Source organism: Macrotis lagotis, chromosome 5 (genome assembly GCF_037893015.1).
Source record: "Macrotis lagotis isolate mMagLag1 chromosome 5, bilby.v1.9.chrom.fasta, whole genome shotgun sequence".
Classification (NCBI taxonomy): domain Eukaryota; kingdom Metazoa; phylum Chordata; class Mammalia; order Peramelemorphia; family Peramelidae; genus Macrotis; species Macrotis lagotis.
The window spans coordinates 253,624,144-253,768,322 of NC_133662.1; the positions used below are offsets into that span (position 1 = coordinate 253,624,144).

The following is a 144,179-nucleotide window of genomic DNA, read 5'->3' on the forward strand; positions in this document are numbered from 1 at the left end:
ACCTCCTTCCCACTCCTATGATTGATTTTGATTACACTGGACTTTATCATGAGGTTTATTAATTTACCCAATCCCACTTTCAAATACTTCAAATAGGACTCTTTCCTAATACAAAAAAATGCAAATTTGAGATTATCAGTTTCAAACTCCACTTCTGACACCCCACCACCCCCATCTTTCACCTTTCCCCATAAGAACCATATTATGGTAGGCTCCTCCTCTTTCGATAAAACTTCCAATAAAAGACTCACCAGACTTTTGCCCCTGCCAAAGTCAAGTCCCAGGTTTTATATGAGCCTTAAGGTTTATTTACATGCCCTTGTTTATCTTCTTGGGCACGTGGGAAAATTTATGGAGGGGGAACACTGGAAATCAAGGTGCAGACTGTCTATGGATGGGGCAAATCTTACCCATAGGAAAGAAAGGAACTCCCTTTTTTTAAAGCTTTTTTAAAAAATTTTTCAAAGCAATGGGGTTAAGTGGCTTGCCCAAGGCCACACAGCTACCTAATTATGAAGTGCCTGAGGCTGGATTTGAACCCAGGTACTCCTGACTCCAAGGCTGCTGCTTTATAAACTGTGCCACCTAGTCACCCCCTTTTTTAAAAAGATTTTGGCAAGACAAATGGGGTTAAGTGACTTGCCCAAAGCCACACAGCTAGGTAATTATGAAATGTTTGAGGTCAGATTTGAACCCGGGTACTCCTGACTCCAAGGCTAGTGCTTTATCCACTGTGCCCCCTAGTCACCCCCTTTTTTAAAAAGATTTTTGCAAGACAAATAGGGTTAAGTGACTTGCCCAAAGCCACACAGCTAGGTAATTATGAAGTGTCTGAGGCTGGATTTGAACTCAGGTCCTCCTGACTCCGGGGCCAGTGCTCTATCCACTACCTGCCTGGAACTCCTTTTTTTTTAAAATAAAAAAACCCTCAAAAATATAACAAAAAACAAAAAAACAAGAAACCTTCACCAACTCAATCAAGTCTGACATTGCACCATTTCACAGAATCATGGATTTCTAACTGGCCATGATCTCGGAAATAGTCCAATCCCTTATTTTACAGACGAGGACACTGAGGCCCAGGCTGTGAATCCAGGCGGTCTCCTCCTTCACCGTCTCTCCTGCCAGTCAGACTTGATAGGGTGGAGAAAAAAGGACAGGAACAGCCGAGAGGCTAAAAACGGGGAAGGCGGTGTGGAAGGAAGAGGGGAGACAGAAAAGGGGGCGCAAGAAAACTGGGCGATTGTGTCCCGGACGGGCCCTGCTACGGGGCCGGGGACCAGCCCCGAGCCGCGGGGAGGGGTCTCGCCTAAACTGAACCAGCCGCCCCGTCCTCCTCGGGGACCCCCTTGTGTCCGGCCCGAAGCCGGGGTCACGCGTCCCAAGGCGGACCGGCCTGGCCCTCAGAACACCCCCGGGCCACCCGGGGCCTCGGGCTTATTGTACCCTCCCAGGCCGCGTGGGCACCTTGGGCACTACACGCTGGCAGCAGGGGCCTGCCCATCTCCGGCTTCCAGGGCTTGCAGGGCCCGGCCCGGACAACAGCCGGCCGCGGGCCCGGGGCTGTTCCCCCTCGGGGGGCGGGGGCCGCCCGCGGCCTCTGGGGGTCCGGCTGCGTCCGTCGCGGGCAGGCCCGGCCTGGCGGGGCTGCGCTGGTGGGGACAGGCCGCTCCCGGCAGCTCACACGAGGCCCCTCTGCCCCCGGGTTTCCAGGGACAAGGGGGCAGCGCCGGCAGCGGGGTGGCCGTGCCCAGGGGCCCGGCGCTGCCCGGTGGCGCCCGACGCCTCGGCGGGCAGCAGCGCGGGCACGGCGCAGGCGCTCCGCAGGGCTGCGTGCGCGGCGCCGCGGCCAAGGCCCGGATCGCCGTCGGGGCGGGCGCGCTCCCGCCGCTCCCCGTGTCCCGGACGGCGCGCCGTGGTCCGCGACGTCTACCGCCCCCTGGTGGCCGAGCCGCAGAAGCGCGAGCCGGGCGCCGGCCTCCAGCTGCAGCCGCGACGGGGCCCCCCGAGACCCCCCACTCCGGCCCGCCCGCGGCCGCAGGGACGGGACCCCCGACGGGCCGGGCCGGGGCGGGGCGCCGCCCGGAGACCCCGGAGCAGCATCGCCGCGGAGCCCATGCGGGGGGCCGGGTGGGCACGCACCCCCAGCGCCCCCGCCCCTCGCGCCCCGCGGCTGCTTTCTGTGGACCGAGCCAGCCGGGGGCCGAAGCGCGAGCCGAGGCCCCCGCGGGCCCGGACTAGGGGCCAGGAGTTTGGGGCCCGGCCTCGGGGACGCGCCCCCCCCCACGTTGGCCCGCCAGACCCGGGGCCACGGACGCGCGGAGGGACTGGGGGGGGGGCCGGGGGGACCCGAGGGGAGGGGCCGGGGGGGCCGGGACCGGGGGGGGGGGCCGGGGGGACCCGAGGGGAGGGACTGGGGGCCGGGGGGGGGGGCCGGGGGGACCCGAGGGGAGGGACTGGAGGGGCCGGGACCGGGGGGGCCGGAGGGGACCCTAGGGGAGGGACTGGGGGGGCTGGGCCCGGGGGGCCGGGGGGACCCGAGGGGAGGGACCTGGGGGGGGCCGGGACCGAGGGGAGGGGGGGGGCCGGGACGGGGGGGGGGGGGCCGGGACCGGGGGGGTCGGGACCGGGGGGGCCGGGACTGGGGGGGCCGGGACTGGGGGGCCGGGGCCGGACTGGACCGGACCGGCCGGGAGCGGAGGCCGGGGCGCCGTTGTCCTGAGCAGCTCCGGAGCCCTCCCAGATCGCGGTCTCGGCTCGCCCCCCTTTGCCCGCCCCCTCCACGCCGAGGTCCTGCCGGCCGTCAGGGCCCCCAGAGCTGGACTGGACGGCTGAGACGGGCGCAGCCCAAGGGGCGGGCAGGGACTCGGCCTGGGGATGGGGGGAGTGTCGGGGGGGGGTGAGGGCTCAGTAACAGGGGCCAAGAATGCCTACTGGCTGGTGACCAGCACTCAGGAGGAGGGCGAGGGTCCTGCGCCCTTAGTCCCTTCTGGAACTCTAGCCCTCTCGGCTCAGATTCTTTTTTAAAGGAATTTTATTTATCTATCTATCTATCTATCTATTTATTTGTTTGTTTATTTATTAGAATTTTTGCAAGGCAAATGGGGTTAAGTGGCTTGCCCAAGGCCACACAGCTAGGTCATTATCAAGGGTCTGAGGCTGGATTTGAACCCAGGTCCTCCTGACTCCAAGGCCTGTGCTCTATCCACCGCCCCGCCTAGCCGCCCCGCTGGGCTCAGACTCACCTTCCTCCTCTGACCTCTCACTTAATTCCACTTTCTCCCCCAGCGAAAGGGAGCAGCAGGTACTTGCTCCGAGGGTCCCCGAGGGCCCAGTCCTGGACCCCGGCCTCCTCCCTGGACCCCTGCCTCCTCCCTTCCATTTCTCTTTCTTGCCTCCCATAGCCCTGAGCACCCACCCCGTGGAGCTGGAGCTCCTGCCAGGCCCTGGGTGTGATCACCAGAGGCTGTGTGCTTCAGGTTTGAACAGCAAGACCCCCGGCTCCTAAGAGGGGTCCCAAGAAAGCTTCCCTTTCAGGCAGGTGGCACTGTTGGCATCCGAGGGCTCCCCTTCATTCCTGGAAGGCTGGAAAGGGAACTGTGGTTGGAGACTGGTTCTACCAGCTGCCCTCTAGTCTGTGATTCTGTCAGGGAGGGGGAGGCTTAGTGCCAAGGACTGGGGTAGGGGGGAGCGTGGTTGGCCAGGATGAGGCTAAATACCAGCAGAGAAACCCCTGGGTGAGGAATGGGGGCAGGGGAGAATCCTGGACCAAAGACTGGGGTTCAGTGACAGAGTGGGTACATAATGCCCAAAGAGGCCCTGAGAACTGAACAACAGAAGTGGGCTCAAGGTTGAGAATGAGGGCCAAGGGCTAGGAGGGACCATTGTGGCAGAGAAGGGGCACTAATGCTGGGGTGAGGCATGTAAAGGGCTAGGAGGGAAGGCTCCACTTGGGCTCGGAGGCCACTGGAAAGGCCTCCCTTTGTTCTCAGCTGGCTTACTGATTGACTGCCTTTACCGTCATGGCCAGTGTTTTCATTCTTTCCCTCCTAGCCATGGATGGCAACACCTTGTCCTCCTGTCCCTCCTTCATCCCACACCTACTGGGTGGAACAGAACCATACAGCCAACTTTTGGTCCTGGCTCTTGGCCACCTGAGCAATTTCCACTGCCACCAGGGAGGCCTGGCATGGGGATACCCCAAGCACGAGAACCGTCTCCCCGTCAGATCAGGAGCTCCCCAGGGTAGGGACTTTGTCTCCCCCATCAAATCAGAGGATCCTTGAGGACTGAAGATTCATGGTGTAGAGGGTCACGAGGACAGCAAAGTGAACACAGCACTAGACTTGAAATCGGGAAGACCCGAGTTCAAATCAACCTCAGACACTTCCTAGCTGTGTCACTTAACCTGTTTGTCTGTTTCCTCATCTGTAGAGTTAGATATCACCTCCATTTCAGGGGGTTGTGCACAGGGCCCCACACCATCGTAAGGGCTCTAGAAATGTCACATTGTTGGCATGGCAGAAGTACTGGTTTTGAAGGATTTGTATTCAAAATTCCAGCAGGTTCCCTCTGGAACTCAGTTTCTTCGTCTTGTCAAATGACTGGTTTGGACTAGATGAACTTTGTAATCAGTTTGAGGTCTAAAATTTTGATGCTATCCATGGATCTCACTCTTTTGATCCAGGGTTTTCTGGGTATTAAGACTACATTCCCCATCAGACCAAGAGTTCTCCAGGGGCATGGACTGAATTTCTCCCTAACAGACCAGGGACACCTGGAGGAGAAGGAAATGTCTCCCTAGCAAACTGGGGCTCCCCATGTCTCCTCAATCAGACCAGGAGCTCTCCAGGGGCAGGTGCCCTGTCTACCCCTTTTCAAAGCTACATGAGAACAGGGGCTGTGTCTCCCCTGTGTCTCTCCCATCACACCAAGAACCCAAGGGACAAGGACTGGGTCTCCCTTATCAGACCAGGGACATCCTAGGGGAAGGGACTGTGTTTCCCTTATCAAACCAGAGGCTCCCTGTGTCTTCTCAATCAGACTAAGAGCTCTCCAGGAGCAGGGACCGTGTGTCTACTCCTTCAGACTTGGGCTTACATGAGAGTAGGAGCCGTGTCTCCCCCATCATAGCAGGAGCTCCCTGGGGGCAAGGGCTAGGTCTCCCCATCAGACCAAGGACACCCTGGGGAAGGGGCTGTGTCTTACCTATCAGACTAGGGGTCACATAGCAGTGGCGGCTGTGTCCCCTGTCAGACAATCAACTACATGATACCAGGGTTGACTTTCTCAACAGATCTAAGGGGCCCCAAGGGAAGGATTGCACTTCTCCCATCAGAGCAGGAGTTATCAGAGCATCTGTCTGTAAGATCATCATCAGACTGAGAGGTCTCAGATGTCAGTGGCCATGTCTTCTGTTCTGGCTTTCACACACACCTTGCTGCTCAGGGCCCCACCCGGGGAGGTAGTGTCTGTCAGTGGGCTCTCCCTCAGCCCAAGGGAACTATCACAGTAGAAATCACATCAGAGAATTAACTAACAGCAAAGGACTGATCAGGAACAAACAGATCCAGATACATCTGGCCCCATATCTATGTTCCAGGATGATGGAGAATTAAGAAGGCTGGTCCATAGGGACCCATGGGACAGAGGAGGACATCCAAAGTCAACCATGACAAAAGTGCATGATTTACCTTCCCCCCTCCTTTTATCCCTTTTACCTCAAAAGGCCTCACTTAATTCCCCACCCTCACAATCTGCTTTAGATGGAAAGGATTAGCTAAAGCTATTGCATATTAATATGTCGGTGACAATAAAACTTCCTCCACAATTCTGTATTTTAACAGAGGGCAAGACCCAAAGGAATGAATATCTAATGGTAAAATTTCCCCTTGGTGACAAGTTAATAAGGAAGCTAATTGGAAAGGGGCATTGGGAATGTTCTGGCTCTTCTTTAATCATATTATCTTAAATAAAGACTTGGGTAAGACTGTCCTAGATGAAATCAATGAATTCCCTCAAGCAAAGTATGAAAGTAATGGAAAGTCTTGGAATCCGGTACCTTTCATGGAAGTTTCAACTCCTATGAATGGAAGCAGTGGAAAAGTGAGGGATTTAGGATCAAAGGATCTGGGTTTGAATTTGGTCTCTTTCCCTTAATTCTTGTATGACCCTGATTTTTGTTTTTGTTCAGTCAGTTTCAGTTGTGTCTGACTCTTGGTGATCTCATTTGTTTGGGGAATTTTTAGGCAAAGATACTGGGGTTGTTTGCCATTCACTTCTCTGGTTTATTTTACAGATAAGGAAACTGAGGAAAAAAGGATGAAGTAACTTGCCCAAAGTCACAGGGCTAGTAAGTGGGTGAGACTGGATTTGAACTCAGGAAGATGTGTCTTCCTGACTGTTCCCTGTTCTGTCCACTGTAGCTGCCCATGTAACCTTAAACAAGTCATTAAACTTCTCTGGGACTTGCCTATGGACTAAAGGGATTGGTCTACTTGGTTTCTAAGGCCCCTTTCATCACTCAGCCCAATTGTCCAATTCTTCCTAGTCATGTGACCAGGGGTAAATCACTTCATCTCCCCTTTGAGCCTATTTCCTCTTGCGCAATTTGTCAGTGAACAGAATGTCCATCTCAGCCTTCGAAGTCCTGGATGAACGGTCAGCCTTTCACAAACAGAGCAATGATGTGGCTCATAAATCTTAGTGTCCCTAGGACAATTCTCTAAAACCCCTAAATTCCAGAAGGGTTACTCATTTGCTGCACAAGTGCAGGGTATTTCCTACATAAGAAATCCTAAGTCCAGGTAAGTAATGGCAATATTTTTCCCATATTTCCCAATAACAATAATTTTGTCACCACTTCTCAGGGTGGCAGATCTTGACATTCTACTTTTTAGTGTGGCCAGCATCTCTCAGAGCTCAGAGAAAAGCCATGCTTGTCCTCAAAGAACATTGAATAGTAGTTATCGTTGATAGTCCACCTACCAGGTGATAGGGACTGGACCAAGCACTTTACAGAATTAGCTCCCAACAACCCTGAGAGGTGGATATTATTACTGCTAAGGGACCTGAGGCAAACAGATGTTAAGTGAGTCCCAAGGTTCTATAGCTAGTGTCTGAGGCCTTACTTGAACTCAGACCTTCCCAACTTCAGACCAGGCAATCTAGCCATTGGGTTCCTTATTTACTTCTATTAGAGTTGGGGCAGTGGAGGAAGGGTGGTGGAAAGGGGGGTGCACACTGGCCTTCTAGGCTCCTAGCTCTAGAATTGAAAGTGACCCAGGGGTCTGCTATTCCAACCTCTTCATTTGGCAGATGAGGAAACCAAGGACCATCTCAAACTAACTCTAGAATTATGATTCTGTAGGGGACAGGAATTTCTCAAAGGTTAAACTAGCTATGCATGAGGTTGGTCACAAGCTGGCCAAGCTCTGAAAAATAACATTGGCAATTGGGTTGTCTCAGGATCAGTCTAGCTAAGTTTGAAGAGACTCATTGCCAAGTTGGCTGCTGGGAAAGAGGTTGAAACTTGGCCACAGCAATTCTAAACTATCTGCTAAGGTAGGCACTACTTGTAATTTGTTGAAGAGAGAGAGTCATCGTCGTTGTCTTCTCCTTCTCCTCCTCCTCCTCCTCCTCCTCCTCCTCCTTTTTTCCTCTTCTGTCATGCTCAACTCTGCCTGACTCTATAGACCAAAGCACACCAACACTACCCATGAGGTATTCTTGTCATCTCCAGTGGATTGAGGCAAACAGAGAATAAGTGACTTATCCAGGGTCACACAGCTAATGAGTATCTGAGTCAGATTTGAATTCAGGTGTTCCTGACTCTAGACTCAGCACTGTCCACCAGGCCATCTAGCTGCCCTTGAAGGTCTACAAATATTCAATTCCAAGTAGGAAAAATTAGTCTGATACTAAGGAAAGATCATTGGAGCTGGGTTCCAATTCTCAGTCTACCTCTGATTTCTTGTATTATTTTAAGCAAATGATTTAACAGGTGTTTTAAACTACTGAACATGTTCTAAACAATGTGCTAGGTGCTAGAGATATCAAGACCAAAAATAAAAGTAAATGGTTCCTGACCTCAAGAAGCTTATAACCCAATACACTAGATAATATGTACACATCTATGTCTATACAGGATAAATTTAAAGTGGATGGTGTGGTGGTGGTGGGGGTAGGAGAGTCACTAGCATCTGAGAAGAGTAGAAACACTGAGAAAGTTTTTAACCAATAAATATTTCTGCATCTACCATAGACCAGAAACTATGGTAGACACTAGACAAAGATTAGAAACAAAACAGTTCCTGCCCCCAAAGAGCTTATATTCCATGAGGGAGACATCATGTACAAAAAAGATGAGTACAAAATGATTTCAGGAGGAAAGTCCTAGGGATGGGGAGGGAGTCCAAAAAGTATCAAGAAGAGACAATTTACTTGACCTTTGAAGGAAGGACTCCCCTTGAACTCCTAGGACCCTCAAAGCTCTCACATATGGGCCTATGATTTCTCTATTTCACCCTCCACCCCCACCCCTGGGAAATGAAACCAGCCAAGCACAATGGCAGTCATTGGAATGATGAAGCAACAGGGGAGAGAGAAAGGTTTGAGTTTTCTCCCAAGACCACCAATCCCCAGGGGCCCTGAAGTGGCTGTGGGACCTTCCTCCCACTCCCTGGTCGTTCAGCCTGAGGACAATTTATGTTACCACACCTGTTCCAGCCTCTCCTCCTCCACAGACCCAATGCCAAGTTCTCTATTAAGCAAACAGAGCTTTTATTGTGGCTGCCTCAAGGACAGTGGGCTAGGTCTCTTGAGAACAGGCAGTACCTTTTCCTGGGCCTAACCTGCCAACGTTTCAGAAAAGGGCCAGGCAGTCCAAGAAGTCACTGTGCAAAAGAGGGCATTGACCCAAGAGGCTGCAGATCCAACCCGGGTTCTAATTCCCAGCATTCTTTAGTGAACAATTCTGGGGGGGTGACTGGGCAGCCGTAGGAAACTGAATGGCTAAGTCAGCAAACCATTGAAAACAAGGGCTTCTAGGTAACTGCTCTTTACCTTCTTCCTCCTAAATCCTCTTCTCTGCTGTCATTAAAAAAAAAAAATCCTTTCCACCTTCCTTGGCTCTCTTGGCTCCCTACACTTGGATTTTCTCTTTGCAGTTCCTATATTTTCTGTTTTTTTTGTTTTGGTAACAGAAAACTGGACTGAAATTAAAGCCTGGTTTACTTTGTTCAAACTTCTCATTCCTAGTTAATTCAGCAGTAAATTCAAAAGGTCTCCAAGAGGTGTGTAGCATCAGAATCCTAAGAGATGCCAACCAAATCCCTCTGGATTGATTCGGCTTGGGTGTTTGATACCTGGATACTTACACCCATTCATCAGCATAGAGCAAGAGGGAGGTAGGATAATTCTATAATCTATAATGCTGGAATTGGAATTAGGAGGCCTTGGTAATATTACCTGTGAGACCTTGGGTAGGTCACCTTTCTAGACTTCCCTTTTCCTCATTTCTTTCTTTTTTATTTTAGGTTTTGAAAGGCAATGGGGTTAAGTGGCTTGTCCAAGGCCACACGGCTAGGTAATCATTAAGTGTCTGAGATCAGATTTGAACTCAGGTCCTCCTGACTCCAGGGCCGGTGCTCTATCTACTATGCCATCTAGCCTCCACTCTTTTCCTGATTTCTAAAAGAAGGTGGCTGAATTACAAGAATGAGTGAAACGGCATTTAGATAATCTCCCTCTCACCAAGCTCTGTGCTGAGGCTTAAAAATACAAAGAAAAAAAAAAAACCAAGATGACTTCTTCATGGTAGCTCACACTAATGTTAAAAGTACATTGAGGGGGGCAGCTAGGTGGTGCCGTGGATAGAGCACCGTCCCTCGAGTCAGGAGTATCTGGGTTCAAATCCAGCCTCAGACACTTAATAATTACCTAGCCATATGGCCTTGGGCAAGCCATTTAACCCCATTTGCCTTGCAAAAAAAAAAAAAACCTAAAATAAAAAGTACATTGGGAATGAAACTAGAGAACAACCAGAGGATGATGGTAGAGAGCCTTTCTCTCTCTCTCTCTCTCTCTCTCTCTCTCTCTCTCTCTCTCTCTCTCAATATATATATCATATCATATCATATTATATTATATACATACATCTAGCACCTGCTATATGGGAGGGGGTATACAGGTGTCCAGGGAGAACTAACACCTCTGGAGTAAGGGCTGCTCATTCATCTTTGATGCCTATCTCTCACTCAACTCTCACCTGTGACTCCAAGAGATTATAACTTGAATGCTACACCTCAGTATACCATTTCGACAGGTGGGTTAAACCAAGTTGAGGTTAACTAATGGACCTCAAACCCATCAGTGAGTTAGGGGGTGTCTACTCCTGCATGTGAAGACTATCCCCAGCAGAATGGAAGGATAAGAATAATTTGTTCCAACGGCCATGAAGGCAGCTGAAGCAGGCCCTGTGGGGTACTCAGAGCTTGGTCAGACATTGAAGATATCTAGATATCCACGACATCATCCTAAGTCAACACCAATAGTTTTGACTTATGTTTTGCCTCTGGACTTCAACTCTGGGAGAGTGAGTGAGGCCCAGACAACTTCACACAACTCTGCTTCTCTTAAATTCAATTTATGCACAAGTCAAAAGACATCACCCATCCATACCACTTGTCAGGCAAGTGCCAAAACAGCAGGTATAGATATACTCAGAGCTATAGTCACAACCCTGCATGCTCTCAGCTCAGATCCTAGAGTCATCTTATCATTAGACAATGGGTATCTGAGCAGACTTTTTGAAGAACCACTCTGCTCACCTCTTGGCAGGAGGAAGAGGTTAGAAAAAGTGCCCTAAATATTGTCTGCTTCACCCAATCCTGGCCTGCTACCATGGCAAGCAGTGATACCACCCTACTGTCAATACATATGTGCGCGCACACACACACACACACACAAATATACAAAAACTTTTGCAGAGAGGATTCTACTCACCACTGGCACATGGAATATACAAACACTCAAGAACAAGATATCCAGTAGAGCTAAAAGATGAACATCTCTTGTTGAAAGAGAACTCAGCAGGTATCGTACCCAAAGAGCAGAGCCCTGAATGAAACTAGCCTGGCAGAGGTGGTTTACCAAAGTTGGAGCTGGATGTGTGCCTTTCTGGAGTGGCCACACTGAAGGGGAGCTCTATGAAGCTGGTGTGGGTTTTGCAATCAAAGTTAACCTAGTCAAGCTACCAAAAGGAGCGAATGACAGGCTCATGACAATAAGATTATCGCTTGCAGGTAAACATGATGCTACCATCACCCATCCCTAAGTACCAGTCATAGAATTATCTTCTCCAAATTAAACATTCACATTCAAGAAAAGTATCAACCTGAAGGCAAGATGATGATAGAAGACTTAATATCAACAGATTAGAGAGTTTCTCCAAGCATGAAAATTGATTAGTGATAAGGAAATAGGGGCTGAAACCATTGATGGTATAGCTCAGGTGGAAGGCAATCCCTCTAGTCAGAATTCTAATTGAAGAAGAGATTTTGAATATCATTGGGCACCTCAGCGTGGGAAAGTTCCATTCCATTTCAGCAGAAAGCTGCAAGGCTCATACAGAAGTGACGGATTATTGTTTTTTCTTTCTTGTGGTTTTTCCCTTTTATTCTGATTCTTCTTTCCAAGACTAATATAGAAATATATTTAACATGGCTATACATATATAACCTATATCAGATTGCTTACTGTCTTGGGGAGGGGGAAGGAAAGGAGGGAGGAAGAGAATTTTAACAAAAATAAATGTTGAAAATTATCTCTACATGTAATTGGAAACAAATAAAATACGATTAAGTTTTTTTTTAAAAAGTTGACTGAAATCTTCCAGGTTATATGGCAAAAGGAGGTTATCCCTCAGGAGTTCAAAGTTGTCTCCATTGGAGCAGTTAGGTGGTATAATGGCTAGAGCATGGCTCCTGGAGTCAGAAGGACCTGAGTTCATATATGACCTCAGACACTTAATAATTACCTAGCTGTGTGACTTTGGGCAAGTAACTTAACCCCATTGCCTCCCCCCGCCCCAAAAAAAACACCAAATAAACAAAGTCATCTACATTGTCCATCTCTATAAGGGAAAAGGAAATAGATTGTCCTGTGACAACTGCAAGGGGGTTTCTCATTTCCACCAAGATTCTTACCAGTCCTCTTTAATAAGCTGATCCTTGTCATGGTCATTTACTTGTGAGCCAATGTGGCTTCAGAAAGGGCCAAGGAACCAAGATAAGATCAAAATAGGCACAGGAATTAGATGTGAAAGACAATATTATGAGCAAACTCAGAGATCAAGAAATAGTTTGCCTGTCAGATCTATGGAAAGAGAAGTAGGTTATGACCAAGGAAGAGATGGAGAACATCATTAAAAACAAACTAGATAATTTTGATTACATTAAATTAAAAAGCTTTTGCACAGACAAAACCACTGTAACCAAGATCAAAAGAAATGTAGCAAATTGGGAAACAATTTTTACAACTAGTATTTCTGATAAAGAACTCATTTCTAAAATATATAGAGAGAACTGAGTTAAATTTATTAAAAAGTCATTCTCCAATTGACAAATGGTCAAAGGATATGCAAAGGCAATTTACAGCTGAGGAAATCAAAGCAATCCATAGTCATATGAAAAGTTGCTCTAAAATCATTACTTACTAGAGAAATGCAATTAAAGCATCTCTGGGATACCATCCCACACCTCTCAGACTGGTCAATATGGCCAGAAAGTACAATGATCAATGCTGGAAAGGATGTGGGAAATCTGGGACACTAATACAATGTTGGTGGAGCTGTGAACTCATCCAGCATTTCTGGAGCAATTTGGGATTGTGCCCAAAGGGTGACAAAAATGTGCATACCCTTTGATCCAGCAAAGCAATACCACTACTGGGTCTCTACGCTGAAGAAATCATGGAAAAGGCTAAAAACATGGCTTGTACAAAAATATTCATAGCAGCCCTGTTTATGGTGGCAAAGAACTGGAAACTGAGTAAATGTCCAACAGTTGGGGAATGGCTTAATAAACTGTGATATATGTACATTATGGAAAACTATTGTTCTATTAGAAACCAAGAGAGATGCGAATTTAGAGAAGCCTGGAAGGATTTATATGAACTGATGCTGAAAGAGATGAGCAAAACCAGAAGAACATTGTACACCGTAACAGCAACATGGGAGTGATGATAAATATTAATGGACTTGTTCATTCCATCAGTGCAACCATCAGGGACAATTTTAGGATATCTGTGATGGAGAATACCATCTGTATCCAGAGAAAGAATTGTGGAATTTGAACAAAGACCAAAGACTATTACCTTTAATTTAAAAAAAAGTTATCTTATTATGCAATTTTTCTATCTCATATATTTTATTTTTTCCTCAAGGATATGATTTTTCTCTTAACACATTCAATTTTGTTCAATGAATAGCATGGAAACAATGTAAGGACTATCAGACTGCTTTCTGTGGTGATGGGGGGAGGGAAATGAGTCTAGGGGAAAATTTTAAAATTCAATAAAAATTAAAATAACTTTTTTTTAAGGTTTTTGCAAGGCAAATGGGGTTAAGTGGCATACCCAAGGCCATACAGGTAATTATTAAGTGTCTGAGGCCAACTTTGAACTCAGGTTCTCCTGACTCCAGGGCCGGTGCTCTATCCACTGCATCACCTAGCTGCCCTCTCTCTGTCCTTAAAATTCTGTCTCTGTCTCTCTGTGTGGTCTTTCTGTCTCTGCCTCTATCTCTGTAACTCTCCTCCACACAAAGAGAGTTTCTCGTTTGCTGTGTCTATCTCTTGTCTCTGTCTCTTATCTCCTCTCTTTCTGTCTCTGTCTGTCTCTACCATGAACTGTCATATGTGGAAAGAACAAGCAGACTTGCTTGATTGGAACCCAGAGAACTTGAAAGGGAGGAACATGAAAGTAGTCAGAAAAGGTAAGTTGGTTCAACCCCATCAAAACTTATCAGGTGAGGCAGCTAGGTGGTGCAGTGGATAGAACACTGGCCCTGGAGTCAGGAGGATCTGAGTTCAAATTTGATTTCAGACACTTAAAGATTACCTAGCTGTGTGACCTTGGGCAAGTCACTTAACCCCATTGCCTTAAAATTAAAAAAACCCTTATCAGGCATTATCAGGATTAGAGCATTTTGAGCATTAGAGCAAGGGACAAATATGCACTTTATCACATATCAATTTGGCAGTTTTGGGAAAGATGGCTCTGAGAGAGGGGAGAGCCTGGAGACACAGAAGGAGCCTTTGGGAGGTGATTGCAAAGGTCCAGATTAGATGTGAAGAAAACCTGAACTAGCATGGGGCAGAAAGATGCTAAAATGCATGACCATCTCAGTAGGATTTGATTTCTTATTTCACCAAATAGTTAAACATAAAACCAAACTCAATCAAAGATGAAATATGAGAACTAGAAGATGGAAATGGAATGAACTGGTAATAAAACAAGGAAAATGGAATATTTCAAAGACCCACGTGATATAACACAGTCAAAAGAACCTTAAAGTTGACCACAGAAGAGGGTCTCATGTGAACCCAATATTTTTCTATCAAGCATAAAGAAAACTCTCTTTGGACTGTATTTTTCCAATGTTTGAGGGGCAGCTAATTTCCTCATGGAGGTCATGGCCATTGGTTTTAAAAAAAAACCCTCATTAATTAAGCACCTTACTTTTGTTTTATTATACAGATGATCTGAGATCCCACTGATCTTTGCTATGGGGAACTCCCTTCACAAATTCATCTGTGAAAAGCCTGTGAGACCTTGAACAACTACCTTTACCTCTCTGAGCCGGTTTCCTCAACCATAAAATGAAAGAGGTGGAATAGACAGCATTTGAGCTCTTTCTCCAACACTGCATTTACAATCTTAAGCATCAACTTCATAATTTAAGGAAGGAGAGACATTAATTGGGAGTTTCAGTAAAGACTTCCCTAGAGGAGGTGGGTCATGACCTTTGGAAAGGAGCAAGGGATATCAAGAGATGGAGGGGAAACGAGAGAGCAAATCAGAGATGAAAAACAGGACACAGAAGCAAGAGATGGAGGGCAGAATGAAGTCAGGCCTAAAATGCCAAATCAAAGTATTTGGCCAAGGGAGTGATGTGAAATAAGCCTGGACAGGTAGACTGAGGCTGGACTGTGAGAGGTCTTAAATGCCAAGATAAGGAGTCTTTTATTATTCCTAAAGGCAACAGGGAGCCACCCCATGTTGAGACTGCTCCACCCCAGCTCAGGAGGATGTCTAGAAATGTCTTCAGGGATCTATTACAAGCCACATGAGAAATATCAACTAATTAGACCTGTGCTTAGTACAATATCTGGCCCTAGTAGGTGTTTCATAAACGGATCCTGTTGTTCAGTTGTTTTCAATTGTATCTGACTCTTCATGACTCCATTTGGGATATTCTTGGCAGAGATTTTATAGTGGGTTTGCTAGTTCCTTCTCCACTTCATTTGATAGAAGAGGAAACTGAGGCAAATGAGGTGAAGTGACTTGTCCAGGATCACACAGCTAGTATCTGAGGTTAAATTTGAACTCAGGAAAGCAAATCTTCCTGATTTCAGGCCTGGAACTCCATGCACTGAACCTCCCAGAAGTCCCTCTAAGACACTGTGTAACTGTTAAATATTACTACTAGAACAAACTGATCCCAAAGAAAGAGATCCGATCTTTGCAGAGGGCATCTTCGGTGCCATGGCGGTCACTTCAGATAGGGATATATATCCTTGAGATTCAAAGAGGTCCGGTAACTGTGTCCAAGGTCACAGAGGTAGAAGAACCGGGATTCAGCCCCAGATCTCATTTCCCCTTAGGACACACTCAGGGACTACCTGGCCCTCACTATTAAGATGGAGACACAGGCCCAGGAGAGAAAGCAAACCATCTGGGGGGCGTCTCTCCCTCCACCCATCCATGAGCCAAAAGTTTTACAATTATTCTCTCATTTGGCTTGATCCTCATAACAGCCAGAGAAGTAGGTACTATTATTGTTGTTGTTCCCACTCTAGAGATGAGACAAGCGGAGGTGAAGTGACTTGCCCAGGGTAACACTTGTCCAGACCTGAGCTCAGACCTTTCTGACTCCAGACCCCACAGTCTGTCTGTCGTGTCACCTAGTTGCCCTCAGTTTCCTTCTCTGGAAAATAAGGTCATTGGAATCAATGACCTGTAAGCCCCCTTCTAAATCTATATTACTCTACAAGCTTTGTCGGAGATACAACGACCAGTAAATGAAAAAACATGGTTTGAAATAGCCTCAATAATCCACACATTCTGTGAAATCCTTCATAGTTCACAGATTGGTTGATGCAGCACAGTGAACAGAGCACTGGGTTTGGCAACAGAAAGATTCAACTTCCTGAGTTCAAGTCCAGCCTCAGACATTTACTACTTGTATGACACTGGGCAATCCACTTAACCATGCTTGCCTCAGTTTCCTCATCCGTAAAATGGAAACAGACTGGAAAAGGAAATGGAAAACCACTCCAGTATCTTTCTTAAGAAAACCCTAGGGGAGGCTAGGTAGTACAATAGATAGAGCACCAGCCCTGGAGTCAGGAGGACCTGAGTCCAAATCCAGCCTCAGACTTAACCTAGCTGTGTGCCCTTGGGCAAGTCACTTAACCCCACTGCCTTGCAAAAAACCTAAAAAAAAAAAACCCTAAATGGGAGTCATGAAAAGTCAAACATGACCAAACAACAAGAATCATAGATTTAGAACTGTGAGGGGCTTCAGAGGTTATCCATTCCAACCCCCAAGAAATAGAAATTGAGGTCCAGGAGATATGAAGTGACTTGAACAAGGTCACATGAGGAAAGAGCATCAGTGGTAGGTTTTGAACCCAGTTCTTCTGACTCCAGAATTAGGGTTCTTTCCACTGTTTAATCAAGACTCACACCACAAGTTTTAAATCATTGGAATAGTTCATTTGGAAGTTAATACCACAGCTATCCCTCAGCTAAGTGAAATGGAAATTATGATGCCTTTGCTAAATGTCTCATCCACACAACCAGTGACTAATGACTATTAAGTCATCCTTGTACCATAGAACATGAAACCCTGCCCAAAGGAACAGGCATTTGAATGTAAATACTTCATAGGGACTGGAAACTGAAACCATGGCCTTATGTGGCCAAGAATCTGCAATGTTGCATTCCTGAATGTTTTTCGTATAAATAGTAAATGGACAAAAACACAATGTAAGTGGTTGGGATAATTTTTTCTCCCTTCTCTCATAAATTGTTATTAACAAACTTGTTATCTCTGGAGAGTTAATACTCTGGGAAACAAAATAAACATCTTTCAGGGAATTAAAAAATTGAAGGGAAATTGGGGTCACAGCACTTGATTTGCATTGTATCTAGTTCAGCCCCTTCCTGCCTACATGACTTGAACAAATTCCTTCTGCTATCTAGGACTCAAATTTTTTTTTCTCATCTGTAAAAATGAGAAATGAACTAGAAGATACCTAAAGTCTCTTCTACCTATACCATAACTATACTATGAGCCTTTAATCCCTGACATTTAATGGGATTAAATACTAACTGATTATATATCACCTTCTAGAAAGATTTTCCTTAAGCTTTCTAGATGATTTACCAAGGATTCCTAAGGAAAGACATGAAATTTACCTCCCCTAGTCTATATGTCCCCCAATTTGGGGAAGGAGATTTTTTTTAACCAACTTTTTTTGCTTTCTTTCTTAGTAAATCTCTTTTTTTTCCTAAAGGCTAATGAAGTTTAACAGATTTATGATCATGGGGAACACACTAGTGGGGGCTCATGAGCAATACTATAGTACTAAAAGCACCAGTCTTTTAGAGTTACCTCTAGAACCTTGGGAGAAAAAGTAAGCTATATTCTCTAAGGACCATAATCTATGACTGAAAGGTCCAGTTGGAAATATTTGCCCTGGATGGGTGCTACAGAAATTGCTCCTAGTGAAGAAATCCAAGCAGCATTACAGGTTGGCATTGTCTCTGCTGCTGACAGCTTTAGAGAATTACCTAAAACACTGAAAGATTAAAGTGATCTGTTCCAGGCTTGCAGAGCCAATACATGACAGTGGCATATTTTACTTAACCCAGGTCTTCCTGACCCTAAGGCCAGCTCTCTAACCACTACACAATACTACCTCCCTGTATTTTTTTTTTAATAAAACAGCTAATTAAAAAAAAATCAAACTGGCTCATCATCAAAAGTTCCAACACATTTCTCAAAGTTGCTTTTCAATTTATTGTTCATAAAAATGTTTGTTTCCTAAAACAATCTGATAAGAATCACAGAAGATAGCTAAAATTATTACCCTAGCATACTGAGTAGACTGATCTAATCTATCATATGGTTATAGTTTTCAGTCATGTCTGACTGTTTGTGATCCAAAAACCCATTTGGAATTTTCTTGGCAAAGATACTGGAGCAGTTTGTCATTTCCTTCTCCAGTTCATTTGACAGATGAGGAAACTGAGGCCAACAGGATGAAGTGACACAGCTAGGAAGTATGTGAGGTCAGATTTGAACTCAAGAAGATGAATCTTCCAGACTCCAGGCCCCCCACTGTGTGTGTGCTATGGTGCCTTCTAGCCACCCTATCTATCATATATATGGTGACGAAAACTCTCCAAGCAATATTTTGACCAGTTTAATTCTTGGGTACAGAAAAAAAAAAAATTGGATTCCAAGTAGTTTTTAAATCAAATTTTAAATTAAGTTTTTTATTTTTATGATTATTCCCATTGTCTTTTACTGTCCAAAACTCATATCTGGGGTCATGTTGTCTGTTCCAATAAAGGAAGTTGGCTTATGATGCCATGGTCTCCAATGACCCGCTCATGTCAGCTTTATTTATTCCCCATTTACGGGATGCTCTCCCACTTATCTCCTAAACCATGTCTCGCCTCTCACTTGGAACCTCTTCTCACTGAGATCACAGCATCTGCCACAAATGCATAACTGTGTTTTTAGAGATGGGTTGCTCATAGGTTTACATTTTAAAATTGATAAATATTGTCATCGAGTTTGAAGGACCTCTACTCAAGAATTGTGGAGACAATGAATGTAAAATGGAGACACATGCAAGTGAAAACAACAATAGAAGGGAGAATATAAGAATCAAATGAGACATTGAGAAATGAGACTGGAAAGGAATGTGAGGGTGCGGTGGGGGGCACGTTCAGATCATTTTGACCAAACCCGTGTCTGTCAGTATTAAGAGGTCTCATACTTCCTCTATTAACATAAATCAAAAATTTCTCTGTAACTAATAGACACCAAGCAAAGTTGGGGTGGGTGTGGGAGAACAGGACTGAGAAGCAATGACTTGTCCAAGGCCCATAGTCAGAAGTGGAATATGGCCTTACTGACACCAAGAAGGCTTCTCTCTCCACCTAAACTGATTGCAGGTCCTGCACGAATCAATTGACTTGATATGTTTACTAGATCATGGGTCATCAATTGTCAACCTGTGTTTATCTTGGGTGGTTTTTACTCCAAAGTTTAGGTAGGGTGTTTTTAAATTTTAAACTTCTGACAGCAGGAACTAACAACAGTCACCTTGGGAACACAAATGCTAGTACAGGTGAACCATTCTGCTCATACTCTTACTCTTAGATGATTAAAAAATTCATTTTAATATTTTTGTCCACCTGCCATCATATATTCCTATTAAATATCGCTAGCATTTTATCTCTTCTTTCCTCAGAGTTGTTTATCAAGATCATTGGGGTTTTTTCAATGACTTCAATTTTCTCAGATAATTTAGTCTTCCAGTACCACCTCCATACTCTCCCCCTCCAAAACCACAATAAAAAGTCCAACAAATCAAATTCTGACAAGATTTACATATATCATATATGTAAAATGCATGTGTGTTAACATATATTATTAAACTATGACATATTTCATTGAAATTCATGAGGGAAACCTCGAAAATAACCATTATACTGAAACCCTTTTATTTATTTTCTTTTTAGGTTTTTGCAAGGCACCGCCCAAGGCCACACAGCTAGGTAATTATTAAGTGTCTGAGGCCAGATTTGAACTCAGGTACTCTTGACTTCAGGGACAATGCTCTATCCACTGAACCACCTAGCCGCCCCGGAAATAATCATTAGATTCTTTCTCATTCTGTCTCCTGATTTCCCCAGAAGATGTCCAAACAGTGTTTGCCCCACTCATTTGAGAAGTTTTGTAAAAGGCTTCTTCTCAGAACAGAGTCCAGTTTTTCCTTCTCAAGCTAGGCTATCTTCTTTAGAAATGCTTTTCCTCAGGTTTCATCGGCCTCTGAGTTTGCTCTATTAAACAACCTTGATTTATTACTAAGACCATATGAGAAGATAGTCTCACAGATAATAACTGACCCCATTTGCCCGAAGACCACCAGCATAAAAGTCCCAGTGATAAATCTGGAACTACACAGACAGCAAAACTGATAAACACAATCTTTACCCAATAAACTCACTCATCACTCAACAAAAATAAAATTATCAAATACTTTGATTAATCAATGGCAGACCCTGTGAAAATTAATTAACCCCTGCCCTCAAGGAGTTTCTAGTCAATTTATAATATAGACTATGCACCACATAGTAGTCAGCAAATGTTTGTTGTATTCCTACTGTCTGAGGCACTTGGTTAAGCTCCCGAGATACAAAGATGAAATAGCAGTGCCTTCAAGGGACTTCTCTTCTACAAAGGAAGGAAGGAAACTTCCACCTAAGGCCGTCACAGAGATTGTGGGTAGAGCCATCTGGGCAGAATTTAGTCAACCCTGTTTTCTAGTAACAAAGGTAATATTGATTGTATTACTGCTCCCTGGGCAAGAGATGAAAAGAGGTAGAGTGCTGGCAATCATAAGGCAGCAGCACATTTGCAAGATGTCTGCATGTCATGATAGGATTGAAGACAAATTTTATGGAAAACAATTTGTACTTATTCCAGAAAGGCCACTAAATTGTATATGCCACTAATAGGCATACAACTCTAAAGATATCAATAGAGGGAAAATTCCCATAAATAGAAAAAAAAATTTTAGGAGTCCTTTTATGAGGTGATGATGTGTATCTTTCATTCTCAAAGAAGACCATGACATCAGGGAGGTGATGCCATGACAAGAAAGTGAATTGGATTTGAGTGAGGGGCGGCTGTGCTAAGTCACCAGTCTCATGTTCTCCTCCAAAGTCATCTGGGTCCAGTGGCCAGATATGGATCAGACCTGGAGATAACCCTGGATGTGAGGCAATCAGGACTTGCCCAAGGTCATATAGTAAGTGTCTGAGGCTGATTTGAACTCAATTCCTCCTGACTTTAGGGCCAGCACTCTACCCACGGCGTCATCTAGTTGCCCCTTTGTTTTTTTGTGGTAATGTAACATTACACAAGAAATGATAAGTATAAAAATGTCAGAGAAACTAGGGGAGAACGGGATGAATGAGCATAGGGTGAGGCCAAGAAAACTAGGAGAACAATTGATGTGATGAACAGTCATATCGAGAAAACTTTGAGAGACGAACAGTGAGCAATGATGCGGTGATCAGCCATGACTTTGCCAGGCTGGGAATGAAACAAGTCTTTCACCTTTCCAGAGAAAGGCTAACCAACCAAAGGCACAGAATGCATCAGCTGTTGTCAGTTGGCACCACTGGCCTCATTTGTTTATGCTTAGCTGCTCCTTCTGTAATCCTAGAGAGATCAATGGGGAACATGAGGAATATCCAAAGTATTCCAAATAGAGTAAATTATGGGTGTTAAGTAACATAAGACTTCCAATGAAAGAAGAATCAATTAACCTGAACTAGTGACCATATTTGAGACAAGCCTTGTGGGGTTTGATGGGGTGTAGAGAGGCAGACAGGAGGGGAAAGGACCCATCCCAGTGCAAGAGGTGATGAAAAGTGCCTAAGTGACTCCATAACCCCAGGTTGGAGGAATCATTGTGGGCAAAGATTCAAAGCAGAAATGATCAAAGCATGCCCAGAAAAGCTGAATGGTGTGGTGATAGAAACAAATACTGAAGAAATCCTAGATTGTGTTCTTAGAGGCACATGAGTGATATAATAGACAGTATGCTAAATCTGAAGTCAGGAAGATCTGAGCTCAAATCCTACCTCAGATACTTACTATGTGACCATGGGCATGTTATTTAATCCCTCTTAGCTTCTATTTCCTAATCTGGGTAATGGGAAGATAGATATAACCTACCTACTACAGTTATCCCGAGGATAAAATGAGAGCATATTTGTAGAACCTCTACATATTTGTACACTTTAAAGTTCCATACAAAATGTTATTTATTATTGGATCTGGCTTAGAAGGAATTTCAGAAGGCAACCACTTCATTTTAATAATGAGAAGACTAAGGGCTGGAGAGGCCACATAATTGGAACTGGAAAGGACTTCAGAATCCATCTAATCCAACACCTTCCTTTGCCAGATGAGGAAACAGGCAAATAAACGACTTCCCCAAAGTCATAATACCATCAACTAGCAAGCATCAGAGAGAGGATTTGAAACTGGGGTCTTGGAGACCAAAGACAGTACTCTTTCCATTGTACCACACAGCCTCCAAGGACTTTTAGATACTCAGAATAGTTTCTTAAACATTGGTGAAAATAGTTTCAGTGGCTGCCTAATGCAATTGTAAAGTGACAAATCTCAACATTTAAAAAGAAGGCTAGGGGGCGGCTAGGGATGCAGTGGATAGAGCACTGGCCCTGGAGTCAGCTTGTACCTGCAAATCCGGCCTCAGACACTCAATAATGACCTAGCCATGTGGTCTTGGGCAAGCCACTTAACCCCATTGCCTTGGCAAAAAACTAAAAAAATTAAATTAAATAAAAAGAAAATAAAAAAAAAGAAAAAGAAGGTTAATTCTATTAGCTCCGAGGCATCAGCTATTGGGGTGGGGAAGATCCAAGAGGTAGAAACAAGAGAAGTTTTTGATTCAGCCCAGTGGAAATGTCATTCTTCAAATGAACCAGGCTTATGGCTTTTTATCATGAAGGCTCTGCACAGAGGCAGCAGAGACATAGTTGGGGATTCAGACATCTTGGGATGGGACAACTCTAGGTCTGTGTTGAAGTAGACTGGAGACAGATCATAAGAATTGAAGAATTTGAATTAAGTAGGAGGCCAGGTATTCCAGTGGTTAGTGGTGGAGAAGGCTGTGAGCCTCACTGAATGTATCGGAGAGGAGGAAGAAGAACCTGGAGGGGAACAGGTGACAGCAATAAAGATCAGATCCACATGGAGCAAACGGAGAAGAGATACTTGCTGGATGATGATGTTCAAGTGCTGAAAGTGATATGGGAAGCTGTGTCACCTGACTCTTCCCCTGGTACTGTGCATCCTGAGTTGCCGCCTTGGGAGGGTGCCAAGAGATATGACATCTTGGGTTCAGTGATCATAAGATGGAAAGAATAGAAGAGGAAGAGAACAGATTCAATGTTGGAAAGGCCCCCAGAGAGTCCAGACCAAAGCCTTCATTTTAAAGATGGGGAAGCTGAGGCCTAGAGAAGTAATGCCACTTGCTTAGGGTTACACAACAAACAAAGTCAAAATTCCAACTCAGTTCTCTGAATTTTTCATTATCTCATAAATAGAGGGAAGAGTTAGCAGGGAGAAATGGAAAGGAATGAAGGGGACAAGAATGGAAGAGGGATGAAGTGAACATGATGGGGAAGAGAAGAGGAGAGGAAGCAGCCAGAATAGCCAGTCTGACTCCTTTGGACATGGAGGGGATAGTTAGGTGACATAGTGGATAGAGCACCAGGCCTTTAGTCAGAAAGACTTCCTGAGTTCAAATCTAACCTTAGACACTTATTAGCTATGTCACTTACCCATTGTTTGTCTCGGTTTTCTCATCTAAAGACTGGGGATTGATAATAGTAATAACATCCCAATCAATGTTTGCCTCAGTTTCTTTATCTGTAAAATGGGGATAATAAAAACATCTGCCTTCCAGGAGTAATGCGAGGACCAAATGAGAAAACATGTGTAAAGTACTTAGTACAGCTCAAAGTACATCATTGTTATTACTAGTATTTTTGGTTAGTTTTTTTGCAAGGCAATGGAGTTAAGTGACTTGCCCAAGGCCACACGGCTAGGTCATTATTAAGTGTCTGAAGCCGGATTTGAACTCAGGTTCTCCTGACCTGACCCCAGGGCTGGTGCTCTATCCACCGTGCCACCTAGCCACCCTTATTATTAGTATTATTAATTAATGAAAGATATTGAGCCTGTAAAATAGAAAACAGTTGGGAATAGGATAACAACACGTTTCAGGTAGCTGGTGTCAAAGGACCAGTGTTTGACTAGGAGCAAGTCTTTGGGTCTGCTGGTTCTCAGTTTACCCTTCTGTAAAATGAAATTAAACAAGATGATTCTGGGCTTCCTGTGACTTCCAAACCTATTTGCCTAAGTATCTGAAAGAGCATCATGGGAAACAGGAATTAGAAATGACTGGTTGGTGGATTGAACAGTGAGAAGTTGCAGAGAGATTACTTTGGGTTTCATAAAAGCCAGTGCCCTAAACCATTTGAACTGAAGCCAGTAACATTGTCCTACAGTAGAAAGAGCTTTGGGCTTAAAGTCAGAAGTCCTGGGTTCAAATCTGATCTGCCACACATTTCACTTTGATGGGTCTCGATTTTCTCACCTGTCTATGACAGGGTTGACTCAAATGGCCTCCAAGGTTCCTTCTAGCTCCAAATACGTGACCCAAAGGCGACAAGTTGAGGGTGGAATGAGGCCTGTCCAAAGAATAACAGAGCAGATACAGGGCAGATCAGGTAACTTTGGAGATCCTTCCCCTCTTAGACCGGGAAAAAAAGAAAATGGTCCAAAAAGAGTGGAAAGCTTTCAAAAACAAAATGCTGGCAAAACAATTGAAAAGGAGACCAGCAAAGGAAAATACTGAAAGACAAGAAAATTAAAAATTATGACTAAAGATGGAGTTCAAGTTTTAAAAGTTTCCACATAAAAATAGTGGGGGAAAAGGATGGGAAATCATGAATAAATAAATAAATACAAGAATGTGGGCAGAAAGGGTTATAAGAGTTAAAGGGTGGAACTATGTGAATATACTTTTTCTTTGGCAAGCTGTTAGGGTTAAATCACTTGCCAGGGGTCCCACAGTTAGCAAGTGTCTAAAGTCAGAGGTTGTATTTGAACTCAGGTCTTCCTATGCCCTACCCACTGTACCACTTAGCTGCCCCTTAAATATACTTTGACATTATCTTTAAGTTGCAATTACCTATGTTGTTTTTGGATCCAGTTCCCATGGAGAGTCAAGAATTGATGCACATATGGAAAATGGATTTCGTTTCATATATGATCCTTTTTATGTTTTAACTTCCTTCCAGAACGAACAAGTCCACCATATTTTAAGTTGCCAAAGCTGATTCAAGTCATCCCTTCACTTTTCCTCAATCGTAACAGCTTCCCTACCCTACCCATCAGGAGTCAATTACTGCAGACGTTATTTCACCATTGTCTCCAAGCCAACATCTGGAGGTACTGAATTCTCAGATGAATTTTCATCTTTGGAATCTCTAGTTTTTCTCATTTTTTTTCCTTGATTATTTGAAGGTCTTCGTCTAGGCAAGTAGGAGTCACAGACGATAGAATGTTGGAATAAGAATCAAGAAGACCTGAGACTAAATACCATATCTGACCCTGAGTAAGTCACTTAACTGCTCTCAGTTCCCTCATCTGTAAAATGGGAAGAAATCTAGGCCCTACTTCACAGCATAAATAAGATTATGCATTAAAGTGTTTTGCAAATCTTAAGGCATCATACAAACATTTGATACCATTATAAAATAGAACAGGGGAAATGAGAATTGATGCTATTAGCTACATGAGAAACATGGAGGTTAAACTAGAGAGCTAATCCAGCTCTCTCACCTTAGAGATGAAAAAATAGAGGAGAAATGACTTGTCCAGTGACAAAACCAGGAGGCACAAATCTCCCAACTCTCTTTTTCACAGATACGTGTCAAGAATGAAGGGATTTTCAGAATGATCATAGGATCCTAGGTCAAGAACTGGAAGTGACCTCCAAAGCCATCAAGATCAACCCCATTTCTGAATGAAGAAACTGAGGCCCTGGGGCAGCTAGGTGGCACAGTGGATAGAGCCCGGGCCCTGGAGTCAGGAGGACCTGAGTTTAAATCTGGCCTCAGACACTTAATAATGACCTAGCTGTGTGACCTTGGGCAAATCATTTAACCCCACTGCCTTGCAAAAAAAAAAAAAACCTAAAAAAAAAAAGAAACTGAGGCCCAGAGAAATGAAGGGACTTGTCCCAGGTCATACAATTAGGAAGTGACAGTCAAATTACCAGATTGAAAACATAACAAACAAAACAAAAAAAAGTAGGGTCATTGAAATGTTGTTGGTTTTTTGTTTTGTTTTATGCAGAGAAGAAAACAGAATAAAACAAGGCTCACAGGAAGTAAACAATAGCTTTGGAAGGGATGTGCTGAATTTAAAGGGAAGTTGTCCATGATAAAGATTCATGACATTATGGACAGTTCTCTTTTTTTTTTCTCTGCTCACCTTTGTGCTTTGCGCATGTGAATATTCTTATTTCATTTTAGCTAAGTTCAGAATTGAAAGGAAAAGGAGAGAGAGAAAGAGAGAGAGAGAGAGAGAGAGAGAGAGAGAAAGAGGAAGGAAGGGAGGGAAGGAGAGAGAGGAAGAAAAGAAGAAAAAGGAGAGAATAAAGAATATAAGAGGGAGAAAGGAAGGAAGGAAAGAAGTAGGAAAATTAAGGGGTAGGGGAAAGAGAGAGAGAGAGAGAGAGACCAGTTAAGTTTTTTTTTAATGCTTTCAAGGACAATATTCTTCTTTTTCAATTTTATTTCCTTCTCCTTATCTTGATTTTCCCTTCCCATCCCATCCTGGGGACAGCTATTCCTTTGTTCATAGTGTACAATCTTGAACTAAAGCCTAACCTCACAGACTTTTTTTTCTTTCTTTCCATGCTTCCTTGGCCTTTTACATTTTCTTCTGCGCATAAGCCTCAATTATTCTTTTGGTTGTGTTTTCACTACTCAAATGAGGATGATGCAGATGTTCTCCCTGGCTCAGATGTTATTTTGAGATTGTTTTTACATTTTCATCTGTTCCCATGGGTTCAATTATCATCTCCATATCCATGGCTCCCAGCTCTACATATTCAGTCAAAATCTCTTTCCTGGACATCAGCCCTCTTGCCAATTACCAGACACCAATTATTGGGCAGCTCTGCCAAGGTATCCCATCATCATCTCAAATTCAACATGTCCCAAAAGGAGCTCATCTTCCTGTATTTCTTTTGAGGGCACCATTATCCTCCTCCTCACTCACAGGTTCATACCTCAGAGCCATCTTTAACTCTCTCACCCTCTACTTCTAATCTAAGGATCTAGCCTTAGAATTTTAAAAAATATATAGAAAACCTCAGTTGTCATCCAATCCAATGCCCTTATTTTTCAAATGAGGAAACAGGCCTCCAAAAAAGTGACTGGTGCAAATTCAGAACAAGAATTTTTAAATACAGACCCTCTTATTTTCTTTCCACTGAATCAATCAATGTTGAATATTATTGATTTTACACCAAGACCCTTCTACCATGTGGTTCCTTTCTGCTCACATAGCCACTACAAGTTCAGGCCCTCCTTATTGAACTCCCTGATTCTACTTTTTTTCCCCCTTTTCTTTTTTCCTTTTGCATTCCTGTTGTATTTATTCATATGATTGTATGATTTTGTCCTGTAACATTATAAGCCCCTTGAGATGTATAATTTCTGTGTCATATATATTTTTTATCAACAATCTTTTTTTAAAAAAGTTTTTGCAAGGCAATGGGGTTAAGTGACTTGCCCAAGGCCACACAGCTAGGTCATTATTAAGTGTCTGAGACCGGATTTGAACACAGGTACTCCTGACTCCAGGGCTAGTGCTCTATCCACTGTGCCACCTAGCCGCCCCTTTTTTTCTTTTAGAAAGCTCTTCATTCTTTATATATTTCAATCAGCTCCCACTACTTTCCTCTCTATTGCCCTCTTTGGGATATTAATTTTCATTTTTCAGGTATTCATGTGTTCCATACTTCATAATTATGTAAAATAATGGTAGTAGAATACTAGTATTAAAAGGATATAACTTTATTTGAAAACAACTGGATATTGTTACAGGAACTTTGTAATTTGCTGAAGACAATTGTTTTCTTCTTTCTCCCCTTTTTGAAGTTTTCAAGAACTCAGCATAATCTAAGACACAGGTCTAATTATGCAACTCCTCTCCTCAAAGACCTTTAGAAACTCCCTATTGCTTCCCATATAAAATACAAAATCCTTCTTCTGAGCAATAAAATCTTTGCTGCCTAGTTGGAACTCATCTTTTTTTTCTATTTAGTATGTTATATTTTTCTATTTAGTATGTAATACATGGAAACACAATTTTTAACATTCATTTTTAATACTCTGAATTCTAAATTCCTCCTTTTCTTCCTCTACCTCCTGCCCTCGGCCCCTTTAAGAAGGCAAACAATTCAAAATAGACTATATAAGTGGAAAATATAGACATATATATGGAAAAGTTCCATAACAGTCATATTGTGAGGGGAAATATAAATTTTAAAAAATACCCTCAAGAAAAATTAAATAAAATATATGCTTCAATTTGTATTCATCCAGGCAGCTAGGTGGTGCAGAGGATAGAGCACCAGCCCTGGAGTCAGAATGACCTGAGTTCAAATCCGGACTCAGACACTTAATAATGACCTAGCTGTGTGGCCTTGGGCAAGCCACTTAACCCCATTGCTTGCAAAAAACCTAAACAAAAACAAAACAAAACAATTTGTATTCAGCCATGATCATTTCTTTCTCTGGGGATAGATAGGATTTTTTGTCATAAGTCCTTCAAAGTTGTCTTAGATCATGGTATCCCTGAGAATAGCTTACATCTTACAACATTATTTACAATATTACTGTTACTTACAGTACACTTCACTGTGCATCCACTCATGTAAGTATTTTCAGTTTTTTTCTGATAGTATCCTCCCTCTTTTTTTTTATTTGTTTGTTTGTTTTTACAAGGCAATGGAGTTAAGTGACTTGCCTAAGATCACACAGCTAGGTAATTATTAAATAACTCAGGTCACATTTGAACTCAGGTTCTCCTGCCCCCTTTCATCATTTTTTATAGTGAGATAGTATTCCACGAAATCACATACCATAAGGGGCATCTAGGTGGTGCAGTGGATAGAGCGCCGGCCCTAGAGTCAGGAGTACCTGAGTTCAAATCCTACTTCAGACACTTAATTACCTAGCTGTGTGGCCTTGGGCAAGCCACTTAGCCCATTTGCATTGCAAAAAAAAACCAACTAAAAAAAATCACATACCATAATTTGTTCAGCCATTCTCCAATTGACGAGCATCTTCTCAATTTCCAATTCTTAGCCACCAGAAAAAAGCTACTATAAATACTTTTGCACATAGACTCTTTTCCTTTTTTATCTCTTTTGGGATATAGACCTAGTAGTGGTATTTGTAGGTCAAAGGGTATGTATGCATGGTTTCATGGCCTTTGGGACAAAGTTCCAAATTTGCTCTACAAAATGCTTGAATCAGTTCACAATTCCATCAGCAATGCATTAATGTCTCATTTTCCCTACATTCCTTCCAACATTTGTCATTTTTCTTTTCTGTCCTATTAGCAAATCGAATGAGGTCGTCCTTCAGTATTGTTTTACTTTGCATTTCTCTAATCAATAGTGACTTAAGGCATTTTTTCATCTGAAAACTCTTGGTTTTAATTGGGGAATGGCTCTCATTTTTTACAAATTTGATTCAGTTTTATATGTTTGAGAAATGAGAACTTTTTAAGAGAAATTTGCTTCAAAAATTTTTCAGTTAGTACTGCTAACAGTATTTCCTTCCATCCTATTTCTCCTCATTAATTCTCTTTCTCCTATTACCTTGTTCCTCCTCAAAAGTGTGTTGCTTCTGCCCCAGTCTGTCCTCCTTTCTATCACCACCTCCTTCTTTTATCTCCTTCCCCTCCTATTTTCCTGTAGGGTAAGATAGATTTCTATAAAAATTGAAGGTGTGTGTTATTTCCTTTTCGGGCCAATTCTTTTTTTGTAATTGATATTTTAGTTTTCCAATTACATTTTGTGAAAGTTTTTCACCATTCATCCGCATGCATATGCAAAATTGTAAATTACATAATTTCCTTCTACCCTCCTCTCAACAGGGAATGATCAGGTGAATATTGTACATACAGGTTTACAGATTAGTCATTTTCAGAATGAGGAATTAGGATTAAGGGAAAAGAAAGGAAACCAGGAGATAGGAAAGAAATATAAAGGAGAAATTATTTTTTTCGTGAATGTAGTGTTCATTCAGATTCTGCAGGATTTTTGACTTTGTTTTGCTTTTCTTCCTCTGGATGGGGGATTTCATTGTCCATGGTGGGTCTCCAAGCTCTCTGAACTGCTGAGAGGAGCCACAACCATCAAGGTGGATCAACTCACAATGTTGTTAATGTGTACCATGTTCTTTTGGTTCTGCTCCCTTTGTTGAGTCAATTCTTTTTTTTTTTTTAGGGTTTTGGGGGTTTTTTGCAAGGCAAATGGGGTTAAGTGGCTTGCCCAAGGCCACACAGCTAGGTAATTATTAAGTGTCTGAAATCAGATTTGAACCCAGGTACTCCTGACTCCAGGACCGGTGCTTTATCCACTTCGACACCTAGCCGCCCCCTGTTGAGTCAATTCTGATGAGAGTAAGGTTCATTCATTTCTCCCCACATATTCTCTCTTCCCTTTCATTGAAATAGCTTTTCCTTGCCTCTTTTATGTGAGATAATTTGCCCAATTCTACCTCTCTCTTTCTCCTAGCATATTCCTCTCTCACTCCTTAATTTTTTTAGATATTATCACTTCATATTCAATTCGCTCCTGTGCATGCTCACTCTCTGTGTCTGTCTCTGTCTCTATTTGTCTCTGTCTCTCTCTCTCTCTCTACACACACATACACACACACATACATTCCTTCTATCCTATTAAGGGGAAAATTCTTATGAGTTACTAGTATCATCTTCCTATGTTGGAATGTAAATAGTTTATCCTCATTGAGTCCCTTAGGATTTCCCTTTCCTGCTTAGCTTTTTATGCTTCTCTTGAGTTTAGTATTTGAAAGTCAAATTTTCTGTTCAGCTCTAGAATCCACCTTTCTAGGCTGATTTTCCCTTATTCCTCCTCTTCATAGAAAGCAGGATAGTATAGTGCATAAAGAGATAGTCTTGGAGACAAAAATAGCAAGATTCAAGTCTCCCCTTTCACACATCCTCGTTTTGTGATCCTGGAGAAAACATTGAACCATTCAGTGCTCTGAGAAACTTTCTACAATTTGAATAACAAAGGAGCCTGGCTGGGACTTGTCTCAGTATCCTTTGCTTCTGACTTGATCATAGTCCAATATTCCAGCATGTTGACTTTTGTCATGTATATATAATTTTGTATATTTATATAATAGTAGCTTGATATACAAAATATAATTTCAGATAAAATGACATTTACATAATTTACATATTGCTATATAAATATTTTATGTACTATATTCATAATAATTTATATATTTCATACTTTGTATATTATTTTATTAGATATATTTACATACAAAATATTTCATGTTACTTTGTGTAATATATTTACATATTACAATTTTATAACATTTGATCCCTGCCACAACCTTGTTTTATAGTTGAGGATACTTAGGCAGGAAGGGGTTAATTGACGTGTCCTAGGTCACATGGCCTGTGTCTGAACTGTTTCATATAACATGGTATATAAAATATATTGTAGCTATTCATATAAAATTTTATAGTTTTATATAATTTTACAGATAAGATGTTTGATATATTATTTTATATAGCATTTATATCTAAAATGTTTATATTATTTATACAACATATTTCTATTAGTTTATGTATTTACAGATGAAGTATATTTTACAAATTATTTTATATGTCTTTGCATATAAAATTTTATGTATTATTTGCATGTCAATATATATAAATGTGATATATTTACATATAGTCTAAATAATATGCAGAATATTATCTATTTTATGTTTGTATACAAATATATTTTTGTTTTTCTGACTTTTTATCTCTTTTATCGCTTTATCTCTGAGATCTTTCTTCGTGTCCAAACATTAGGATGAGTAATAGACATGATGGTTTGTTACTGTAAAGTTGATTAAACACCAAATAAAATTTTGTAACAGGTTGATTCCATTTAGATCTGGTAATGTTTGTTTCAAAAAATATTTATATACAACTTGGGAGAAATGTACTGGGAGGGGACCTGGGGAGAGGGGTGAAGAATCTCTGTATAAAAAGAGGGGGAAAAGGATGAGACGCTCAGGGATGAAGTCTTAATGTTGAGAAGGAAAATCCCAGCTGCCTTGGGAGAAACTATGAGTCAGAAAGGATGCGGAGGTTTTGGAGCAGGAAGGGGAGAAGGTTCCAAACACAAACAGCAAAACCCGGGCACAGAAACTGTTCCTGCAGCGGCTGGGGGGGTTGGAGGGAGGTTGTGGCCCCGGGGGAGGCCAAGCTGTGGATCCTTGTCCGGGCTGGCTCCACAGGGGCGGCGGTACAGGAGGGCGGCCCGGGTGGGGTCCACACTGGCCCGACCCCTGCGTCCAGGCTCCCTGGGTGACCTCAGCAGGAGTAGCTGTGTCTGCCTCCCTGGTTCAGGGATGGATGCATGAAACCCTTCCTCGCCTCGGGGGCGCTCGAGGTGATGGGGCAGAAAAGGAGAGGCCCATGGCCTCCTGGGCACCGCTGGTCCCTGCTCACCCTGCAGGAGAGCCTGGGGGTCGGGGTCAGAGGGCCGCCCTGCTGAACGACCCTGGGCAAGCAGATGACCATCTCGGTGCCTCCGCTTTCTCATCCGTGAAGGCCAGGCCGGCTGGCCCCGAGGCCCTTTCAAGCCGGCCTGGTCTAGAAAGGCTTTCCAGAAGTTTCCAAGGGGCGGGCCTGCTCCAGGCTTCCACGCCACCCGACGGGGCTGGGGGGGCAGTACCACAAGGGGGGCGCCGCTGAGGCCCGGGGCCAGCCGCTCCTCGGGAGTCGGCAGGAGGGCGCGTGTTCGAGTCCAGCCCAGGGCGCCCTGGGGGATGCGGGCGTGGGACACTTTGTAGCAGGCCCATCCGGGGCCTCGGGTCGCCTGGCTCCTGTCTGGTCCGCGGGAGGGAGTGAGGAGGGGCGTGCTGGGATGACGTCACCTCCCCGATGGACAGCGTCATCGCGTCACCAGGCCTCAGCTTTCAAAGATGATCCATTGAGCGCGGCCTGGGGCCCCGGGGTCAGGAGGACGCGAGTTCGGATCCGGCCTCCGACGCTTCACGATGGCCCAGCTCTGTGCCTTGGGCGAGTCCCTTAGCCCCCTGCCTGCCCAAAACTAGACAAACCAACAAAACGAGCAAAGGAAGACGACCCCGCATCTTCCTCAAGCGAAGCGACCTCCGCCCCTGAGGTCAGGGGTCAGGCCGGAAGTGGACGCGCGTGTGCTTTCATGTCACGTCGCCCCCGGGGCTGTCTTCCTCCCATCCCGCCCAGCCAGCCGGGCACACGCCCCCCCCCCGCCCCCCCAAGCTCGGTGACGGGGGTCCGGGCCCGCAGGGAGGGGCGAGGCCGCGGTGGGGGGATGGGGCGCCCTGGCTGAGCCGCCCCGCCCCCCATCCGGCTCTTGGGGGGCCCGGGGGGCACCGCCGGGGGCGGGACTCGGCCCGCAGCGCCCCCTGGCGACCGGCTGCGGGGGGCGGGGCGGAACCCGGGGCACGTGACCGATCCCGGCGCGGGGGGGCGTAGGACCCCCCAGGCACGGCCCCTCCCCCACACCCTGGCAGCCCCCTCTTCCTGGCGTCGCATGTGTGCAGATGTGTGTGCGCGCACACGCGTGTGCATGCACCCGCCCCCACGTGCCCCCCGGGCCCCCGGACCCCCGGACCCCCGGACCCCCGGGCCCCCGGACCCCCGGGCCCCCCGGATCCCCGGACCCCCGGACCCCCGGACCCCCGGCTCCACGCAGGCGCGTCTCCACGGGGCAGCTTGTCCCCGAGCCCGGCCCGGAGGCGGGAGGACGCGGGTTCCGGCCCGACACCCAGCAAGGACCTGGCCTTGGGCCGGCCGCTTGGCCCCAGAGCCGGGCCGGACAGAGCCCTGGAGGCCAGCCGTCCACGCCGGGGGGCCTGGCCTTCCTCTGAGAGCCGCAAGAAGCAGGCGAGCCAAGTGGGTTGGGCTCGAGGGGGCTGTGCCAAGCCCCCAGCCTCCCTTTCTCCTCCAGGACCACCTGGGTCCACCCTCAGGTAGGAACCAGGCCCACCAGAGATGGCCCTGGAGGCGAGGCGACCCGGGTGGAGTGACCTGGGCAAGGTCCGCCCGACTGCTCTACCCACTGTGCCACCGGCTGCAATCTCAGAGACAAAGGCTAGCCTGCAAAGCCGCCCCGAGAGCACCCCACACCTGGCGGGGAGCTGGCTTCCCCAAGGGCTTTTGGCATAAGGGACGCAGCCTCAAGGTCCGGAAGGAGGAAGGCCCCTGAGTCAATGCAAGTCCTGATACTCACCCTTCTGCCCCACTCAAAACCCACCTGGGAACCTTTGATGTACAAATGCTGAAAACCCCCCCACTATAGACCCTGCCTCCTGGCTGTGCCAATGCAGAACTATGCCACCCCCCCAAGCCCCAGAGAGTTTGGCCCATGCACCATTGCCCACAGGCCTAGATAACAATAAACACATGAACCTTAACCTAGCCTTTATTAAAGCCAAATTCTCAGAGGTTTACAGCCAGAATTTAAATCTGATTTCACATATTTCCTAGTTGTATGACCCTGGGCAAGTCACATAACCCTATATTCCTCAGTTTCCTCATCTGTACAATGAGCAGGAAAAGTTCATGACAAACCACTCCGGCATCTGCCAAGAAAACCCTAACAGGGTGACAGTCAGGCACGACTCAGAAACGACTAAATGTATTTCCTTGAAAAACTCTTTCTATTTATTTATCTTGTAAGAATCCCATCTATGTGCTTATTTGGCAGCGTTTAGCGAGCAGGCGGGCAGGACTGTCGGCACTCTTCCTCTCCCTCATCTTTTGATGCGAGCAGCTAGATTCACTAGGTAGCTTGTTGGCCAGGTAGCTCACTAGGTAGGCTAGAGCACCGGGCCTGGGGTCAGGAAGTATCCGGAAGTCCAGCCTCAGATACTTCCCGGCTATGCGAGTGTTTACATGTTGTGTCCGCCCTCACACCAGGAGCTTCCAAGCACAGAGTGTGTTTTTGCTCTTGTACCCAAAACCCTCAGCATAAGATAGATGCTGGTTGAGTGGCTGCGCAACCTTGCAGACACACAGCTAGCAGAGGTTCAAACTCGAGGCCTCCACTCCAGATCCAGCCTTCTAGCCACTACGAGACGGTCTTTTCTCTTTACTAGTTGTCTTTGACACTTCAAAGACCTGTCATAGCTGGATACCTCCCCTCTGTCTCCCCAGATCACAGGCCACAGAGTGGGAAAGAGACAGAGACAGAGACAGAGACAGAGAGACAGAGAGAGAGAGAGAAATGTAAGGAGAGAGAAAAAGAAGTGAGGGAAGGAGGGTTGTACAAAAGGAGAGAGAAAAAAGAGGAGGGAGGAACAGAAGAACTTGAGAGAGAAAAACAGACAGGAATGGAAGGAGAGAAAGAAAGAAGTGAGAGAGGGAAGGAGGAAGGAATGAAAAGAAAGAGAAAGAAGAGACCGAGACAGAGAGTCCATGGATAAAAGAGGTTTGGGGGCTCATCAATGGAGAGAGGCAGTAGGCCCCCTCAGCACAGTCCCTAAAACATATTAAGTCTTTAATAACCGCTTCGTTATTGACTGCTCAGGGGTGGGTTGGACTCCACGGCCACTGAGCTCCGTTCCCACTCAGATTCTGTACTGGGCATTGAGATGGACCAGGGGCCAGAGAGCTCACCCAAGGAGCCAGGCTGGTTAGCTGGAGACGCTGGGACTTCAACAGATCTGTGTTCTCTTCTAGGTAGGCCTGCCCTCTAGTGGCGAAGATTGCCACTCATTCTGCCCTTCTCGTCGGTCCCCCAATTGTACCCCTTCTTCCAGGGGTCCTTTAGCTGGAGGAACCTGCCCTCCCACACTCCACTGCCCGACCAAATTGGCCCAGTGACTATCCCATCCCCATCTCCACACCTTGGCCCACACCTTGGTTTTCCCCACACCTGGAATACCCTCCCTCCTCATGGCCCCCTCTTAAGAACCCCAAGTTCCCTCAAAGTTCGGTTCCAGGACAAAGCTCCACATGACTGGTTTCCCGACCCCCTGATCATTCATCTATGCAGTGGCATCTCCCCCATTGGAGGATCATGTCCCTCTTGGCTTTCTGTTCCCAGTTTCGCAGAGTCCCTGATGTTTAATTCTCCTTAACAAGGATGAAATGATTGGCCATGATTATCATTTTCAAATTTACATAGGGATGGGAACAAACCTTGGATTTCCCTTGCATCAGGCCCCTCTCCCATTCTAGTCTTAGAGAGCTGGCCATTCATACTGGAGGGTGATCAAAATTGTTCAGGGTCTCAGACTCAGTATATGTCAAAGATGGGCTTGGAACACAGGCCTTCTACATCATTCACATAAAAAAAAAACGTGATACTCTGTTTTAGCCAGTTTGTCAGAGACAAGCATTCCTGCTGGGAGGTAGGGAGGGAGATAGACAGACCCCAAGAAGGAGGGAGGGAAGGAGCAAGAGATAGAGAGATCAGGGAGAGAGGGGAAGAGAGAAAGAGAGATGGGAGAGGAGAGGGAGAAGGGGAGAGGGGAAAGGGAGAGAGAGAGAGAGAGAGAAAGGAAGGAAGAAGTGGGGAATGGAGGAGAAAGTGGGGAAGCAAAGACAAAAATGGAGAGGGGGAGAAACAGAAAAGGGGAGAAATAGATGGGAGGGAGGGAGAAAGAGGGTAGAGGGAAAAGAAACAGAGACAGGGAGGGACAGGGAGACAAAGGAGGAGAAGAGGGGACGGGAGAGGGAGGAGGAAAGGAGGGGAGGGAGAGAGAAATAAACAGGCAGAATTTCCCCCAATAACTAGAATTCTCTCTGACCCAAACAAATTTCATGCATTTTTCCTCAACAAGATAAAATAGAGATATAGGTTTTCAAAATTAAGGCTGTTTTTGTTTACCAAACAATAGTGGTAATGTAAATATTGGTGGGATGTGTTTAGAGATGGTCTGTCTTGGGGCAGCTAGGTGGCCCAGTGAATAGAGCGTTGGCCCTGAAATCAGGAGGATCTGAGTTCAAATCCAGCCTCCTACACTTACTAATTACCTAGCTGTGTGACCTTGAGCAAGTCTTAACCCCATTAACTTAACCCCATTGCCTTGCCAAACCGAGAGAGAGAGAGAGAGAGAGAGAGAGAGAGAGAGAGAAAGAGAGAGGAGAGAGGAGAGAGAGAGAGAGAGAGAGGGTCTATCTTCCAAGAAAACTCAAAGGACTACCTCTCAATCTGGTCCAGAGTAAACAAAAGCCTCATTTCTCTTAGGTTACACACTAAACTTCAGTTAACAAGGGGTTGTTCCCTGCATCTGACCACTTTGGTGAAGTGGGTCCCTAAGACTTTTCTTGACACAAAGCCCCCAGGGGTTGCTGTGGACCCTGATTCTCTGAATCAGCCAGAGGCCTAGTCCAGTGGCCCTGTCTGTCTAGGGTGACCTTGGTGCTCTGTAATGCTTCCTCCCCTCCTTACAGACACCAGGCTAGCTGGACAGGGGGGTGGATTGTTCAGATTCACCCCATTTCCCTTTAAAGATTCAAGGGTTTGTTTCTGAACTCCCCGTGTTTGCTTTAGAAATACCTTTGAAACTCTTCCAGAGCCAAGCACCTCTTTTTTTAAAAGTTGGTGACATAACTCGAGACCCCCCAGGATGACACAAGGTCAGCACAAAGCCTGGGGCAGCAGTTGCCTGGCTTGTGTTTGCTTTGGGTGAGGAATGTGGCTCATGCTGGCTGGCTCTGTTTGGGGAGCGCTCCTTGCCGTCAGGTTACTTTTTGTTATAACAGGCTATCAACACTCTAGTTTCCCTGTGTCTGCCTTTGCCTTGCCTTGGCTCAGTGACCCGCAGTGGGTCTGATTACCACACTCACCCACGTAGAGATTTGTGCAAAAAATAAAAACCGAAACCTGGGCAGGAAGTTCTGAGCCCAGGAGTTTCACAGAGACCCTGCTAAGGTCGAGCAACAATGGCCTAGCTGTTCCCGGATCAGACGTGGCATGGTATGTTCAATAGTCTACAAGGGGAAACCTTGGACTAGGTCCTCAAATCCCAGCATATGCAGAGATGGGAGAGCTGGATGGGGCCTCAGAGATCATCTGGTTCAACCTCTTCATCTTACAGATGGGGAAACTGAGGCACGGGCAGATTAAATGATAGAATCATAGCTCTAAAACTGGAGGGGAAGTCGGATGCCACCTGATCCAACTTTTTATCTTACAGAGGGGGAAACTGAGGCATAGGGAGGTTTAAATGATGGAATCACAGGCCTAGAACTGGAGGGGACCTTGGAGGCCATCTAGTCCAACTTCTTCATCTTACAGACAGAGAAACTAAGGCTCAGGACAGTTAATTTGCCATCTCAAAATTCAATATATCCATATATATTCAGTATATTCAATACAGCTCATTATCTTTCCCCCAAAACTTTCCCTTCTTCCTATTTTGTTTATCATTGTCGAGAATACCACTGTTGAAGTATAAGATTGAGCAGAGTTAAGGATTCATGAGACAATGACCTCAGAATTATGAGGGACATAAAGTTTATTGATACCAGTGTAAAGGTGAAGCAACTGGTACAGTCCTTTAGAAAACAATCAGAGTGAGATATAGTAAGGCTTAGACAGGGGAAATATGGTATGGTTTATGATATATGAGAGAAAAGACTCTGCTCAAGCAAATTTGATTAGCCCAATACTGGGTACCATTCTATTATTATAACATCTTGTGTGCCTCAGTCTCCCTTCCAGGAGCTAGATGATTCTGGACCCTGCTTGGAACGTGATATCTTTGACAGGAAGATTTCTGACCAGATAGCAGAGTCGGTTCAAGGAGAGGTACAGAGAGACACAAAAGAACAAGTTTTCCCAGAGGTGGTGCAAAAAAATATAACATTCCTTTACAAGAAGGGCTTTGAAGGGAGAAAGCATACAAAAGCCCAAGCTACATGAGCTATTTGCTGGCATAACATTTCCACAGCATCACCACGATTTTCTTAGTCACAACCTGAATGTTGTCTTCAGTTCTTCACTTACCTAACCTAGCTGATCAGCTCTCTTTGCCCCTTGCTCCACTAAGGACACATCCCACCTCAGACGCTGTGGGACCCTGGGCAAGGCATTTAGCGTCTGCCTGCTCCAGTTTCCTCATCTGTAAGTACCTCCCAGTCCTGGTATGAGGATAAAAATGAGATGATATGTATTTTGATTGATCTCCCAGATAGAACCATCGGAGTTATTTGGGCCCAGATCTCGGATTCCAGAGTTGGCCTCTTTCCCTTCTCCTCAAGGTCAGAGAATCACCTTGCAAGCGGAGATTCCATTCACCTGGGGGAGGGATGGAATTGGAAGGGGAGGAGAGATTCCAAAAGTATGAGGGTGAGGAAGGAGAGGTCCCCGGCCTCTGGGGGATCATTCTGCCTACAGAACATCTCATTTTCCTTCATCTCTCAAGCTTGACCTTTCCCCCTCCAGTCCCACCCTTGCTCCCAGGGCCCCCAGGCCCTCATCATTTGTTTGGCTCAGATGTACAGATCTGCTTCCCTCTCGAGGATAACCACAATTCATTAAAACACCACCTGGCGTATTTAAAGAGAGTCCGTCTCCAGGGACCTCAAAGCCTTACTAAGATTAAAAACAAAATTCCAGCTGGCTCCTCCACACAAGGCAAGCCAGAGGTGGGTTTTACAGTTGTGGAGACCGAGTCAGGAAGCATTCTGCTCAAGATCAAAGGTGCTGCCTTGTTAGGGTTCTGAGGTCTGGTCCTTGAGGCTAACCACTGGACTTCAGAGGAAGAATTCAGAGTCAACGGCTGCCCTCCTCGCCAAGCCTCCGAGTGTAGCCTGTCTCAGGCCCAGAGGAGCCCTAGCCCTCCACCACGGATGCCCCTTAGCATCAGAGCTTAGATGAACTGGACCCCGGCTGTTGGTGACATCCAGATATATCCCTAACCCTAGGCCAAGAATAAATCCCTAACCCTGAGTCACAGGTTACATCAACTCAAAGAGTCAACCTACTGAGGGTCTGAAACTTAAAAATAGCATTAATTGAAAGGTTGTGTAGAACAACCCAAGGCTTCTTCTCTTTCCTCCTTGGGGACTCTGCAGAGAGGTGGGCAGGATGGGGAGGAGAGGACCCCTCAGGGCGTCTTGGCTTCTGGTGTGACCTGGGGCCACTCCCTGAACCTCCCTGGGGGAGATCAGAAAGTGAGGGGCCTGACCTAGCTGGCCTCATTTAGACAGATGAGGAAACTGAGGCAGAGTTAAGCGACTCCCCCCGGGTTTCACCCTGCTAGGAAGGATCTGGGGTGGGATCTGAACTCAAATCTTCCTGACTCCGGGTTTGGCATCCTGTGTGCCGCCCCACGTAGCTGCCCCAAAGGAAAGCCGGGCGTTTCTGAGACCGGTCATCATTTTTGAATCACTTGTTTGATCCCCATCATCTTCATCATCATCTTCACTGCTATCCTCAGCCTTCTCCTCCTCCTCCACCAGGGGGGCAGCAGACGCTGGCTCCGGGCGGAGGCCCCGCCCCCACCTGGCTCCCAGCCCCGCCCAGACCTAGGAGACTGGGGGAGGAGGAGGCGGGGCGGGGACTGGGGGAGGGGCTGGAAGGGGCGGGGCGAGGGCTGCCCTGCGCATGCGCGGGAGCACGTGGGCGGCAGAGTGACCCGGACCTGCTCGGGGCGGAGCCGGCTGCTGGGAGCGCGCCGCGGGGCGCGCGCCGCGGGCACGCGCAGAGGGGGCTGCGCCCGGCATGTGGCGCTGGACGTGGGCGCGCAGAGGCCTCGGGGGGCTGGGCTGGGAGCCCCCAAAGCCGCCCCGCCGGCCCCGGAGCAGCGGGCCCAGGTGGGGGGCGCCCTGCGGGCCTCTCCCCTCCCCTCTTACCCCCCACCCCTCCCCCCATGGTGTCCCCCTCCCATGGCCCCCTCCCCCATGGCCCCTCGCCCCCCACCCCGCCCCCCATGGCCCCCTCCCCCAGTGCCCCTCTCCCCCACACCCCTCCCTGGCTCTGCCCCCAGGCCCCCCTGACCCTAGTCTCCCCCCCAGGCCCCTGCCCCTCTCCCCCATGGTCCCCCTGCCCCCTCCCCCCATGCCCCCCTCCCCCACCCCCTCCCCCCGCCTCTGACCCCAGTCTCCCCCCCAGGCCCCTGCCCCTCTCCCCCCAGGGTCCCCCTGCCCCCTCCCCCATTGCCCCCTCCCCCACCCCTCCCCGCCTCTGACCCCAGTCTCCCCCCCAGGCCCCTGCCCCTCTCCCCCATGGTCCCCCTGCCCCCTCCCCCATGTGCCCCCTCCCCCACCCCTCCCCGCCTCTGACCCCAGTCTCCCCCCCAGGCCCCTGCCCTCCTCCCCCTGCCCCCTCCCCCATGCCCCTCTCCCCCACCCCTCCCCGGCTCTGACCCCAGTCTCCCCCCAGGCCCCTGCCCCTCTCCTACAAGCTGCTGGACTCGCAGGACCCCCAGCCGCCCCTGGTCTTCCTGCACGGCCTGTTCGGCAGCAAAACCAACTTCCAGTCCATCGCCAAGGCCCTGGGGCAGCAGACCGGCCGAAAGGTAGGGACCCCCCTGCGCCCCAGTGCTGGGGGCCGGCGGGGGGATGGGGCCCCGTCACCCCGGGCCCCTGCTGGATGGGGCTCCTGCCCCCAGAGCGGGACCTGCCCCCCAAAGGCTTCTTCTCTTTCCTCCTCGGCGACTGGGGCCGAGCCATGTCTGCTGAGGGTTGGGTGGGACAGGCAGGAGAGGACCCCGAGCCTCAGACTCCCCAAAACTGAGGAGGCAACTGTGGCTGAAGGAGGCAAAGGCCTCACGACCTCGAAGCTCTGCTCAGATGGGAGTACATTAGTGCCCCTGGTTGGACCCGGATTCAAATCCTGCACGGCCTGGGATCGGTTTCCTCACGACTCCACGACCTTGGAGGCCCCTTCTTGCTCTCCATCTAGGGTCTGTGGCAGCCCCTTCCCCCCCTCTCGTCCGGCTGCCCACCTCTGCCCCCAGACAGGGGAGGGGCTCCTGCAGGCTCCAAGTCTCTGTTCCCCAGGTTCTGACGGTGGATGCCCGGAACCACGGCGAGAGCCCGCACAGCCCGGATGCCAGCTACGAGGCCATGAGCGCTGACCTGCAGGCACTGCTGCCCCAGCTGGGCCTGGCCCCCTGCGTCCTCATCGGGCACAGCATGGGGGGCAAGACAGCCATGATCCTGGCACTGCAGCGGGTAGGAGCCAGGGGCCTGGGGAGGCGGAGAGGAGAGAGGAAGGGAGGGAAGAGGGAAGAAGGAAGGCACCTGTAAGCACTCCGTCCTTGGAGTTTAAAGGCACCTGGAGGGGAGCAGAGTCCAGGAAGGGACACTGGGATGATGGTGGTGAGCAGCACAAGGCGGGGTGTGTGTCACAGACTTCAGGAGCAGGTCTTTAACCAGTTTCCAGACCTGGAGGGCCAAGAAGGAGGAGGCCGAGACCCAGGCCCAGTGCAACCAAGGCAGCCAGGGCCCAGAGCTTGATCTACAGGAGGCCCTTAGTCAGTGCTTATTGCCTGCCCCAGAAGCATGGCTGGGCCACCACTGGGCAGGACTGGGGGCGGGGCAGAAGCGGAAGGATTAAAGCTCCAGGGTCTGGTCTGGTCCCTAAGCTGAGGAGGTTCTTGGGAAGGGGTGAAGATCAAAGGAGCAGTGGGAACCAGGCCTTTGGCTTCACTCCATGCTGAATCCTAATGGACAGGAGGACATTTCCAGGGCCTGAGCATCAGGGAGGGGGAGGGATAAATTCCATACATTGCTCTGATGTTACCCCAGCTCTGTGGGTACAAGGGGTGCCATCAGGGAGTCCTAAGAAGCTTTCAAGGAGTTCCAGAGTGCTCCACCCTTGGCCCCTTTCACAGCCCTCCCCGTCTGCTCTGCCTCAATGGCGGTCCCTTTGGGGCGACTTTTCTCTGCAGCCGGAGTTGGTGGAACGGTTGATCTCGGTGGACATCAGCCCACTACCGATCATGGGCGTCTCCAGCTTCTCCTCCTACTTAGAAGCCATGAAGTCTTTGCAAATCCCCCAGGAGCTGACCCTGTCTCAAGCCCGCAAAGTAGCGGACAAGCAGCTCTGTCACATCATCAAGGTAACCCTGCCTCACCTGCCAGGGAGACCCAAGTTGGGAGGTTGTGGTACAGGGGCAGAATGAAAGGAGAGTTCCAAGGAGACCTGGGAGAGGCTGTGGGCTGCAGATGTGCTGCACATCCTGTGTGGGGACAAGTCCTGTCTCTTGGCTGCATCTGGATAGTGAAGGGGTTGGACCAGGTGACCTCCCCTTGTCTCCAGGTGAGCCAATATAGAGACCCTGGTTAAGGACTAAGCTGGGTGTAGAGATGGACCTGGCATGAGAGGGGAGGAAAGAAAGGACCTTGGAGTCCAGGGGAGTATGCCAGCAACACCATCCTTCCCCACCCCCAGGACATCAATGTACGGCAGTTCCTTCTCACCAATCTGGTGAGAACCAATGGGCAGTTTGTGTGGAGGGTCAATGTGGAAGCCTTGAACCAGCAGATGGACAAGATCATGGACTTCCCCCTGGTCCAGCAGTCTTACTCTGGCCCTACCCTCTTCCTCAGTGGTGCCAACTCCAAATACATCCAGTAAGACTGGGCCAGAGGTGGGTGGACGCTTTTCTCCCTCTTATGCCTCTCCATCAATCTCATCCTCTATCTCCACAGGCCTAGTCACCACCCCGAGATCAAGCGTCTCTTCCCTCAAGCTCAGATCCTGTCTGTCCCAGGGGCAGGCCACTGGATCCATGCCGACCAGCCACAAGACTTCATGGCCAGAATTAAATGCTTCCTGTCCTAGCAACTGGTTTTCCCACCTCTCCCCAGCTCCTTTCAGAGGAGCTCGGGGACCAGGGAGCGCCCTCCCACTGGGGAAGAAGGAAGCACTTACCTCCTGTCCACTTCACAGTGGCACCATAGCCAGTGTTGCAGACTTTATAACCAATAAAACTGTTCCCAGCCTTTTCACCTTTGTTATCCCCAAAATGATTAGGATGAGTGGGTAGTTGAGTCCTATGGCAGAGTGTGTGTGTGTGTGTGTGTGTCATTGCTGGCAAACAAAATTTGTGGCCCCCAACACCCCTCCAGGAGAGAAGCTGGCTTTGCCTGAGGAGATAGCAGAAAAACCAAGCCTTTCAATAATCTCATAATTCTCTTTTGGACACATTGAGCTGAATGCTTTCAGGCTATCTGACTAGACTTGTGAATCAGGGATAGAGAGATGGCAACTGAGTTCATGGGAACTGATATCACCAGCCAAGAAGCTGAGAAGGAGAAGAGCCTTGGGGGACACCCACAATCGAGGGTGTGATGTGGAGGAAAAACCAGTAAAGAGCACAGCCTCAAAAATGAATCTTCCTTGGGAAGTCCCAAGTGCTCCAGAGACCAAGAAGGGCAAGCGTGGTTGAGGCATCTGGTAGCTGGGGAAGCATGAGTTTGGAAGCTGCAAGAGTGGAGACAATCGGAGTTTAACTGAGAAGGACCCAGAGAGGACATGATGCAGGTCTGCTGTCCTTCAAGGAAAGACCTGGTAGATAAGAAAAGACTGAAGATCAGTGAGCCTGGAGACGATGGAGACGTCCCAAGGGAATGAGTCCAGTCACCTTAACTAGGAATAGGCCACCTCTTCAGAGTGGGAGGGGAGAAGGAATTAGTAGAGGAAGGTCCCTGAATGATGGGAATGATAAGAAGCCCTTAGCTAATTAAGGCCCTGGAGTGGAAGCCTGGAAAGCTGGAGGAGAGAAGAGGGGGTTCAGAACAGCCTCCACAGTGGGGTAGCCACTTGTTCAGGGAGGAGACTGATTGTTTTGTTCTTGTGAAGGCTGGCCTGAGGTTAGATATGAAATTGTAGTGGACTTAGCACATGAATAGGAGGGAAGGAGGAGGGTGGTGGGAATATACCAGCCTTGAAGAATAGCAAGAGTGTAGCCCATGTGAGTTCTGGGAATCCCTACCTCAGCTCCCTCTCCCTCCAAAGGGCTGAGTTCCCAGCAGCAATAAGGCAAGAAGCAAAGGATTTGAGATGAGTCCCCAGTCTCCAAAGGTTTTGAAACTGGGTGATCCATTGGGGTGAAGATGAGTAAAACCTCACCATATCTCAAACCCTGCAACTCCCTACATCCATTAGCATCCACCACCATTGTTATCAATGGCTCCTGCGGAGTCCAGAATGTCTAAATGACTTTTACTTTCTTTGCAAAAAAGTTATGGCAATGTACAGGCTTACACGCAGTTTGAAAGTCTTGTTCCTCCCCTTTGTGCCAATCATTGGTCAGGGTTACAATCTAATCCACAGGGTGAACCCTATGGATTTTCCCCATCTTGCTCATTATACTCATGCACACAGAAGTGTACCGTAATGTGTATGAACTTCACTGAGCGGACACAAAGGACAAGGACACAAACCCTAGGTGAACCCCTGACTAGTTGAAGCTAGTTTTTGACCTCCCCTGGGTCAGAAGGCTCGATATTGAATGAGGAGACCTCACTCAGCTCAATTTCTTTTGTTTTATACTCACCTATCTGCCCATAGGCATAATCACAGGCTTTGTAGTGTGTGTGTGTGTGTGTATAATAAATAATGACCCAACAATCTCCCCTTACAGTCTGTAAAAGCCAACACCCCACAGTCCTTACAACTATCCATCTCACTGCACCTGATGTTGCCTAATCAGGGCTAAGCAGATTCATTTGTGGACCTCCCCCCCAACTAACTTGTGCACACCTGCCCCCATTCCCCAGTCACCTCACTACCTGCATCCAGGTAAAGTAAGAACCTAGCCCTCCTGGGTTTCATTTTGGGTGGAAAAGTGGTTTTTAGCCTTAATTCACCTGTTTGACTAGCTACGTTGGCCACTAAATTACAGAATGAATGACTACTGATTATCATTTCTAAGTCTTTATTTCCCAGTAAATGCAGAAAGATTTTTTAAAAAGTTGGGGGTATTTGTTGGGGGAAGAGATTAAACTTTACTAATATGACACTAATATGACACTGGCTCCATTCTGTGTGTCCAGCATTCATGCATCATGTGATATTCTAACTCTTCCTAACCCAGGTAGCTTGTTTATATACTAGAGTTCTGGCTATTGTTAACTATTCAATCAATCAACAGGTTTTGGGGGCAAACTGCTAAGTGGTAAGAGCTCTGCTAGGCTCCTAGGGGAATATAAATAAGGGGCAGAGGCTCCTCTCAGCTTCTGGGTTGCTATAAGTGTCCGTAAGGTAAAAGTTGGAAGGGATATTTACAGTGATCCCTCCATATCATGACCTTTCCCATCATGGGTCTGCATAAGAAATAAAATGAGAATTAGCTGGGGCGGGGGGGGGGGGGGGGGGGGGGGGGGGGCAGGGAACCATTTTGCATTAGCGATAGATAACTTGTGAAAGCTGACAACAACACAGAAAAAGTTTTAAAATTCAAGAATGCATAAAACAATGACCCCAATTTTACAATAAGATACAGGAAACACTCCAGAAAAAAAATCAGACTTCTCTGTAGAAAGGGAGGGCCAACATTTTAATGCAGATTTTTCCAGATGGGGGAGCACCTCAAATGAAATCAAAGACAGGATTCAAAGGACTAAACAGCACCGACTAAACTAAAAATGGAAATACCTTAATCTAATTAATGCCATTGGTTTATTTCCTGCATCCTGAAGATATTTAGGTAAGAAGCAGAGGAAGAGAAGAGGAAAGCCTTTGATTAATTCAGTTAAGAGAAGTATTTCTTGAGTTCACAGCTGAATCACCTGAAGATTCCATAAAAGGAATCGGTAGAAGGGACATTGAATGATTTTAGGAAAATGTTTCTCCAAGGGTGTGCCAAAAGTTAGGTGACTATGTTTCTGTTTAATGAAGCAAACCATTAATTGAACCCTTGCCTAGACTCAGAACTATGTTCATCCTTGATCATGTAATATTTTGTGGTCAAGGATCCTATACACTTATCCCTTCTACATCTACTATCTGGAAAATCTGAGTAAAAGTTTTTGACATATTTATACCAGAGAAGAAGTCTGAATTATGATGGTATTAAAAGATAAAATATGTGTCGTTTGTGTCTCATTTTCGGCTTCCACAAAACTCCAAAAAAATTCCCATTCAATTTTTTAATGCTGACCCACAATATATCAAAACCATGATGGAGAAAGTTCTGATGTGGAAAATTGTGACTTCAAATGACTTTTGTTAAAAGAGGATATGTCCAAAAAACATGAGGAGGCTGTCAATTTGGAAAATTCTCTTTCTAATAAAAAAAAACATTGTTCAGAATAATTGTAGTTCATAAAATTATTTCTGCCAGGCTTGTGCCACTACTCTGTCAAGGCTGGTGCCCCAAGCCCAGCCCACCATCCCCGGGGTGCCCTGCTCCACATATATGCCATGCACTCAACTAGCTGGGTTTGTCCAGGAAGCCTGAACTGCCTCCTCTCCTTTCATTCTTCCTTCCCTTCAGCATTGATCTTGTGGACTTGGAAAGAGGTTTATGAATGCTGGGAAGAAGCTGCTGAGGCTTCAAGAAAAATTACAGCTGTGAAAGCAGTAGAAATAGTGGGATAGGAAGAAGAGAGTGGTCATCAGAGACAAAATCAGAGACAGAGACAGGGAGGAAGAGAGAGACAGAGGAGCTGGGGGTAGGAAGGAGAGAAACCAGGATGTTTTGACTGCATTAGAACACTAGAGATAAAATAAAAATGACTACTCATCAGCCTCAGAAAGAGAATTTTGGCCCAACATGGTTGGAATTACACAAATTATTCAATTCTGTTCTAATCATGCTATTATTCTTGCCTGACATTCTCTTTTATATGTAGGAATAAACTTTTAGTTCCAAACGTGATTTATATTATGGATTCTTCTTTTGTTTCTTCCTTTGGGAAGGGGAGAGGAAACCCCCAAGGAATCCTAGACTATAGCCAAAAGTGGGTTTGTTGCTCAAGAGTCTGAGATGTCAGTGGAATAAAACCCTAAGGACCCTAATTCCCCTAAGAATAACAAACCCAAGGAAAACCACAAAGGCAAGTGTCATCTGTTCCCTCTAATGAGCAGGTGTCTAGTAACCACTATTGGATAACTGGTGACCATATGAAAAGATGAAGAAGCCAAAATCAGTACTTCCCAGAAGACACAAGGATACAAAGAGAACTTGTGGACCTGAAGCAGAGATGAACAACCAGGAGAAGCTAGCAGAGTCACAAGGAGAAAGGATGCAGTCAGGCTATTATGACTTTTTTTTTTTAGGTTTTTGCAAGGCAAATGGGGTTGTGACTTGCCCAAGACCACACAGCTAGGTAATTATTAAGTGTCTGAGGCCGAATTTGAACTCAGGTACTCCTGACTCCAGGGCTGGTGCTCTATCTACTGCACCACCTAGCTACCCCCAACTCAGGCTATTATGAAACCTCCAGATTGGTGAAATGAAAATCCCTCCCCATCTTCCTCATTTTCTCCCTTTTTTAGTCTTTGATTTTTGATGTCAACAATAAATGGACTATATTCCGAAGAGAACGTAAAAAAAGGGAAAATTTTTAGAGCATCCCTTTTGGTGGCGGCAAAATATTGGAAACTAAGGGGATGCCCATTAATTGAGGAATGACTGAACAAGCTGTAGTATATGATTGTGATGGACTACTGTTGTACAGATTTCAGAAAAACCTAGAAAGACTTGTACTAATTGATGCAAAGTGAAATAAACAGAACCAGGAAAACAATGTACACAGTATCAGCAGCATTGTGTGAGTCAACTGTGAATGACCTAGTTCTTCCCAGCATCACAATGATCCAAAACAAGTAGGAAGGAAAATATATTTCCAGACAAAGAGCTGATGGATTCAATGCAGACTGAAGCATATTTTTATCAATCACTTTATTTTTTATGATTATTTCTTCCTTTTAATGTTTCTTCTTCCACAACTAAAATTAATATGGAAATATGTTTTAAATGATAGTTCATGTACAAACTATATCAAACTGTCTACTATTTTCAGAAGAGGGAGGGGAGGGAGGGAGAAGAATCTTGAACTTAAAATCTTGTAAAAATGAATGCTAAAATCGTCTCAATATGTAATTGCAGGGGAAATAAAAACACTATGAAAAGAAATAAAGAAAAACTAAAAAAAACCATAAAAATAATAAGCGAACTGCCGTGGTAGCAAAGGCTACACAAGCACTTGTTAGCTTTGTTGTACGGAGAATTTGTGTTAGCTCTGGGATTGGATTAATGAGCTCCCTTTTACCTCTGAGAGTCTTTTTGTCAATGCCACTGGGCTGACTGGGTTCCATCCTGGAAAATTTGGTGAATTTTTCTTGACATGATAAGGATGGTGGAACACCTGGCTGTTCATCTCTCTCTTACAACATAACACTCCTCCAGTCTTTTCCAGAAATAAATGTAGCGGTGATGTAATCCTCATATGGAGTATTAACTTAGGCTGTTTGAATAAAATTCCAGCCAAGGGGAGTGAATTCAACTGAAAATTCAAGATCACTATGCTTGGGTCACCAGCCCAGGTCTCTTGGAGTCATTCAGCATCAGCATCAGCATCATCAACAAATGAGTCATGGGTGTTAACCACTTTTTAGCATTGACCACAAGAGGGAACTCACGACTACATATGATTGAACTATGTCCTATTGATGATTCTGATGAAATTTCATTCCAAGAAGTTTGGAATCATTAAAGACATCATGAAATTTCCCAGAGGAAATCCTGCCTCCCTCTCTCCTCTTTTTAAATCTGGACAGAATTCACTGACCACAGACAGTTTCTGGCATATACATATGTGTATGCACATGATATCTATGTATGTATAGACCTATGTGTGTATCTATGCATACACATCCACATTGCCCATATAATTGTATATCATAATCTGGAAAGTAGGCATTCTTCATCTACTTGGGTTTTCCTATCAATAAATCAATTAATAAACATTTATTAAATGTCTCTTAATAGATTAATTTAATAAATTATAGGGATACCAAAAAAAAGGTTAAAGATAGTATCTACTCTCAAGGAGTTTACAATCTAATGGGGAAATAAGATACAAACAAAAATAAGCAAAGAAAACTATATGCAGGGTGAATAATTAGAAATAATTAGAGAAGGGGGCAGCTAAGTAGCTCAGTGGATAGAGCACTGGCCCTGGAGTCAGGAGTACCTGAGTTCAAATCCAGCCTCAGACACTTAATAATGACCTAGCTTTGTGGCCTTGGACAAGCCACTTAACCCCATTTGCCTTGCAAAAAACCTAAAAAAAAATAATTAGAAGAAAGGTACTAGAATTAAGAGAGTTCAGGAAAGGATTCCTTAAAAATATGGGATTTTAGATGAGACTCAAAGTCAGGGAAATCAGTAGGCAGAGTTGAGGAGAAAGCATTCCATGGATGGGAAAAAGAGAAATGTCTGGAGCTCAGAGATGGAGGGTTTTATTTGTGAAACATCCAGGAAGCCAGCGTCACTGGATGGAAGAGTACATATCAGACAGCAATCTGGCTCAGTGGATAAAGGACATGAAATCAAGAAGGTAAGTTTAAATCCATCCTCAGACACTGACTCCATGACCCTGAGAAAGTCATTTAATTTCTGAATGCCTGCTTCCTCATCTTAGAATGGGGATAAAAATAGCCTGGTTATTAGTTTCTCAGGTTGTTGGGGTGGGGGGGAAGATATTTATTAAGTGCTTTGACAACCTAAAAGCACTATAGAAACACTAGCTATTATGATAATGGTGACCTATAGGGAATCCCTCTCCACACTGGACTCTGCTTTGGGTCTTCTGCAGTCACAAGGACCTTTGATGACCTATTTTATGCTCTATGTGATAATGGTAATCAACATGACAAGTGAACAAGTAATCTCTGTTATTTGAACTGGCAAATAATTTTGATGTAGGCATAAGCTACACCTTGTTGGAAGAGAGTCATGAGATGGCACTTTTGTTCTACCAAATCAAAAGTTTTATAAAGAGATTGAAAAACTGTAGGCAATGTGACACCTTGAAGTCTATTTCAGTAGTTGATGGCATTCTTGATGTCACCATTTTATTCATAGGAGACAGCTAGGTGGTGCAGTGGAGAGATAACTGGACCTGAAGTCAGGAAGACCTGAGATCAAATCCCATTTAAATTATCTACTATCTGTGAGATCTTGTGTATATCATTTACTTTCTATTTGCCTCCATTTTCTCCACTGTTAATATGGTCAATATAATAGCACCTATCACCCAGGCTTGTTGTTAAGTTTCAATGAAGTAATATTTGTAAAGCATATAACTTATGGTCTAACACCATGCCTTTGGTATGTATATACCTTGGGAAATGATCCTTTGGGGAGCGGAGCCAAGATGGCAGCACTTCCCGGGAACTCCTTCCCCCCCAAAAAAACTCCAAAAGCCACCAAATGACGATTCCAGGCAAAATTTAGAGGGGAAGAATCCACGGAAATGATCCTTCAATGCACTTACAGTTGAGTCACCTCCAGAATGGATCTGTACCATAAACATTAGGTCCAATCCAGCCACTTTGCCTGTCTTTGTTCTTTTCATCTTTATTTCTACTTCATCTTTATGTATACCATCACCTCAGATATAGAAATCCAATCATAGAAGTTTCATTTTCCTTTTTTGGGGGAAAGGGCTATTTGCAATATACTTTTGCAGAATTCTCTATATTTCCTCTATTTGTTGTCTTCATTCCCATTTCGTTCTTTTTTTCTCTTAGATTTTTGCAAGGCAATGGGGTTAAGTGGTTTGCCCAATGCCACACAGCTAGGTAATTATTAAGTGTCTGAGGTTGGATTTGAACTCAGGTCCTCCTGACTCCAGGGCCAGGGCTCTATCCACTGCGCCACCTAGCTGCCCCAACTCCCATTTCATTCTTAAACATCCTCAAGAGAATTTGTTTGCTTTTCTCTTTTCCCAGGCTTTCCTTAACCTGACTTTGCCACCCACTGCTTCTTTTTGCTTTATGAAATGATCACACTCAAATTTCTTTCCATTCTTCTCCATGAGGTAGATTCTAAATAGGTAGCGCCCTTGACTGCTATATCTCTCTGCTTGTCAGATAATCTGCAATTAATTCTCTACATGGCGGTCTTCTTACAAATACTTATCAAGAACTCTGCAATATAAGATGACCAAAGGTCTCACATAGATTCTTGTTGCCTTTGGTTGGGCACAGGATAAAACCAATACTTATTTGTCCCAAGAAGAAGAATCTATGGACCATCCTTCCAGTTGAATCTAACTTCTTTCAATATTCTGGCTTCCTTTTAAGATTTCATTTACAAAGAAAATCAAAGCTATTACAATCCAGTTTCTCCAGTAGCACACCCAATGTGTTGGTCACTGGACAAAGATTTCACTCCAAGAATGCTGAAATTTACAGATGGTCTAAAGTAATGATCCTTAGCCACCTTTGCTTCCTTTTGCACCCTTCTGTCAACATTTGTACAGAGAGGAAAAGTGGAGAGGAGCTATACAGGACTGAAGACCATTTTGCATTTTTTTTCCCCTTTCTTTCATGGATGACAACGGCCAAATTGTTTCATGCCCCCAAATGACCAGCTTTCTAGTTAGAAACATCTCTTTGCTTAATTAAAATGATTTTTGAGAAACAGACTGAGTCCATTACCAGGACAGGACTCAAAGAATTTTGACTATGTGGGGTTTTTTTTAATAGTTTTTAAATTTTATGTAAGAACAATTTTCAAAATTGATTTTCATAAGATTATTGAGTTCTAAATTTTTCTCCCTTCACCACCCCAAGATCACAAGCAACCTCATATAGATTATATATGTGCAATCATGTAAAGCATATTTCCACAATACTCATGCTCTTTGGGGAAAAGAATATTTAAAAAAAACAAAAAAGGTAAAAATGGTTTCCTTCAATCTCTATTCAAACTCCATCAGTTCTTTCTCTCTCATTCTATCATGAGTCTTTTGGAATTGCCTTGGATCATTGAATTGCTGAGAAGACCTTAGTCATTCATAATTCACCATCATACAATATTACTGTTACTGTGTACAATGTTCTTCTGGTTTTGCTCATTTCACTCAACACCAGGTCATGTAAATTTTTTTCCCTGAAATCATTCTGCTCATCATTTCTTATAGCAAAAGAGTATCCCAATACATTCATATGCCACAACTTGTTCAGCCCTTCCCAATTGATAGTCTCCCCCTTAATTTCTAATTTCTTGCCATTACAAAAAGAGCTCTTAAGTAAGATTGCTAGATCAGAGGATATGCACAATTTGATTGTCTTTAGATCATAGTTTCAAATTTCTCTGCAGATTGATTGAATCATTTTTCAACTCCACCAAGAACATATTAGTAAGGGGTGGCTAGGTGGCACAGTAGATAGAGCACTGGCCCTGGAGTCAGGAGTACCTGAGTTCAAATCCGACCTCAGACACTTAATAATTACCTAGCTGTGTGGCCTTGGGCAAGCCATTTAACCCCATTTGCCTTGCAAAAAAAAAAACCTTAAGAAAAATAATGTATTAGTAGCAAAATTTTCTTGCATCCTCATCAACATTTATTCCTGAAGCTTTTTATAGGTTTTTTCAAACAAAGAAACTGTAACTGAAAACAAAACTCTCACTCTTTGTAGATGAAATGATGGTATACCTAGAGAATCCCAAGAAATCATCCAAAAAACTACTGGAAGAAATTAGCAATTTTAGCAAATTTGCAGAATATAAAATAAACCCTCATAAATTCTCAACTTTTCTATATATGTCTAGCAAGATACAGCAGGAAGAGCTAGAAAGAGAAATCCCATTCAAATTAACCTCAGACAAAATAAAATACCTGGGAGTCCAAGGCAGACTCAGAAACTTTTTGAAAACAATTACAAAACACTTCTGACACAAATTAAATCAGATTTAAATAACTGGGCAAATATCAACTGCTCATGGACAGGTAGAGCTAATATAATAAAAATGACAATTCTACCAAAACTAAACTACCTGTTTAGTGACCTCCCAATCAAAATTCCAAAAAATTACTTTAATGAGTTAGAAAAAAATTGTAAGTAAATTCATATGGAGAAATAAAAAGTCAAGAATTTCCAGGAATTTAATGAAAAAAGTGCAAAAGAAGGGGGCTTAATCCTACCTGATCTAAAATTATATTATGAAACGTAAGTCATCAAAACTGTTTGGTACTGGCTAGAGTGGTGGACCAGTGGAATAGACTAGGTGCAAAAGCAGGAAATGATTATAGTAATCTGCTGTTTGATAAACCCAAAGAGTCCAGCTATTTGGGATAAAAACTCTCTCTTTGATAAAAACTGCTGGGAAAATTGGAAGTTAGTATGGAAGAAACTTAGATTAGACCAACACCTCACACCCTCTACCAAGATAATATCCAAATGGTTACAGGATTTAGACATAAAAAAACAATACTATAAGTAAATTAGAAGATCAAGGACTAGTTTACCTGTCAGATCTATGGAAAGGGGATCAGTTTATGACTAAGGAAGAGTTGAAGAACATCACCAAAAACCAATTAGATAATTTCGATTACATTAAATTAAAAAGCTTTATGCACAGACAAAAACCACTGTAACCAAGATCAAAAGAAATGTAGTAAATTGGGAAACAATCTTTACAACTAATGATTCTGACAAAGGATTCATTTCTAAAATAAAGAACTGAGTCATATTTTTTAAAAAAATAAAGCCATTCCCCAGTTGACAAATGGTCAAAGGATATGCAAAGGCAATTTATAGATGAGGAGATCAAAGCAATCCATAGCCATATGAAAAATTGCTCTAAATCATTAATTATTAGAGAAATGAAAATCAAATCTTCTCTGAGGTACCACCTCACCCCTCTCAGACTGGCCAATATGACCAGAAAGGGTAATGATCATTGTTGGAAGGTCTGTGGGAAATCTGGGACACTATTACACTGTTAGTGGAGCTGTGAACTCATCCAACCTTTCTGGAGAGCAATTTCAAACTATGCCCAAAGGGCAACAAAAATGAGCATCCCCTTTGATCCAGAAATACCACTACTGGGTCTATACCCTGAAGAAAAGATGAAAAAGGGTAAAAACATCACTTGTACAAAAATATTCATAGCAGCCCTGTTTGTGGTGGCAAAGAATTGGAAATCAAGTAAATGTCCTTCAAATGGGGAATGGCTTAGCAAACTGTGGTATATGTATGTCATGGAACACTATTGTTCTATTAGAAACCAGGAGGGATGGGAATTCAGGGAAACCTGGAGGGATTTGCATGAACTGATGCTGAGTGAGATGAGCAGAACCAGAAAAACATTGTACACCCTAACAGCAACATGGGGGTGATGATCAACCTTGATGGACTTGTTCATTCCATCAGTGCAACAACCAGGAAAAATTTGGGGCTGTCTGCGATGGAGAATACCATCTGTATCCAGATAAAGAGCTGTGGAGTTTGAACAAATTTCAAAGACTATTCCCTTTAATTTAGAAAACAAAAAAAAAAATAAGATATTGTCTGATCTTGTTTTTCTCTTATGCTTTTTGTTTTTTCCTTAAGGATATGATTTCTCTCTCATCACACTCAATTTGGATCAATGCACAATATGGAAACAAAATAAAGACTGACAGATTGCTTTCCGTGTGTGTGGAGGGGGAGAGAAGTAAGATTAGGGGAAAAATTGTAAAACTCAAAACAAATAAAATCTTAAAAAAAAAAAAAAGAAACTGTAACTGCCAACATTATCTTTACTGATTCTTTACTGATTTAGTGTAGGACTCTCCAGGACAGGACACTAGATAAAATCTGAAGTCCTACCCCATCACTTTGGGTTTGGCTGGGAATGAGGTAAGACTGCATTTGAATCCTAGTTCCACCCCTTACTTGCTGAGTGTCTAAAAACAGGCTATTTCCTCCTATCTGAGGTTATATAGGGGTTAGGTATGATCCTATTTAAGCCTGGAGGAATTTCCTCCCATCTACAATGGAGGGGGGAAAAAAAAAGCTTTTCTTAAGCACCCAAGTCAGGCACTGCTCAGCTTTTTCAAATATTACCTTATTTGATCTTCACAACAACCCTGAGAGGTTGGTGATACTAAAATGGAGTTCCCCATTTTATAGATGAGAAAACTGAGGCAGACAGAAGTCACAGAGCTTGGAAGGTCTGAAGTCAGATTTGAAGTCAAGTTTTCTTGATTCCAGGCCTGATGTTCTATCCATTGCACCATCAAGGTGGGAGAGAATTTGAGGACCTCACAGGCTCTATTCATCCCTTCTCTGTCCCTCCATGAGATGCCCCAATGAAGAAGTAAGGGGATCCTTGTGCATGAAGAGGAACAAGAAGTATGAAGTGAAGATGAAGGGGGAGAGGAGAGGGAAGAACAAGTACTAGAAAGAAGTAATGATCTGGGAAAGTAAAAGAGAGGACAGAGAGAGAGAGAGAGAGAGAGAGAGAGAGAGAGAGAGAGAGAGAGAGAGAGAGAGAGAGAGAGAGAAACAGAGACAGAGACAGAGACAGAGACAGAGACAGAGAGTGAGAAATACAGAGAGATACAGGAAGAGAGACAGAGAGAGAGACAGAGACAGAGAGAGGCAGAAACAGAAAGACAGAGGAAGAGAGAGTGGGAAATTTCAGAAATTATCTAGTCCAACCCCCTCATATTTTCCTTCAAATATTTTCCTTTTTGTTTCATCAGTGGTGGTTGGTGGGAGAAGGATCATGGTGAACAGGAGCTGCCCTCATAGAGCATACATGAAAATAGGTCTGGGGGGAGGCATTCCATATAACTCTGAACCTGGACCCTGGACACTTCTTGAAAGATATGGGCTCTGGGCTCTTGTGTAACCACTGGTTTTAACCCAAATGCAATCACCCCACCATCCCCTGCAATTGGGAAGAGATGCTTTGTCAAAGAAAACTGGCCATTGAGCAGCAAAAGCAATACACTCGGACTTTGAGGGGAAAGAAAACTTTTGTTCTCACTGTATCTTATTTCTTTTCCAAATATCTGCCTGAAAATCAATGTTTCAGCCTGGAGGAATGCACTATTGAGAGGAAAGGAGATGATGCTTTCCCATCTTTAGTAGTTCCTGGCAGCTACACCATATGATCATCCATTGCATCTGGGGCCATCACCAGGTGTCTTGACTCTGTCTTGTTCTGCTGGATCATGATGGCTTTGGAAGATAAAGTGAGGTGGCAGTTCTCCACGAAGCTCTATCTCACTTAATCCAATTTACACATGCAACAAAAGACATCAAAAGACAAAAAGACAAAAGGTGAGCCTAAAACTGGAGCTCAAAGTTTTCACTGCCTTTTCTACTTTGCATTTCTTTCCTTAAACAGAGGTTCCTTAGGGGAAATCAGACCCATTTCCCTATGCTTTGTGGGATGGCCTCTAATGTACTATAATAGTCCTCTCACCAACCACCACTTGCCTCAACAAAAAGAAAAGACTGGAGGAAAATATAAGGAGGTCAGATTGTGTTCAAGTATTATAGTTTTAAGTGGAGAAAGGATTACGTTTGCTCTATTTGGATCTAGAGGGAAGAATAATATATGTCAAAATTGGAACAATAACAAAGTTTCATTTAAGCTTGTTAATTTTTTTGTTTTGTTTTTAGTTTTTGAAAGGCAATGGGGTTAAGTGACTTACTGAAGGTCACACAGCTGGGTCATTAATTATTAAGGGTCTGAGACCGGATTTGAATTCAGGTCCTCCTAACTCCAGGGTTGGTTCTCTATCCATTGTGCCACCCAGCTGCCCAGCTATTAAGAAACTTACTAATAGTTAGATCTATGCCAGATATGGCGTAGAATGAGTCTCCTGCAGAACTGTTGGGATGCCCTTCCTAACTGGATGACCACTTGTCAGGGATGTTCTGGAGGAATTACTTGACCAGATGGGATGAAGTAGATAGCCCTGAATGCTCCTTTCACTTCTCCAACTTTCTGGTTCTGATTCTGTCACTAAGCTTGATAGTTGCCCTTTGGAATGAAGAAATCTGGAGTCCATAAGTGTTCCTGGGGTCTGAGAGTAGGCAGTGTACCCTGGAGCTATTACTACCATGATTCTTGTAGGAGAAAGATGACCACTGATGATACCACCATGTTCTGGATGGCCATAAGATTGGGACTTGGAGCAAGTACCTTCACAGTGCAGATCAATGTGACAGTGAAATGGATGTTCAGGAATCTCACAGAATGTTTCATATGTTTGATGTTATAAATATCAACCTCCTGATGGAAGTAACTGGTTTCTAGTTCATGGTTTAAGTCTCTGTCAATGCACTTGTATTTTAAATTTCCTTTTTTGATAAAAGACATAAATAGCTATCCTACTCTGGTTCAGCTTTGTACCTTTGTACCTGGCGGGAACACGAACCATACCAATATTTTAAATTATTTTCTTTGAGGTTTGAGGGGAGGGTAGAAGAACCAGAGATAAGAAGTAAAAAATAACCTGATCTGTCCCTTGAGAGGCCAAGATTCTCATGACTGAACCAAGATAATGAGATCCCAGATGGGGCAGCTAGGTGGCACAGTGGATAGAGCACTGGCCTTGGAGTCAGGAGTACCTGAGTTCAAATCCGGCCTCAGACATTTCATAATGACCTAGCTGTGTGGCCTTGGGCAAGCCACTTAACCCCATTGCCTTGCAAAAACTAAGAGAGAGAGAGAGAGAGAGAGAGAGAGAGAGAGAGAGAGAGGGAGAGAGAGAGAGAGAGAGAAAGAGATCCCAGAGCTGAGGGTCCCTTAAATGGCACTCTAGGACAGCTATGGCAGCCTGGATCCTTTGCATTGCTCTCTTTTTCTTCTGGCATGCTCCTGTAATAGTAGCCAATATATCAAATAAGTCTGAAAGTATATGAGATGTTCCACAACCATAGTCCGTTGCCTCTTCTGTGAAGGCAATGAGATCCTGAAATCTGAAGAAAGGAGTTGCTTGTCCAAGGTCATGCAGTTGGTCATAGCTTCCCACTCCACCACCTTATGCCCCAGATGATTTCCAAAGCTTCTTTCATTTCTACCCTTCTCTAATCCCACTGAAGGCAGAAGGGGAAAGTCTGTAGTAAGGTGCCTGCTAAACCCACTGGATGATTCAAGGGAAAGATAAATGGATTAGGTGTCCAAGGAACTTGACAGGAAGAAGTAGGCAGGAGATGGAAGAGAGTCAAGGTACTCAGAACAGCCCAGGGGATGGGACAAGCTGTGGGTAGGGCTCTGACAAAGACAAATTTTGTAGCAGAAGGTGTGGAAGCATAAGAGTGGTATGCACAGGATGTGGCAGTGGGTAAAAAACCTCTGGGTATCCTCTTGCCCTCGGATATCACCCATCCGAGATGTTGATTCATCCCCAGTTACTCTCAGGAGCAACAGGCCCAGGTGAGTGCAGAGCCCAAGGGACCACCTCTGCTCCTTTCTGGTCCTAACCTATCCTTCTGCTCCCCCAACTTTCTCCTGCCTTCCTATTATCTCCTCCTTTTTTTTTTTTTAGCTTTTTTTGTTTTGCAAGGCAAACGGGGTTAAGTGGTTTGCCCAAGGCCACACAGCTAGGTAATTATTAAGTGTTGGAATCTGGATTTGAACCCAGGCACTCCTGACTCCAGGGCCAGTGCTTTATCCACCATGCCACCTAGCTGCCCCCTATTATCTCCTCTTCCTGGAGCTCTCCTTCAACTCCCCATTTCCTTCCCTTCACCTGCAGCAATTCCCTGCCTCTGCTGACTCCCTTCTTTCTCCAAACTTTCCTTTCTCCCTATAGTCCTCCCTCATTTCATTTCTTCTTGCTCACTCATCTTTATTCTCTCTCCCCCTTTCCTCCACACCCTTCTCTTCCTTCCATTCTTCTCTTCCTTCTTCCTTCCCTCTCCCCCTTTTTCTTTCCTCCCATCGTTCCCACATCCCTTCAGTTTCCCACTTTCCCCTTTAGCTTTCTTTGCCTTTCCTCCCCTTCTTCCTTTCTTCTATTCCTATAAGGCTCACTGCCTTTTCTCCTTGCTCCTATTTTTGCTTCTCCCCCACTTGACCTCCCCCTTCTCTCCTTCCTTGTGCCTTATCCTGACTTTCTCCCTCCTCCCTCACTTGCCCCGACTTCCACTTGATCCTCAGGTTGCTTCTTGCTCCCCCTCCTCTCCCAGAGTTTCCACCCCGAACCCAGGCTATTCCTCCTGTGGATGAACATGACCACTTCTCCACCAGAAGCCAATCTGCATAGGGAGAGGAGAACCCAGGGACCCTGCCCTCCCCTGCCATCCCACATTCCTCCATGGCTCCTGATGCCATCCTTCCTCCTCTCTCCGGCCAGGACGCTGCCCCTCTCCTACAGGCTTCTGGATGGTCTGGACACTCTCCCACCTGTTGTCTTCCTGCATGGGTTGTTTAGCAACAAAAACATCTTCCAAGCTGAAGCTGAGGCCCTGGCACTGGAGACAGGCAGAAAGGTAAAGATTCCCAAAGACAGAAGAGCTGGGAGAGAAAGCAATCTACCCAGAGGGACAAAGTCAGAGGAAGGGAAAAAGAGAATGAAGAGAGATGGAGAGGTTGAAATGAAAAGAGCTGTCCGGGCAGGAGAGACTTTCCCTCCTAGGGCAAGATTGGAGGGGCACAGGGAAGTCTCCATAGACACTGCCACCCCATGCAGTGGGTTCCTAACTCACTGGAGGCTTTCATATAAAGACCAGATGGTCAGTTAGTGGGCATTTTTTTTCTTAGTCAAGTGTTAAGCATTTATTTATTTATTCATTCATTTATCTATTTATTTATTTGTTTGTTTATTTATTTATTTGTTAAGCATTCATTTACTTATTAAGACTCCCCATCCCGCTTGCCATCTCCTTCACTCCAGGGAATCCATAAGGATGTCTTCACACAAAGGTCATTGTGGTTTTCATCTAAAGCAGGTATTCTTGGATTGATGTCCTGGTAAAGCTGGGCACAGGGAAATGGCCCTGTTGGACTTGAAGGTCATGCCCTTTGGGACAGGAAAAACTAGTGTAGAAAGCCACCCATGTACAATGAGTGCTGTCTTAGCCACTCCTGGGAGGGCCACCCCTGAGGCATTCCTATAGCAAAACACCTGGAATCAGGTGCTAAATCATTCCCCAAGCACCACCCTTGTCCAACCCACAATGGAAATATATTTAAGTAAGGTCTTCCAGAATAGAGTTCTTTCTCCTTTTTCTCCCTAATGTACAAGTTATCTCTTTCTTTGTGTTGTACTGACTTTTTTTTTTTTAATTTATTTATTTATTTTTTAAATTTTTTTATTCTCATTTTGTACAAATGTGTTTTTTTTACATTAATAAAATATTCTTGTTTAAGAGTAAATGAAATACCTCCTCCCCCATGAATATAGACTTGCTTGAGCGATAAAGTAAAGGGGAGAAAAAAAAATTGAAATTAAAAAAAATAATAGTAATAATTGTAGGTATGGCCAGGTGGCGCAATGGACGAAGCACCAGCCCTGGAGCCAGGAGCACCCAAGTCCACATCCAGCCCCGTAGACCCAACAATCACCCAGCCATGTGACATGCAAGCCACCTGATCCCCACTGCCCTCCAAAAACCAAAAAGAAGAAAAAAAAAGACCCAAAATAAAATAAAATAGTAATAATAGTAGGGGTGGCTGGGTGGTGGACAGAGCATTGGCCCTTGAGCCAGGAGCACCCGGGTCCAAATCTGGCCTCAGACACCCAATGATCACCCTGCTATGTGGCCCCAGGCAGGCCACCCAGCCCCATTTGCCCTGCACCCTCCCCCAAATAATAATAGTAAAAAATGTGCTTCAGTCTTTGTTCCAACACCAACAACTCTGTCGTGGGTAGATCTCATTCTTTATGGTAAGTCCATGGCAAAAGTTACTTCCATATTTTTCCAACATTGCCATTGCTGATTGCAACTCCCTCCTTTCTTATTTCTCCACTACCATGCACTATATTTTCTCTCTCTTTTCACTCTGACTCTGCTGTAGGGTCACTGAGTGGCACAGCAAACAGATCCCTGGTCCTGGGGCCAAGAGGCCCTGAGCCCCCATACCACCCCTTAGGCCCAGAATCCACCTGGCCCTATGGTCCTGGACAGGCCTTCCAATCCCAGCCCCTTGCAAGAAGTAAAAAAGAAAATGTGTTATATCTGACCACTCTCCCCCCATGGTCCATCCTGTCCTCCTTTATTCACATCCCCACCCCTTCCCCCTGCTCCCCCCTCCTTCTTACTCCAGATGTCTATACCCCATTGAGTATATTTGCTGTTTCCTCTCCTAGCCATCTCTGATGAGAGCAAAAGTTCCCTCATTCCCCCTTGCCTCCCCCCTTCCATATCATTGCAATAGCTCATTGTAATAAAGAAAAATCTTATTATATGAAATATCTTGGCCTATTCCCCCTCTCCTTTTTCTTTCTTCCATTACATTTCCCTTTTTTCTATTGACTCCATTTTTACACCATATTTTATCTTCGAATTCAGCTTTCTCCTATGCTTCAACTATAAAAGCTCCCTCTACCTGTTCTATTAACTGAGAAGGTTCATATGAGTATTATCAGTGTCATTTTTCTATGCAGGAATACATGCAGTTCATCATCATCATTAAGTCCCTCCTATTTTCCCCTTCTTCTCCACTTCTATGCTTCACCTGAGTCCTGTATCTGAAGATCAAACCTTCTGTTCAGCTCTGGCCATTCCAAAAGGAACATTTGAAATTCTCCTGGTTCATTGAAAGCCCATCTTTTTCCCTGGAAGAGGACATTCAGCCTTGCTGGGTAGTTCATTCTTGGCTGCATTCTAAGCTCTTTTGCCTTCTGGTATATTATATTCCAAGCCCTACGAGCTTCCAATGTAGTTGCTGCTAAGTCCTGTGTGATCCTGACTGCAGCTCCACGATATTTGAACTGTGCCCTTCTGGCTGCTTGTAATATTTTCTCTTTGACTTGGGAGTTCTGGAACTTGGCTATAATATTCCTAGGGGTTGGTTTTTTGGGATCTCTTTCTTGGGGGATTCTGTGGATTCTCTCCATTTCTATTTTGCCCTCTGCTCCTAGAATATCAGGGCAATTTCCCTGTAGTAATTCTTTGAAAATGATGTCAAGGCTCTTTTCCTGATCATGACTTTCAGGTATTCCAATAATTTTTAAATTATCTCTTCTAAGTCTGTTTTCCATATCAGTTGATTTTTCAATGAGATATTTCACATTTTCTTCTAATTTTTCATTTTTTTGGTTTTGAAGTATTGATTCCTGATTTCTGTTAAATTCATCCATCTCCCTGAATTCTATTCTTTGTCTGAAGGATTTGTTCTCCTCAGAGAGTTTTCTTATCTCTTTTTCCATCTGGCCAATTTTGCTTTTTAAAGCATTCCTCTCCTCAGTAACTTTTTGAACTGTTTTATCCATTTGACCTAAGCTGTTTTTTAGCATGCTATTTTCTTCAGCATTTTTTTGGATTTCCTTGACTAGGCTGCTGACTTCATTTTCATGTTTTTCCTGCATCACTCTCCTTTCTTTTCTTAGTTTTTCTTCTAACTCCCTCATTTGATTTTCAAAGTCTTTTTTGAGCTCTGTCATAGCCAGAGCCCAATTTTTGTTTTTCTTGGAGTCTTTAGATGCAAGAGCTTGTGCTTCCTCATCTTCAGACTGAGTATTTTGATCCTTCTTGGGCTCATTTGCAAAGTATTTCTCAATGGTGCTCCTCTTATTTCTCTGCTTGCTCATTTTCCCAGCCTGGGCCTGGTTTTGGGGTGCTTCCTGAGCTTTTGAGACACTCCCACAAGGGTCTCAGTGTGTGAGGCTCTGTCCTCCCTCTTGGTCTGTGAATGACCAGAAGCGCCCCCCTCTGCCACGGGGCTGAGGTGGGGGGGCCCTGCTGTTCTATGGTGGGTCCTAGACTGCTATCGGGATCCGAATGTGGTCAGAGCCCCAGAGTCCTGTTCCAGAGACAGAGGACAGAGCTCTGCAGTCTCTCTTCACTCCCCTCCCTCAGCTCAATGGGCTCATGCCCTGGGGCCTCCTGCTTACTGGCTCAGCCTGCTTCTGTTTCCTGGATCAGGGCTGGGGAAAGATCAAGCTGCTTGCTGTGTGCCCTGAGTTCTGGGCTCACTCTGGCAGAGGTCCCCCGCTGTTCCCCCACTTTGTGCCCAGTGCTCCCCAGGGTGCAGCTCAGGAGACTCCCCTGCTGCTGTGAGCCGCGGCTCCCAGCGCCCTGGGGCTGCCTCCGGGAGGCTGAGGTCTGGCGGGCCGCCTCTCCGACCCCGGGGAGCAGAGCCTTTCTGCTCTTTTCCGGATCACCTTGAGTAGGAGAACTGCCTCACTGGGTCCCTTTGTGGGTTCTGTCTCTCGAAAGTTTAGTTAGAATCCTTAGTTTCAAGTTTTATCAGAGAGCGCCTAAGCTTCGATCCTTTATTGTAGCCATCTTGGCTCCGCCCCCTTGTACTCTAGTGGGCATTTTTGATGAACAATGGCTGAACCAGATGATTTCTGAGTTCCCTTCCATGTGGCAATTCATTGCAGGACTCCTCTTGCCCTTCAGTGTCTCCATTCCTGACTCTGGAGGTTTCACCAGAGATCCATTGAACCTTTTGTAAAAATGCATTTTATAGGGCAGAAATTCCTAGTAATAAATAGCAAATTCATTGCCTTTATTTTTTTTTTTGCAAGGCAACAGGGTTAAGTGGCTTGCCCAAGGCCACACAGCTAGGTCATTATTAAGTGTTTGAGATCTGGATTTGAACCCAGGTCCTCCTGACTCCAGGGCCGGTGCTTTATCCACTGCACCACCTAGCCACTCCCCATTGCCTTTTTCTTAATGAAGTTACCAGTTACTTTCTTTCCAACAGCGGAAAGCAAAAGGAAATTAAAGAAAGCTAAAAGCTGGAGAAAGGGCAATCAGTGATCCAAGGATCAGACTACTGAAAGGCCAGCACTGGCCACATTCTTGGGTATGGGGAGGATGGAAAACAGGAAAACTTTTTTCCTAAGATTCTTGTCCTCCTACAGTTTCACCTTCCTCCCTTTCTTCTATTATCAGGAGCTAAGTACCCCCTGACTTCCTGGATAGCCTTCATGTCCTCAGATAAGCTCATGCTCCTTCTGGCCCCAGAGCAGCATCCCCAGGATGGAGCGGGGTGGGGAAGGAATCAGGGACACTAACTACTCCAAGTCTCTGACCCCCAGGTATTGACAGTGGATGCTCGGAACCATGGAGAGAGCCCTCATAGCCCTGACTGCAGCTATGAGGCTATGAGTGCTGACCTGCAGGTTCTCCTTTCAAAGCTAGGACTCACCCCTTGTGTCCTCATTGGGCACAGCATGGGGGGCAAGACAGCCATGATGTTGGCACTACAAAAGGTAAAGATGCTGTCCTAGAGCTGAAGGGGTAGAATGTCACACAATATAACCTCATAAGCAACATCAAACATCTATCATAAGGAGTAAACTTCTTATGGAGTTTTGTGTGAAGAGACACTGTGAGAAAACATTGGAAGTGGAAACAGAATTCGTGGGGGGGATGTCATGAGATTTCCTTCATACATCTTTCTAACTTCTAATAGATGAAGTTATAGATGCCACCCTCAGCAGTGGGGGATTCCAGGGTTCAGAGTCAAGTCCTAAAAACTTTTCCTAAAATGTCTTCATCTCTCCATGGCTAATTCTGAGCCTGCAAATGGGAAGGGGGTCCTCAAGACCACTTAGAGACTATGAAATGGACACCTATAGTCCCAATCCACCCCTTTGGGAATAATGGCTCCCACTTTCTCTTCCCTAGAGCCATCACTAGGGCCAAGGAAGAGGAGGGAGGATATTGTAGTTTCTTGTGTGACAGACTCTCTCCTTTAGCCAGAACTGGTGGATCGTCTGGTCTCTGTGGATATCAGCCCCTTGGTGGCCAAGGATATGCCAAACATCTTTAAAATTATCCCTGCTATGAAGTCTGCAAACATTCCTGGAAATCTTTCCCACTCCCAAGTTTCTAAAATATTTGATGAGCATCTGAAACCATTTGTGAAGGTGATCCCTCAGGACCCCTAAGGTTGGGGGGAGGGTGGAGTTGGGCTGCTGAAACCACAAGACAAGCACTTGGGTTGGAGTCCTCAGGAGAGTTGGGGGGGAGTAGAAGAAGAAAATCTCTGGGAGAGGGAGACAGATTAAGGAGAACAGAGGGGCTTCTATTATAAGCTCCTCAAAAGTCAGTCCTATCTTGTCCTTTTCCTTCTATTTCCAGTATCCTATATTTTATTTTTCCTTCTATTCCCAGCACTTTGTGTGCCCATGAGAGCCATTTACTAAATGTCTGTTGACATGAAGGGAGAGGGGGTAGGGTAAGGAGTTAGAGCCTGGTCTAGGTAGGACTTAGAAAGAGATATTGTCGGGTTTAAACTAAGAAGATGGTGACTCAGACGTCTTTAGCAGTCAAACCCTTTTACCCTCCAGGATTCAAGTATTCGGCAGTATCTATTCAACAGTCTTGTGCAAACCAATGGGCAGTATGTGTGGAAAGTCAACGCAGAAAACTTGTGGCAGCAAAAAGAGCAATTTCTGGACAAGCTTCAGATCCAGGGAGTCTATCCTGGTCCCACACTCTTCCTCACAAACCACAATTCGCCTTTTGTCCCGTAAGGAAGGGCCAGAAGGTGGAGGGCCTTGCCTAGCCTCAAAGAGTTCTCTTTCTTAGGTCCCAGTTGGGTTCTCCATCACCATGAATGAGGGCAATTGGGGGCTTCTGTTATGCTTGGGTTCAGGAGAGGAGCATCCCTTCAGCATTTAGAGACATGTACATGATCTCACCTAGATTTCTCCATGATTTTTATGCCTGTCTGAGTAGCATGTTTTTTCCTCCTGCCCTTGTTACTACCTGTCTCTGACTCATCTTTCCCCTTCTCTCTGACTTTTTCTCTCTCTTTCTCAGTATCTTTGTCTCTTCTCACTCTATCTCTCTCTCTTTGTCTCTGTCCTGTTTCTCTCCTGTTTCTCCTCTTCTTTTCTGTCTCATCATCCTATACCCCTCTCCCTCTTCCTCTTTCCCTCTCTTTACTACCCTATTCTTTTTTTTTTTTAGGTTTTTGCAAGGCAAATGGGGTTAAGTGGCTTGCCCAAGGCCACACAGCTAAGTAATTATTAAGTGTCTGAGGCCAGATTTGAACCCAGGTACTCCTGACTCCAGGGTCAGTGCTTTATCCACTGTGCCACCTAGCCACCCTACCCTATTCTTTTCTATCTTCTCTCTTCACCTCTTACATTCTCTCTTCCTTTCTCTCTTAACAGATCAAGTCACTATCCCAAGATCAAACTCCTATTCCCTGAAGCCCGGTTCCAGACCATTCCTGATGCTGGTCATATCATCCATATCAAGAAGCCCCAAGAGTTCATGGACAGTATCCTGAATTTCCTGTCTTAGAAGGTGTTCCACTTTCCAACTTCAAAAACTCAAAGAGCCCCAACCACTTCCTTCACTTGTAATCTTTCCTTTAAAAAAAATCATCTTTCTGTAATTCAGAACTGAACAAACACCAATTAATATGAACACTTCCGTAGGCAAAGAATAAGACAAAAAGAAAATTGTAGAAATTGTGGATCTCTGTTATGAACAGCTTGTGTTGTTTTTAATCATATAATAAATTCAACATGTTAATTTTAAAATTGTCTTGCTTGTCTTCAGCTCCCTCCAAATTTCCTTCTGTTCTCTGTTCTGTAATTTTTAAATGTTTCAATGACCCACTTTTTTCCTTTTAGAAAAATAATACTTTAATTATGAACTTGACAGATAACATAAAAAATTTCCATATACAAAGACAGAAAAAAAAGAGGATTTCATATGAAACCATGAACCTACCATGTACAGCTTGTCGTCTTGGGGTTTTTTAAAAGTATGTATCTGGGGGCAGCTAGGTGGCGCAGAGGATAAAGCACTGGCCCTGGAGTCAGGAGTACCTGTGTTCAATTCCGGCCTCAGACACTTAATAATGACCTAGCTGTGTGGCCTTGGGCAAGCCACTTAAAGCCATTGCCTTGCAAAAAAAAAAAAAAAGTATGCATCTGTTTTATTTGCGACCCTTTAGCATCCCAGATTCTCCTCTCTGGATACTCCCTAGCTTATCAATTCCTTTTCTAAAATACAGTTCCCTGAACAACAAACATGATCAGGACTCCCTCTTCTCACATTAAAAATGGAACCAACATTGACAATAGTGATACTAAGGTTGCCTGGTTGGTTGGTTAGTTGGTTGGTTGGTTGGTTGGTTGGTTAGTTGGTTCTTGTCCTTCATTAGAGAGTAAGACAAAAATGACATCACTATGTTAGAGATGAATTACCCTGTGTCCAACCATGATTAATCAGACCAACATGAACTCAGAATGCTCAACCACAGTTTGGGCATAAATAGTCCATGTGAACACCTGGGATGAGTTCTCTAACCTTACATATCTCACATTTCCTTTGAGCTGCTTCCATTCTGCCTTCCTCATAGAGTACAGCACCCTCACTGATCAGGGCACACCATGCTGGGTGGTCCTGTGCCAGTATCTCCCATGCTGCATAATCAATTCCAAAGTTCTTAGGAGGCACCTTAAAGGTATCCCTGTTTCTATTCTTCTGACCTGTCCTGTGAGCTCTTACTGTGTGAGTTCTCCATAAAATAGTCTTTTTGGCAAGCTTATGCTGGCTGCCAGATAGTGCAGTAGATAAAGCGTGGAGCCTAGAGTCAGAAAGATGTGAGTTCAAATGTGACTGGATAAATCACTTAGTCTCAATTTCCTCAACTGTAAAATGGAAATCATAATTACACCTACTTCCTGGGGTCATTGTGAAAATCAAAATGACATAATCTATGGAAAGAATCTCGCAAACAGCAAACATTGCATAAATGGTAGCTTTGTCTTTGTTTTTGGCACGACAATGGGTTATTAAGTGTTTCAAGTCACATTTGAACTCTGACCCTTCTCACTCTAGGGCCAGTGCTCTATCCATTGTAACACCTAGCTACCCATCTTTGTTGGGGGGTTTTTTTAAGATGGGAGTTGATTTGGTTTGGTTTGGTTTGGTTTGGTTTGGTTTGGTTTGGAAAGTCAATGCACTTATTAGCAGATTAACTATGTCCCCTTCTAAACAGACTTCTTCCCTCTTCTGGGATTTCTAGAGGTTTTTCCTTGTTCCCCAACCACTTTCATTATACCCAACTCCAATAAAAACACTCCCTTAGAATAAATGAGTAAAATCAATTAAGAGGTATATGACTATTTAAGAGGCAGCAGGTATCTTATAGGATAGAGACTTGGAGTCAGGAAGGCAAAAGGGAAATTCAGTCTCAGATATCTGCTTCTTGTGTGACCCTGGACAAGTCACTTAACCTATGCCTTTTTCAGTTTTCTCATCTGTAAAATGGGGATAAAAATAGCTCTTAGGGCTATAAAGACTAAAGGAAATACTATTTGTATAATACTTTGCAATTCTTAAAGCTCTGGATAAATGTTTGCTAATGTTATTATAGCCAATATTAAAGCCAATCAGATCTCATCTCTCTCTCTCTGCTTTTCTAGTCCATCCAAGAAACGGTACTCAGACTCAGCAGCAGGCCCTGGGGGCATAATTATCATTTCACTTATTTCTGAAGTCTTGCTTATGTATCTTATTAATTGTATTTTAATGTACAAAAATCTATTTCCTCTCCTTTTTCTTTTTCAAGTTTTTTTTTTTTTTATGTTTCTGCAAGGCAATGGGGTTAAGTGGCTTGCCCAAGGCCACACAGCTAGGTAATTATTAAGTGTCTGAGACCGAATTTGAATTCAGGTCCTACTGACTCCAGGACCGGTGCTCTGTCCACTGTGCCACCTAGCCACCCCTATTTTCTCTCCTTCCTGTTCACCACTCCCCATAAAATGAAGGGAAAGTCTTTTGTAATATGCATTATGAATATACAAGCAAATATATAATTGTAAATGGTGAATATTGCATCTATAAATATATATGCATAGAAACACATATTTCTATATTTTATATGTGTATCTATGCCCAAATTGATTGGAAATTGTAGTCATTTCAGGGAATACAAAGAAATCCTCCTAATAAAAATAATTTAATAGTTGTAAAAGTGAACTTTGTAACAGATTGTAACAGATATAAATCTGAATGTAAAGAACTTTACATTTGTTTTTATCAAATATGTCAAGCTTGCATTTAAAAATATCAAAAAATCATATCTGGAGGCGGCTAGGTGGTACAGTGGATAGAGCACCAGCCCTGGAGTCAGGAGTCCCTGAGTTCAAATCTGGCCTCAGACATTTAATAATTACCTGGCTGAGTGGCCTTTACCTTGCAAAAAGAAAACTAAAAAATTTTTGGTATCTTTTTGGGAGGTGATACCGCTCCTAAACTAATGACATTTCTTGATAACAAACCCTCCACCTGTAAAGAATGAGAGCTGAAACATCCAGAGTTGGAAGGGGATACTCCCTTGATGGACAATACTGAAGATCCCACCTTCTCTTTTTTGTAAATGTATAATTATGCTCCCCCCAAAAGTCGCTATGAGAGCAGCTGCCTCACCTGGTCTCACTACTCCATAAAGCACCAAGAAAATATTTCTGAACCACTGTGACAAGGATGTCACTGTTTGGAGCCCTCGTTCATGAAATAGAATATGCAATGAAGTGGACCTGAAATCAAAAGCTTTGAAGAGGGCCCAGTCAGAACTGGCAGCTCAACAGAAAAAAATTCTACATGTAGATAACTATAACTGCTCTTCTCAGTTGCTAGGCAGTTGTACAACTTTTTGCACCAAGAGAGTCTGGATTCCAGATTTGTATTTGACAGACAGACCACCTCGGAGTCTAATCTAATGTCTAACTGGAAGCAAGACCCAGATACCTTCATAGCATTATGACCGGCTTTGCTTATTGGTGGTTATGACAACACATGTTCCAAACCTGTCCACCTGCAAACCACTTGAATTATCGGGCTATGAGCCCATTGGATCTTGTTCACAGTCTGCCCTTACTTGATTGGAGAGATAAATATACATGTTCAGTGACTACAATTTGAATGAGCTGGTGAAACAGGGTCCATATCCCTTATGGGAAATAATTACTGTAGAAATAGCCTGAACTGGGGTGGCTAGGTGGCACAGTGGATAAAGCACTGGCCTTGGAGTCAGGAGTACCTGGGTTCAATTCTGGTCTCAGACACTTAATAATGACCTAGCTGTGTGGCCTTGGGCAAGCCACTTAACCCCATTTGCCTTGAAAAAAAAAAAAACCTTAAAAAAAAAGAAAAGAAAAGAAATAGACTGAACTGCAAAGACTTGGAGTTCACAATCGGTGATGATTATTAAGTAGCTCCTTACCTGGAAGGTCTAAAAGAAAGATCAAGGAGAAAAGTCAAAGCTAACCAGTCTGCTGATGAAGCTGCAGAAGAAGGCTGATGAGCCAATGCAGCCCTGATCTGTAGGAACCAGTCTACACTAGCTATGCTTTATACCAGATGGAGAATCACAGAATGAGATGTTCTTAGGAATCAGTCCTGGAAGGATTTTTCCAAGAAATCTTAGAGGTGATAACTGTATACATTTTCTTTAGAGGGAGCATGTAATTATTTTCTAGAAAGAATGGGGTAGCAGCACTATTGTTCTCATATGAAGAGTATATTGTTTTATGTTTTAACTATGAAATAAAATTGTTTCAACTGAAAAAGATTGATTGAAGAGTTTGGTGAACAATAAATATGTACATTAACCTAACTAACTCTGTTTATCTTTTATTAAGGTCAAACTCTGAAGGTTCTCACTTTTTACCTTCATTCAAATAGACTGAAGAATTGTGGGACATGTTATCACTATGTAACACAGGTCCCTCCTTGTCGCCTTCTTGATCCCTCTCATCTTTCTTTCCCAACAATCCCTGCCTGCCTTTCCCCTCCATTCACTATCCTCCCCCTTGCACATTGCCCTCTTCCTCCTCCTGTCCTTCTAAGGATTGTTTCTGCCGGGATACCAACTGCCACCCCCCAACCTGAATTCCAAACTCAGCCCTATTGGGCTATATCCACTCAGGATGATCAATAAACTCTGACCCTCAACTACAGATCGAAGGGGCTGGTTTTTTTAATTAGTCCTTAAACTTATTCCTATGCTGCAATATATCTTTAAATCATGGGAAAGGGGTGAACTACTGGCTTAAAAAAAAAAAAGACTTCCCTGATCCCCTCCATTACTCCAAAGGATTTACTGAATAATTTAGAGTCTTACCTCCTGGAAATCCTAGTTAGATGGAATGGTGGTTAGAGGGCTGGACCTGGAGTCAGGAAGATCTGACTTCAAATGCGGCCTCAAAATACCTACTAGCTGTGGGACTTGGGCATATCGCTTAATTTCAATTTATCTCGGTTTTCTCCACTGTAACATGGCCATCATAGTAACACCTACCTCTCAGGCTTGTTGTAAAGATTCAATGAAATTATTTTTGTAAAGCATATAACCTAAGGCCTGACACATTATAGGAACTAAGAAACACTAGCTATTATTACTAAGATATTTTCCTTACTTTGGTATGCATATACCTTGGGAAATGATCCTTCGATACCTTCATAGTTGGATCACTTCCAGAATGCATCCATTCTATGTTCATTTGATCCAACACAGCCACTTTGCCTGTTTTTGTTCTCCTCATCACCACTTCTAACTTATCATGGTGGCGAATGTACAAATCCAATCAGAGAACCTTCCTTTTCCTTTCTGAAAGTTTGCTGTAAAGACCTTTGCAAAGTTTTCCATATTTCTTCGATTGTTGTCTTCATTCTTATTTTGCCTTTAAATGCCCTTTGGGATGCCTTGCCAGCTTTCCTCTTTTCCCAGGCTTTCTTTAAGCGGATTTTGCCATTCACTACTCTAGGCAGTGATCCCACTCATAATTTCCTTCCATTTTTCTACGTGAGATAGATGGTAAAAGCCTTTGGCTGCAACACCTCTCTGCTTTTCAGATAAGCTTTTATTTTCATGGTGGTCTTCTTGCAAATACTTACCATGAGCTCTGCAATACAAGATACTCAAAGGCCGCACATGCTTTCTTATTTGCCTTTGGTTGGGTGTTGGATAAAACTGACTCCTATTTGCCTCAACAAGAACATCCTTTCATTGGATCTTACTTTCTTCAATATTATGGTTTAGTTTCAAGATTTCATTTATAGGGGTGGCTAGGTGGCACAGTGGATAGAGCACCGGCCCTGGAATCAGGAGTACCTGAGTTCAAATCTGGCCTCAGACACTTAATAATGACCTAGCTGTGTGGCCTTGGGCAAGCCACTTAACCCCATTTCCTTGCAAAAACCTAAAAATAAAACTCTAAAGATTTCATTTATAGGGAATATCAAAGCTGTTACAGTTCAGTTTCCAATGTATTGATCAATGGACAAAGACCTCACCCCAAGAATGTCATTTATAGATGGTCTAAAGTAGAAATTCTTAGCCACTTTTGCCTCCTTTTGTACCATTCTGCCAACATCCTTATAGAAAGGGAAGGGGTAAAAGGGCCATTCAGGTCTGAAGACCATTTTGAATGTCTTCCTTTTTCTACAGGCTGCCATGGCCAATGCTTTCATGCCCCCCAATAGCCACCTTTTAGTGTGGAATATCTCTTTGCTTAATTGAAATGATTTTTGGAAAGCAGACTGAGTCCATTGCCTGGACAGGACTCAAATAATTTCTACTGTGTCCTTTTAAAGTTTTTTTAAATTTATGTAAACACAATTTTCAACACTGACTTTTTGTAAGATTTTTAACTTCTAAATTCCCCCCCCACTTTCCTAACATCACAAGCATTCTGATATAGATTATATAAGAACAATCCTGTAAAACATATTTCCACATTTTTCAAGTTGTGAAAGAAGAAACAGAACAAAAGGGGGAAAAAAATCAGAAAAAAAACAAAGAAAATGAAAATAGTATATTTCAATCTGCATTTAGACTCCATCTGTTCCCTCTCTGGATGTGGATTGCATTTTTCATCATGAGTCTTTTGAAATTGTCTTGGATCATTTATTACTGAGAATTCACAGTTCATCAGTATACAATATTACTGTTACTGTGTACTATGATCTACTGGTTCTGCTCACTTCACTCAGTATCCGTTCATGTAAGTCTTTCCAGATTTTCCTGAAATCATCCTGATCATCATTTCTTATAGCACAATAGCATCCCAGCATTCATATACTATAACTTCTTTAGCCATCCCTTCCATTTCTAAATTTTTCCACTAAAGATCTCCTTTAAATATTTTTATATGTAACTCCTTTTCCCTTTTTTATGATCTCTTTGGAAGAATATTGCTAGATTAAAGGGTATACACAATTTGATTGCCTATTGGTTATAGCTTCAAATTTTGCAGCAGAACGACTGGATCAGTTTATAACCCCACCCACAGTACATTAGTGCCTCAATTTTTCTGTATCTGCTCCAACACTTAACATTTTCCTTTTCTGTCAATCTGAAAGGTGTGAGGTGTTATCTTCAAATTGTTTTAATATGCAATTCTCTGATCAATACTGACTTAGAGCAGTTTTTTTCATGACTATAGATAGTTTTTAGGCTTTGGGGCTTTTTTTTAGATTTTTGCAAGGCAATGGGGTTAAGTGGCTTGCCCAAGACCACACAGCTAGGCAATTATTAAGTGTCTGAGGTCAGATTTGAACTCAGGTACTGCTGACTCCAGGGCCGTTGCTCTATCCACTGCGCCACCTAGCCGCCCTGACTATAGTTTTGATTTCTTCCTCTGAAAATTGCTGTTTATCTCTTTTGATCATTTATCAACTGATTTTTATTCCTATAAATTTGACTCAATTTTCTATGTATTTGAGAAATGAGTCTTTTATGAGAGATATTTGCTATAAAAACTTTCTCTGCTTTCCTTCTCATCCTGGTTACATTGGCTTTGTTTGTACAAAACCTTTTTACTTTAATATAATCAGAATTATCCATTTTGAATTTTGCAACGTTCTCTACCTCTTGTTTAGTCATAAGTTCTCCCCTTGTTCATAGATCTGACAGGTAAATTATTACTTGCCGATACGATCATCCTTTATTTCTAAACCACACACCCATTTTGATCTCATGTTCATATATGGGTGTGAGATGTTGATTTATACCTAGTTTCTGATCTATACCTATCTTCCAGTTTTCTCAGCAATTTTTGTCAAATAGTGAGTTCTTTTCCTAGAAGCTGGAATCTTTTATCAAACACTGAATTATTATAGGCATTTGCTACTGTGGCTTGTGTACCTAATCTATTGCACTGATAAGCCAGTGGTAAATAGGGGCTTTTGGGGGGGGTATTTTTTGCAAGGCCATAGGGTTAAGTGACTTGCCCAAGGCCACACAGCTGGGTCATTATTAAGTGTCTGAGGCCAGATTTGAATTCAGGTACTCCTGACTCCAGGGCCGGTGCTCTATCCACTGCGCCACTTAGCTGCCCCATAAATAGGTTTGATAATTGTTACTTTATACCATAGTTTGAGATCCGGTATGACTAGGCCATATGGTAGAATTTTGAGGTTTGTGGGCATCCAGGCTCCTTTTCATGCTAAGATAAGATGGAAGATTTCATGGACTTCATATTCAACAGATCTCACCCTTCTGCAGTTTTTTATAGACTCTTCAAACTCTCTCTAAAACAAATTATAACTGCCAACATTATTTTTCCTGTTCAGTCTAGGACTGTCGAGGGTAGAACACAAGATGAACTGTGAAGGCCTGACCTAGGAGAAAAGTGAATAAGTATTTCAAACTATATTTCTGGTAAAAAAGACTGATTTCTTTAGACAGTACCCAGCCTTCACATCTCAGTCACCTTTACCATTAGGAAAGAAGTCTAGATTAGTCCGTCTCCCCCATGTTAATTGCGAACTCAGGAAAACAAATGGTTAGAAAGTTGGAAAACTTGTTCTGCTTTAAATTCAGAACTTGTTCTGCTTTAAATCCAAAAGGAGATAACAATTCATCAAATAGAATTTGATTGGCATTAATAGATTGTCATTATAGACTATCAATCAGATAGTCATTGGGCAACTTAATATTGTGCAACCTCCCAGGACATTAATAATTTCTCTTATCCTTTGTTCTAAAATAAAAATTCCCTTTTCTTTAGGTTAGAGGTGGTCATTACCATAACAGGGTATTTCCTCCTCTCTGGTTTTCATTTTTTCCCAGGTAAAATGTAGGGACTGGGTTAGGATCACACAAAGTTTAAGTCTAGGAGGAATTTCTTCCATCTAGGATGGAGGAAAACAAAAACCCAAGCATTTCTTAAGCACCTATGCCAGGCAATGCTCAGTATTTTACAAATATTACCTCATTTAATATTTCTATCAACCTGAGAACCCTGAGAAGTCAATGATATTAAAATGGATTTTCCCATTTTATGGATGAAGAAACTGAGGAAGACAAAGGTCAGGCAGCTAGTAAATGCGTGAGGTCAGATTTGAAGTCAAAGTTTTCTTGACTGAGGGCTCAGTGTGCTCTCAATTACACCACCAAGGTAGGAGGGGAATGAAGACCTCACAGGCTTTCTTCATTCCCTCTCTTTCCCTTCATGGAGATATTCCTAATAAAGAAATAGGAGAATCTCTGTGCATGAAGATGAACCAGGAAAAAGCTAACAGAGACAGAAAGTGAAGATGAGAGTGAGGTATAAAGGGGAAAGAGAGGCAAGGAGAGGGAAGTACAAATACTAGGAAGCAGTAGGTGCCTGCCATCAGTGAACTGGAAGAGAAGAAAAGATTGAGGAGAGAAAGAAAGAGACAGAGAAAGAAAAGAATCTTAGAAATCCTCTAGTCTTACCCCCTCATATTTTCCACCAAATCTTTTCTTTATGTTGAGTCAGGGTGATTGGTAAGAGGAGCATCATGGGGAATTGGAGCCCACCCTACAGAATATACATGGAAATGGCGGGTGGGGGGAATTATCTCTTGCACCATATGTAACATCGAACTGGGACTCTTTTGGAAAGATATAGACTCTGGGCTCCTGGGTAACCATGGGTTGGCACTCAAGTGCAATCACCTCACCTGAGACTGGGCAGGGTTGTTTTGTCAAAGAGAGTTAACTGCTGAGCCACAAGAGCAATACAATTATTAAACTTTGAGGGAAGAGATAACTTTTGTTCTCACTCTCTCTTACTTCTTCAAACATGTGGCTTAAAACCAATGTTTTTTGAATAGTCTTCTGGGGAGGAAAGGATTTTCAACTTTCCTCTCTTCAACCTATGTTCATCCAGATGAGCCTGAGACTAAAGCTCAGTTTTCACTGCTTTTTCTGCTTTGAGATTCTTTCCTTCAGCACAAGTGATTGAACAGGGCTCCTTAGACAAACCAGTTGTGTTTAACCTGGAGACATAAGAATTGTGTTCAAGTATGATGCCATTAAGTAGAAAACAGATTACATTTGCTCTATTTGGATCTAGAGGGAAGAATAATATATGTAGAGGGGCAGCTAGGAGACGCGGTGGATAGAGCACTGGCCCTGGAGTCAGGCGTCCCTGAGTTCAAATCCAGCCTCAGACACTTAAAAATTATCTAGCTGTGTGGCCTTGGGCAAGCCACTTAACCCCACTGCCTTGCAAAAACCTTTAAAAAAAATAATATATGTCGAAACTGCAAAAACACCACCAAAAACAGAAAATGTTCATTTAAGTTTGTCATAAGAAAAACTTACTGGGCAGCTAGGTGGTGCAGTGGATACAGCGCCGACCCTGGAGTCAGAAGGATCTGAATTCAAATGTGGCTTCAGACACTTGATAATTAACCAAGCTATGTGACCTTGGGAAAGTGACTTAACTCCATTGCCTTGCAAAGAAAAAAAAAAGAAGAAAAAGAAAAACTTACAAATAGTTAGATATGTCCAAGGAAGAACGCTGCCTGGAGAGGTATTGGAATGTCCTTCCTTAAGGCTCTTCAAGCAGAAGCCGGATGGCCACTAGCCAGGGATGTTCCAGTGGGAATTCCTTCACTGGTTGGGATGAAGTAGATGGTCCTGCAGTTTCCTTTCACTTTTTCAGTTCTGGTTCTGATTCTATCATTAGACTTGATAGTTACCCTGTGTAACAAAGAGGTCTGGACCCCATGTGAACTGGGAGCAGGAGATTTACCCTGAAGTTACTACCACAATGCTCCTCATCAGAGATGATGACCAAGGGGCAGCTAGGTGGTGCCGTGGATAGAACACCAGCCCTGGAGTCAGGAGGACCACAGATGATGACCACTTATAATCAGCATCAAGCCCTGGATGACCAAAAGATTGGGACCTGGAGCAAGCTACTTAGACAGTGCAGAACCAAGGTGAAACTGAAATAGATGTTCAGGAACATCATAAAATGTTCAAGGATTTTATATTTCAAGTATCAGACTCCCGATGGGAGTCACTGGTTTCTGGTTCCTGGTATGTTTCTGTCAATGAACTTGAACTTGTATTTGAAATACTCCATTTTTGGTTAAAGATAGACATAGTGTCCTACTTGGGTTCAACTTTGTGCACTGAATATATAAATCATATCTATGTTTTTAATTATTTTCTCTAGTATTTGCTGTGAGGGCAAAAGAGCCAGAGACAAAAAGAAAAAATGACTGACCCCTCTCTTGAGAGGCCAGCATCTCACAACTAAGCTAGGGTCAGGAGATTCAAGGAGAGGGGTCCCTAAATGGAAGAGAGCCCCTCAAGGCACTCTGGGGCGGCTATGGCAGCTAGGGTCCTTTGCATAGCTACCTTTTTTGTTCGAACGAACTCCTTCAACTTCATATATATCCTTATTCTCCTCCCCAAAACACCATTCCAAAGGAAAACAAAGTGTGCTGGGGGAAGCAGTCTCTAACTCCAGCCAACACATCAGCTGAATCTAGAAGTATTTGGGATATTCCACAGCCATAGACCTTCCTCTCTGAAGAAGGCAAAGAAATGTCCCCACTTCATTTTCTGGGGGCAAATGAAGTCTAAAGAAGGGAGTGACTGTCCCAAGGTCATGCAACTGGTTATAGAGCAGAGTGCTTCCCAGTCCTTCAGCTTATGCCCTAGATGACTTCAAAAATCTCTTCCATTTCCATCACAGCCTGATAGGACAGAGGGCAGAAAGGGGAGAGTCTGTAGTAACACATCAGCTAAGCCTACTGGGTTCTAGCCGGGAAAGATTAATGGATTCAGAAAGAATAAAGATTCTTTAAATTATTTTTAAAAATTGCTATTCTAAGGCAATGGCGTTAAGTGACTTGCCCAAAGGGAAAGATAAATGGATTAAGTATGCCAGGTGCTTAACAGGAGGAGCAGGTTGGAGGGGGAAGAAAGCCAAAGCTCCCAGAACAGTGGAAAGGTGAGATAAGTCATGAATAGGGCTCTGGCAAAGACAAATTGTGGAACAGAAGGTGTGGGAGCAGAAGGCTAGTGTGTTTAGGATGTGGCAATGGGTTTGACACCTCTGGCGGTCCTCTCATCCCTGGATAACATCCTTCCAAGATGTTGGTCCATCCCTGGTCACTCTGAGGATCAGTGGACCCAGGTCAATTCAGAACCTGTCCTTCTGTTCCTCCAACTTTCTCCTGCCCTCTTAGCTTTTCCTCTCCCTGGAGCCCTCCTCCAAATTCCCCTCTCCTTCCCTTCCCCTGCATCAATGCCTTTCATTTCCTGACTCCTCCTGCTCCTTTCTTATAGCTTTCCCTTCTCCCTGTGGTCCTCCCTCACTTCCTTTCTCTTTACCTGCTCCTCTTTAATCTTTATTCGGGGGGGGGGGGGGGGCGGGCACTGGCCCTGGAGTCAGGAGGGCCTGAGTTCAAATTTAACCTCAGACACTTAATAATTGCCTAGCTGTGTGACTTTGGGCAAGTCCCTTAACCCCATTGCCTTAAAATAAAATTTTTTTAAATTAATTTAAAAAAAATCTCTATTCTCTCTTCCCTTTGCCCTGCTTTTTCTTTCCCCCAGATCATTCTCTCCTTGTCTCCACCTCTCTCTGCCTCTCTCCCTCCCTTCTTTTCTTCCTCACTATATCCCTTCAGTTCATCTCTCTCTCTCTCTTCCCCTTTATCCTTCCTGGCCTTCCCTTGGTCGGTCCTCTTTCCCTTTCTCTACTCCTATGTGGGCCAACCCAGATCTCTGCTTTTCTCCTTTCTCCTGTTTTTGTTTCTCCTAAATTTCTTCTCCCCCTTCTTGTGACTTGCCCTGACTTCCTCCCTCCTCTTTAGATTCACCAATTTCCACTTGATCCTGAGGTTGCTTCTTGCTCCCCCTCCTCTCCCAGAGCTTCCACCCCGAACCCAGGCTATTCTTCCTGTGGATGAACATGACCACTTCTCCACCAGAAGCCAATCTGCATAGGGAGATGAGAACCCGGGGACCCTGCCCTCCCCTGCCATCCCACATTCCTCCATGGCTCCTGATGCCATCCTTCCTCCTCTCTCCGGCCAGGACGTTGCCCCTCTCCTACAGGCTTCTGGATGTCCAGGACACCCTCCCACCTGTTGTCTTCCTGCATGGGTTGTCTGACAACAAAAATACCTTCTAGGCTGAGGCCAAGGCCAAGGCACTTGGCAGAAAGGTAAAGATTCCCAAAGACAGAAGAGCTGGGAGAGGGAGCTATTTGCCCAGAGGGACAAAGAGAAAGGGGAAGAGAGAATGGAGGGGGATGAGGGAGGTTGAAATAAGAGGAGCTGTCTAGGCAGGATAGACTTTCCCAGCTACTGTAGAATTGGAGGGGCACTAGGAAGTCTCTATCCAAAGCACTACCAGATGTGTTTGTGGGCATTGGGGGTCAGAAATGTATTCCCTTCCAGCTTTGAGATTCAGGAAAGATCCCCTGCTGCCCCCTCTGTGTCTCCACTCCTGGCCCTGGAGGCTTCACCAGGGAGGAGTTGAATCTTTTAAAAAATGTATTGAAAATGGCAGACATTCCTAATACTGACTAGTTAAGGCAATGCCTTTATAGTCCCCAAAGTTACTAGCTACTTTTTTCCTAATGTTAACCTTTAAAATTATAAGAACCTCAGCAACAACCATGAAATAGTTAGACATAATATTTTATGGATTAGATATAAAGTTTTATTCTCTGGGATTTACCATTACTATTAGGTGGAGGCCATTCTAGTAAGGCTCACACCAAACTGAGGAAGATTAGAAAATGTATACAACGACAAAGGAAGGAGAACAACATACATAAATTACAAAAATAAACAAAATTGCAAACTTGCTAGGAGACTATTCTATTATTTGATATCAAGGAGAACCATCTTTCCACCAGGTTATTTTGCCTGAAGGAAGTAACTTTTTTTGAGTTTAGGTACTAGAAAGGTAGGGAGGTACTCTTTTCAAACTATAAAGGACACAGTTCTTTTCTGGACTAAGGAAGGCAGGATTAGTCTTCCTTTCAAAGCCTAAAGAGGACTCATTCCATTCCTCTCAGTACTTAGGAAACTTAGAACATAGACCAGGAATTGTAAAATCTTAGAATTATTACACTCTGACACTACCTTTAGAAAGAAAAGGGAAATGGAAGAAAGTTGAAAGTCAGGGCATCAGTAAAGAACCAGAGTGTTAAAGGGCCAACATTACTCACACTCTTGGGGGCTGGGAGGGGAAGGGGGCAGATGGAAGAGAAGGCAGAGTACTTTTCTTTCTAATGTTCTTGCCTTCCTATGGTTTCATCTTCCACACTTCCTCCTGTCATCAGGGACAATCCAGTACCCCCTGAATAGCTTGTAAGCCCTCAGATAAACTCATGATCCTGCTGGGCCCAGATCAGCACCCCCAGGATGGTGAGGGGAGGGGAAGGAATCCAGGACACTAAATTACTCCAAACTATCCTATAAAGCGACAGTCATCAAAGCTGCCTGGTTCCAGTTAAGAAATACAGTAATGTCTCAGTGGATTAGAAGAGGTTCAAAAGAAACCACAGTAAATGACTACAGCAATCTACTATCTGACAAACCCAAAGACATCAGCTTCTGGGATCAGAACTCACTATTTGACAAAAATTATTGGGAAAACTGGAAAATAGTCTGGCAAAAACTAGGCATAAATCCACATCTCACACCTTGTACCAAAATAAGGCCAAAATGGGTACAGGATTTAGACATGAAGAGTGATACCAAAGATAAATTAATAGACCAAAAAGTATTCTTTCTATCTGAGCTATAGAAAGGGGATAAATTTATGACAAAACAAGAATTAGAGCACACTGTAAACTACAAAATGAATGATTTTGACTATATTAAATTTAAAAAATTTTGTACTAATAAAATCAATGCTGCCAAAATTAGAAGAAAAGCAGAAAACTGGGAAACAATCTTCACAACTAGGAGTTCTGATAAAGACCTCATTTCTAAACTATATAAAGAATTGCAGTAAATTTATAAGGTCACAAGTCTTTCCCCAATTGATAAATGGTCAAAGGATATGGACAGTTTTCAAATGAAGAAATTAAAGCTATATACAAACATATGAAAAAATGCTCCAAATCACTATTGAATAAAGAAATGCAAATTAAAATAACAATGAGGTATCATCTCACACCTATTAGATTAGCCAAGATGAGAAAAAGAGAAGATGTTGGAGAGGTTGTGGGAGGATTGGGACATTGATGCATTGTTGGTAGAGCTGTGAACATATCCAGCCTTTCTGGAGAGCAATATGGAACTATGCCCAAAGAGCAATAAAACTATTCATACCCTTTGACCCAGCAATTCCAATTCCAGGACAATATCCAGAAGAAATTGTAAAAAATGGGAAAAGTCCTACATGTTCCAAAATATTCATAGCAGCTCTTTTTGAACTGGCAAAGAACTGGAAACTGAGGAAATGTCCATCAACTGGGGAATGGCTAAACAAGTTATGGTACATGAATACTATGGAATATTATGGTTCTATAAGAAACCATAAATAGTTGGACTCTAGAGAAGCATGGAATGAGTTACAGGTTCTGATGCTGAGTGAAGGGAGGAGACTCAAGAGAACAATGTGTACATCAGCAACATTATGACATGAACAACCTTGATAGACGCAACTCCGCTCAGAGAGCTAGGACAGTTGTATTAGAGTGATTATGGACTGTACTATCTGCAATCAGAGGAAGAAAAACAAAACAAAACAAAACAAAACAAAACACACAGAAAAAAAATACCCCTACCAAATCTGATGAACAATTTATAAAAATTATCTCTTATGCATCTCTTTCCCTTGACCCTAATTCCTCATGCCAAAAATTACTAATTTGTAAATATGTTTAACAAAATATGTATGTAAAATTCAACCTGACTGTTCCTTACTGAGGGGAGGGAGGTGGGAAGGGAGGGTGGAGGGAAATTTTGTAACTTGGAAATATGCATGTACAAATGGATGAAAATTTAAAAATAAATAAAAATAAATAAAAACTTCAACTGAGCCTAACAGTTGACCTGCCAGTTCAATCAGTAATCCAAATGGTCTTCTCTTTAAACTCTTCTCAACTTTTCTACCACTTTTTTTAATTAAAGATTTTATTTATTTTGAGTTTTATAATTTTCCCCCAATCTTACTTCCCTCCCCCCCCACCCCCACCCCTACTCTATTACTTTTTTATGTGTTGTAACTTCTTTTAATAAATCTTTATTCTCTTTCCATTTCCGGTTCTGAATAGTGATTCCTCACAGGCAGCATCACACTCAAAAAGGCAACATTATAGATGCCCCTTGGTAGCCAAAATCATACCTACTATGAATCCCTAAACCTCCTTGGAAATCTTATTTTTTTTAAGGTTTTTTGCAAGGCAAATGGGGTTAAGTGGCTTGCCCAAGGCCACACAGCTAGGTCATCATTAAGTGTCTGAGACTGCCGATGCTTTATCCACTATGGCGCTTTATCCACTATGCCACCTAGCTGCCCCATCCTCCCTGGAAATCTTCCCCACTCCCAAGCCTCTCAAGATGAGTATATGAAGCCATTTGTCCAGGTGATCCCTCAGGACCCCCAAGAATGGATGTGTGGAGATGGGATACTGAGGCCACAAGACAAGAACTTGAGTTTGGAGTGGGTAGGAGAGTTAAGGCAGGTTGGGAATAGAAGGGGAAAATCTCTGGGGGAGGTGGACTGAGAAGCTTCTATTATAAGTTCCTCAAAGACAGTTCTCTCTTTTACTTTTCCTTGTATTCCTAGTGCTTTGTGTGACCCATGGGAGACATATACTAAATGTCCGTTGACATGAAAGGAGGAGTACAGAAAGGAGTTGGAGCCTGGTCCGAGTAGGACTGAGAAAGACTGAAAATTGGTGGCCCAAGTGGGTATGCCAGCCAAACCCTTTTACTTCCAGGATTCAAGTGCTGGGCAGTATCAGTTCAACAGTCTGGTGTGGAACAATGGGCAGGATATGTGGAAAGTCAATGCAGGAAATCGTTGAAAGCAAAAGAAATCAATCAATTCTGGAGAATCTTCAGATTCAGGGAGTCTATCCTGGTCATCCATTTGTCCTTCATCCCATTAGGTGGGGTCAGAAGGTGGAGGGACATGCCTCATCTCAAAGAATTCTCTGTCTTTCTTGGGTCCCAGTTAGGTTCTCCATCACTAAGGGTGAGGGCCATTGGGGGCTTCAGGAGGGGAGTGTCACTTCAGCACTGATGACAACATATACATTGTCTCACCTAGATTTCTCCAAAATCCTTGTCTTTCTATCCACCTAGTCTGCTTTTCCTCCTACCATCTCCTATATCCACTGCTTATCCTTTCCCCTTGTGATTGCCTCTTAATGACTCTGACTCATCTTTTCCCTTCTCTCTGACCTCTCTCTCTCTGTTTTTCTCTGTCACTGTCTCCTTTTCTTCTTCTTCTTCCCCTTTCTCCTTCTCTTTTACCCTCTCCTTTCCTCTCTCTCTCTCTCTCTCTCTCTCTCTCTCTCTCTCTCTCTCTCTCTCTCTCTCTCTTTCTCTCTCTCTCTCTCACTCTCATTTCTTTCATTCTCTCTTGAAAGATCCAGTGACTATTTCTCAACATGGGCTTCTACTCCCTGGAACCCATTCCCAGTCCATCTCTGATGCTGGCCACATCCTCTTCCATATCAAGAAGCCTCAAGAATTCAGGAACAACATCCGAAATTCCTGTCCTAGAAGATGTTCCCTTTCCCCACATTCCACTTTCCAACTTCAAACACTCAGAGAGCCCTAGCTGCTTCCTTCACTTGGAATCTTTCTTTTTTTAAAAAAAAATCATCTTTTTCTAAATCTGAACTGAACAAACACCAATTAATATGAACATTTTTCAGAGACAAAGAATAAAGCAAAAGAATTGTAGAAATTGTGAGTCTCTGTTATGAACAGCTTGAGCCACTTTTAATCATGATAAATTCAACAAGTTAATTTTAAAGTTGTCTTCCTTGTCTTCAGTTTCTACCAAGTTTCCTTCTGTGCTTTGCTCTGCAATTTTTAAAAGTTTCAATGACCCACTTTTTTCTTTTTAGAAAAATAATGCTTTTATTATGAAGTTGACAGGGAATATAAAAAAAATTCCCATATACAAAGACGGAAAAAAGAGGATTCCATAGGAAACTACTAAGCTACCATGTAGTTTTTCTTGATGCTTTTTTAAAGTGTGTATCTGTTTTATTTGAAGCCCTTTTCTCACTCAGATCTTCCTGACTCCAGGCTCAGCCCTCTAACCACCATAACATCTAGCTAGGATTTCCAGGCATACCCACTTGGGCCACCATTTTTCAGTCTTTCTCAGTTCTACTCAGACCAGGCTCCAACTCCTTTCTGTACTCTTCCCTTCATGTCAACAGACTCAAGTGTGACTGAATTATTTAGTAAATCCTTTGGAGTCTTGGTGGGGATCAGTGAAATCAATTTTTAAGGCAACAGTTCACCCCTTTCCCATGACTTAAAATTGTACTTAATAAGGTCAGATACAAAGCAGCCCTCACCACCTGTAGTTTAGGGGATCAAGGACTATTGCTTAGTGATCACCCAATTGGGTTGGGTTTGAAATTCAGGTCTTGGGAAGGGGTGTTACTGTCCCTCAGGAGCAACTCTTAGAAGGAAGGGAGGAGGAAGAGGGAGATGGGTAAGAGGAGGAATAGTGAGGGGAAGGAAAAGGTAGGCAGGGATTATTGGGAAAGAGGACAAGGAGGGGGCAATGAGGAAGGTCTGAGTTCAAATCCAGCCTCAGATATCTACTAGTTCTATGATCTTGGGTATACCACTTAATTTTGATTTGTCTCAATTTTCTCCACTGTAATATAACCATTATAATAGCATCTATCTCCCAGGCTTGTTATCAGGATTCAATGAAATAATATTTATAAAGCATATAACCTCAGGCCTGACACCCAGAGGACCTTTAGAAATGTTAGTTATTAATACTAAGCTATTTCCATGGTTTTGGTATGTATATATACTTTGGGAAATGATCCTTCAGTGCACTCACAGTTGTGTCACCTCCAGAAGGCATCTCTTCTATGTACATTGGGTCCAATTCAGCATTTTGTCTGTCTTTGTTCTCTTCTTCACCATTTCTACCTCAATTCCAATTAGAGAGACTTTGTTTTTCCTCTATGGAGTAAATAACTTGTAAAGATCTTTGCAGAGCTTTCTATATTTCCTCCATTGTTTTCATTTCCATATTTAAACCACTGGGATGGTTTGCTTGCTTTCCTTTGTTCCCAGATTTTCCTTAAGTTGCCTTTCCCATTCTCTCTGCTTTATGAAATGATCCTACTCATAATTTCCTTCCATCTTTCATCATGAGATAGATGCTAAACTCATCATGCCTTTGGCTGCTATAGCTCTCTATTTGTCAAGCTGCTATTACTTTCATATTCTTGTAAATATTGATTATGGGCTCTGTAATATAAGATAATAAAAGGTCCCATATAGTCTCTTGTTTGCCTTTGGGTGGACAAAGGGCAAAAGTGACTCGTATTTGCCTCAACAAGGACCTGTGCACCATCCTTTCATTGGATCCATCTTCCTTCTATATAAGGCATTGTTTCAAGATTTCATTTCTTGGGAATATCAAAGCTGTTAGAGTTTCTCCTGTAGCTCACCCAAGGTGTTAGTTATGGACAAAGATCTCACATCAAGAATGCCAACTGCTAAACTGAAATGTATAGCAGTGATTCTTAGCCTCCTTTGTCTCTTTTTTGCACCCTTCTGCATATAGTCCTGCAGAAAGGGAAGGGGTAAAGGGGTAAAGGTAAACAGTCTGAAGGTCATTTTAAATTTATTTTTTTTCATGGTTTACCATAGCCTATGCTTTCATGTCCTAAATGGTCAGCTTTCTAGTGTTGAGCATCTCTTTGCTAAATTAGGCTGGTTTTTGGAAAACAGACTGGGTCCATTGCCAGGGCAGGATTCAAAGAATTCCTACCATGTGGTTTTTTTTTTAGTTTTTTTTTTTTTTTGCAAGGCAAATGGGGTTAAGTGGCTTGCCCAAGGCCACACGGCTAGGTAATTATTAAGTGTCTGAGACCGGATTTGAACCCAGGTACTCCTGACTCTAGGGCAGGTGCTTTATCCACTATGCCACCTAGCTGCCCTACCATGTGTTTTTTAAATAGTTTTTTAAAAATTTTATATAAAGACAAGTTTCAACTTTGATTTCTTTTTATTTAATATTGATTTATTCTCATTTTGTACAAATAATGTTTTTTTATACATTCATAAAAAATATTCTTGTTTAAGAGTAAACAGAATATCCCCTCACCCCAAAAAATATCGACTCACTTGAGCAATAAAGTAAAGGGGAGAGAAAAAAAATTAAAATTAAAAAAATAATAGGAATAATTGTAAGTATGACCAGGTGATACAATGGACGGAGCACCAGCCCTGGAGCCATGAGCACCTGAGCCCACATCCAGCCCCGTACACCCAACAATCACCCAGCCATGTGACATGAAAGCCACCTGAACCCCATTGCCCTGCAAAAAACAAAAAAAAAAGAAGAAAAAAGACCCAAAATAAAATAAAATAGTAATAATAGGGGTGACTGGGTAGCGGACAGAGCACTGGCCCTTGAGCCAGGAGCACCCAGGTCTAAATCCGGCCTCAGACACCCAACAATCACCCTGCTATGCGGCCCCAGGCAGGCCACCCAGCCCCATTTGCCCTGCACCCCCATCCAAAATAATAATAATAAAAAAATGTGCTTCAGTCTGTGTTCCAACACCACCAGCTCTGTTGTGGATGGATCACATTCTTTATGATAAGTCCATCACAAAAGTTACTTCCATATTTTTCCACTGTTGCCGTTGCTGACTGCAACTCCCTCCTTTCGTATTTCTCCACTACCATGTACTATATTTTCTCTCTCCTTTCACCGACTCTGCTGTAGGGTAGCTGAGTGGCGCATCGGACAGATCCCTGACCCTGGGGCCAAGAGGCCCTGAGTCCCCCTACCACCCCTTAGGCCCAGCATCCACCTGGCCCTATGATCCTGGACAGGCCTTCCAATCCCAGCCCCTTGCAAGAAGTGAAAAAAGAAAATGCATTATATCTGACCACTCTCCCCCCATGGTCCATCCTCTCCTCCATCACTCACATCACCACCCTTCCCCCTGTCCCCCCCCTCCTTTTTTTTTGCAAGGCAATGGGGTTAAGTGGCTTGCCCAAGGCCACAAGGCCAGATCATTATTAAGTGTCTGAGGCTGGATTTGAACTCAGGTACTCCTGACTCCAGGGCCAGTGCTCTACCCACTGCACCACCTAGCCACCCCCCCCCCTTTTTACTCCAGGTGCCTATACCCCATTGAGTATATATGCTGTTTCCTCTCCGAGCCCCCTCTGATGAGAGCGAAGATTCCCTCATTCCCCCTTGCCTTCCCCCCCCCCATATCATTGCAATAGCTCATTGTAATAAAGAAAAATCTTATTATATGAAATTTCTTATGAGATTTTTGACTTCTAATATTTTCTTCCTTCTACTTCCCCAAGATCACAAGCAATCTGATATAGATTATACTCAAACATTCATGTAAAGCTTATTTTCACATTAGTCATATTGTAAAAAGAGAAACAGAATAAAAAAGGGGAAAACATAAAAAAAAACAAAGTAAAAATGGTATGTTTCAGTCTTCATTTAGACTCCACCAGTTCTTTCTGGGATGTGGATAGCATTTTCCATCATGAGTCTTTTGGAATTGTAAACAGTCTGAAGATCATTTTATTCTTTTTCATGGTTCACCATAGCCTATGCTTTCATGTCCTAAATGGTCAGCTTTCTAGTGTTGAGCATCTACTTGCTTAATTAGGCTGGTTTTTGGAAAACAGACTGGGTCCATTGCCAGGGCAGGATTCAAAGAATTCCTACCATGTGTTTTTTAAATAATCTTAAAAATTTTTATATAAAGACAAGTTTCAACATTGATTTCTTTTTTTTTTTAAGTTTTTGCAAGGCAAATGGGGTTAAGTGGCTTGCCCAAGGCCACACAGCTAGGTCATTATTAAGTGTCTGAGACTGGATTTGAACCCAGGTACTCCTGACTCCAGGGCCAGTGCTTTATCCACTGCACTACCTAGCTGCCACAACATTGATTTATTATAAGATTTTTGACTTCTAATATTTTCTTCCTTCTACTTTCCTAAGATCACAAGCATTCTGATATAGATTATACTCATTCATGTAAAACTTATTTTCACATTAGTCATATTGTAAAAAGAGAAAGAGAAGAAAAGGGGAAAACATGAAAAAAAAACCAAAGAAAGTGAAAACAGTATGTTTCAGTCTTCATTTAGACTCCACCAGTTCTTTCTGGGATGTGGATAGCATTTTCCATCATGAGTCCTTTGGAATCGTCTGGAATCATTGTATTGCTGAGAAGAGCTAAGTCATTCACAATTCATCAATGCCTCTGGAGGCAAGATTATCAATTCATTTATTTCTGAAGTCTTGTTTAGGTATTGTTAATTCTGTTTTAATAAACAAAAATCCATTTTCTCACCTTTCTACCTACCTTGCCATAAAATGATGAAAAAATCTTGCATTATGAATATTCAAGCAAAAAATATATATTGCAAATGGTGAATTTTGTCTAGATATATGTGTATGTAAAAATACACATACACATACACACACACAAACACACACACACACACACACACACACACACACACACACACACACAGACACACACTGATTATTTCACTTGGTCCTTAAGATCACAATGAGGAAATTGATTGGAAATTGGCTCATTTCAACTGAGCACAAATTCACCTACTCAGAACAAACAATCTGGAGAACTAAAAGGTAAACTTAGCAACAGATCTAAATCTGAACGTAAAGAATGGCAAACTTGCAGTTATCAACTATGTCAATCCTATATCTAAAAAAGATCAGCCTGGTATACTTCCCTAGACCTACCCTGGGTAAGGAAAGCCACACCCACAGTGAAAGGTAAGGGTCTCCATTTGAATTTTTAATTGACAATGGATTAATCTGCAGTTAAGATTAGGGATCCATAGGAGCCACAATGGAAAGAGCACTGGCCCTGGAGTCCGGAGTACCTGAGTTCAATTCCAGCCTCAGACACTTCATAATGACCTAGCTGTGTGGCCTTGGGCAAGCCACTGAACCCCACTGCCTTGCAAAAAGCTAAAAAAAAAAAAAAAAAAAAAGATTAGGGATCCAGCTAGCAAAACTGTCACTTTTTATCTGTCTGAACTTCACCAAAGTAATGACTAGAAATATTGCTGGGGCTGGTATCATTTAACTATGGATGACCCCAAGTAATGTTGACCCTGTTAAGATTCCTTTGACTGGTCTACATTGGACTATCTTAAAACAAAATTAATTTTTAAAACTAATGAGATATCTAGGAAAGAGTGGGAATGTTTTCTTTGATAGTTACTGAGATATTAGAGCAAGAACAAAAGACGGAGGCTTTTTCTCATAAAGTTCAATGCCCTGAGTCCTTGGCATCAATACCCTCCTTTTCAAGACTGTCAGTTCCTCCCTCCTGTTTCTTCTGTTTTCCCTGCCTTTCCTTCCCTCTCCTCCACTTCTCCTCCTCCTTACTCATATGGCCCCATTCCTCCTCCCTTCCTTCTAAAGACTGATCCTGGCAGATCTGCCCCCCCCCCCCAGATCTGAATCTCAAACCCAGCCCTGTTGGGATATATTCATTCAGGGTGGTCAGTAAGCAGTGCCCCCAGACTATGGATGGAGCTGGCCACTTTGTGTCTGACCTTGAACTTATTACTATCCTGAAATATAACTTTACATCATGGGAAAGAGGTGAACTGCAGGCTTTAAAAAAAGGACTTCCCTGATCCCCACTAGGACCCCAAAGGAATTGTTGAATAATTCAGTCACCCTTGAATCTTACAGTCTGGGTGGTGCAATCTGAGCTGGGGGAACCTGGGTGAAGCAGTCAGAAAGATCTGACTTTAAATTCAGTCTCAGATACCTACAAGCTGTGTGAACTTGGGTATGTCACTTAATTTCAGTTTTTCTTAGTTTCTTCCACTGTAATAGGACCATCATAATAGCACCTACCTCTCAGGCTTGTAAAGACTCAATGAAATAATATTTGTAAAGTATTTAGCTTAAGGCCAGACACCTAGTAGGATCCATAGATTTGAACCCAGGTCTTCCTTTGTTTTGGTTTTTTTTGGTGTGTTTTTTTTTTGCAAAGCAATGGGGTTAAGTGATTTGGCCAAGGTCACACAGCTAGGCAATTATCAAGTGTCTGAGGCTGAATTTGAACTCAGGACCTCCTGACTCCAGGGCTGGTGCTCTATCCACTGTGCCACCTAGCTGCCCTCCATAAGAGCTATAGAAATGCTAGCTATTATTACTAAGATATTTCCATAACTTTGGTATGTACATACCTTGGGAAATGAACCTTCAGTGTCCTCACAGCTAGGTCATTTGCAGAATACATTGGGTCCAATCCAGTCACTTTGCTTGTCTTTGTTCTCTTTAACTCGATTTCTTTCTCATCTCTAAGCACATCATGGTCCCAGATGTACAAATCCATTAGAGAGCCTTCCTTTACCTTTATGAAGATCTTGTTCAAAGACCTTTGCAGAGCTATCCATATTATTTCCATTGTTCCCATTTTGCCCTTCGATGCCCTTGGAATGACTTACTAGCTTTCTTTTCCCAGGTTTTCCTTCAGCTATCCTTGCCATTCACTGCTTCTCTCTGCTTTATGCTCACTATTTCTTTTCATCTTTTTCTATGAGATAGATTTTAAACTGACAGTGCCTTTGGATGTTATTTCTCTGATTGTCAAAAAAAGATGCTATTATTTTCATGGTGAGCTTCTTGCAAATATAATAAATTCTGTAATACAAGATAATCAAAGGTCCCACCTCATTTCTTATTTGTCTTTGGTTGGGCAAAGAAGAAAAGTGATATTTATTTGCCTCAACAAAATAATCTTGTGCACCATCCTTCTATTTGGTTCCAACTTCCATTTATCTTCTGACTTCTTTTATAGAATTATCAAGATTTTATTTATAGGGAATGTCAAGGCAGTTAAATAGTCCAGTTTCTTACATCAAAATGCCAACTGCTAAACTGAAATTTCAGGTGTTCTAAAGCAATGATTCTTAGTCACCTTTGCTTCTTTTTCCCCACTTCTGCCAACATTCCTAAAGAGAGGGAAGGGAAAAGAGGGCTATACACAGGTCTGAAGACCATTTTGAATTTTTTTTCTTTCATAGGCTGCCATGGCCAATGCTTTCATGTCCCCAAATGGCCAGCTTTCTATTGTTGAGCATATCTTTGCTTAATTCAACTGTTTTTTGGAAAAGAGGACTCAAAGAATTTGCCAGGAGAAGATTTAAAAAATTTCTACTATGGTAGAATGTGCTTTTGTATTAGGTTTTTTTTTTTAATTTTAGGTAAAAATATTTTTCTTTCTTTTCTTTTTTGGCAAGGTAATGGGGTTGAGTGACTTACCCAAGGTCACATCACCAGTATGTTTCAATCATCTGAGGGCAAATTTGAACCCAGGTCCTCCTGACTGCAAGGCCAGTGCTCTGTCCACTGTGCCACCTAGCTGTCCTAGTAAATTTCCAGTATTCATTTTTTATGAGATTATGGAGTTCTAAATTTTTTTTCTTCCTCCTCCCCAAGATAACAAGCAATTTCATACAGATTATACCTAAATAATTATGTAAAACATATTTCCACATTAGTCATGTTGTGGGGGAAAAAGTCAGAAAAAAATAAAGAAAGTGAAAATACTGTTTCCATCTGCATTTAGATTCATTCTGTACTCTCTCTGGATCTGGATAGCATCTTCCATCATGAGTCTTTTGGAATTGTCTTGGATCATTGTATTGTGGAGAAGAGCTAAGTCATTCATACTTCATCATCACACAACATTGCTGCTACTATGTATAATGTTTTCCTGGTTCTGCTCACTTTATTCCACATCAGTGCATGTAAGTCTTTCCAGTTTTATCTGAAATCATCCTGCTCATAATTTCTTATAGCACAATAGTATCCCATCACATTCATGTACCACAACTTGTTCAGTCATTTCCCAATTGATAGTCATCCCTCAATTTCTAATTTTCTGCCATCACAAAGAGTTCCTATAAATATTTTTGTATGTGTTAAGTCCTTTTCCTTTTTCCTATGAGTTCTTTGGGATATAGATCTAGTAGTAACATTGCTAGATCAAAGGGTATGCAAAATTTGGTTGTTCTTTGGTCATAGTTTCACATTTCTTTGCAGAATTATTGGGTCAGTTAACAACTCTACTCACAGTGCATTAGTGCCCTAATTTTCCTACATTCTCTCCAACATTTATTAATTTCACTTTATGCTATATTAGTCAGTCTGAAAGGTATAAAAATTGTTTTAATTTGCAATTCTCTAATCAATAATAATTTGGAGTATTTTTCATGACTATAGATAGTTCTGATTTCTTCTTCTGAAAACTCCCTGTTCATATCCTTTGACCATTTATCAATTGGGGAATGACTTGTATTCTTATAAATTTGTAATTATGTATTTGGGAAATGAGTCTTTAATGAAGTATTTGATGTGAAAACTTTTTCTGACTTCCTTCTAATCTTGGTTGCATTGGTTTTGTTTGTGCAAAAACTTTTAAATTCAATATAATCAAATAATTCATTGTGCAATGCTGTCGACCCCTTGTTTGGTCATAAATTTTTCCCTTCTCCACAGATCTGACAGGTAAACTCTTCCTTACTCCCACCACTTTGCTAATGCTATCACCCTTTATGTCTATATCATATACTCATTTTGTCCTTATTTTGGTATACAGTATAAGATGTTGGTCTACACTTAGTTTCTGTCATCCTATTCTCCAGTTTTCCCAGTAATTTTTGTCAAATAGTAAGTTTTTCTCCCAGAAGTTGAATTTTTTTTTATCAAACACTAAATTACTGTGATCGTTTGTACTAATCTGTTCCACTAATAAGGCAGTACCAAATAGTTTTGATAATTGTTATTTTATAGTCTGAGATGTGGAATGACTAGAGTTAGACATAATTTTCTTAGGCTAAAACTCTTTTATTCATGAAGTTAGGCAATCAATGAGATTTCATATAAATGACAGTCCTACATTATGATCCTCTCATAAGCTATAATATTCACTTCAAATCCCTATTGATAAGAATCCCACTTAGGCTGGAGAGGGAATGTTTACAAACACACACAGCATTTCTCTCTGACAGATTGACATTTTTGCATCCAGAGACAACATTCAGATTTATAACTCCTAGTTAGAAGCTGAAAAATCAATTTTTTTGATTAGAAATATAGAATTAGGGGTGGCTAGGTGGCGTAGTGGATAAAGCACCAGCCCTGGAGTCAGGAGTACCTGGGTTCAAATCCGGTCTCAGACACTTAATTACCTAGCAGAGTGGCCTTGGGCAAGCCACTTAACCCCGTTTGCCTTGCAAAAACTTTAAAAAAAAAAAAAAGAAAGAAATATAGAATTAGACTTAGACACTAGGCCATATAGTAACACTTTTGAGAGTTTGTGAGTAGTCACACTCCTTCCATACTAAGATGAGGTATCCCAGGAAGATTTTTATGGACTTTGTATTCAGCATATCTCTTCCACTTGCACCTTTTTATAGGTTCTTCAAACTCATTGAAACTATCTCTAAAGCAAAGAAATCGTTTCTGTCAACATTATCCTTCCTGTTTCAGTCTGGGACTCTCCAGGGCAGGACACAAGATGAACTGTGAAGTCCTGCCCTCTGAGAAAGGTTAATAAGTATTTCAAACTATAGTCCTGGCCACAAGGCTGATTTCTTTAGACAGGACACAACCTTCATAACTCTGTCACCTTTGCCACTGTGTAAGAAGTCGAGGTCTGTGGGTAACTCTCCCTACATTAGTTATAAACTCAAGAAGACAAATGATTAGAAAGTTGGAAAACTTTGTTCTGTCTGCAGGATACTTAAAGCCTAGGAGGAGATAACAATTCTTCAGATAGGATTGTATAAGGAAGATTGTCTTTGTGAATCAATTGAGCCATTTAAAATAGCGCTAACTCAGAGACTGGCCTCCTAGGTGGGTAATAATTTCCCTGATCCTTGCTTTTTTAGCTAAATACCCCTCTTTCTTTCCTTTTGAGGTGGTCATTACCATAAAGACCAATATCTATAGGTTTCATGATAAATCCTAGAGAATAAAACTTCAAGTCTGACCTATGTTTTTCCTCATTTTATTTTAATCTTACATTTTGAAAGTTTGCACCTGGCACTTTGGGACTAGGCTGGGAAGGAAGCAGGACTGCATTTGAATTCCTGTTCCACTCTTCACTTGCTGAGTGCTAATTAACAGGTTATTTCCTCCTCTCTCATTTTCATTTCATTTCCCTCCAGGAAAAATGAAGGAGGAATTTTCTCCCAACCAGGATGGAAGAAAACCAAAAACTAGCATTTTTGAAGTACCTAGGGCAGGCACCGCTCAGGATTTAACAAAGATCACCTCCTTTGGTCCTCAGAACAACTCAGAGTGGTTGGTGATATTCAAATGGGGTTTCCCATTTTACAGAAGAGCTAACTTAATGTAGACACAGGTTACCCTGTTTGTAAGTGTCTGAGGTCAGATTTGAAGTCAAGGTCTCTTGACTCTGGGCTCGATTCATTGCACCACCAAGGTGGAAGAGGACTTGAGGACCTCACCCTTTCTGTCTCTCCATGGGGGTGCCCCTACTGGAGAGGAGAGGAAAGAAGAGGAAACCAGAGGAGAGGAGAGTTTTTTTAGTTTTTTTTTTTCCTTGAGCATAAATGATTGAACATGGTTCCTTAGACAAACCAGTGGTATTTAACCTGGAGTCAGGAAAATTGTGTTCAAGTATGATTCTAGAAAGAGACTATTTGTTCTATTTAGATCCCTAGAGTAACAAATCATATATGTAGACATTGCAATAACCACGACAGAAAATATTCATTTATGTTTGTCATCATGAAATTGCTAATCGTTAGATGTATACAAGGAAGAATCAACTGCCTGGAAAGGTGTTGAGATGCCCTTCCTTAAGACTCTTCAAGCAGAAACTGGATGACCACCTGTTAGGGATATTCCACTGGGGATTCTTTCACTGAAAGGGATGAAGGAGATGGCCCTGCAGGTCCCTTACATTTCTCCAGCTTTGCAGTCTGATTCTGTCCCTAAGCTTGACAGCTGCCCTGTGAGTCCTGGAGCCATGGAGAATTCCTGTGGACTGGGAGCAAGAAATGTATCTTGAAGCTACAACTACCATTTTGTAGGAGAAGATAACCACTGATCCTGCCCCAAATGGCCAAAAGATTGGCGCCTAGAGCAGTATAGAGTGGTGAAAGTGAAATGGATATTCTGGAACCTTACAAAACGTTTCCTGTTTTGTGGTTTTAACCTCCAGATAAGAGTAACAGGTTTAAGTCTCTATTCAATGCATTGTGTTTTAAGTATCCTTTTATGATCAAAGAAATATTTTGTCTACACTTGATCAGCTTTAGACACTGATTACCTTTCCAAGGAGGGAATGTGAGCCATATCTATTTTTGTTTTTGTTTTTGCAAGGCAGTGGAGTTAAGTGGTTTGCCCAAGGTCACACATCTAGACAATGATTAAGCTGTCTGAGGTCAGATTTGAACTCAGGTACTCCTGACTTCAGGACTGGTGCTCTATCCATTGTGCCACCTAGCAGCCCCCATATCTATTTTTTACAGTAATTGAGGATTTGGGGTGAAGGCAGAAGAGCCAGAGACAAGGCCAGGTTCCTCATGGCTAAAGCAGTGATAGAAGATTTCAGAGTTAGGTGTCTAATGGAAATGAGTCCCTCAGGTACTCTAAGGGCAGTTTTGACAACCTGGGTCTTTTAAATTGCTATCTTTTTCTTCTAACAAACTCCTTCATTTCCAAAAATATTCCTTCCCTCCTCCTCAAAGAATCATAAGAAGGGAGAACAAAAAAGGGGGGCCAGGGGAATATTCTGTATACCAGTCAACACAGCGACTGAGTCTGAAAGAATGTGGGATGCTCCATGCCCTTAGTTCCTCCCCTTTCCCAAGAAGGCAGAGGTTGTCCCTCACCTCATTTTCCAGGGAGAAAAGAAGTCTGAAGAAGAGAGTGACTTTCCTAAGGTCATGCAGCTCATCCAAGAGCAGAGTGCTTCCCACTCCAGCCAAATTCTGCCCCTGATGAGTTCCAAGGTTATTTCCATTTCTAGAATCCTCTGATTCCACAGAAGGCAGAAGGGGACTCCCACAGAAGCCAATCAGACTGACACACCTAGGGCAATGAATATCAGTGAAAAGAGTCTTGGATTAGGTGTTTGAGGCTGGGGGGAGGCTAGAGGAGAAAGAGGGGAGGGGTGGGACAAACCACAGGCTGGGCTGGGACCAAGGGAAGTTACAGTGCAGAAGGTTTGGGAGTCCTAGCAAGGTGGGCTCAGTATGTGGCTGCGGACTCGAAACCTCTGGGGGTCCTCCCGCCCGCGGCTATCACTCCTGCAAGGTGTTGGTTCATCCCTGTCCACTCTCAGCAACAGTGGGCCCAGGTCAGTCCGGAGCCCAGAGGGCTACCTCTTGCCCCTTTCTGATCCTGACCTCAACTTTCTCCTCATCTTCTCCTCTCCCTGGAACGCTCCTCCAGTTCCCCTCTCCCTTCCCTTCACCTGCACCAGTGCCCTTCCTTTACTGACTCCCTTCTTTCTGGAAGCTTTCCCTTCTCCCCGTGGTTCTCCTCCTTTTCTTTCCCCTGACCCTTCCCTCCCTTGCTTCTCCCCTCTTTCCTTCCCCTCCTCCTTTTCTTCCTCTCCCCTTTACCCTGCCTTACTTTCTCTGTCCTCCCTCTTTCCCTCCCTCCTGTGTCCCTCCAGTTCGCCTCTCCCCCCGTAGCCTTCCTTGCTTCCCCTTGGTCAGTCCTCCCCCCATTCCCTTCCTCTCTTCCCACTGGGCCTTCCCAGCTCTCAACTTTCTCTGCCTTCTGCTTTTTCTTCTCCCCAGCCTCCCTCCCTGCTCTCCCCTCCCTTGTGACCCGCCTGGACTTTCTCCTTCTCTGGTTTCCCCAAATTCCACTTGTCGCCAGGGGCTGCTTCCTCTCCCTCCTCTCCCAGGCCTTGCACCCCACACTCAGTTGTGCCTCCTGTGCATGGAGCGGAGCACTTTTTCAATTAACACCTGAGTAGGGGAGATGAGAGCCCCGAGGACCCTGCCCTGCCCACCGAGGACCCTGCCCTCCCCACCCTCCCCACCTAGGACCCTGCCCTCCCCACCCTCCCCACCGAGGACCCTGCCCTGCCCACTGAGGACCCTGCCCTCCCCACCATCCCACATTCTTCCTCCTTGTCTCCTAATGCCATCCATCCCTTCTCCTCTCTCTGGCCAGGACGCTGCCCCTCACCTACAGGCTTCTGGATGGTCTGGACATCCTCCCACCTGTCATCCTCCTGCACGGGTTATTCGGCAACAAAAACACCTTCCAGGCTGAGGCTGAGACCCTGGCACAGCAGACAGGCAGGAAGGTAAAACGATTTATGGAGAGGGACAGAGTCAGAGAAGGAGGGGAGAGGGGAAGGTTGAAATGAGAGGCCGGACAGCCCTGCCCTCCTGGGGTCGGGCTGGAGGGGCACAAGGAAGTTTCCGCGTACACTGCCACCCTCTGTAGTGGTTCCTCCTCACTGGGGACTTGCATGCAAAGGGCATTTTTGATCAGCAATGACTGGACTAAGTGCCTTTTGACTTCCCTTCCATGTGGAGATGCAGCGAAGGTGGGTCTCCCCTTACCCTTCAGTGTCTCCAGCCCTCAGCCTGGAGGTTTCACCCGGGATCAGTGGAACCTTTTAGAACATGCATTTCAAATGGTAGGCATTCCTAGGAATGAATTGTAAATGAAACGGCATTTCTGTTTAAGAGTGACCAGTTTCTTTCTTTCCTAAAGTCACAAAGCAAAAGAAAATGGAAGAAAACTGAAAGCTAGGGAAAGGGGGAATCAGTGACCCAAGAATCAGACCGCTGAAGGGCCAGCACTGGCCACACTCGGGCTGGGGAGGATTACAGATGGCACCGGATACTTTTCTTTCTCAGATTCTTGACCTCCTAGGGGCCCATCTTTCTCACTTCCTCCTATTGTGAGGGACTACTCAGTACTGCCTTCCGGGACAGCCTGGAATCCCTCAGATAAAGCTAGGTTGCTATCAGTGCCCCTGGGGTGGAGAGGGAAGGGAAAGGAATCCCAGAGACTGATAACTCCTAGTCTCTGGCCCCAGGTATTGACAGTGGATGCTCGGAACCATGGAGAGAGCCCTCCTGGCCCTGACTGCAGCTATGAGGCTATGAGTGCTGACCTGCAGGCTCTCCTGTCAAAGCTAGGGCTCACCTCCTGTGTCCTCATTGGGCACAGCATGGGGGGCAAGACAGCCATGATGCTGGCACTACAGAAGGTAAGGGTGCCCCCCTAGAACTGAAGAGGTAGAGTGGCCAATGTCCCATAAGCAACACCCAAGATTCAGCAAACTCAGTAAGCTACTTGTGGAGTTGTGGGAGGAGTGACCTTGGGACTGGGACTAGAAACAGAATTTCCCGGGGGAATATCATTGTTTCACACAGTTCATCTTTCTAAATCCCAATGAACTGAAGGCAAATTGTGGATGCCTCCCCCAGCATTGGGGGATTTCAGAGTACCAGAGTCAAATTCTAAGAATTTTTCCTCATAAATGTCATCATAGGGGTGGCTAAGTGGCACAGTGGATAGAGCACCGGCCCTGCAGTCAGAAGGACCTGAGTTCAAATCCAGCTTCAGACAATAATTACCTAGCTGTGTGACTTGGGAAAGCCATTTAACCCCATTTGCCTTGCAAAACACTAAAAAAAAAAAAAAAAAGTCATCATTTCTCCAGAGCATGCAAGCAAGAAGGGAAACGTCAGGACCACTTAGAGGCACCTGTAGTCCCCCATCCTTCCCCTTTAGGGACCATAGTGCCCACTTTTTCTGCCCTAGTGCCATCATTAAGTGAATGGAATAGGAGGGAGGGGATGTATTGGAGTTCGTTATGTGATGGGTTTTCTCCCTCAGCCAGAGCTGGTGGAACGTCTAGTCTCTGTGGATATCAGTCCCTTCATGGTCACAGGCACTAGCAGTATCTTTAAAATTATCCCTGCTATGAAGTCTGCAAACATCCCTGGAAATCTTTCCCATTCCCAAGCCTTTGAAGTCATTGATGAGCATCTGAAGCCATTTGTCCAGGTGAACCCTCCAGATCCTCAGGGCTAGGGTGTGGAGATGGGTTACTGAAGCAACAAGGCAACACTTGAATTTGGCATCCTCAGGAGGGAGGGGGGCTTCTATTATAAGCTCCTCTAAGACCAGTCCTGTCTTTGACTTTGACTTTTCTAACACTGTGACCCACAAGGGTCATTTTACTAAATTTCTGTCAACATGAAGAAAGTTGGAGCCTGGTCTGGGTGAGACTTAAAAAAAGATGTTGTTGGGCATGGACTGAAAAGATGGTGGGCCAGGTGGCTGTGCCAGCAAAACTCTTTTCCTCCAGGACGCAAGTATTCGGCAGTATCTGTTCAACAGCCTGGTGCGGATCAATGGGCAGTATGTGTGGAAAGTCAATGCAGAAAACTTATGGCAGCAAAAAAACCAGTTTCTGGATAATCTGCAGATCCAGGGAGTCTATCCAGGCCGTACACTCTTCCTCACAAATGACAGTTCCTCCTTTCTCCCGTAAGGCAGGGCCAGAAGGTGGAGGGGTATCTATGCTTAAAGCATTTTCTGTCTTTCTTGGGTCTCATTTGGGCTCTCCATCACAAGGCTGAGGGCAATTGGGGACTTCTGCTATGCTTGGATTCAGGAGGGCAGTCTCTCTCCAGCATTGGGAGTCAACACGCATATTATCTCATGCAGATTTCTCCGTAATCCTTATGCCTTTATGCCTAGTCTGTTTTCCCACCTGCCACCTCCCATACCTACTGCTCATCTCTGCCCTTGTGACTACCTGTCTCTGACTCCTCTTTTCTCTCTGCCTCCTCTCTTTGCCTCCTCCTCCTTTCTTCTTTTTTTCTTCTTCTCCTCCTTCTCCTCCTCCTCCTTCTCTTCCTTCTTATCTCTCTCTCTTTCTCTTTTTCCTTCTCTCCCTTTCCCTCTCATTCTATACCCCTCACACTTCCTATTCCCCCCCTCTTCATCTCCTTCATTCTTTCTTCCCTTCTGTCTTGACAGATCAAGTCACTTCCCGAGGATCAAGCTCCTATTCCCTGAAGCCCAGTTCCAGATCATCCCTGATTCTGGTCATATCCCCCATATCAAGAAGCCCCAAGAGTTTATGAACAGTGTCCTGAATTTCCTCTCCTAGAAGACATTCCACATTCTACTTTCCAACTTTCAAACACTCAGAGAGCCATAAGCACTTCTTTGACTTGCTCTCTTTTCTTAAAAACAAAAAAAACCCCATCCTTTTCTAATTCAGAACTGAACAAACACCAACTAATATTAACATTTCCACAGGCAAAGAAGAAAAAAAGGAGAATTGTTGAAACTGAATTTCTATGATGTACAGCTCGGGGGTTTTTTTAATAATATGATCAATTCAACATGTTAATTTCAAAGTTGTCTTGTTTGTTTTCGGCCATTCGTGGGGTAAAGTCCCTGAGCTATGACCTTTCCTTATTCCCCCCACACACACCTGAGCCTTCCTGTCAGCCCTCTCCTTGCCCCCATCCATTCATATTTATATACCACTGGTCCCCATGAGTTAGCTCCCAACTGGTGCTACTCTCTAGAGACTCTTGAAAAGAAGACTTGGAGACAAAAAGCTCATTTCCTTCGAGAGTGAAGATGTCAAGCAACGCTCCACCCTTCAGGGATAATTGTAAGTGAGGGACCCACTCTGTTCGTCACTTCCTAAGGCAGCATCTCCCTGGGCCTTGGTTTAAGAGCCCTGTCAACCTTGGCATATGAAGCCTCCCCATTCTGTAGTCATTCCTGTGCCCCTATACTGAAGCCCATCAAACCCTGACTTCTGCAATGTATTCCATTTTGTCCATTGTTCTATAATCCTGTCCGCAATGTTTCTGAGAATGAGCTAGACATGACCCTATCCCATTTTATACTTGACAATCTTGGGGGGGTTGTTTTTTTATAGGGTTTTTTTTTGCAAGGCAATGGGGTTCAGTGGCTTGCCCAAGGCCACATAGCTAGGTCATCATTAAGTGTCTGAGGTTGGATTTGAACTCAGTTACTCCTGACTCCAGGGCCAGTGCTCTATCCACTGTGCCACCTAGTCACCTCTTGTTCTTCATTTTTTCTTTTTTAGTTTTAGTTTTTGTAAGGCAATGGGGTTAAGTGACTTGCCTAAGGCCACACAACTAGGTCATTATTAAGTGTCTGAGGCCAGATTTGAATTCAGGTCCTCCTGACTCCAGGGCCGGTGCTCTATCCACTGTGCCACCTAAGCTGCCCCATCCTTGACAATCTTAACTATGTGAGGTAGTCTCAAATCAATTACAGGTTTAGGCTAAGTATAAAAAGTTCATTTCTGCAAAAATTCTAGCGATGCTTCCAGTGGAGTAATTTGACCATATTCTGAATCATCTATAAATCATCAAGGGAAATGGGAAGGAAATAATTTATATCAATTTTTTCTTTATATCATATAGATGTCTCTCCCTAAAAGTGATGTAAGATTGGCTTACTGATTTTCAATTATAATCTTGAGAATTATGGGGGAGGGAGGAGAGACAGGGACGCATTTACTGCTGAGAGTTCTGATGGCATCCCTATCTCCTCAGGGATACCCCTTAGAACCCTGAAGGGGTTTGAGTCTTGAGGTTTGGAGGTTCATCTGTGATAGTGAGAATTGGGATAAGGAGCCTCAAGAATCATAGGTTACATTAGGATGTGTTTACTGTTTCAGGACTTTTGTAAACTGAGTGCCAGCCCTCCTCTTCTGTGAATGTAAATGAATTGATATTGCTTCCTAGAGAATTTATGTGTCTCCTAACCTTTGGGGAAAGAGGAAGACTTCCCACAAAGGTTTCCATCTCTAGTCAAACTGTCCCAGATTTAATCATAAAGGAGACTAATCCCTGAAAATGTTACCCAGCTCTTTAGTTTGTTCTATCCTCATTTCTGAGTAGAACTCTGGGGCATATCTTTAAAACATAACTGAGGTATTGCTCACATTTAGGTCTCATCTAAAAAGAATTAATCATCAATTTACCAGCATTTATTAAGCTACTATGTACTGGGCAACGTACTCAATTCTGAAGACTTTTAACAGGGTATCTTTTAGAACAGCATCAAGAATATGAAGTGCATATCTGAGAGTTTTTAAGATAATGATTCTCTTTTTTTTTTTAATTTAAGGCAATGAGGTTAAGAGTGACTTGCCCAAGGTTACACAGCTAGGCAATCATTAAGTGTCCAGGGTCAGTGTTCTATCCACTGTGCCATCTAGCTGCCCCCTAAGATAATGAATATCCTGGGCTGTTCCTAAAAGATAAAAATCACTGTTACTTTATTTAATGAAGTAAAATGCTAATCTGCTGCTATATAATTAGATTTCATATAAAACTAGGTTACATAACTGTGTGTGTGTGTGTGTGCAAACACATATATACATAGAGAGAGATTTTTAAATATATGTATATTTAACAAACAGAATGGTATTGAGAAATGCAACAGTGATTACAGTTCTTTCCTCTTCCATGGAAAGACTTTTTGCTTTCAGTTTATGAATTCCCACCCAAATTCATCAAGCAGCAGAATGACAAAATTCATTTGTGTTCTGTTCCTACACTGACTGGTGGTGATAAAAGCAGAACATGTCCCATGAAAATTCAACAAATCTGATCATTTTGAGTCATTTGCATATAAAATATAGAATAATTGGGGTTTTCTTTTGTTTTTTTAGGTTTTTGCAAGGCAATGGCTTGCCTAAGGCCACACAGCTAGGTCATTATTAAGTGTCTGAGGCTGGATTTGAACTTAGTACTCCTGACTCCAGGGCCAGTGCTCTATCCAGTGTGCCACCTAGCCACCCCAAGATATAGAATAATTGTTGAACTGCTATCCCTGTCATTTGGTGTGAATTATTCAGGTTCATTTGTTTTTCTTTATAATCAAAGGATCAAAATGATATTGTGGTGTCGGGGATCAAGGTTCAATGTGTCTGATTGTAGCTGAACAGATCAATATAAGCTACTATAGGTCTTGTACAAAAATCCACATAAACATTTGGAGTGGAGATATCTCTAAATCTGCACGTTTCCCTTTTGAGCCACTGCAGTTCTGCTTTGCTCCTAGGACACTGTATCTCCACATTATTCTGTGCAATCCTGTACCAATGGTTCACAATCAATACCAAAGTTTGTTTTTTTTTAGATTTTCCAAGGCAATGGGGTTAAGTGACTTGCCTAAGGCCATACAGCTAGGTAATTATTAAGTGTCTGAGGCCAGATTTGAACCCAGGTCCTCCTGACTCCAGGGCTGGTGCTCTATCCAGTGTGCCACCTAGCTGAACCAATACCAAAGTTCTTTAGAGAGACCTTGAGAATGTCCTTATATCATTTCTTCTGGCCCACATGTGAGTTCTTGCCCTTTATGAGTTCTCCATAAAATAGTTTTATATCTATATCTATATCTATATCTATATCCATATACATTTGTTACTCAATGTCCCTCCAAGTTCCACTCTATCAGTTCAGATAGAGAATGGACCTCAGTGTCTGGTATCTTCTTCCAAGTGATCATCAGAATCTTCCTAAGACAATTCCAATAGAATCCATTCAGTTTCCTGGCATGGTGCTGGTAGACTGTTCAGGTTTCACAGACTTACAGTAATGACATCAGGACAATGATTCTGGAGGCCTTAAGTTTGGCAGGCAGTCTACGACCTCTTCTCTTCCATACTTCCCTTTAAAGACTCCCAAACATTGAACTGACTCTGGCAATGTGTGCACTGAAATCATTATCTATGTGTTCATTCCTGGGAAGTATACTACCAAAGTAAGTGAATACATAAATTAGTATTTCTTCATTTGCTATACCATATATTTGTAGTTCCATATATTTATAGTATTGTGCTGGCTGATGAGAATCTTTTTTTCTTGAGTTTAATTAGTAGACTTTAGTCTTAAATGACAGAATTGAGCATACTCTGTTGCATTTCAGTCTTCTAGGCTGCATTGAGTACAACTCTGTTAACCTCACCTTTGTGGACTTCACTTTGAATTTTGTTTTCATTGAAAAAAGGCATAGATTCATGCAAGAGTTGTACTTGAAAACAGCTAATAATTTTGACCATTGCTTCATCATCCACCAGTACAAGTAGGTCATTAAGTCTGGATTGTGGGGTACATAGCAAGCAGTAAAATGTAAGAAGACTGGAAAGTTGGGAGGGTCTAAATTGTAAAGCCAAAATGCCAAACAGGAGAGTCTATCATTTGGGAGTTGATGAGTTCTGACCTGCACTTCAAGATTAGTTTGACAGCTGAGTCAATGTTTGACAGTTGGAATGAAATGGGCAGAGATCTGAGGCAAGGAGATCAACTGGACTGTCACTGTAAGAGTGAAGTGAGGAGGGCTTTCACCAAGGATGGTGACTTCAGGAGTCATAAAAAGTCAGACATACTGAAATAATTCAGCAATAACATCAACAAAATTATTTGTGATGTCACTTGTGCATGATAAAAGTGTTTATGCTAATATTAGCAATCAATTATGAGAGGGGAGAAAAAATCCCAACAGCCACCTACAAGAGATGCCACCTAGCATCTTTCAATATTTTATCAACTCCAGGGAAACATAGATTGCTGGAGGTTCATTTGTTATTATAATGTCCTTTTTCCTCTTGTAGCATATTCTTCTGTTATAGGAATGCCTTACAATGTTTTAAAATTCACTATGCATTCATGAATACACAATGATGATGATTCAAGGGAAGAGATGTTTCCTTCTAAGTATCATTTATTTTTTTTTAGATTTTTTTTTTTTGCAAGGCAATGGGGTTAAGTGGCTTACCCAAGGCCACACAGATACGTAATTATTAAGTGTCTGAGGTCAAATTTGAACTCAGGTCCTCCTGACTACAGGACCCGTGCTCTGTCCACTGCACCACCTAGCTGCCCCTCATTTCTTTCTTTCTTTTTTTTTTTTTTTAGGTTTTTGCAAGGCAAATGAGGTTAAGTGGCTTGCTCAAGGCCACACAGCTAGGTAATTATTAAGTGTCTGAGGCCGGATTTGAACCCAGGTACTCCTGACTCCAAGGCCCATGTTTTATCCACTATGCCACCTAGCCATCCCTCATTTATTTCTTAATTTGCTGTATGTACTATTGTTTAAGTCACCCTCCCCCCAAGCTTAACAATTCTGGTATAGGGGTATTGGGTCCCAAAAGGGAAGACAACAGGTGAATTTCATTACATGATTGACTTGGAGGACCTCAAAATATGGTAATGATTCCTTTGCCTCAGCCTCCCAGTAGAGTCTAGAGATAGTCCTGGACTATCTCAGATAACCAAATTTAATCTAAATAACAAAATTTATCCATGTGTATATGTGAGTGTGTGTGTGTGTGTGTGTGTGTGTGTGTGTGTGTGTGTGTGTCTGAATTTATGATTATCTAATCTATTCTGGGACAAGTTTCTCAGAATTCCAACCTATGTCAATTCTCTTGGCAATGACCAGACCAATTAAAACCAAAATTCCAAGAAAAGACATATACATATTAATTTCTTCTTATCCCTTTATCTATGCAGTCTAAATTGTTTCTTACTCTGTCTCACTTTAACCCTTAAGACATGGAAAGCAATTCTAAACACTTTTCAGTCTATAATTTAACTTAGATTGTGCTTGAAAGCATAAGAAGAGGAGGACCATTGTCAGTCATCTTGACTTATGTCTTATCACTGAACTCTAATGACTCTAAAGAAGAGACTTTGCACAGCCCACCCTAGCCTAAATTCAATTCACTTGCAAATCAAGGCATCACCCTGATGTCTTTAGTCCTCTTCATGAACAAATATGAAACCTCAAAGATGCAGGGTCCCCTACTAAAATTATGATGATAAACCACAAAATTTCAGATCATAGTATTGTATGATATGGAGAAGAAAATGACAAACAAGCCCAGTATCTTTGCCAAGAAAACCCCAAATAAGGCCCAGAAGTACTGGACATAATGGAAGCCACTCAACAACATAACATAAATTTAGCACTGAGAGGAATCTCAGAGGTCATCCAGCCCATTCAAGTTTTTGGATGGAAAAACTGAGTCCCCCATCTCCTCCCAGAGGTGAAGTGCCCAAGGTCACATGGGGAATAAATAATAGAGTTAAGGAACAGGGTGAAGAAACTAAGTCTAGAACAATTTTTGCTTACAAGGGAGGATTCAATGTGAAGGATGAGGCTCAATTCAGAAATAGACTGTAATGTCAAAAGACAAACAAATGACATCAACTTATTTTAAAAGCTAATCTCTCCCAAAAAGAGAGGAGAAAAGAGCTAAGGAATTTTTTTTCTGGAAAAGTTTTATTTTGGTTTATTTTTGTAAAATTAGTCCTCTTGGGGTGGCTAGGTGGCGCAGTGGATAGAGCACCAGCCCTGGAATCATTAGAACCTGAGTTCAAATCCAGCCTCAGATACTTAATAATTATCTAGCTGTGTGGCCTTGGGCAAGCCACTTAACTCCATATGCCTTCCAAAAAAACCTAATCTTTAAGGTATTCTTTCAGATAGATCCAAGTATTCTCATGAGTAGGGCAGTAGAAAGTATTGATTATGAAATTACTTATAAAAACACAAAACATACTATTCCTTGAAGGTAGAAAGAGTTCAGGCATTGAAATTTAAAAAGGTAAAATCTATATAACTTAATATTCATGTAAAAATAGATGAATAATCAAAATATTCATTCTGTAAAAAAACTTGCATCATTCATCTTCCCATTTGGAAATTTATATTCATACAAATTACATTATGTAATGAGTGTCTTCCTTTAGTGTTTGAGCATTTTTGAAAAAATATTAGCTTTATTTTAAAAAGAGAGATAAACTTCCAGCTTCTAGGATTTCAAAGAACCTTTAAAATGTAACAAAAAAAAAAAGATTCCTGTTAGCTAAAATAAAACAACTTACCAAATCATTCTAAAGAAGGATCCTAGGGCGGCTAGGTGGCACAGTGAATAGAGCACTGGCCCTGGCATCAGGGGGACCTGAGTTCAAATCTGCCCTCAGACACTTAATAATGACCTAGCTGTGTGGCCTTGGGCAAGTCACTTAACCCCATTGCCTTACAAAAACCTAAAAAAAAAAGCAAAAAAGAAAGATCCTAGAACTTATGCCATAATTATTCCCCTTATATTAAATTCAAACAGATTTGCAATAGGAAAGTAGTAAGAAAGATCACGTGTGTCTGTATGTATGTGTGTGTGAGTGGGTGACAGAGAGAAAGAATACTTCTTTTAAATATTAAGAATCGATGACTTTGAGATAGCTAGATGGTAAAGTGGAAAGACCACAGTCAGGAGGATCTGAGTTCAAATCCACCCTCAGACTCTTAATACTTAGCTGTATGATATTGAACAAGTCACTTAAGCCAGTCGCCTTGCAAAATTAAAAACAAATTTTTAAAGAGTCAATGACTTAAAAGTCAAGTAATGATCTCAAAAATTGTCTTATATGTTCCCTTCTTCCTATATTTTCCTGTCATGTGGTCTAGAATGGATAGGGATTATTTTAACTTGATCAAAAGGGGGGGGTCTTTACATTTTACTTTCTAATCTTTTAACTAATACAGATTATAGTGATACAGATGCTAACTGTTGGCCATTAAGTCTGTGGCATTCTCCAAAGCTGGCCTTCAATAAATTTGAAAATGTGAAAGTGCGCTAGTCCCAGTCAAACTTTAGATTTATCATTTTTTTTGTCTGAAATAGATCAAAGATTATCCGATGATTAATTTGCTAATCTGCTTTCTTACCTTTGTGTCATAAAAAAAATGAACACAAAAACAACCCAAGTACTTCTTTTAAAACCTGAAATTTTAAGGGACCTCTAGGTAGCACAGTGGATAAAGCACCAGCCCTGGAGTCAGGAGTACCTGAGTTCAAATCTGGCCTCGGACACTTAATAATTGCCTAGCTATGAGACGTTGGGCAAGCCACTTAACCCCATTGTCTAAAAAAACTTGAGGCTTTATACTCATGTAATAAGCAAATATTGCAAAATTTCTAAAGCAATAAACCATTTAATCCTTCAACCAAAACTCCTATTGCCCATAATTGTCTTCAAGGACAACTCTATTTATTGGGCAGAAAATGGACCAGAAGCGACTGGGGAAAAAATATCAAGTCAGGCAATGATTTGGATGTCAACATGTCAAACAAAAGATTAGGTTGACAAGGACTCCTGCATTCAGCTGGAAGGAAGTCATTAGCAACTTTAGAGAGAGGAGCAATTTCTTTCTTTTTTTGTTTGTTTTTTTAGTTTCTTCAAAGCAATGGAGTTAAGTGACTTGCCCAAGATCACACAACTAGGTAAGTATTAAGTGTGTCTGAGACCAGGGTCCTCCTGATTCTAGGACTGGTGGAGCAATTTCAATAGCGTGATGGAAGGTGGAAAGTCATTCTGCAAGGGATCGAGGAATGAGAAAATGGGAAGCTAAGGAAGAGAGACAGAAAGTCAATTTGCTTCACTAACTTTGAAATGTGTTTGTACCCTTCTCGAATCATTAGGAGAGCAACTATTATTCAATCTTTTTATAATTACACTAAGAACAATTTTAAAGGCCCTCTATCAACTTGGAATCTATTTCACGATGGGAGAGAGTTAGTAATTGAATACTAAATATTCCTAAGGATGACCCTTGGTTAACTGGAAGTAATAGCTGGACTACCAAAAGAAAAATTCAATCTAATATTTATGGGTTCAAAAGGATCATAGATTTAGACTGGGAAGGACTGCAGTGAGGTCTTCTAGAGAGCAGTAAGCAGTTTTCCTGAGGTTTTCAACAAAAAGAATTTTTGGTAATCAGTCAATGAACAAAAATTTATTTAACCCTTAATCTGTATTGGAAACTGAGATATAAATACAAAAAAAAAAATCAACAATCCCTACTCTCATGGAAGGAAGAATAAGGAAACCTGTTTCACTAAAGCATTTATCTCTGGACAGATACCTTCCTCAGCTTCTGGTATAAAGCAGCATGAAGTAACTTGGGACAAAGGTTTATGAGGATCCAATTTAATCTTGACAGACAATTTCTGTTATTATTTGTTCAATTTCATTAGCAAGTTTTGACCCATGGTAATCAGATGAATCTTTAACAACTTCTCGCAACTGAGCCAAGGTAACAGAAAACAGAAGGGAAGTCAAGGCTCCTGGCAAGCATTACTAAAACCCAATTTTCATTTTCATTAGGGGCATCCCAAATAAATTCTATTAGGAGACTAATAAAATACTACAACTTGATTTGCATGCCAGAATTCATTCTAGGACATTAGAAGGATAACAAACACTCAGCTGAAAAATGTGATGATCTGATTTAGAATCAACTAAAATTGTTACTGGTTTTGAAATAAAATGAGAAACGAGTTGATTAGAAATACTCCTGTATTTTTTATTTCAGTGAACGTAGCATTTCAGGAATTTTCTGATTTCTAAAAGTAGAAGGAAAAACTCCAGTATGAGTTCCAAACTTGGACTCTCTTCTCTTTCCTCTACAATTGAGATAAGGACCAGATTTATCTAACTGTATTAGGGGAGAATTAAGGTTGCCACAATTCTAGAACTGAGAAGACATAGTGGCATGAAGCCTGGTGTAGCTCACAACCTGAGTATTATTGCTAACTATGTAGGTGATATGTTTTCTACATACCCAGGCAAAGGATGCAATTCAACTAGTAATGCTGTCATATATTACATGCAATTTGACATTTTTTTCTTATATGCAAGGTTGCTCTATACATTTTTCATATATTAATTAGGAATTTGTTCTGAACCTGTGTTAACTATGTTTGCTATATTAACACTGTAACTTATGCGAAATAGAGTTTGAATATGCACATAGATGTCTCCCAAGTGGTTTGCAGGGGCTGCAAAATTTTCCCTGATGAGGAGGATGTAAGACTGTAAGGCAGTCTCCTTACTCTTTGCAGACATTCAGTAGCCAGACTGAATGGTTCATTTATGTATGTAAAGGGTCTGAAATCTTGTATTCTTTTTGATTTACATTAAAAAAAGGTCATAAAAGGATGAGGTTTAACAAAGATAATGGGTTTGGTCTGGTGCCTTTTCTAACCTCACTGGTGGATAAGCTGCAAGAATGAGAGTTTAAAAATAAAGAAATAGATAGGAAGTATAGCTGGAAAGGAGAGTCTAGCTGCTGGGAAGAAGAGAAAGAATTTGGCATCTGGGATAGAGGGGTAGAGAGCCCCCCTGCTTGGGAGACAGGCAGCATCTGAGTTGAGATTCTAAGAGACACGAATCAAAGAGCCTCCTATTGATTCCAGGGTCGCTTGGCAGTACCCTAGAACAAAATCTCAACTGAGTCAGAGAATGAGTGGAGAAGGTGAAGGAGTGCAGGCAAACAGTGAAGCAATATCCAGCACAGACTCTATCTAAGACAAAGGTCAGTAGGAGCAATGAGAGAACATCAGCAGTCCTACCACCTCAGAAGTTTGAGCTGCATCTCCTGGAATGTGGTAGAGGAAACATGCAGGTTTCCTATGTGCTTCTCTCCAAATGAACTCTGTGTCCTTACCTTCTTCCCACTGGCATGGTCTGTGTTTGTGGGAAAGTGTACCTTAGATCTATGGGGGAGATAATGGGCTGCTATCGTTCACTCTATGACATTTCAGGAAATGCCTTGTTTAATTCTGTTCTCTGGCAGGTAAACACAACAGTGGGATTTTATACCGTAGGATACAGAATGCCTTGAATCTAGGCCAATCATCCCCATGAGACTCAACTTCTGCATGAAGGGAACAAACAAGTAGGAAAAGGCTCGGACTGAAGTATTAACATCTCTCAGAGCCCAGGGTCTTCTCTATAATTATAGGACGACTTCAAGAAGGTTACAATGAGATCTGAACTTAGATCAGCAGGAATGGTGGCTGTGATGTCACCTTCCTTGGCTCCACTTCAGTTTCAGAACCTGTCTGAGAAGTAAAACAAAGCTATTGCTTATGAATATGTTGAAAAATGGGATAATAAAGAGAAATTCCATTTAAAATCACTACAGACAATATAAAATACTTGGGAGTCTGCTTGCCCAGACAAACCTAGGAACTGTATGACCACAATTACAAAACACTTTTCACATAAAGGCAGATCTTAACAGTTGGACAATTATCAGCTGTTCATAGGTGAGTCAAACTAATATAATGAAAATGACAATTCTAGCTAAATTGATTTGCCTGTTCAGTACCATGCTAAACTACCAAAAATTATTTTATGCAGCTAAAAAAAATAATAATACACATCTGGAAGAAAAAAGGTCAAGATTAGCAAGGGAAATAATAAAAAAAACTGTGAAGAAAGGTAGTCTAGCTAATACCAGTCCTGTGTCCCAAAGAGATAAAAAGGGAAAGGGATCTATTTGTACAAAAATATTTATAGCAGGAGGTTTTTTTAGGTTTTTGCAAGGAAATGGGGTTAAGTGACTTGCCCAAGGCCACACAGCTAGGCAATTATTAAGTGTCTGAGGTTGGATTTGAACTCAGGGACACCTGACTCACGGGCCAGTGCTCTATCCACTGCACCACCTAGCCACCCCAATAGCAGTTTTTTTGGTAGTGGCAATGAATTGGAACTTAAGGGAATGACTATCAATTGGGGAATGATTGAGCAAGTTGTGGTACATGATTGCAATGAAATATTTCTGTGCTATCAGAAGAATAGCATGATTTCAGAAAAACTTGGAAAGACTTACAGGAACTATGCAGAGTCAGGAGACTATCTCACACAGTAACAGCAACCTTGTGTGATGGCGAATTGTCCATGACTTAGCTGTTCTCAGCAGTACAATGATCCAGGACAATTCAAAAGATTCATGATGAGAAATGCTATCCACCTCCAGAAAAGGAATCGATAAAGCGTTCAAATGCAGATAAAACCGCCATGCTGTTTTTCTTTTTTTTTTATGGTTGGCTTGTTTGAGGTTTGGGGGGTTGTTATTGTTTTATCTGTATTTTCACAACATGCCTAATTACAGAAACATGTTTTGCATAGTTGCACATGTATAATTTATATCAAATTGCTAACCATCTCAGGGATGGGGGTAGAAAGGGAGGGAGAGAAAGAATTTGGAACTCAAAAAAGATTTTTTTTTAGGTTTTTGCAAGGCAAATGGGGTTAAGTGGCTTGGCCAAGGCCACACAGCTAGGTCATTATTAAGTGTCTGAGACTGGATTTGAACCCAGGTACTCCTGACTCCAGGGCCGGTGCTCTATCCACTGTGCCACCTAGTTACCCCTCAAAAATATTTTTAATGAATGTTGAAAATTATTGTCCATGTAATTGAGAAAAATATTTTTTTGTTCTTTGCAAGACAATGGGTTTAAGTGACTTTCCCAAGGTCACACAGCTAATAAAAATTATTAAATCAAATATTTAATAATATTAAAATATATTAAATAATATAAAATAAAATATTATTTTTAAATGGGATTAAAATAATTAGATTTGCTCTAGGATGTCCCTGGTTGAGAAGAAGAGGAAGTGGTGATAGGATCTTCTACCATAGGACTTACTTTGGGAACTTGAAAAGATTTGTAATACCATGAGGGGTAGACAGAACATTACTGAAATAAACTATCAAATCCTTCTTAGTGTATGCATATTAACTAATATTAAATATAATGAAGTTATTGATTAGTATGCAATTAATTTATGTGATTATGATGTTTGCCTACAACTGATCTTTTAATTTATCCCAGGAGTTTTTGAAACAGTGAAATCAGAGTTTCTTCTGTCTTTTAGACAGGAGAGATAAGTTCTCCACTGACCACTCTAAACTTTAGATTCCTGGAAAGAAAGTGTATTTTCCTAGGTCTAAAATAACTAGCTAGTGAAAGTATTCCATTCAGTCATAAATCTGCAAGCCTTTGGATTATAGTATACCCACAGAGCCAGAGTGGGATTGGCAAAATCTCAGAACCTTTTTGAGAGAAATTAGTATTTTTCTCATATTAATAATTAATTATTGAATTAGAATCAGAAATTTTTCATTGTGCAGTCTCTGAAGGACATTGCTGATGGATAAGATTCCCCACATCCCAGGGGTACATGCTTTTCAGTACTGTGTGGGAGTCCCCATCCAGTTAGGGAACCTTACAAAGAATTTAATCTAGGTTTTCTGACCCATTGTGTTCCACTCAGTCAAACCTGAGTAGAGATAAACTTACTTTTATCTAGGTTGCCCTTCAAAGGGTAGTCTAGAGAATAGATAAACTTTTTTGTCCAAGACTGAGTGGTCCCATCACCCAGCCCCTCATCAGAATAAGACCACCTCTCATTATGATATTCATTCATCTCATTAATTGTTAACCAATCAGAGTTGATAACCACCCTCAGGACCACCAGTCCATGAGGAGTCTTTGGCATTCAAGAATGTCACTGATATCTTTTAATAATTATCCATCAGAAGTGATGAATAAAAATGATTAATTACCTGGAAATTATGTCTCTCAAACTTTCTATATGCCACATTTGGTACCCTTATTGACAGTTCACACAGGGAAGGGAAGGGAAGAAAAGAATGCAAGGAACCCCTTATAAGCCTGGGCTAAGGAGGATCACAAGGCTCAATGCTGGAAAGGGATCTAGCTTTAAGTCAGAAACACTTGTTCCTAAATCAGCTAGGTGTTCATCTCAATAGAGACTAGTTGACTCACAAGACTCCTCGTGCTCTTTGTTTTTGAGTATTGTGAGCACAATGCCAAAACTCTCAGCAGCTAGGTGCAGTGAGCTAGAAGAAAGACTGTCCCAGGTGCATCTTGCTGAGATGTATTCCATCAGTGCAAAAAAGAAAAATCATCCACAATCTGAATCAACATATACAATTCATGCAGGAAAAACTCAACTTGTCCTGGAGTAGAGTGTAAAGGGATAATAGATAGAGTATGTGGCCATGAGGAGTTCATCCTGAGAGTCATTGAGACCTGGGACAACAGGAAGGTCCATACCAGAGTGCTCTGAACTCAGGAAGGAGCTCTGGCCCTTCTCTCTCTTTGTTCTCCTGCCTTTCATCCTTATCTTGTTGAATATTCTCAGGAAGGACCTTTTGTCCTTATCCCTCTGCCTTTCATCCTCATCTTGTTCAAGTGTCCCAGGAAGGAGTTCTGGTACTTATCTCTCTACCTTTCATCTTTATCTTGTAGAAGATTCCACATTTTTCCAGGATACAGACCTTTTGTGGCATGCCCGTTATACTTCCACAGGCCTGGAGATGAGGGATGCTGATACAAGGGGACTAGGCTTATATATACCCTTATTTCAACTATGTGAGTCAGAGATGTAGCATATACCTGCAATAAACTCCTTGCTTATCTCTCACTGGCTTACTTTCATTATTGAACATGCGGGACATGTCCGGTGGAGCTCCCCGAAGAGTTGTGTGAATTAAACTGAGACCCGGCTGCCCAGAGTGGACCGCAACAGTAGAGAACACCCAGGAATTGTCTATTTCCAACTTCATTCGCTCAGTATTAGAAAAAAATGTTCTCCCTTACCCCATGGCATCAAAACGCAGTACACTCAGGGAAACATTTATTGATGGTTCCTTCCATGACAAGGGCTACTCTGAGAAACCTATAAAACTTCACACAATTCCACAATAGGCCCTTAGTTAAATTGCGCTTCCATCAAATCTGATGGGTTTTTCTTTGGCTTGGCCCAGACCTAAGCAAATTCTTGAGACACAATCACATCAATGAGCCTCATAAAGATTTAAATAAGATCTCTTACTTCTTATCATCAGATCTATGGAGAGTTGAGTGATGTTTGCCTTCATTATTGAAGAAAACCATGACATCGGGGAAGTGATGCCATGGCAAGCACATCAATTGGCTTTGAGAGAATGAGAGCTGTGCTTCAGTCATCAGCCTCACTCTTTTTCTCCAGAATCATTTGGGTCCAGAGGCTATATATGAACTTGGATGACTGGGGATAGTCCTGGATGCAAGGTAATTAGGGGTAAGTGATTCGTTCAAGGTCACACAGCCAGTAGGTGTCAAGTGTCTGAGGCCACATTCGAACTCCTGCCCTTCTGACACCAAGGACAGTGCTCTATCTATTGTGCCACCTACTGCTCTAAGGGGAGTTGAGTAAGGAAGTCTCAGCACCAGCCTCTGCTAGAACTAACAGAGTCCAAGACACCATTCTGTTGAAACAAATAAATTCAAACCTGCAGTGCTGTGTTTAGGGACCAAATCTTTTAAAAATACATATCTATTTCTTATTTTTCAGCTATATAAGACTTCGATCAAAACCTGTTTAAGAAGCTGTTTGGAAAATAACTATTTAATACGAAAATCTCTACCAACCAATAGTACCAGTTTGGCACAGTAAGTCTTGGACTTATATAGGGTTAGGAAGGAAACCATCTTTATTTTTTCTTTTAAACATTCTTTTTAAATTTTGGATTCCAAAATTTCTACCTCATCCATTAAGAAGGCAAGCAAAATGATATCAATTTTTCATGTGAATTCATACAAAACATGTTTCTATATTAGTATTTCCAAAAAAGCAAGAAAAATAAAGCAAGAAAATTGTATTTCCATTTGCACTCAGAATTTGCCAGTCTTCTCTCTGGAGGTAGATAGTATTTTTTACAATGAGTCCTTTGGAATTGTCTTTAATCATTGCGTTGATCAGGTCACACAGCTAAGTATTAAGAGGTTTGATTTGAAGTCAGGTCTTCCTGACTCTGGGCTCTGTACTCTATTCACTATGCCACCTATCTGTCCCAAGATTAGCTAAAGGTACATGATCAGCTTTGAGTCAGTCAATCCCACACTCCTCCTTCCAAGTCACAGGTCACCGACATACGTTTACCATTAGTTGAATTCCTCATTAATGTCTCATTGACTCTGCAGTTGCCCCAAACGCAACTACTCAAAGACCAAGTAGTAACCCTACTACACAAGTGAAAGTGTACAACTCCAATGCCACAACATATTTACTCTGAGCAAGACGCTTGACATGTTCTTCAGAAAGTCTCATGAAGTGGAGAAGATATAAAGACTCATCATCAGCCCATCGTTCAGTTAAAGAATTGGCTAAAAGAAAAATCACCAAGCAGTGCTGACTATTAGATTAGGAAATTGGGTGAAAACCAATAACGAGTTCATTGACAAGGACCTCAGGAAAGCACGAGACCTACCAAGAAACCTTGGTGTCTAGGGAACCTAGTGAGCATGAAAAGCTACATCATGGTAAGTTAGTTGAGAAGTGAGGCAATTCACCTGGATGCAACCAGCCCCAGAGACTGACAGATTGTCAAATAATATTGTGCATGGTGTGGTTTGCTAAATAATTATCCGTGTAGATGTGAATAAAAGCACAAATGAATAAAAGTATTTATCAAGTGCCTACTGTGTGCTAAGCACTGTGATATAAAGGTTATCATGGGACATTGTTAGGGATCCTTGAGGACCACAGTTGTGAAATAACACAATAAACAAATAAAGGTTTGAGACCCTCTTGGCCTCTTGCTGTTTTGCAAATATACTGGTTTGGTTTCTCAGGAGAACAGCATGACCCAACTCCTTTGTTTTTCCTGACCCCTGGCTCGTTTTCCTCAGGAGACCAGCATGACCCAACTCCTTTGTTTTTCCTGACCCCTGGCTCATTTTCCTCAGGAGACCAGCATGACCCAACTCCTTTATTTATTACTATCAAGTTTTATCTTCTTGTTTTAATATATATTGTACCGATATATCAATAAATGTCATTTTTTTTGGTATTCTACCTCTTTACCTCTACTCAAGATGTTTCTCCCTCTCTTTTTCTACTTACCCTACCCTTCTTCCAGGTATTCTAATTTAGTTTTTTCCTAAAACAAGAATAATACATATTTATTTTCTTAGTGGCATGAAACTTGAAATCAATGAAGCATGCATAAAAATGTGTAACTTTAACCAACAGGTAATGATTTAATCAATGTGTAACCTCTAACATGATTGGTGTTTCAGCTGATAGCATGAGTTGTTCATGAGTATAGAAGTAGACTAGGATATAAGCGATTATGTGAGCCTAATAAACTTGGAGTGTTCATTGTAGCGGAGAATAGTTCTTTGCCGGCCAAAGGATTCTCAAAGTGGCCGGTGCAGCTTTCAGGGTATGATGTTTAACTAGTCATCCAGGTTAGATGAGAAATCCTCAGTAGAGAGAACAGTATATAATGGGTGTTTCTACAATTGCATTTCATTCTAGAGGGAGCAGAGAAGGGTCTCAGAAGTTTTCACAAGGGTGGCTAGGTGGCGCAGTGGATAGAGCACCGGCCCTGGAGTCAGGAGTACTTGGATTCAAATCCAGTCTCAAACACTTAATAATGACCTAGCTGTGTGGCCTTGGGCAAGCCACTTAACCTGGTTTGCCTTGCAAAAACCTAAAAAAAAAAAAAATTCTCACAAGCCCTACTAAGAAGGTGGTGGGAGGAAAGGAAAAGGGCAAAGACACAAGTATGCCCTTATAGCAACTCATCCTGGGTTTCACACTCAGTTTGAGCTAGTAGAATGCTTGATCCCATTGGACTTCAGCCCAGGGGTGACTTCTGCCCTCCTAACTATCCACTTCTATGGATCACCTAGAAAGTCTCATATTTGTGAGAATTGGCAAGTATTCAGATATGTACCCAACGTACATATTTCTAGGTTCCTTATTTCTTTTCTTTTGAGAGGGAAATTCCTGCCTGCCATCTAGGGAGGGGTCTAAGGAATTGGACCCTAGCACTGGGTTTCAGCACATTTCCTTTTAAATTTCCCTTTCCGTGAGTTTTAGGGTAAAGAGAAGTTTTGAAAGAAAACTGGGCAGATGTTCTATGTGGGAGGACAGAGTCCAATTCCTTTCTATTTTCATGTCCACAGTGAATTGAGGCTCCATGTGCTATAAATGTGGAAAGTCCTTTGGACTGAGAGATGAAATTCCAGATTTGGAATGAGGGTAGAGTCGTAGATTTGGTATTTTAATGCTTTGAGCAAAATTTCCTTTTCATTTTCTAGTATAAACTCAGAATCCAGCCATCATGAGAAATATCAGAAGAACCTGAGATTTCACAGATCAAATATTTCTAATGGTTAGTCACACTAGATTGTTGTTGCTGGTCCTTCATTATCAAAGAGCAAGTGGAAGAAAACTGAACGTCAGGAAAAGGGAGATACAATGACCCAAAAAATCCAGTTTGCTCAAAACCAGCACTGGCCATAGGCACTGTGGGAGAATGTTTTTTCTGTTGCATGTGTTCTACTGTGATCCCTCTTTTCTTTCTTAGATCTCCTTCCTCCTGTCATCAAAGTCTACCCAATGCATTCTTGGACAATTTGGGATTCCTCAAATAGCCTTCTGCCACTGCCAGGCAGTGGGTCAGCATGCCAGGTGGAAAAAGAGGGAGCAATCAGAAATAATTCCAAGACTCTATCCCTCAGGAGCAGATAGTGGATGTTCAGAACCATGGAGAGAGACCACCCAGCCCCAACTGCAGCTACCTGACCTGTGTGTGGACTCTTCTACCAAAGCTAGGACTACTCTTGTACCCTTATTGGGTATTAGGGGGCAAGATGGCCATGGTTCTGGCACTGCACTAAGTGCCCCAGTAGGGTCCAAGAAGCATAGTGCCACCCTTCTCTATAGCCAATACTATCCCTTATTCCCACAATCAGTAGCAGGCACCCATTATACTCAGAAAGCAAATTGTTGACTTGGGAACAAGAATGGAGCTGTAAGGGGACAATGGGCTTGAGACCAGAGAATTTGGTCCTAAGGGATAGAATTCAATTTTTTTTTTAGATTTTTCAAGACAATGGGGTTAAGTGGCTTGCCCAAGGCCACACGGCTAGGTCATTATTAAGTGTCTGAGGTAAGATTTGAACCCAGGTCCTCCTGACTCCAAGACCAGTGCTCTATTCACTGCGCCACCTAGCCGCCCCCAATTTTCTTTATACTAGCTTCCCCTTTAAGTAAATAAGCTTGTGGGTACCCTAGCAGTGATGTGGTCAACCCTCCTACTACACACAAAAAACAAGAGACTTGCAGTGATCACTCAGATACTCCCCTAGACTGGGTCAGAGCCAATAATATGCCCTAGTACTGAGAAGGTGGTGGGAGGGAAGGAGAAGGGCAAAGACACAAGTATGCCCTTATAGCAACTCATCCTGGGTTTCACACTCAGTTTGAGCTAGTAGAATGCTTGATCTCATTGGACTTCAGCCCAGGGGTGACTTCTGCCCTCCTAACTATCCACTTCTATGGATCACCCAGAAAGTCTCTTAACATTCCCATGGACCTTCTCCTTTCTTTGAAGTAGCTGAGAAGCAGCTCAGGCGAGTCATCCAGGTGATCCCCAGGGTCCTAGAGACCCTGGGAGTATGGAAATGGATTGCCCAAGCAGAGAGAATCAGTGGGAATGAGTGGGAAGTGGATTGGGGGGGAGCTCCTGGGAGAAAGACTAGGAGGAGAAAAAGTTACAAAACAAGTTGGAGTAGACTAGGCAGGAATGAAGAGGGGTGCATAGACTGAAGAAGCTTAAAGAGAGGATGGGAATCAAGGTGGGCATGCCAGCTGAGTCCTGGGCCTCCTCACCTATTCACCTATTCCTCAAGAATCAGCCATGAAGGTGCAGCTAGGTGGCGCAGTGGATAGAGCCCCGGTCCTGGAATCAGGAGGACCTGAGTTCAAATCTGACCTCAGACACTTAATCATTACCTAGCTGTGTGGCCTTGGGCAAGCCACTTAACCCCATTTGCTTTGCAAAAACCTAAAAAACAAACAAAAAAAAGAATCAACCATGAAGCAGTGCATGCTCAGCCATCTGGTGGAGATAAAAGAACAGTGGCAATCAAAAAACATTTATTAAGCCCTTACTATTAAGCACTGTGTTAAATGCTCATGAGTGTGTAAGTTTGACACTGAAGCCCTGTCCTAGCATAGAGGCAAGATTATTAACCTCCTGCAACTTCAGGGCCACTCTTGAGTCTAGGAAGACCCAGGTTTTTCCTCAGAGACACCAAATCCTCTTCCATCCAGTAAGGCTGAGCCAAGAGATGGAAGGGGGAACATCCCACTTCTACACATCTTTCTCTCTTGAGGGACCCTGTGGGTTTTTTGTCATCAAGATTTGGAGCAGTGGAGACTCGGGTTAGACTTGGTCTTGAAAGAAGAGATCTCCTTCAACTGTGAGAAAGAAGTGTGTGCATCATCTCCCCCAAGATATTTTTCTTTTATCCCCTTTCTCTACTTTTCCATCTATTCTTTCTCTCCACCCTTTCATATCTATTATCTACAACTCCCCAAGCTTTTGTCTCTCTCTGATTCACCTCTCTCTCTCTCTGTCTCTCTCTCTCTGTCTCTCTCTCTCCTCTCTCTATTTCTGTCTTTGTCTATCTGTCTGTCTGTCTCTCTCTACTTCCTCACTCTCTACTTGTCTCTCTTTCTCTCTCTCCCTTCACTTCTCCTTTTCTCTTCACCCCCCCCCCCCTACAGGTTTAAATACCATCAGATGGACCATCTCTTCGCTCATCCCCAGATCATGTGTTTTTGGTGCCAACCCTTTCACCCACATCTGCCAGTCCCAAGCACTCATGGATAGAGACCTAAGTTTCCCTCCCCATCCCACTCCCCCCTTTCCAAATCTCATCTACCCATGGAGCCTTAAGGAATTCTCAAGTCTAAAATCTCTCCAGACCTATCATCAGTTTCCCTTTAGGACAAAGGGAATCAAAGACCTGTAATCTTTCAGAAGGTGAAGAGGAGCTGAGGTGCCTTGCTGCTGATGAGAAACACTCAGGCCATACCTTTTGAAGAAATGGCATCTCAGGGAATATTTCAGAATTTCAAAGATAAAACTCCTCCCATCACTGGGCTCCCAACACCCACCGGCTTCCCTTTCTTCTGTTGCTCTGCCCAATACAGCATTTCTCTTTCTGCCAGTGAAAGAACTAGGCTGGGAGCCTGGGAGTTCTTTTTCTAACTTCTGACAAGCTGTTGCATTTTTTTTCCAGGAGAAAAGAACCACAAGTAGAAGCTAGAGGTTATCAGGGACTGGTCTGGATCTGTGAGCACCCTGATATGAGCTGCTACTTCCTTCCTAGCATCACACACACACACACACACACACACACACACACCCTCGGGTTCCCCTCTTTTCTCTTCCAGACTTCTAACTTCGCCAGCAGCCTCAGGTTCTCTTTCCCAAGTCCAGTAACCGGCCTTCTGCCTCCTTTGTGGAGGGTTTACCCCAATCTTTGAAACCTTATTCTGGGGGGAGAAAATACCCTCTACTTGCTACAACTGGACAGTACACTGGTGATTTGGGAAATTAAAAAAGACCCTGTGTAAAGTGACCCTTGAGGTGCGTTTCAAAAGAAGCTGGGGAGGGGGCAGCTAGGTGGCACAGTGGATAGAGCACCAACCCTGGAGTTAGGAGGACCTGAGTTCAAATTTGGCTTCAGACACTTAATACTTACTTAGCTGTGTGACAGCTTAACTCCAGTGTCTTGCAAAAAAGCAAACAAACAAACAAAAGAAGTTTGGGAATTGAGGAGTGAGAAATGAGGATGTACCTTTCTGTCATGGGGACCCCTTGTAGAAAAATCAGAGGCAGAAGATGGAGTGCTCAAAATGGATGGTTATCAGCAGGCCATATAAACTGAAGTGGAAAGAAGGCCAAAGGATGTGATAAGACCGGAGAGCGGAATTCAATTAGAGGGTGTATGACTTTTTAGGCAAAGGATTTGAATTTTATTCTAGAGTCAGTAGGGAGCCATTGGAGAGTTTTGAATGTCAAGAAAAATCATGACATGTCTGTGTAGGAATATCTGTTTAGCATCTGTATGGCAGGTGGATGGAACCAGGAAGAGACTGGAAGAAGACTGACTAGTTAGGAGTTAACAATAATTGTTCAGATAAGAAGGAAGAAAAAAGGCAGAAGTACCAAGCGTGGCAAAGAAAGGACAGGTTTAAGGAAGTTTGGGAGGATAGGGTCAACAGGATTTGGCTACTAAGTAAAAATGTGGGTTCAATAAGTGAAGAGAGTCAGACAGTCCGAGCCTTTGAACCTGAATGATTAGAAATCTGGTAAAACCCTCAACAGAAAGAGGAAAGCTAGAAAGAGGGATAGCATTGAGCAGAAATTAATTCTATTTTAGACATGTTGAATTTTTAATTGAGAAAACTGAATATAAGAACTGAAATGAAAATGTGTTGAATGTTTAGCATCCTTAAAGACTCATGACATCCCTAAGAGATTTCAAAGGGACATCCAAGTGGAAATGTCGTTCAAATAGTTCATAATTCAGAGAATGAAATTCAATAGAGAGATTAGGGTTGGATCAATAGATTTAGAAGACACCTTCATGGAAATGATTGTTGAGTTCATGGGACCTGGAAGATGATGACCAAAGGAGTGGCCAAAAAGGAGTGGACAGCAAGGCCTTGAAAGATTCCCTCCTTTAGGGTATGGGAACATGATAATCCTGAGAAGGAAGAATCTGACAGAGAGGAAAACCAAGAGGGAGTATTACAGAACTCAAGGAGAGTGTATCTAAGGACACAGAGCAGTCAGTAAGACAAAAATATCAGAGAGCTCAAGAATAGTCAGGACTAAGGTAAGGCCCCTGGACTTAGCATTTAAGAGATCTTTGGGGAGAATAGTTTCAGGGAAGTGATGGGTTCAAGAGTTAGACTAACAGGGACTGAGAAATGAGTGGGAGGCAAATATATGGGGATACTGACAATCCTTTCACAGGATTTGAATGAAGAAAATTTATGGCTAAAGAATATGAGGATCTGTCAGGGTCAAGTAAAAGTCTCTGAAGAGCCCAAAAATATTTGTAGGTGCAGCAAAGTAGAGAAAAAAAAGAGAACAATTCCCAGAAGGGATAAGAGAGGATGGGGTCAACAGCATAAGTAGAAGGGTTAGCTCTGGAAAAGAGAAGGCCTACTTTTTTTGATCAAAATGTATTTCTTAATATGGAGCAAAATAAAAGAAATAGAGGGAGTTGAGGGATAATAAAGATAGTTTTGAAGTTGGTATAAGGGAAAAGAAAGAGCTCACAATGAATGGCCTCTATTGTCTCAATAAAAGAAGAAGAAGAAGAGAGATCTGCCTTGGAAATGAAAAAGAAAGATGTGGTGGAAAAAAAACAGCTAGAATTCAGACTAAATAACATAAATTTGTATTGAATCTGTTCAATACGATTTCAATACTTTCTCTGGGTACATTCAACAAGACAAGAAAAGAAATAGAGAAGGCTGATATTGTGTCCCAAAGACCATATGACACTGAAGTGATGATGAAATCAAAGGAAGGCATGAAGGCTATATATAAAATATCCAAGGAACTGGGGGAAGTGTCTGAAAATAAAAGGGGAAAACAGACTTGGAGTTTTGCAAAGAAATGTTTGAAGGATGTTTTGGTTCTCCTGAGATAAGGATAAAATAATTATGTGGTTATTCCTTATGAAATGGAAACAATAGTAATAAATTGGGATTTAAATGTAATTAATATAAAATGATAAAGGTGATAAAATGGATGGTTTTCAACATAAAAACAATATAGAAATTCATTTGTCTGAATTGATATCATTCAACTGGTAATAAGTTTTACTTCATGATAATATGAATGTTATTACTGTGTTTCTGGCTCATCTCACCTCATAGACTTTTGACTTGCTGAAGAGTTAAAGATTCCTTTTGTTGGTAATTCCTAGTCTAATCAATAAATTGTGCTTGGAACTTTATGGCTCAGTTTACCTCAATTTCTTTTTTCTAAAATAATTAATTCAATATTTTTATTATATAAATATTTATTTGTTTTACAATTATATACAATGGTAGTTTCTACCTATCATTTTTTGTGAGGTTTTGGATTTTATGATTTTTTTCCTCCATCTTCCCTTCCCTCCCCTCTCTCCCCCACAGAAGGCAATCTGATAATCTTTTTTTTTTTAGTTTTTTTGCAAAGCAAATGGGGTTAAGTGGCTTGCCCAAGGCCACACAGCTAGATAATTATTAAGTGTCTGAGACTGGATTTGAACCCAGGTACTCCTGACTCCAGGGCCGGTGCTTTATCCACTGCGCCACCTAGCTGCCCCAATCTGATAATCTTTACAATGTTTCATGCTATGCATTGATCAAAATTGAATATGTTGAGAGAAAAAAACATATTCTTGAGTAAAAAATAAAATACTAGAGATAGTAAAATTATGTAGTACATAAGATAACTTTTTTTTTAAAAAATTGAAAGTAATAATCTTTGATATTTGTTTAAGCTCTACAATTCTTTCTCCAGATGCAGACGATGTTCTTCCTTGCAGATCCCCTAAAATCACTCCTGATTATTGCACTGATAGAGTGAGCAAATCCATCACCCTCATGTTGCTGTTAGGATGTACAGTTTACTTCTGGTTCTGCTCATTTCGATCAGCATCAATTCATGCAAGTCTTTCCAGGCTTCTCTGAAATCCCACCTCTTCTGGTGCCTAATGGAACAATAGTGTTCCATAACATACATATATCACAGTTTGTTCAATCATTCTTCAATTGATGGACATTCACTCATTTTCCAATTCTTTGCCAACACAAACAGGGTTGCTATGAATATTTTTGTACAAGTGATGTTTTTACCCTTTTTACCCCTGGGAATAATTCAAATTGCTCTCCAGAAAAGTTAAATGAGTTCACAGCTCCACCAACAATGTATCGCTGTCCCAGATTCCCCACATCCCTTCCAACATTGATCATTGTCTCTTCTGGTCACATTGACCAATCTGAAGATGTGATCCCACCTTCCGTGGCATTCCAGGATGGTTGATGATATTATGGGAAGAGCTGGAACCCTGTCCATAGCTAATGATATGAACTTAAGCAAATCACTCCTTCTCTGGACTTTAGTTTCCTCCCTGGAACATAAAATTAGGCCAAATGGTCTTTGAGGTGTTCTCCAAGTTTGAACATTCTGTGATTCTGATGAAACTTGGGATGACTTCAGGAAAAGGGGGGACCTAAAATTGGGTTTGTATTAAGTGAAAAATTCACAGACAGACCATCTGACTTTGGAACTAAGAAAAGTTTAGATTTTAATTCACGAGTTGCACAGGTTACCACAAAGTGTTCACAAATTACTAAAAGTTCACAAAAGCTAATGGCAAAGACATTTAAGAAGGGAAAAAGAAGAAAGGTAAAGAAAACAGTTACAAGATGTGACTGCACTTAGAGTCAAGTGGATCCAGTCACAAGGAGCTGAGACCATATTAATAATTATAAGATGGGAAAGAAGTAGTCAAGTTAAAAAAAAAGGGGGAAAGAGAAGAAAAGTTTAGGAGAGAAAAAAGGAAGAGAGCTTGTTTCTAGCAGGGGGAGAAGTAAACAAGATAAGTTGGGAAAAGAATTGTCAAGTTAAAAAAAGAAAAGGGAAATGAGAAGAAACTTAGAGGAGAGACGGAAATGGTAGGGAGCTCAGAAGAGGAAAAGAGAAGAAAAACTTAGATCAACACAGATGTAGCTTGGGGCGGCTAGGTGGCGTAGTGGATAAAGCACCGGCCTTGGAGTCAGGAGTACCTGGGTTCAAATCCGGTCTCAGACACTTAATAATTACCTAGCTGTGTGGCCTTGGGCAAGCCACTTAACCCCATTTGCTTTGCAAACCACCCCCCCCCCCAAATAGATCTAGCTAAATGGAATTGGGCTCCAGCCACATGATTAGATCATGGGAAACTAAGAAAGAGAGAAGAGCTTGCATCTATTAGGGGGAAAGCAATTTGGAAAAGGAGGAGCTGGGGGAAGTCCACTCAAAGACATTTCTGGTGGATTGGACAAAAGTGGTGCTTGAGGAGTGGTTTAGCACCTGGTTTCAGGTATTTTCCAATGCATATATCATAGGGGTGGTCCCCAAGGAGTAGCTAAGACAGTACTCATTACACATGGGTGGTATTCTACATATTAAATACTATGTGCTAAGCCTTTTCTGGCCCAAAAAGGCATGACCTTTGAATTCAACAAGGCTTAAGAGCTGGAGACAGTGAAGAATGTCCTCCACAGTATAGAAAAGTCTCAAAAAATTACAGCATTTGCTCTGTGTCCTGCTTCCATTCTATTCCAATTCTTGTATTAGACAAAAGCAAAAGCTCAAGGTCCAAGTAGGAAAACTGTTCAAGGTTGATGTTAACATATTGCTTTTTCTCCCCTCTTTTATATATTTCCGTTTATATATAAGTTCTTTGTTCACGTGAGGATGTGTGCTTGTTAAGTCTTTGTTTCAGTTCAAATAAGACTGAGTTTCATGAGATGCCCATCCCTGCTATTCCCACGTTTATGTTTATACCCCAATTATAAGAAAGAAGAAATTCCTCTCTCTTCTTCCTCCTTTATTCTCCAAGGCAGAGTGTGAACCCCATCACAGCTACCCTCACAAGTTGAAAATATTTAATAAAATAAATAAAATAAAATAGAACATAAATATTTATAGTTTTCCAAGTCAATATACTGCTCACAGGATCCTTAGATATGATTTAATGAGTCCTTTTCTATATGAGTTAACATCTCTGCCCTAGAGTATTCCTTTTCCCTTCCATTGCTTCACAATCTTAAAAACAAATAAAATGGAACAAAACCACACCCAGGTCCTACATCTGTCTTTCCTTTCTCCCCTTTGATTCTTGAAGATGGTGGAAATTCTGATTAATCAGTGTTCTCCCCAATCCCCTATTAGGGTGAACACACTTGATCATTATTTTCCTTCATTAAATTGTTCAAATGCTCCATCAAAATGTTCAGATGTAGTATTGCCCCTGGGATAATTACCAGTTAAACATTTCCAGGTTTCTAGGTGTGGTACCTCAGAAGTTGGAGTGTGTTCAATTTGGAGTATCATTAAGATGACATACATTTTTCTATTTTTATTATTCCTTTTAATTATAATAGTTCCAGGTAGGTTTTTAAAATGATTTTATGAAATATGATGTCCATCTTCTATGTGTGATCATGGTTTTCAAAGAGTTTAATTATCTTAACTTCTCTCTCCCCATCCTTTTTTGAAAGTCAGTTTTCTTTGTCAGTATCTACCATATTTGTTGCAATTTGTCTTTTAATAGCTCTCATATTTCTTGGATCATTGAATTTTTTTTTAAATCTCTGTTTGCTCCATTCTGTTTTTTAGGATTTGTACTACTTTGGTAAGGTTTTCCATCTCCCATTCTAAGTTTTCTCTTTTTTCCAAGTGCTCTTCTTTTGACTTTTCCTTTATTTCATTCACTCCTAACGTTCTTAGAGCCAATCTCTTTTTTTCTCTGATTCTACTTGTAATTATTTCAGAGTTATTTCTTTGTTTTCCTGCGGAATTTTATCTTGAAATTCTTTGAATCCACAGTATTCTTGGAATTGAGGTTTTCCCCTACTTCCTCAGGTCTTTAACCTCAGTATTTAAATTGCCACGTTGTTGTAAGTCTAGAGTCTTCTTTTCGCCTACATTCTTGAAGCTAGACCCAAGTTTTTTCCTCATGCTGCTTCCTCCTGGTGAGATTCCACTATATATGAGCTAAGTTTTGCCCTTGCTGCATCCCAGAATGCACTAATCATTCTCAGTTCTGGAAGTAATGACTAAAACCTGGTCATTTTCACCCTTTTATAATCCTGGACTAGAAAACTACCAGAGTCCAGGCCCTGCATTCTTCTTCTTAGTTCAGTGGAGATTTAAGGTTTGTCCTTCATTCTCGAAGACCATGATATCAGGGAATTGATGCCCTGACAAGCACATGAATTGCATTTGAGTGAGGGGGGCTATGCTAAGTCACCAGCTTCACTTTTTCCTCCAGAGCCAAATGGGTCCAGTGGGAAGATATGAATGTGGACAGCTAGAGATGGCCCTGGATGCGAGGTAATCAAAGTTAAGTGACTTGCCCAAGTATTAAGTGTCTGAGGTTGGATTTGAGCTCCCATCCTCCTGACTGCAAGACCAGTGCTCTATCCACTGCACCACCTAGCTGCCTATGGAGATATTTAGTCCTTCTTCAAATCTCTGATTGATTGATTCAATTAAGAAGTCCAAGTGATCCCCATTCATCCTTAATATGCATTTGCTAGAACTTTTTTCAGTGTCATCTTTACTGTCATTTCCTTTATAATCTACCTAGGTCAGGCATTCCTAAAATATAATTTGTTGCTAGCCTAATGGTAAGCATGTCCTTCAAAGGACAAAGGAAACAATGAGGATTACTGTTCTCCTTCGACCTGCCTCTCACCAATAGGGAAGACTATTGTCTGCTTAAGTAAAAATATTGAGACCTTAGAGGGAAATGAAGTGATCACACCATTTGAGAAATTGTGGCACAGTCGAGAAAATCTGGACCTAGTGTGACATACCCCCATTGTTCTGGCAGACCAGGTTTCAAAAACTAGAAAGAAAACATAGGTAGGATCTCATGACTTACAAATTCTACAGAAGTTAACTGCTATTAGAAGCAGCTCTCAAGAATGAAATTCTGAAGACATAAAAGAAAACAATTCTGATGAGGAAGAGAAGCAGGAAGTTATCTATAGAGACACATTGGCCAATTTACATGTTTCAGAATCATGTAAGGAAGGTAAAACTATGACAAAATCCTCTAATAACAGTGTTAAGAATGCTAATTTGGAGGAAAAAACTGAGCTCGGCAAGGCATCCTAAAGGGAGTGAAAAGATTTGTTGTAACTATGACCATGTTGATCTCCCTGATTTCCTTTTAAGTCCCAACTAAACCTCACTTTGACAAGAAGCCTTCTCCCACCACTCTTAATTCTAGTGCCTTCCCTCCATTAATTATTTCTTATTTATCCTGAATACAGTTTGCTTTGTACATATTTATTGCTATGTTGTCTCTCCCATTGGACTGGAAGCTCTTTGAGGGCAAAGGCTGTCTTTTGGCTCTTTTTATACTTGCAGTACTTTGCCTATTTCCTGATATATAGCAGGTGCTTAATAAACATTGATTGATTAATCTTATAAACTTTGGGGGGAGAAATGAGGATAAAAGCAGGGATAGAACTCCAAGTGAGGATTGAAGACATGATGGCAATGGTCAGTGGAGAAAAGACAGAGTTACCAAACATTATTTTTGCTTCTTTTTAATTTATAGGTCAAAGAAAAGTATACACACTTATTATATTATGTTATTTGTGAAAACAGTGGTTTATAACTATGAACCTAAGATGTATCAGAGAATAGAGCTAACTGAAAATTTCAAAGAATCACTTCTATTTTTTTTTTTAGGTTTTTGCAGGGCAAATGGGGTTAAGTGGCTTGCCCAAAGTCCACACAGCTGGGTAATTATTAAGTGTCTGAGACCAGATTTGAACCCAGGTACTCCTGACTTCAGGGCCGGTGCCTTTATCCACTGCACCACCTAGCCGCCCTAGAACTGCTTCTATTAAGGGGCACATAGGTGGCATAATGGATAGAGTTCTAGGTTTGGAGTCTGAAAGACCTGGAAAATCTTGGTTTCCTTATCTTTAAAACAAAGAAGTTCGTCTTTGCTTTGAAGGTCCCTTCTAGCTCTAAATCTAGGCTTCCATAGCTTATGATCTTTGAAACATAGCCCTTGTTTTCTTTGGAAGGTCTAAGAATGCCCCCAGAATGAAGTCTGGTAAACTGATAAGCTGACTTTTCTCCTTTTCTGATTAGCCCAGTAGTCACTGATATTGTCCAAAAGTCTAAATCTGGGGCTTGAGAGTGACTCTACTGTCAATCATATGCAGTAAAGTAAATGTATCATGGATTTTTCTTCCCCTTCTGTTTGAGAAGCTCATCCATGGGTCATCCCACTTTTCTCTGAAATGTTAGCTTAGTTCAAGATGTAGCAGTAAGAAAGTTACAAGATGGTAGATGAGGAAACAAATCACTGAAACAAGAGAAGTGATCCCAGACCTGGGGCACACTTCAGCTTTTTCTTCTTTGTATGTGTGGAAGCATCTCTTACCAGCCAACTGTTCAGAATCATGTTGTTACTAGATTATGGCTAATGTCATGGAATCTTTGTTCAGGAGACCATTTAGCAGAGCCAAAAATTTCTAGGAGGTAAGAATGGGTGCAAGATAGTCAGGCAGGCACCAAAATGTCACAAACCTGGAAACACCAGACAGAACAGATGGGTGGAAGTTGTAGATCCAAAGAAATACCAAAGAAACAACCCCCACGATGACAGGTGGGAACCAGGCACTTTCCCATGGAAGGATGTGATCAGCCCCCAGCATCACTTCTCCTCATCCTTGTGCTTTCCAGGCTGTCATTTTCTGCAGCCAATAAGTTTATGCTGCTTGTCTCCCTCCACCATTAGTGCCTTAGAGTCTCCTGGCAGCACCACCACCAATACCTTCTGAAAGAAATCCCCCCAAAACTGTTCACTGGAGACTTTCATCCTATCTCTGTCTCATTTGTACATAGTGACTTTCATGTTTTCTCTCCATTAGACTGTGAGCTTCTGGAGGGCAGGGTCTCTCTTTGGTCTTTCTTAATATCTCTAACACTTGGCAGAGTTCTTAATAAATGCTTGGTGAATGACCTTTGCCTTGATTTTTATAGAATTTTTGTCTGTTTGTTTCAGCCAAGATGATCTTTCAATTGGAAAGAAAGACCAAAAATGGATCATTAGGACTGGAGGCCAGCATAAGTGGGGCCGAGTAAATGAACACCCATCTTTGATTAGTTTATCTCACTAGGTCCAGACAGATTTCAACCCAAGTACTCAAAGGACTTAAAAATCTGATTTTTCTGAGCCACTGTCAGAGAGGAGGTGGGGCACTTGAGGATAATCTAGAGGGATAATCAGAGGATTGTGGAAGAAAAACTCTACTGAACTCTCCTCCTTCCCTGATAGCCATCCTCCTATCTCCTGCTTCACATCTTGTACTTCACTCCAGATTGTTTGGTTCAAAACCAAATCTTTCCCTTTGGGTGCACCTTCTCTCCCTGACTTTGAACTTCCTCTTCTGTATAATGCAGAGGTTGGGCCAGAATCACAGAATGTTAATCAGGAAGATACCTATAAAACTAAATTAGTGGGGCAGCTAGGTGGTGCAGTGGATAGAGCACTGGCCCTGGAGTCAGGAGGATCTGAGTTCAAATCCAGTCTCGGACACTTAATAATTGCCTAGCAAGTCACTTAATCCCATTGCCTTAAACAAATAAAATTCAATTCTCTCATTTCCAAAGAGAAATGCCTAAATTTACATAGCTGGCCGGTGGTGGCAGAGCACGGCTCTAAACTCTTCCTGGAGTCGGGATTATCCTCAACTGCCCCACCTCCTCCAGTACCATCTTAGTTTCCCTCAGAAGATGATGGTCATTTGTGTTAAGTGAGGATCTTCTCTAAACCCAGTGGCCTCACCCCCCCCCCCCATACCCTCTTGTGGGAAGTCCTTTGGATTTAGAATCAAAGGGTCAGGGAAGAAAGGAAGAAGAAAGGAACCTTCAAGAGCCTGGGATACCCACAGTGTCTTCCCAGAATCTAAGCAAGCCCCTCAGACTCCTCTCTGGCTCAGGCCATGTATAGTAATACTAGTCCTAAATACATCAAGAAAGCTCTTTATCACTTCCAGGCTATTCCTCCCTGACCCTGACCTTTTCTTCCCTATACTTTCCCCTGCCATGGGCCTCAGCCCCACCATTCCACCAACACCTTCTCCACACAGGTAGACTCAAGGGAATAAGTTTATTTAAGTCTGTGGCAATGAATACTCATCTCCTCTCAATTCATCCCTACAAGTGCCCACTCTGAGCCACCCTCCCTACCCTACTCTCTTCTCTCTTCTCTCTGACCGGGACAGTACCACTCTCTGAAAGGTCAGAACACCCACGTACCCCCGATCTCCCTGTATGGACCCTTTGACAGGAAAGTCATCTTTTAGTCTGAGGCCAAGGCCCTGGAAAAGTAGCAGATAGGAAGGTTAAAAAAAAACTCAAGTAAATGGAGTTAGGTAAAAGTCTGAGAAAAGGGACAAAGGTTGGGAGGGGACAGAATGGGGAGAAAGAAAGGATATGAGATGGGGTTGACATAAGAGATTCTGAATAGGAAAAATTGGTCCTCATTCATTGGGTATGACATGATAGACACCAAGAAGGGGGATGGGCTAGCTTGGGAGGCAGTGAGCATTCCCACAAATTGAAGCTAAGATGGCAAGAGATTCAATTGTTAGTCACATGATAGGATTAGATTGCCTTCCTGGAATTCTGAAAAGATCTCTGCCTACAGCATAGGTGCCGTACTAATAACTCAGTAAAAATTACCCAATTATATGACCAATCAGAGGTCCGTTTGTCCTAATTAAAATGGTTGAAGCACCTGAGGTGGACCCCAACGTAGATGGGGACAAAGACACTTTCATCCCTGACCAGGAGGATAAGGGAAGTTACTTGCCCAAGGTCATAGGATAGTAAGGAATAGAACCAGATCATCTGAGTCCAAAGCCAGTCCTCTTTCTACTCCACATTGACTCCCATATGGTATTTCATGACAATGTTCCAAATAGTTCACATTAAAAATTATTTGATGACACAAAAAGCAGAAAATAATGGCTTGTGGTTATTCTGAATCATTTACTAAATTACTCTTGATCTCAAGGAATTTATGGAACCATTGTGCTAGGATCACAGTGAGACAATGACCCATAAAAGAACCAGTTTGTTCATGGCTAACTGTTGTTGAGTGATTTAAGTTACGTTCAACTCTTCATGACCCCATTTGGCAGAGATAGTGAAGTTGTTTTCCATTTCCCTTTCCAACTCATTTGACAGATGAGGAAACTGAGGGAAACAAGATAAAATGACTTGGACAGGGTCACACAGCTGGGAAGTTTCTGAGGTAAAATTTGAACTCAGGTCCTCCTGACTCCAGGCCCAAAAGTCCTGGTGGTTGTCACTGTCAGAAAGTAATTTTGTACTTTAATGTCCTTAGCCTGTCATGGTCGCAACTTTGCCCTCATGTCCTCCTTTACTACCACTCCTTCTTCCCATACCTTATGGACTGGCTTTGGAGTTAGATGCCTCTGTTCTCTTGGACCCCCATGTAGCTTTTAGTAAGTTGTTTAGTCAACTGGGCCTCAGTTTTCTCATCTGAAAAATGAGAGAGTTGGAATCTGAGGTTCTTTCAATCCCTAAGTCTATGATGCAATAAATCTATGATGCTGTTAAGAGTCTTCTCCTACCTCTGAAGCTCCAGGCTAAGGAGAAGGGAAGGAGTTAGGGAGACTGATAACTGCAAGTTCCCACCCACTGAGGAACTGACAGTGGATGCCCAGAACCACAGGAATAGCCCTTCAAGTCCAATTTGTAGCCATGAGGCCATGAATGCAAACCTAGATACCCTTCTGCTAAAATTAGGTCTCACTCCCTGTACCCTCATGGGGCACTACAAGGGATGACAAGACAACCATGATCCTGGTAGTGCATGCCCCACTAAGAGTGTCACGTTATTCCAAGATGGTAGTATTCCATATTTCCAAAATGACTGACCAGGATCCCTCTTACTCAGAAGGCAAGTAGTGGAGTTGGGATCCAATTGGACTACGAGTAAACAGTGGGGTTGGAGTCAGAGAATTTGGTTCTGAGGGATAAAAGAGGGTTCCTTCATGTAAACACATGCACAAACACATGTCCAAAGCTCTTATAGCCTGGGAGAGAAATTGTGGTGGCTGCAAATTGCCCCGACTAAATGTTACCATTACCAACCCTGCATACAGGAAGAAGGGATATGCCATAGCCACATATAAGCCATCAGATAAGTATCTTCTGTGGGTACTCTGGAGTAAAGCTGATGCCCTTCTCCTGGTAGCCACCACAACGTACACTGTTATACAAACATAAACACAAACATACTCACAGACACACATTCAGTCTCACCCTCTTTTCTCTTCCAGGCTTCTAACTTCTCCATCATCCTCATCGTCTCTTTCACCAAGTTCAGTACTTAGCCTTCCAACACTAGCAGCCTCCTTTGTGGGGGGGGGGGTTACTCTGAAGAGGGAATACTTTCTATTTGCCACAATTTACTAGTGATTTGAGAAATTAGGAAAGACCCTATATAGAAAATGACCCCTGAGGTGTGCTTCACAAGAAGCTTCGAATTTAAGGAAGTAGAAATGAGGAGATAACTTCCTATCATAGGTGATCATTTATAGAAAGGCATGGGGGCAGAAGATGGAGTATTCTAGAAGGGCAGTTATCAGCAGGTCATTTTAATTGAAGAAGAAAGAATGCAAAAGGATGTGATAAGATTGGAGAAGCAAGTGGAACTCAAATTATGGTGAGTATTATTTCTTAGGTGAAGATTCATATTTTATCCTAGAGATAATGGGAAGCCTTCAGAGAAATTTGAATGGCAGGTAACATCATCACATGTCTGTTTAGGAATATCTGTTTAGCACCAGCATGGTGGGTGGATTGAAGCGGGAAGAGACTAGAAGAGGTCAGACCCGTTAGGATACAACAACAATAGTTCAGATAAGAGATGAGAAAAGACTGAAATAGGGCAGAGGTGCTATGACTGGCAAAAAGGGGACAAATTTAAGAAAGTTTGTGGATATACGGTCAACAGGATTTGACTACTAAATAGATGTGTTGGTTAAGTGAGTGAGAAGAGTCAAAAATTACTCTTTTTTTTTAGGGTTTTTTTTTGCAAGGCAATGGGGTTAAGTGGTTTGCCAAAGGCCACACAGCTAGGTAATTATTAAGTGTCTGAGGCTGGATTTGAACTCAGGTACTCCTGATTCCAGGGTGGTGCTCTATCCATTGTGCCACCTAGCTGCCCAAAAATTACTCTTTAACTGCGAGCCTGAATGATTAAAATAGAAATAGGGAAGCTAGAAAAAGGGATAGCATTGAACAGAAATTAATTCTATTTTAGACCTGCTGAAATTTTAACTGAGGGAATTGAATTCAAGAATTGAAATGAGAATTTGTTGAATTTTTAACATCTAAAGAAACCCAAAGAGATTTCAAAGGGACATTCAAGTGGAGATGACATTCAAATAGTCCATAATTCAGAGAAGGAAGTTCAAGAGAAATAGAGATTAGGATTAGATCATCAGATTTTGAAATCATCTTCATGGAGACAACTCTTGAGTTCACGGGACCTGGGAAAAACCAAAGGAGAGAGTGGATTTCTCAAAGGGGAGAGGACTGCAGAGCCTATGATGATCCTGTAAAGGAAGAGTCTGGCAGATAGGAGAACCAAGAGGGTATATCACACAAGTCAAGGAAAGAGTAACCAAAGGCACAGGACAACTGATAGGTCAAAAACTTCAGAGAAGTCAAAAATAATCAGGACTAAGGAAAAGCCACTGGATTTAGCATTTAAGAGATGAAAGGCATTCTTGGAGAGAACAGGGAAGTGGTGGGTTCAAGAGCTAGACTACCAGAGATTAAGAAATGGTGGAAGGTAAACATATGGCAGCACTGACAACCTTTTCTCAGGATTTGACTATACTATGGAGAATACTCATGACTCAAGAATTTGAGAGTCTGTCAAGGTCGCATAAAGGTATCTGAAGAGCCCAGGAATATTTGTAGTTGCAAATAGAATAGAGAAAGGAAACAGTTGCAGTGTAAGTTCCCTGAAGGGATGAGAGAGGATGGGGTCAATAGCATAAGTAGAAAGGGTTAGCTTTGGAAATAAGGAGGCCTACTTCAACAGGCATTTCTTATCACGGAGCAAAATAAAAGAGAATGGTGGGGGTTGAGAGATAAAGAGAATTTTAATGTTGGGATAGGGGAGAAAGAAAGCTCATAATAAAGGGTCTCTTTTATCTTTTAAAGTAAGAGGAGAGGTCTTTTGCTGTGGAAGTGAGAAAGAAGTGGTGGGAAAAGGTCATTTAAGATTCAGTGTGAATAACATAAATTTGAATTGAATCTGTTCAGTCTCATTTCAAAACTTTCTCCTGGTACCTTCAGCAACACAAGAAAAGAAATGCAGAAGACCGATATTGTGTCCCAAAGGCCATGTGACACTGAAGTAGTGGTAAAACTTTAGGAAGTCTTGAAGGCTATATGTGGCAGTCAAGTGGAGGTGGAGCTTTGGGCTTTCACCAGATGGTATATGAGACAAACTTCCCAATTGTCTATGACTGGAGGCAAGAGCATGTAATGTAGAAAGTGATCCAAGTTAAGAAGGAAGGGAACACTTCTGAAGAATTCAGAGTACAAAATGTTCCCTTGTTTTGGAGACAATCCAAAAAGTTGGTCCTACCATACAATGGAATGCTACAGCATCCCACAGAAGTTTTCACACAGCAGTTGGTATCACTTCTCTGGTAGATGTTTTGTTATTTGTTGGGGTTTTTTGGTTATTCTGTATTGCCAATTTACTTATTGATCCTCTACTAAGAATAAATAGGGCTGCATATAGTATCTAGCCATGCTTGTCTGCCTCCATATTCCTGGAAACAGCAAATTAATAAAGTAGGCAGGATTTGGCCAGTGGCTAGGGACTCGCATTTGTTATTGTTCCATCATTCAATCATATCTTAATCATTATGACTACATGGATGGAATTTTGTTAGCAAAGATGATGGAGTGATTTGCCATCTCCTTCTCCTTATCTAAGTGAACATAGATTAAGATTAAAGGTCACATAGCTTGTAAATGTCTGAGGTCAGATTTGAACTCAGGGTTTCCTGAATCCAGGTTCAGTTCTCTGTCCACTAAGTCACCTAGGACTTGAGTTGACTTCTACTATACCTAAAAGGTAATAAAAAATACCCTTCGATCAATTAGTAGGTCTATATCTCAGAGATCATAAAAAAGAGTAAAAAATATACATATTCAAAATTATTTATTACAGTTCTTTACTTGATGTCAGGTAACTGGAAATTGAGGGGATGCCCATCAACGGGAAAGCTGAACAAACTGTGGTATATGAATGTGATGGAATACTATTGTTTTGTCAGAAATCATGAGGGGCAAGACTTCAGAAAAGCCTGGAAAGACTTGCATGAACTGATGCTGAGTGAAGTGAGCAGAACCAGAAGAACATTGTATACACTAATGGCAACATCATGTGATGATCAACTATAATGGATTTGCTCAGCAGTACAATAAACAAAGACAACTTTATAGGAATTGTGATAGAAAATAACCTCCATATCCAGAGAAGGAACTGTGGGGTTTGAATGCATTTTTTGCATTAAAATGCAAATTTTAAAATTTGTTTTAAAATTTTTACATTTTTGCATTAAAATGCAAATTTTAAAATTTGTTATCTGTATTATATTTTTTCCCTCTTGTGGTTTTTCTCCTTTTGATTTGCTTCCTCTTTCACCATATGATTAATTTGGATCTATGTTTAACATAGTTATAAATGTATAAGCTATATTAGATTACTTTCTGTCAGAGGGGGAGGAGAGGGAAAGAGAAAATGTGAAACTCTAAACCTTACAAAAATGATTGTTGAAAAGAATCGTTGCATGTAATTGGAAAAATAAATTAATTAATTTTTTAAAATTCCAATTGAGCATATTTAGAAACTATAAGATTATAATTGAATACACGAAAAAAGTATTTACTGAGCAGCTACTACTTATGAAATGCTAGGAATTCAAATACAAAAAGTGAAGACAGCTGGGAGAGTTTCTTCTCTTGAACTCTGGTCAAGGTAGAAGACAGATATGAGGAAAATGAATCTCTATTCTTAATTTACAAAAATGTGAGGTATTATAAAACTAATTAAGAATTCAAGAAGGCTGTCTTCCTGACCAGGTAAAAGAGGAATCAGAATATATGGAGCAGAAATTAGTTCAAGATATTTGAGACATCCCAAATTGTCCTGAAAAGGGACTTTTATTTGTGCATTCTGATTTTTAAATATTCTTATGTCTTGCCTTATTATCTGTCCCTTACAAGTCATGTCAGTTGACAACTTTTGTCTTTGGAAAGAAAGTTTCTGTCTTTGAACTCTGGTCAAGGTAGAAGACAGATATGAGGAAAATGAATCTCTATTCTTAGTTTACAAAAATGTGGGGCATTATAAAATTATTAAAGATTAAATTAATTATTGAAATGTGGTTTCTCTGCTGTGAATTTCCAAAATGTGGTTTGAATGTTTTTATAAATCCTGAAATGTTTTAGTGAGTTTTGAAGTAACTCTTTGTAGAATTTGTTTTAAGAACAAATTAGAATAGATCTGTGAAAGTTACAGGGAAACAACACTTAGATTTTTTTTTTATCACACTATAGCCAGAAAGTGATACATTTATTGCTATAGTGTAAGGGGGAAGGCAATTACACTTATCTAAGAAAAAGGAGCTGAAGCTGATTTCAAAGTGGTAATAGTGAAATTCCAAAGTGAAAAAAAAATAAGTTTGAAGTTTTCCAGTTTAAAGTAGTATATCTCTGTTTTCTGCCCTAGGTGGCACGGGAAGGGTGTGGGTGAATTTAAGAGTATTGCCACATTTGTATATGAGAGAAAGAATAAAGGAAAGAGAAAATCTGAACCAACTCCACCCCATTCCACAGAAAGGTTATACCCCCAAGAGGTCTTCTTCCAGTTGCTCTACAACCCCAAATATCAGGTAGAGACAGGGAAGTAAGATTGGGTCAAATTTTGTAGTAAGCTTACATTTTGTATTTTTAAGAACTATCTTGCTTCTCTTGCCCATAGAAAGAAAAGTTTATATAAGGGAGCAACCTGAATGGAAGTGAATTTTTTTTTTAGGTTTTTGCAAGGCAATGGGGTTAAGAGGCTTGCCCAAGGCCACACAGCTAGGTAATTATTAAGTGTCCGAGACTGGATTTGAACCTGGGTACTCCTGACTCCAGGGCCGGTGCTTTATCCACTATGCCACCTAGCGGCCCCTGAAGTGAAATTAGCCACTGGATTTAGCATTTAAGAGATGAAAGGCATTCTTGGAGAGAACAGGGAAGTGGTGGGTTCAAGAGCTAGACTACCAGAGATTAAGAAATGGTGGAAGGTAAACATATGGCAGCACTGACAACCTTTTCTCAGGATTTGACTATACTATGGAGAATACTCATCCACTATGCCACCTAGCGGTTCCCTGAAGGGATGAGAGAGGATGGGGTCAATAGCATAAGTAGAAAGGGTTAGCTTTGGAAATAAGGAGGCCTACTTCAACAGGCATTTCTTATCACGGAGCAAAATAAAAGAGAATGGTGGGGGTTGAGAGATAAAGAGAATTTTAATGTTGGGATAGGGGAGAAAGAAAGCTCATAATAAAGGGTCTCTTTTATCTTTTAAAGTAAGAGGAGAGGTCTTTTGCTGTGGAAGTGAGAAAGAAGTGGTGGGAAAAGGTCATTTAAGATTCAGTGTGAATAACATAAATTTGAATTGAATCTGTTCAGTCTCATTTCAAAACTTTCTCCTGGTACCTTCAGCAACACAAGAAAAGAAATGCAGAAGACCGATATTGTGTCCCAAAGGCCATGTGACACTGAAGTAGTGGTAAAACTTTAGGAAGTCTTGAAGGCTATACGTGGCAGTCAAGTGGAGGTGGAGCTTTGGGCTTTCACCAGATGGTATATGAGACAAATTTCCCAATTGTCTATGACTGGAGGCAAGAGCATGTAATGTAGAAAGTGATCCAAGTTAAGAAGGAAGGGAACGCTTCTGAAGAATTCAGAGTACAAAATGTTCCCTTGTTTTGGAGACAATCCAAAAAGTTGGTCCTACCATACAATGGAATGCTACAGCATCCCACAGAAGTTTTCACACAGCAGTTGGTATCACTTCTCTGGTAGATGTTTTGTTATTTGTTGGGGTTTTTTGGTTATTCTGTATTGCCAATTTACTTATTGATCCTCTACTAAGAACAAATAGGGCTGCATATAGTATCTAGCCATGCTTGTCTGCCTCCATATTCCTGGAAACAGCAAATGAATAAAGTAGGCAGGATTTGGCCAGTGGATAGGGACTCGCATTTGTTATTGTTCCATCATTCAATCATATCTTAATCATTATGACTACATGGATGGAATTTTGTTAGCAAAGATGATGGAGTGATTTGCCATCTCCTTCTCCTTATCTAAGTGAACATAGATTAAGATTAAAGGTCACATAGCTTGTAAATGTCTGAGGTCAGATTTGAACTCAGGGTTTCCTGAATCCAGGTTCAGTTCTCTGTCCACTAAGTCACCTAGGACTTGAGTTGACTTCTACTATACCTAAAAGGTAATAAAAAATACCCTTCGATCAATTAGTAGGTCTATATCTCAGAGATCATAAAAAAGAGTAAAAAATATACATATTCAAAATTATTTATTACAGTTCTTTACTTGATGTCAGGTAACTGGAAATTGAGGGGATGCCCATCAACGGGAAAGCTGAACAAACTGTGGTATATGAATGTGATGGAATACTATTGTTTTGTCAGAAATCATGAGGGGCAAGACTTCAGAAAAGCCTGGAAAGACTTGCATGAACTGATGCTGAGTGAAGTGAGCAGAACCAGAAGAACATTGTGTACACTAATGGCAACATCATGTGATGATCAACTATAATGGATTTGCTCAGCAGTACAATAAACAAAGACAACTTTATAGGAATTGTGATAGAAAATAACCTCCATATCCAGAGAAGGAACTGTGGGGTTTGAATGCATTTTTTGCATTAAAATGCAAATTTTAAAATTTGTTTTAAAATTTTTACATTTTTGCATTAAAATGCAAATTTTAAAATTTGTTATCTGTATTATATTTTTTCCCTCTTGTGGTTTTTCTCCTTTTGATTTGCTTCCTCTTTCACCATATGATTAATTTGGATCTATGTTTAACATAGTTATAAATGCTATATTAGATTACTTTCTGTCAGAGGGGGAGGAGAGGGAAAGAGAAAATGTGAAACTCTAAACCTTACAAAAATGATTGTTGAAAAGAATCGTTGCATGTAATTGGACAAATAAATTAATTAATTTTTTAAAATTCCAATTGAGCATATTTAGAAACTATAAGATTATAATTGAATACACGAAAAAAGTATTTACTGAGCAGCTACTACTTATGAAATGCTAGGAATTCAAATACAAAAAGTGAAGACAGCTGGGAGAGTTTCTTCTCTTGAACTCTGGTCAAGGTAGAAGACAGATATGAGGAAAATGAATCTCTATTCTTAATTTACAAAAATGTGAGGTATTATAAAACTAATTAAGAATTCAAGAAGGCTGTCTTCCTGACCAGGTAAAAGAGGAATCAGAATATATGGAGCAGAAATTAGTTCAAGATATTTGAGACATCCCAAATTGTCCTGAAAAGGGACTTTTATTTGTGCATTCTGATTTTTAAATATTCTTATGTCTTGCCTTATTATCTGTCCCTTACAAGTCATGTCAGTTGACAACTTTTGTCTTTGGAAAGAAAGTTTCTGTCTTTGAACTCTGGTCAAGGTAGAAGACAGATATGAGGAAAATGAATCTCTATTCTTAGTTTACAAAAATGTGGGGCATTATAAAATTATTAAAGATTAAATTAATTATTGAAATGTGGTTTCTCTGCTGTGAATTTCCAAAATGTGGTTTGAATGTTTTTATAAATCCTGAAATGTTTTAGTGAGTTTTGAAGTAACTCTTTGTAGAATTTGTTTTAAGAACAAATTAGAATAGATCTGTGAAAGTTACAGGGAAACAACACTTAGATTTTTTTTTTATCACACTATAGCCAGAAAGTGATACATTTATTGCTATAGTGTAAGGGGGAAGGCAATTACACTTATCTAAGAAAAAGGAGCTGAAGCTGATTTCAAAGTGGTAATAGTGAAATTCCAAAGTGAAAAAAAAAATAAGTTTGAAGTTTTCCAGTTTAAAGTAGTATATCTCTGTTTTCTGCCCTAGGTGGCACGGGAAGGGTGTGGGTGAATTTAAGAGTATTGCCACATTTGTATATGAGAGAAAGAATAAAGGAAAGAGAAAATCTGAACCAACTCCACCCCATTCCACAGAAAGGTTATACCCCCAAGAGGTCTTCTTCCAGTTGCTCTACAACCCCAAATATCAGGTAGAGACAGGGAAGTAAGATTGGGTCAAATTTTGTAGTAAGCTTACATTTTGTATTTTTAAGAACTATCTTGCTTCTCTTGCCCATAGAAAGAAAAGTTTATATAAGGGAGCAACCTGAATGGAAGTGAATTTTTTTTTTAGGTTTTTGCAAGGCAATGGGGTTAAGAGGCTTGCCCAAGGCCACACAGCTAGGTAATTATTAAGTGTCTGAGACTGGATTTG

At 42.4% G+C, this 144,179-nt stretch overlaps 3 protein-coding genes across 3 annotated transcripts; all 3 read left to right on the top strand.

Annotated features, from left to right (window-relative positions):
- The first annotated feature begins 41,074 nt into the window (after positions 1 to 41,074).
- Positions 41,075 to 44,377, top strand: LOC141488927 (sn-1-specific diacylglycerol lipase ABHD11-like). The gene is made up of 6 exons (XM_074189418.1): positions 41,075 to 41,233; positions 41,802 to 41,937; positions 42,422 to 42,595; positions 43,315 to 43,485; positions 43,818 to 43,999; positions 44,078 to 44,377. The coding sequence occupies exons 1-6, from the start codon at positions 41,142 to 41,144 to the stop codon at positions 44,208 to 44,210; spliced, it is 888 nt and encodes a 295-aa protein (XP_074045519.1). The 5' UTR covers positions 41,075 to 41,141; the 3' UTR covers positions 44,211 to 44,377.
- Positions 44,378 to 59,668: 15,291 nt separating this feature from the next.
- On the top strand, positions 59,669 to 67,772 carry LOC141489528 (sn-1-specific diacylglycerol lipase ABHD11-like). Its single transcript, XM_074190107.1, has 6 exons — positions 59,669 to 59,772; positions 60,695 to 60,830; positions 65,552 to 65,725; positions 66,215 to 66,385; positions 66,809 to 66,990; positions 67,640 to 67,772. The coding sequence occupies exons 1-6, from the start codon at positions 59,669 to 59,671 to the stop codon at positions 67,770 to 67,772; spliced, it is 900 nt and encodes a 299-aa protein (XP_074046208.1).
- A 30,453-nt stretch (positions 67,773 to 98,225) lies between these two features.
- LOC141489529 (sn-1-specific diacylglycerol lipase ABHD11-like) lies at positions 98,226 to 102,130 on the top strand. Its single transcript, XM_074190108.1, has 6 exons — positions 98,226 to 98,329; positions 99,160 to 99,295; positions 100,040 to 100,213; positions 100,846 to 101,016; positions 101,321 to 101,502; positions 101,998 to 102,130. The coding sequence occupies exons 1-6, from the start codon at positions 98,226 to 98,228 to the stop codon at positions 102,128 to 102,130; spliced, it is 900 nt and encodes a 299-aa protein (XP_074046209.1).
- The last annotated feature ends 42,049 nt before the right edge of the window (positions 102,131 to 144,179 follow it).

What these genes read in the sequence shown, in the direction of transcription:
- LOC141489528 (XM_074190107.1), top strand. Translation starts at nt 59,669, where the DNA reads ATGTGGCAGTGGGTAAAAAACCTCTGGGTATCCTCTTGCCCTCGGATA. An exon ending in CTCAGGAGCAACAGGCCCAG is followed by an intron (nt 59,773 to 60,694) that starts GTGAGTGCAGAG and finishes CTCTCCGGCCAG; the next exon opens with GACGCTGCCCCTCTCCTACA. An exon ending in TGATGTTGGCACTACAAAAG is followed by an intron (nt 65,726 to 66,214) that starts GTAAAGATGCTG and finishes TCTCTCCTTTAG; the next exon opens with CCAGAACTGGTGGATCGTCT.
- LOC141488927 (XM_074189418.1), top strand. Translation starts at nt 41,142, where the DNA reads ATGTGGCGCTGGACGTGGGCGCGCAGAGGCCTCGGGGGGCTGGGCTGG. An exon ending in GGCAGCAGACCGGCCGAAAG is followed by an intron (nt 41,938 to 42,421) that starts GTAGGGACCCCC and finishes TCTGTTCCCCAG; the next exon opens with GTTCTGACGGTGGATGCCCG. An exon ending in TGATCCTGGCACTGCAGCGG is followed by an intron (nt 42,596 to 43,314) that starts GTAGGAGCCAGG and finishes TTTTCTCTGCAG; the next exon opens with CCGGAGTTGGTGGAACGGTT.
- LOC141489529 (XM_074190108.1), top strand. Translation starts at nt 98,226, where the DNA reads ATGTGGCTGCGGACTCGAAACCTCTGGGGGTCCTCCCGCCCGCGGCTA. An exon ending in CACAGCAGACAGGCAGGAAG is followed by an intron (nt 99,296 to 100,039) that starts GTAAAACGATTT and finishes CTCTGGCCCCAG; the next exon opens with GTATTGACAGTGGATGCTCG. An exon ending in TGATGCTGGCACTACAGAAG is followed by an intron (nt 100,214 to 100,845) that starts GTAAGGGTGCCC and finishes TTTCTCCCTCAG; the next exon opens with CCAGAGCTGGTGGAACGTCT.